Source organism: Ovis canadensis, chromosome 2 (assembly GCF_042477335.2).
Source record: "Ovis canadensis isolate MfBH-ARS-UI-01 breed Bighorn chromosome 2, ARS-UI_OviCan_v2, whole genome shotgun sequence".
NCBI classification, from domain to species: Eukaryota; Metazoa; Chordata; class Mammalia; order Artiodactyla; family Bovidae; genus Ovis; species Ovis canadensis.
Window position 1 is genome coordinate 133,175,362 of NC_091246.1, and position 144,179 is coordinate 133,319,540.

Sequence of the window (144,179 nt, forward strand, 5' to 3'; positions counted from 1 at the left end):
TGGACTGCAACACTCCAGGCCTCCCTGTCCATCACCAACTCCCGGAGTTTACTCGAACTCATGTCCATTGAATCGGTGATGCCATCCAACCATCTCATCCTCTGTTGTCCCCTTCTCCTGCCTTCAATCTCTCCCAGCATCGGGGTCTTTTAAAATGAGTCAGTGCTTTGTATCAGGTGGCCAAAGTATTGGTTTCAGCTTCAGCATCAGTCCTTCCAATGAATATTCAAAACTGATTTCATTTAGGATGGACTGGTTGGATCTCCTTGCAGACCAAGGGACTCTCAAGAGTCTTCTCCAACACCACAGCTCAAAAGCATCAATTCTTCTGTGCTCAGCTGTCCTTATAGTCCAACTCTCACATCAATACATGACTACTGGAAAACCATAGCTCTGACTCGATGGACTTTTGTTGGCAAAGTAATGTCTCTGCTTTAAAAAAATATGCTGTCTATGGGTTTGTCATATATAGCTTTTATTATGTTGAGATATGCTCCATCTATTCCTGCTTTCTGGAGGGTTTTATCATAAATGGATGTTGAATTGTTTCAAAGGCTTTATGTGCATCCATTGAGATAATCATATGGTTTTTATCATTCAATTTGTTAATGTGGTGTATTACATTGATTGATTTGTGGATACTGAAGAATCCTTGCATCCCTGGGATAAAGCCCACTTGGTCATTATCCTCAATGGTGAAAAATTGAATGCATTTCCCCTAAAGTCAGGAAAAAGACAAGGGTGCCCACTCTCACCACTACTATTCAACATAGTTTGGGAAGTTTTGGCCACAGCAATCAGAGCAGAAAAAGAAATAAAAGGAATCCAGATTGGGAAATAAGTAGTAAAACTCTCACTTTTTTGCAGATGACATGATCCTCTACATAAAAAGCCCTAAAGATGCCACCAGAAAATTACTAGAGCTAATCAATGAATATAGTAAAGTTGCAGGATATAAAATTAACACACAGAAATCCCTTGCATTCCTATGCACTAACCATGAGAAAACAGAAAGAGAAATTAAGGAAACAATTCCATTCACCATTGCAACAAAAAGAATAAAATACTTAGGAATATAACTACCTAAAGAAACTAAAGACCTATATATAGAAAACTATAAAACACTGATGAAAGAAATCAAAGAGGACACAAATACATGGAGAAATATACCATGTTCATGGATTGGAAGAGTCAATATAGTGAAAATGAGTATACTACCCAAAGCAATCTATAGATTCAATGCAATCCCTATCAAGCTACCAATGGTATTTTTCACAGAGCTAGAACAAAGAATTTCACGATTTGTATGAAAATACAAAAAACCCTGAATAGCCAAAGTAATCTTGAGAAAGAGGAATGGAACTGGAGGAATCAACCTGCCTGACTCCAGGCTAAACTATAAAGCTACAGTCATCAAGACAGTATGGTACTGGCACAAAGACAGAAATATAGATCAATGGAACAAAATAGAAAGCCCAGAGATAAATCTGTGCACCTATGGACACCTTGTCTTTGACAAAGGAGGCAAGAATATACAATGGAGAAAAGACAATCTCTTTAATAAGTGTTGCTGGGAAAACTGGTCAACCACTTGTAAAAGAATGAAACTAGAACAGTTTCTAACACCATACAGAAAAATAAACTCAAAATGGATTAAAGATCTAAATGGAAGATCAGAAACTATAAGACTCCTAGAGGAAAACGTAGGCAAAACACTCTCCAAAATAAATCACAGCAAGATCCTCTATGACCCACCTCCCAGAGTAATGGAAATAAAAGCAAAAATAAACAAATGGGACCTAATTAAATTTAAAAGCTTTTGCATAATAAAGGAAACTATAAACAAGGTAAATAGACAACCTTGAGAATGGGAGAAAATAATAGCAAACAAAGCAACTGACAATTAATCTGAAAAATATACAAGCAACTCCTGCAGCTCAATTCCAGAAAAATAAATGACCCAATCAAAAAATGGGCCAAAGAACTAAACAGACATTTGTCCAAAGAAGACGTATAAATGGCTAACAAACACATGAAAAGATGCTCAACATCACTCGTTAGTAGAGAAATGCAAATCAAAACCACAATGAGGTACCATCTCATGCAGTCAGAATGGCTGCTGTCCAAAAGTCTAGAAACAATAAATGCTCAAGAGAGTGTGGAGAAAAGGGAACCCTTTTAGACTGTTGGTAGGAATGCAAACTAGTACAGCCACTATGAAGAACAGTGTGGAGATTTCTTAAAAAACTGGAAATAGAACTGCCATATGACCCAGCAATCCCAAAGCTGGGCATACACACCAAGGAAACCAGAACTGAAAGAGACATGTGTACCCCAATGTTCATCGCAGCACTGTTTATAATAACCTGGACATGGAAGCAACCTAGATGTCCATCAGCAGATGAATGGATAAGAAAACTGTGGTACATATACACAATGGAGTATTACTCAGCCATTAAAAAGAACACATTTGAATCAGTTCTAATGAGGTGGATGAAACTGGAGCCTATTATACAGAGTGAATTAAGCCAGAAAGAAAAACACTAATACAGTATACTAACTCATATATATGGAATTTAGAAAGATAGTAACAATAACCCTATATATGAGATAGCAAAAGAGACATAGATGTATAGAACAGTCTTTTGGACTCTGTGGGAGAAGGCAAGGGTGGGATGATTTGAGAGAATAGCATTGAAACATATATATTATCATAGGTGAAACAGATCGCCAGTCCAGGTTTGATGCCTGAGACAGGGTGCTCAGGGATGGTGCACTGGGATGACCCAGAGGGATGGGATGAAGAGGGAGGTGGGGGGGGGGGGGGTCAGGATGGGGAACATGTGTACACCCATGGCTGATTCATGTCAATGTATGGCAAAGACATACATTATTGTAAATTAATTAGCCTCCAATTAAAATAAATAAATTAAAACATGTATATGCTATCTAGGTTGGTCATAACTTTTCTTGCGAGTAGTAAGCATCTTTAATTTCATGGCTGCAGTCACCATTTGCACTGATTTTGGAGACCAACAAAATAAATTCTGACACTGTTTCCACTATTTCCCCATCTATTTGCCATAAAGTGATGGGACCAGATACCATGATCTTGTTTTCTGAATGTTGAGTTTTAAGCCAACTTTTTCACTCTCCTCTTTCATTTTCATCCTGGGGTTCTTTAGTTCTTCTTCTCTTTCTGCCATAAGGGAAGTGTCATCTGCATATCTGAGGTTATTGATATTTCTCCCAGCAATCTTGATTCCAGCTTGTGCTTCATCCAGTCCAGTGCTTCTCATGATGTACTCTGCATGTAAGTGAAATAAGCAGGGTGACAATATACAGCCTGATGTACTCCTTTCCCAATTTGGAACCGGTCTGTTGTTCCATGTCCAGTTCTAACTGTTGCCTCCTGACCTGCATACAGATTTCTCAAAAGGCAGGTCAGGTGGTCTGGTATTCCCATGTCTTGAAGAATTTTCCAGTTTGTTGTGATCCACACAGTCAAAAGCTTTGGCATAGTCAATAAAGCAGAAATAGATGTTTTTCCGCTACTCTCTTGCTTTTTTGCTGATTCAATGGATGTTGGCAACTTGATCTCTGATTCCTCTGCCTTTTCTAAATCCAGCTTGAACATCTGGAAGTTCATGGTTCACATACTGTTGGAGCCTGGCTTGGAGAATTTTGAGCATTATTTTACTAGCATGTGAGATGAGTGCAATTGTGCGGTAGTTTGAACATTCACTCTTTGGCATTGCCTTTCTTTGGGATTAGAATGAAAACTGACATTTTCCAGTCCTGTGGCCACTGATGAGTCTTACAAACTTGCTGGCATATTGAGTGCAGCACTTCCACAGCATCATCTTTCAGGATTTGAAATAGCTCAACTGGAATTCCATCACCTCAACTAGCTTTGTTTGTCATGCTGCTTCCTAAGACCCACTTGACCTCACATTCCAGGATGTCTGGCTCTAGGTGAATGATCATACCATCACGGTCACCTGGGTTATTAAGATCTTTTTTTGATAGTTCTACTGTGCATTCTTGCCACCTCTTCTTAATATCTTCTGCTTCTGTTAGGTCCATACCATTTCTGTCCTTTATTGTGCCCCTCTTTGCAAGAAATGTTCCCTTGGTATCTCTAATTTTCTTGAAGAGATGTCTAGTCTTTCCCATTCTACTATTTTCCTCTATTTCTTTGCATTGATCACTGAGGAAGGCTTTCTTATCTCTCCTTGCTATTCTTTGGTAGTCTGCATTCAGATCAGTATATCTTTCCTTTTCTCCTTTGCTTTTCGCTTCTCTTCATTTCACATCTATTTATAAGGCCTCCTCGTACAGCTGTTTTGCTTTTTTGTATTTGTTTTTCTTGGGGATGGTCTTGGTGTACTTGATGCAGAGTACATCATAAGAAATGCAGGCTTGGATGTAGCACAAGCTGGAAACAAGACTGCTGGGAGAAATATCAATAATCTCACATATGAAGATGACACCACCCTTATGGCAGAAAGTGAAGAAGAACTAAAGAGCCTTTTGATGAAAGTGAAAGAAGAGAGTGAAAAAGCTGGCTTAAAACTCAACACTCAGAAAAGTAAGATCATGGTGTTTGGTCCCATCACTTCATGGCAAATAGATGGGGAAACAGTGACAGACTTTATTTTCTTGGGCTGCAAAATCAATGCAGATGGTGAATGCAGCCATGAAAGTAAGACACTTCCTCCTTGGAAGAAAAGCTATGACCAACCTAGACAACATATTAAAAAGCAGAGACATTACTTTGCTGACAAGTGTCACCATAGTCAAAGCTATGGTTTTTCCAGTGGTCATGTATGGATGTGAAAGTTCGACCATACAAAAAGCTCAGTGCTGAAGAATTTATTCTTTTGAACTGTGGTTTTGGAAGAGTCCCTTAGACTGCCAGGAGATCAAACCAGTCAATTGTAAAGGAAATCAGTCCAGAATATTCATTGGAAGAACTGACAATGAAGCTGAAGCTGCAATACTTTGGCCACCTGATGTGAAGAACTGACTCACTGGAAAAGACCGTGATGCTGGGAAAGGTTGAAGGCAGAAGGGGACAGAAGAGGATGAGATGGTTGGATGGCATCATCGACTCAATGGACATGAGTTTGAGTAGGCTCCAGGATTTGATGATGACAGGGAAGCCTGGGGTGCTGTAGTCCATGGGATCTCAAAGAGTAAGACATGACTTAGTGACTGAACTGAACTGTCCAACTTCCCAACCCTCCCTTGCTGAAAAGCCTCTTTTTCCCATTGTATATTCTTGCTTCCTTTGTCAAAGGTTAATTGACCATAAGTGTGTAAGTTTATTTCTGGGCTCTATTCTGTTCCATTGATCCATATGTGTGTTTTTGTGCCAGTATCACAATGTTTTGATTACTGTAGCTTTGTAGGATTGTCTGGAGTATGTGACCTACTTTGTTCTTTTTCCTCAGGATTGCTTTGGCAATTCTCGGTCTTTTAATGTGTTCCATATTAAATTTAGGATTATTATAGTTCTGTGAAAAGTGTCATGGATAATTTGATAGGGATCGTATTAAACATGTAGATCATTTTTGTGTATTAAAGGCATTTTAACAACATTAATTCTTCCAACCCAAGAGCTTGGAATTCTTTCCATTTCTTTGAATCATCTGCAGTTTCTTTAATTAAGGTTTTATAGTTATTTCTAGCATTGTCTTTCACCTCTTTGGTCAGGTTTATTCCTAAGCTGGTTTTTTTTTTTTTTTAATGTGATTTCAAAAGGAGTTATTTTATTATATCTTTTTGATATTTCATTGTTAGTATAAAGAAATGCAACAGATTTCTGTATGTTAATGTTGTATCCTGTGCTACTGTGATTAATCTGTTTATCCATTCTAGTACTTTGTGTGTAGAGTCTTTAGGTTTTCTACATAAAATATAATATCTTCTGCATATTGTTGTTTAGTTGCTCAGTCGAATCTTTTTGTGATCCCATGAACTGCTGCACACCAGGCCTCCCTGACCTTCAGTATCTCCCGGAGTTTGCTCAGACTCATGTCTATTGAGTCAGTGATGCCATCCAACCATCTCATCTTCTGTCTCTCCCTTCTTCTCCTGCTTTCTTTCATTCTCAGCATCGGGGTCTTTTCCAGTGAGTCAGCTCTTTGCATCAGATGGCCACAGTATTGGAGTTTCAGCTTCAGCATGTCCTTCCAATGTATATTCAGGGTTGATTTCCTTTAGGATTGACTGGTTTGATCTCCTTGCTGTCCATGGGATTCTTAAGAGTCTTCTCCAACACCACAGTTTGAAAGCATCAGTTTTTTTGGTGTTCAGCCTTCTTTATGGTCCAATTCTCCCATCTGTACCTGACTACTGGAAAAACCATGGCTCTGTCTGCTTATAATGAGTTTCATCTCTTCCCTTCCAATTTGGATACTTTGTCTTTTTCTTGCTTGATTACTGTGGAACTTCCAATACTGTTGAATAGCGGTGGTGAGACTGGGGCATCTTTGCCTTGTTCCAGATTTTAGCAGGAAGACTATAAGCTTTTCACACCACTAAGTATCGTATCTTCCCTGGTGGCTCAGACAGTAAAGCGTCTGTCTACAATGTGAGAAACCTGGTTTCAATCCCTGGGTTGGGAAGATTCCCTGGAGAAGGAAATGGCAACCCACTCCAGTACTCTTGCCTTGAAAATCCCATGGACGGAGGAGCTTGGTGCAGGCTACTATCCACGGGGTCGCAAAGAGTCAGGCACAACTGAGCAATTTCACTTTCACTTTCAAGTATTGTTATCAGCTGAGAGTTTGTCATAAGTAGCTTCCATTCTGTTGAGCTATGTTCCCTCTGTATGCACTTTGGTCAGAGCTTTTTTTTTTTTTTATCATGAACAGTGTTGATATTTATCCAATGCTTTTTCTGTATTTATTGGGATGATTATGTGGGTTTTGTCTTTTCTTTTGTTGATATGGTGTATCATATTCGTTTGTGTATTTTAAACCATCCTGGAATGAATTTAGTCTGGTCATGGTCTTTGATGTGTTGTTGGATTTGGTTTGCTAATTTTCTTGAGAATTTTTGTATCTATATTCATCAAAGATACGGGCTGTAATTTTCTTTAGTATCCTTGTTTTGATATACATTTGTTTCTAGTTACTACCTTTGGGCTATAATGAAAAGTTCCCTGAAGATGGCCTCTAAGCTGATATATCTTTGGATATAAAAATTCCTTTTCCTGCTTACCAATTTTCTCCAAAGTAACTAGCAGGTAAAAGACTTACTAATATAAATCCTTGCTACTAAAAGTACAGTTAATGGATTCAAAGCATTGGTTTCACCTGAGTGCTTCTAGAAATGCAGGAATGTGGAGCCAAGAAAGTAGGAGCTGGACCTATGCAATCAGAATCTTCATTTCCACAAAATCTCAGGTAATTTGATTTCCATGCATGGAGAAATAGAAAAGCATTACTCTAAGTGGTATTTGATGAGAACTTTTTTTGTTGTTCCAGAAGGAAAAAAATTCTTTTGTTGAAAATTGAAATTCAGTAATGACCACCTTCCATTTAAAAAAGGTGAAAGATATAATCAACTGAATGCAGAGTTTTAAAGAATAGCAAGGAGAGATAAGAAAGCCTTCTTAAATGAACAGTGCAAATAGAGAAAATAGAATGGGAAAGACCAGAGATCTCTTCAAGAAAATTGGAGATACCAGGGGAACATTTTATGCAAGGATGGGCATGATAAAGGACAGAAGTCATTACCATGACTTAACAGAAGCAGAAGAGATTAAGAAGAGGTGGCAACAGTACACAGAAGTATACAAAAATGGTCTTAATGACCCAGATAACAATGAGGTGCAGTCAGTCACCTAGAGCTAGACATCTTAGTCTTCAAAGTCAAATGGGCCTTTGGAAACTCTACTATGAACAAAGCCAGTGGAGGTGATGGAATTCCACCTGAGCTATTTCAAATCCTAAAAGATGATGCTCTTAAAGTGCTGCACTCATTATGCCAGCAAATTTGGAAAATTCAACAGTGGCCAGAGAACTTGGAAATGTCTGTTTTCATTTCAGTCTCCAAGAAAGGCAATGCCAAAGGCTATTCAAATTACCTTATGACTCCGCTTATTTCACATGCCATTAGTAGAAATGTTATGCTCAAAATCCTTCAAGCTAGGCTTGAACAGTACATGAACCAAGAACTTTCAGATGTATAAGTTGGGTTTAGAAAAAGGCAAAGGAACCAGAGATCAAATTGCCAACATTCACTGGATCATAGAAAAAGGAAGGGAATTCCAGAAAAACATCTACTTCTGCTTCATTGACTATGCTAAAGGCTTTGACTGTGTGGATCACAACAAAGTGTGTTAAATTCTTAGAGATGGGAACACCAGACCACCTTACCTGTCTCCTAAGAAACCTGTATGCAGGTCAAGAAGCAACAGTTAGAAACAGGCATGTAACAATGCACTGGTTCAAAATTGGAAGAGGAGTATGTCAAGGCTGTATAGTGTCACTCTGATTGTTTAACTTGTATGCAGAGTATATTATGCAAAATGCTTGGCTAGATGAATCATAAGCTGGAATCAAGATTGGCAGGAGAAATATAACAGCCTTAGATACGCCGATGACACCACTCTAATGGCAGAAAGTGAAGAGGAACTAAAGAGCCTCTTGATGAGGATCAAAGAGGAGAGTGAAAAAGCTGGTTTAAAACTTAACATTCAGAAAACTAAGATCATGGCATCTTGTCCCATCACTTTACCGCAAATAGAAGGGGAAAAGTAGAAGCAGTGACAGATTTTGTTTCCTTGGGGTCCAAAGTCACTGTGAACAGTGACTGCAGCCACGAAATTAGATGTTTGCTCCTTGGTAGGAAAGCTATAACAAACCTAGACAGCATATTAAAAAGCAGAGACATCACTTTGGCAACAAAGGTTGAGAGTCAGAGTTATGGATTTTCCAGTAGTCCTATACAGATGTGAGAGTTGAACCATAAGGAACACTGAGTGCCAAAAAATTGATGCTTTTGAATTCTGGGACCCTTGAAGAGTCCCTTGGAAAGCAAGATCAAACCAGTCAATCCTAAAAGAAATCAATGCTGAACATTTCATTGCAAGGACTGATGCTGAAGCTGAAGCTCCAATACTTTGGCTACCTCATGGGAAGAGCTGACTCATTAGAAAAGACCCTGATCTGGGAAAGACTGAAGGCAGGAGGAGAAGGGGACAGCAGAGGAAGAGATGGTTAGGATAGCATCACCAACTCAATAGACATGAATTTGAGCAAACTCTGGGAGATAGTGAAGGACAGGTGAGCCTGGCCTGTTGCAGTCCATAAGGTCACAGTCAGACATGACTAAGCAGCTGAACAACAAGAACTAAAATATTCTTAATTACTTAAACTCCATCCTTTCCATTTCCCATTAAGTCTTTACTGAAACTAAGTCTTTTTGGTAAAGACTTACATCTCCAACCATCCCAGGCTCCGTCCTGCAACTTCTTTTTATGATTTTCATATTTTTCATTTGGTACTTCTAAACTTACCCATTCAGGAAAAAAAGGTGCTCTGTTCCTCCATTTAGACCCCCTCTCATTCATTTCAGCAGCTAGCATGGTGGCTTGAATACAGTAGCTTTCAAATGTCTGAGTACACAAAGCTTTAAAATGGGAGTAAACATGAAACTCTGACAGTACTTAAGTTCATTTTATTTTACGTGCAAACTTTGTAAGGGATTTGCCCATTGAATCAAGCTATTTAATACTGATTATCAAATTCTGGGTTCTTATATAGTCAGAAAAGAACTGTAAGTGGCTACAAAGCTGATTAGTTAAAAATCATTGACATCTGTATTAATATTAATATCAGTATATCAGTGTTTGGTTTATATGTATCATTACTATTATTAGAATCAGGTAGTCAAATTGCTGAATTTGTCTGAGAATTTGACTGAATTTGGCCAGAGAATAAAGTAATATTTTAATGTCTGTTCTTTGTAGCTTAACAGTACAGTTTAAAGAGAACTTTTGACTCAGATGGTAATAATTAAGACTACAGAACTAGATGAGACCAAGAGGCATCAGTGCGCATTCTTTCTCCATGGTGGTCTAGTCTTAACCACATTTTTGAAAGCATCGTAGACGCCTTTTCAGGAAAAGAGAATTTTAGCCTAATAGATTATATGCTCTAATTCTTTTGGATCCTGTTACTTATCAAATCTAATCCAAATTCTTCATGTTGTGGTTCAAGAAAATAAATCACTAAAAACATGTTAGGCAAAATAAATACTTTATTAATTTTTTTTTTAGAAATCAGCCTTTGTGTGATGTGATAATTCAAACATTTAAAAAACCTTTTAGATATTCTTTCGAAGTATATTGTTAACCTCTCAACCACTTTTGATTAAAATTTCACACAAAGAAATATAACAGGAGTTGAAAATTATAAATGCTAAAGAATAATTCTAATAACATCTGGTTGTTACTTTACACATTTATTTAACATATACAAAACCAAATAGGAAACTACCTTCCTTCCCCCACCCCACTCCCCCCATAAAACAAGCAGTTCTCACTGGTTAAGAATGAATTAAAATTTGTTTATGAGAAAACAACAATCTAAATTACTTCCATTATGAAAAAACAAAACCAGCTTATTCATTTCTATCCATTCAAGTCACAGGCCCCATTATTTTGGCAATACTCTACTATTTAGTCTAAAAGAAGAAACATGTCCTTATAATAAAGAAGTCTGGACAATGCAAAAAGTACATAGTGTTTAATATAAGACATGTTTCCAAAAACAAACAAACAAACAAAAATCCCCAAACTACATAAGCTACAATAAAATTACAATTGTCTTGGGTAAAATAATGCTTACAGTGTAAGAACATTAAGTAGTTTTAGGTAACATAAATTCTATCCTACTGCTATTAGTAACCTCCTCAAGAATTAAAAGCAGTTTTTACAACAGGATAATTTTTCTTCTTGGAAGTGACACTAATTAACAGCAGTGGAGGGAGTATCATTGGTTGTTTCAAGCTCTCAAAAAATGAATCAGTTATTGCACAGTAAATACCTCATAGAGGTCAGTGTTTTAAGAAGCTAGTCTGAAGATATATGTTATTTATAAGTTGGTTAAGTTTGGAAGTTTTCAAGTTTTAAAATTAATTCTACCTAGGCAATCAACTGGAAAATACTGACATACAAATAAATATTAGGCTTTTCAAATGACTACGGTTTTGATAGTTTAGAAAAGAAATAAAGTCAGCAAAGTGCCTATGTTTCTATGTTTTTTGAAAAGATATGCACAGAAGAAATAAACATTGTATACAGTAGCCCAGCTCAGCAGCAAGTATCTTCTGAAGCACAAATGACATCCCCACCAGTGTATATCCTTGATAACTCCAGTATCACGCAGCTAATAGGACCCATGCAAACCTTAAAAAAAGAAAGAAAAGTAAAAATTAAGCATTTTTCAATTACTACTGAAAAGTCTTTAAAAGGAAGGATGAGAATAAAGATCCTCCATTATCTATTATGACATGATTAGATATAAGACCTAATGTACTATGTACAATGAGACCTATGGGATATGTTTCTTTAAAAAACAAAGGACACTAAAAATTTATGATTAAGTCTTAAAATCTTGGACACAACTGAAGCAACTTGGTATGCACGCATGCTTGAAATCTTGATCCATTTGAAGTAATATTATAATCAGGGCAGTGCTATCAAAATTCAGGTTTGAAGGTCCCAATTTCCCCAATTCCAGAATTTATTTACTATAATGAAATTTCAATAAAATGATAAAATATCAATATCACTTAGAGGTTTGAGATTATGAGATTTGACTCACTTACACTTCAAATGAGGTTATAAAAGGTTTTCACAGTGTAAAATAACATATTACATACTTCCTAAAAATAAAAATTTAGCTAGGGGAACAGACCTATATACTAAGAAAAAGCATTAAAAACTAAGTACTAAGTTGCTGCTGCTAAGTCACTTCAGTCATGTCCGACTCTGTGCGACCCCAGGGACTGCAGCTCACCAGGCTCCTCCATCCATGGGATTTTCCAGGCAAGAGTACTGGAGTGGGGTGCCATTGCCTTCTCCAAAGTACTAAGTTACATTTAGCTAAACAAAGAAATTCAGAAAAATTTACCTATAAATTCCATTAGTGACTATCTTGCTTAGAATTGGATGCTTTACTTGAAGATACTGCTGCCAGAAGTCCACTTACAATTTCCCGTCTGATTTCCCCAACAATAGACTCTTTAATCTAGAATGGAAAAAGAAGAAAATGAGAACTTAACAGTATCACTATAATCCATTTTATTCTGTTATCAGAAAAAACAAGTAAATAACATTTAATTTCTACAGTCAGCTAAACTTCAGAGAAAACTAAATCTTCGTGTAAATCCTTCATGAAATACAAAGAGAGATCAGGGAATCATATCCATCTATCCTCAAACTCAGATCATGTTCTGATCATGTTGTCTGCTGCTGCTGCTAAGTCGCTTCAGTCGTGTCCGACTCTGTGCGACCTCACAGACGGCAGCCCATGAGGCTCCCCTGTCCCTGGGATTCTCCAGGCAAGAACACTGAAGTGGGTTGCCATTTCCTTCTCCAATGCATGAAAGTGAAAGGTGAAAGTGAAGTCGCTCAGTCGTGTCCGATTCTTAGCGACCCCATGGACTGCGGCCCACCAGGCTCTTCCATCCATGGGATTTTCCAGGCAAGAGTGCTGGAGTGGGGTGCCATTGCCTTCTCCGGAGATCTTGTCTAATTAACTCCATTACAAAATAACACAATTCTCAAGTTGAGAGCATTAACATATGTTAAAACTTCATAGAAAATTTACCCTATGACACAAAATAACCTGAAAGAACTGACTAAATATTATGTTCACTTTTATGTTTTTTTCTTTAATTAATGTCTATCTACCTAATGGCAGAAAGCAAAGAGGCACTAAAGAGTCACTTGATAAAAGTGAAAGAGAAGAGTGAAAAAGCTGGCTTAAAACTCAACATTCAAAAAACTAAGATCATGGCATCTGGTCCCATCACTTCAAGGCAAATAGATGGGGAAACATTGGAAATAGTGACAGACTTTATTTTCTTGGGCTCCAAAATCACTGTAGATGGTAAATGTAGCCATGAAATTAAAAGATGCTTGCTCCTTGGAAGAAAAGCTATAACAAACTTAAGACAGCATATTAAAAAGCAGAGACATCACTGCCAACAAAGGTCCATGTCAAAACTATGGTTTTTCCAATAATCATGTGGATGTGAGAGTTGGACCATAAAGGAGGCTGAGCATGGAAGAATTGATGCTTTTGAACTGTGGTGTTGGAGAAGACTCTTGGGAGTCCCGTGGACAGAAGGAGATCAAACAGGTCAATCCTAAAGGAAATCAACCCTAAATATTCGTTGGAAGGACTGATGCTGAAGCTGAAGCTCCAATACTTTGGCCACCTGATGGGAAGAAGTGACTCATTGGAAAAGCCCCTGATGCTGGGAAAGACTGAGGTAGGAGGAGAAGGGGACGACAGAGGATGAGATGGTTGGATGGCATCACTGACTCAATGGACATGAGTTTGAGCAAGCTCCAGGAGATGGTGAAGGACAGGGAAGCCTGGCTTGCTGCAGCCCATGTGGTAGGAAAGAGTCAGACATGACTGAGTGACTAAACACCACCACCAAAACAACCATAAACTCTAAATAAGTCAGTATTTAGTTGTATGGTACATTTGTCACCTGACTGAAAATTTTGCTTTGGATAAGGATTTACATGTCATTTTATTGTTGGAAAATGCAAACAGATCTAGAGGCAATGACAATTCCCTCAAGATTTTCTTCTCCAGGTGTCCAAACACTACACATGCACACCTGCATCTTTTTCTCTCTGATTTGTGACCCCATGGAGTGCAGCCCACACATCTCCTCTGTCTATGGGATTTTCCAGGCAAGAAAACTTGGGTGGGTTGCCATTTCCTCCTCCAAGGGATCCTCCGGACCCAGGGATCAAACCCACAGCTCCTGCATGTCCTGCACTGGTCACGGATTCTCTACCACTGAGCCACCTGGGAAGCCCAGTGCATCACCCCTGAGTAGCCCTTTCTGAAGGCTTTACATGTGTGTTTCCTCAAATAAACTGATAATGCCTTCCTGAATCAGCACTCAAGACACACTCAACCAGCTTTTAAAAATTCTACATTTCCAGTTTCCTGCCAGCCTGATCTCCTTCCTAAAATGTTCCTAAGTACATCTTGAACACATCTCAATGAAGTCTTTCCAAAAATGGCTCTGTAATAATGTCATGCAATCTATACATTATATATATATATTTATACATAAATATTCAGAGAAACAAATGCTCCTTAACTACCAGCTATCTGTACTGAAACATATTTAAATAAATAAAATCTTCTCATTTTACCTTCTACCAATGTCTCTAAACTTTAAACATCAAAGGTCTGTTAAGTTCACAGTCCTTCAGATTTGTCTTTTAAACAAATACATATTGGATACAAATGATACCAGAATTTCTCTGCCACAGCATACAAGCAGAAATGCAGCGTGTTAAATTAGATCCTCTGTAAATCCATATTTACAAAAGACAATGAGTTAGCAGAGTCTTTCAGTCCTGCTGTCCAACGCACATCTCATCACACTTCACTCAAAAATTTTTTTTCATTCTTCATCATTCAAAAACAAACTAGCCCAAAAGTATTATCTATAAACCAAAAAAGTATACCAATATTTGGGGGGTGGGGATGGGTACAGACATCAGTGCAGTAAAACATAAAAAGTCTCTACCAAGGATGTTATTATCTAGGTGGACCCAGAACAAACATTTCATAAAATATTAAAAAGGAAAAAATGTTAACTCATTAATGATGTAAGAACAGAATAAAAAATGAGAGACTAGTATGGGATAAGAGAGGAAAAAGTTATCAGAGAACAGAAGATTTTAACACAGTGAGATGAGAAAGTAAGGCCAACTGCAGACAACAGTGAGGATGAGAGCAGTAGCAAGAGCACCGTAAGAGAGCGAGCAGCAGGGAGCCCAGCTGATAAGACAGTTCCCACTAGTGAGAGAGCAGACGGGAATCAGAACGGGAAGGGAGCGCTCAAACAGAAGCTCATCAGTGTGTGCTGGCACACAGTAAGCGCTCAATGAATGTCTGAATAAGTGCCATCAACGAGAGAATGAAAGAGTATCACACACAAAAAAGAACAAAGTGAAAAACAAAGCACTACACATAAGCACTGGAAAATGACAAAATGCCTTTGATAATTTATTGAAGTAATAAATGTATGAACAAATAAATTAGTTCCAAAGTCTCCCACGTTACAGAGGTGGGGAAGGATAAGCAGTGAGAAAATCAGTGGAATGGAAGGTGAAGTCCATTTTATAACTTCCAAAAAGTAATATCCACTGAAGACAGACTACTTGAGATCAAGGAAGGAATGCACACTGGCATATTAACAAGATGACAGCAAGCCTAAAGTGTGGGACAACACATCCATTTATTAGCCTCTACTGAGTGCCTCCTGTGCGGCAGCCATTATTACAGAGATCACTAATAGCACTGTAGTAAGAACACAGGCAAGCTGTGTATTTACCAAAATACATATAAAAGTGTGCCAGATGAAATACACTTACTCAGAGGCATGGACCAAGCCTAGGAACTTCAGTGAACAAAGAAGAAAACTCTACACAGAGCAATCTATCTTTATACTCTGACATTTAATTCTGTTCAATTTGCTTCTGTGGACACATGCTCATTTATTCTATTAAGTAATCTTTTTTACTTACTTTTTCTTTTGGTGTTCTCTTTCAAAAGAATTCTACTGTATCAGTAGTATAAGTAATGAAAGCATTCTTTTAAAAAACTTCACATACAGTGAAATAATGGAAACAAAGGCCTGACGGACATAGTTGTTTTCACGCATCCATGAGAACAATAAGAAAACTTCCCTGAAAGTGTTTGCCAAACATGCTTAATCCTCACCGGCAAAACTGTTCAACCCAAGCTTAAATCTTCCCTGCCTGAATAATGGCTTTGTTTATGGGGTTAGAGACCCAGAATTTGCTGGGAAGACAATTCTGTTTTTCTTGGTAGCTGATACAATAAGTGTTTAAAAGAACTGGAATTCAGTACTATTATATTTAAGGAAAATGATTACCCATTTTAAATGAGCAGAATCAAGACTAATCTGAATTTTAAATATTTTGCAAAGTTTAACAGAACACCATTGTAACTGAGCTAAAATGATAATAAACCAAATGATTTTTTAAATTATAGATGACATTAGACTAATTTATCCATTAACATATGCTTTTAAAGTGCTTCAAAAGAGTGTTTTGTTTTTTTTTTTTAAGGACATCAATGTTCCTCTTATGCCCTGTTTCATCTACTATACAATTTGCTTGGTAAGCTTTTTTGGAGACAGTTAAAAGGGTCAGTGTTAAGCTAAAGTTCCTCCAAACTATGTCGAATTCTGAATCAGGAAGTTTCTAATTAACAGTAACAAATTCTGAAAAATTCTTCAAACATTTGTCTCACATGTCAGTCCTTCAAATTATAAAATCTCCCATATTTAATAGGGAGGTTCTTATAAATGATTAAGTAATTCTCTAGCACCACCACACTATGATGGGAACAACCAAGTTTTCTGTATATGCTAAGTTCTACCAGCCCCAAAAAATCAACGTTTTAGGGATGCTGTGAAAGTGAAAGTGAAAGTCGCTCAGTCTTGTCTGCCTCTTTGTGACCCCACAGACTATCCATGGAATTCTCCAGGCCAGAATATTGGAGTGGGTAGCCATTCCCTTCTCCAGCAGATCTTCGTGACCCAGGAATCAAACCAGGGTCTCCTGCATTGCAGGTGGATTCTTTATCAACTGAGCTATGAGGAAATCACTTACAGCACATATCAGGCTCCATTAACAACATTAAAAATGAGGACTCAAGTGTACATTAAGAGCGTATTTATGCCAAATGACTATATAAAGTTCAGTTTCCAAGGAAATTTTTCAAACCAGAGCAAGCTAAGGGAACAAAAATACAACATTTTGTGTCAAGGGAGATGCTGCTGCTGCTAAGTCACCTCAGTCGTGTCCAACTCTGTGCGACCCCATAGATGGCAGCCCACCAGGCTCCCCCGTCCCTGGGATTCTCCAGGCAAGAACACGGGAGTGGGCTGCCATTTCCTTCTCCAATGCATGAAAGTGAAAAGTGAAAGTGAAGTCGCTCAGTCCTGTCCGACCCTCAGCGACCCCATGGACTGCAGCCTTCCAGGCTCCTCCGTCCATGGGATTTTCCAGGCAAGAGTACTGGACTGGGGTGCCAGATGGGGAGTACCTTAAAACTGATTTCCTCAGTTAACAAATACGTTGTGGAGAAAAATAATTACTTCAGTTCAGTTCAGTCACTCAGTCGTGTCCGACTCTTTGAGACCCCATGAATCGCAGCATGCCAGGCCTCCCTGTCCATCACCAACTCCTGGAGTTCACTCAAACTCACGTCCATCGAGTCAGTGACGCCATCCAGCCATCTCATCCTCTGTCGTCCCCTTCTCCTCCTGCCCCCAATCCCTCCCAGCATCAAAGTCTTTTCCAATGAGTCAACTCTTCGCATGAGGTGGCCAAAGTACTGGAGTTTCTACTCAAAAATTGACCTTTGACGTGAAACACCATCAGTCACACCTAACTAACTGAGCGAGGTGGCTGTATAGAGACTGCTAAATATTAGCCAGACACAACCAACCTACAAAATAATTACATTAATAGGACAAATAAATTTATAGAATTAAGATCTTTTAAATTTCAAGTTGGTAATTCATGTCATGAAAATAAATTACGTACATGCAGTGTCTTCTGCTATTGACAGAATGCTTGTTTTGTAAGTGTTAATTTGTCTGAATGTCAGCTGAACCTAGGAACAGAGTACCCAACATGTACAAACATTAAACAGCTACTAGATTTCTTAGTTCACTGTGTTATGAAGCACACCTATCTGCACCTGGCATTAAAATTTCTGTTGGACTTCATTATCTCCCCCCTCTACCACTTCACAGTAACTCACAAGTAACTTATTTTGCAGCCCTTCCAAAATCCAATTCCAGAAGCAAATCTCAGGTCTTTCTCAAGGCAGCGTCACACTATTGAAGCATTTATTTCTTAACAAAACAGTGTTACTGTTTTTATTAGGTTTTCACCTTTTCAAAAATATATCACTGACAAAAGTTTTTAATGTTATGCTTCTAATACTACTTTCCCCATGAGCTCTGTAGTTTTTACTGCACAAATATGCATAGCATGATTTTTGGGAATGCCTATATTAATGACATAAAAAGGAAAACTGACTGTATTTTCAAGGGACTTCTCAAGCTGCTGTCATGCAGCTGTAAATGATGGCACCTCATACATGAACTAGTCTCCGGACCCAGAGAAGCAATGGCTCATTTGAAAAAACATTTTGGTATGTTGCCACCATTCTTAAAAAACAAACAAACAAACTTAATTTTGTACTGGGTACAGCCCATTAGCAATGTTGTGATAATTTCAGAGGAAGAGTGAAGGGACTCAGCCATATATATACATGTATCACTTTCCCCCAAACTCCCTTCCCATCCAGGCTGCCACATAACATTGAGCAGAGTTCCATGTGCTAGAAAGTTACCATTTTAAATATAGCACTGTGTCCATGCCCATCCCAAACTTCCTAACTATCCCCCTCTCCCCTCCCCCTGCCAACCATAAATTCAGTTCTCTAAGTCTACAAGTCTCTTTCTGTTTGTAAGTAAGTTCAATTGTATCATTTCTTTACAGATTCCACATACAAGGGATGTTATCCTATATTTCTCCTTCCCTGTTATTCACTCAGTATGACAATCTTTAGGTCCATGCATGTTGCTGCAAATTGCTGCCACCATTCTTGACCTATAACCACTAAAAATTTGTTCAATGTTACTCACAAATAAACTCTAAAAGTGTGTTACATTCACATTGCTGAATTTATTGGAAGTACAAGATTAAAAAGGAGGAGCCACTGACTCTTACCTCTCTGGTTCGTTTTGGTATTTTCCATGTCTAAATCCTTCCTTCTCAATACATTATACTAAATGCTTTTCTGTATGATTCTTCAACTGTTCCTTGGGTTAGTTCTATTTACTTTCCTACTAGACTTTAGGCTTAAGGATTTCATGGTCTTACATCCATTTTTATTTTCTCCTTTACAGAGCAGGTACTCATTAAGACACTTGTAAACCATTTTTTAAAAACACAGTAGGCTATTCTTTTTACTAATGGAAAGAATGAATGATCCTTTTTAACATGGATTTTAGTATCCCAGTTGGAAAGAACTATGAATAATTGCAGTTCTTCCTCAGAATTACTCTTAAGACAGGGACAGAATGAAAAAATAAATTCAACATGTGTAATTTTTATCTTACGCACTCTACTGAACTTTGCATCCAAAGACACAATGTGATTTGAAAAAAGGAAAAAAAAAGTCATTCATAAATAATGTATCTATAGCAGTCTCCTTTTTTAAATGATATCCATACTGTTCCTTACTATGTGATCCTGGTACCAAAAGCAACTATTTTACTAATTTCTCAAATATTTTGCCTTTGATGACTAGTCTTCCTAAGTTGCTGCAGTCCTTTCGGTAACCTAGAACTATTGCTAAATGTTTCAGGTCTGCATACTGCTAATCACACAGGGTAAACTTTAATCCTATATTTCTATCTTTGAATGACTTACTTAATTTCTATAGGTCTCTACTCACTAAACCAAATAGATTAAATGCTTCATACTTCTTAAAATCTCAACTGACATTATAAAATGGCAGATTTTAATCTTGGAAGAGATCTAAACTATAATCCTTAATTTTACAAAGGTGGAAACAGAGATCTAAAGTCCTCGTCACATGTTCACCTATTTTGAAACCTACACATACCTTCTTCTCCAGAGTGAATATAGAGAGTCGCAATTATTTCACAAGGGAGTATGAAATTTGCAGAAACAGCATCACAAACATAATAGACATGAGCTGGATCAATGGGAAAATTACTGAATACAGTCAATCAGAGGAGTGTCTTATAAATAATTAATGTTAAAACCTATTCAAAATAAATTAATTAAGCATAGATTTTACTCACCTCCCTTATGACTTGCTGTAACTCATCTTGCTCCACATTTTTATGCACTTCCTCAGCAGCTGGCAATAATGAGACTTTTCCATGTTCTTCCTCCACTTCAGACTTAGGTCCTACAGCTTCTGAGGTTTCTTCAGTTGCTCCAGCTTCCTCAGAACCTTCCACATCTGGAGGTGTCTGCACAGATCCTGTTCTAGAAGGAGCAGTTGGTGTTAGGGCCACTGATGCTCGGAATAATTTCTTGCTTGGTACCAGATGGGTTTTGGGTTTGCCCACTGAGTCAATAGGAGGTACTCCAGTTCTTCTACTGGCATGAGAGGGACCAGAACATACAGAAGATGACTCTGATGTTGCTTGGGAAAAAACAGATTCTGAGCTTTCTCCAGGAGGAATTTCAAATCCCATTTCTCCATGGCCCAGGCCCAATTCAGACTTTAGGTATGACTGTTCCCGCATCAGTTCAGTGACCTAGAGATCAGAAAAACTGTAATTCTTCTCTCTTTAAATTAAGATTGGCAGTTAAAAGAAGATTAATATCCTCGATGCTGCCCCAAATCATTTAACTTGTAGAGACATGATTCAAATGCACTCATTTAGTTACTAACCAATTTCATTTGCAAAAACAGCAAGAAAAATTCAAATTCACAGTGAGATCAAGCCATAAAATGTTTAACTAGGCTATAGCTGGATGAAATTTTACTTGGTTCCACATGGGTGTCCAAATTACTTACAAAGAAAAGTAACCAGTAAAAAAAACTCACAATGCCCTCAAATGAACTAATTCATTTAAAATACAATAAAAATCAATCTTTGTTCAAAATGTAGTCATCTTAAAGATCCAATTACTTAAAGAACCTGGAATCAGACTGTGAAAGCACATCTCCTGAAATATAAATTACTTTTTATGATGCATTATTTCCTTTAGGCCATGAAGATAAATCATTATTGCAATTAACTGGCTTTCTAGTGGCCAAAGATGGCAACAGACTTCAAGAAATGCCAGACTCACTTCTAATCAAATTAACTAACTTACCAAATTGTGTATTTAAATTTTTTTTATCTACATTAGGAAAACTGTGTGTATCATTCCCTTCCCCAGTGATTTAAAAGGAAAGAGGCTTACTGGTTCCATTACATTCAATGGAGAAGGGCATGACAAGTTATCAGCGCTTCTACTACTGCCACACATTCCCTGAAAAAGCAAAACAATATATATATATGTGTGTGTGTGTCTGTGTGTAGTTTTTTCAAATTGCAAGTACTTTATAATAAAATGAGCTAATTATTGCTCTAAAGCAGTCCTTTATGTCACAAAAGTCAGCCTCATCTGTCACAGGATCCTATAAAATGTGTTACTGTGACTGAAAGTTGCATAGAAGATGTTCTGATTCTCTGATCTCACCGATGCACATTTCTCAGATCAAAACTGTCGATGAGATATTCATTGACAAGATATGCTTAGTCTGTGCTATACACACATATATATATATACCCACACACACACACACATTCTTTTTCTACTTGCTATGTGTGCATATATACACGTGTGTTCACGCAATTGTTTTTAACAAAATCAGTTATGTTCAATTAACAAAGAGAAGAATTCACTGTTTCAACACTTCAATATATTCTACAACTGAAAGATTTTGGCAAAAATAAGAATACAATTGTTGAAGTTCAAATTGCATGAAAAGGAACATTAGGAGTAAGAATAGTGGTACAAAATAAAGACAGAGAGTGTTTGTCTCTATTCTCGTTTGTATACGTGTTTTTCTGCTTTCACAAAGATCTTACTTGATTTCTTAAAAAACATACAGAATGGAAAAGAATCCAAAATAAAGGAAAAATGTAAAGGGAACAGTTTTTTTTTTTTCCGAAGGCAAGAAAGGAGGGAAAAAAGGTTGCATGAAATATATATATGTGTGTTCTTCAGTTATACACAATGAGTAACATCTAAATTAGTCATATGCTAACCTACTATCATTTTTCCCTTAAAATTCTTAAATTTTTGCATTGCTCTTTATTCTCTATTATTAAATTACAATTTTTCAATGTATTTATATATATATAAATAGGTTAAATATTTAAGACGTTAACCACAACTTACACATTTCACTGATTTGTGGGAAAGGCTTATTAAACACTGCATGTCTCTAATGCTATTAAAATACATTGTTTTTAAATTAAGGCATTTGTCCTAAATTGTGTGGAATGCTATTAACAAGTTCTGAGTGAAAAAGCTAACAACCCGAGGTAGCATACCATGAGTGCCGAGGGGCGGAAGGGTGAAGGCGCGTGCACAGGGCGGAGCTGCTCCTCCAGCCCCAGTAGGCGCTCCTCCAGCTGCAGCTCCAGGTCCTGCAGTTCCATTCGGACTGAATTTCTCAAACTCTGCAGCTGATCAACTTCATATCTATTAGGAGGCACAGAGTTTGAAAAAAGCAGTTTGGAAACTCAGTATCACAACTCCCACAAGCTTTCAGAAGTTACTGAAACTCCAAGTTCTACAGATTAGCACAACAGCGTCTGCAATGAGTATAACCATTATAACTGCTTTTTCTTCCTCTAGCTTCCATCACAAATATTCCAGACAATAAGAAACAGATTCCAATCACTGTCTTCCTCAGTTCAATGAAGGCAGAGTTTACTTAGCAAAACACTGTGCCCAATTTTATTTATACTGGTTCACAGACTAGATAAAGGGTACACAGCAGTGAAAATAAAATTCAGCTTCCCCCAAAAAAAGTTAACAATGCTTTTTAGAATGAAAAATATTTTAAGTCAACATTAAGACATATGAACTTTTTACCTTTCCTCCTCAGTCATATGATGATAAACCATGGTTTGCTGACGCAGCATTGCCAATTCTAAATCCATCATTTGCGTTCTAAACAAATTCAGACTCCGTCTCATTACTTGGAGCTCCTGAAAAGTATTCTAAAATGCAATATAACAGCATTAACTTCTAAATCACACAAATTATTCTGTAACACAGAGATTTAAGTAACAACTTACTTCATAAAGAGGTAGAACAGATGATTTCTGAGTACTATACGGAGCAGCAGCAAGATCAGGTCCTCTCATCATAGGGTACTTCAAAAGAGTGAAAGTCTGATTAGAAAGCAATGTTAAAGTGACTACTTCCACATCATCTAGGCAGAATTTGGGGAGTACATATGTTTCTCTTTGGGGCATAAAACAAAACCTAAAATCACTTTATGTTATAAGCTGAAATCAGATAGATCAGTCACCAGTACCACCTACTATTCCTATCTGTTTTAGTTATAAGTCAGTGTATTTGGAACAAGAAAGAGGCAAAGGAATACATATAGTTTAAATCTATTAATATGTCTTACAGGACCTCCTTCTTGCCTTGAGAAAGTAGAAAAATAAAAACAAAACTCAGAAATATAGACGCAATAGCAAATGTCATTCTGAGATCACAGAAACTACTGACTTGGCTGAAGAAAGCAGCAAGCAATCACCATACTCGCTCAGATATCTGAGTATCTACTATGCATCACAAGGAAAGATAACAGGAAGACAGAAGGCATTCCCAGCCTTCAAGCATTCTCACAGTGGAAGAAGCAAGGAGAAAACAGAAGTAGAAATATATACATAACATTGGCTGGGGTTGGTGTGGGGACTGCTATGATGAAAACAATCAAAAGTCCAGATTAGGTTAAGTGTTCTCAACAGTGGCCACACTTGAGCTGTAACAGTACACAGGGCTTGGTCAGGTGAAGAACGGCAAGGGCAGGTCATCCCAGGTTAAAAAAAAAAATGCAGCATGTGTTTAAAAAAAAAAAAAGACAGACAGCTAGGGACACACACCTAGGTCGGAGCCTGCACGCGTACATGGAGCATGCTCACAGGGAATGGGCCTGGAGACACAGGCAGAGGCCAGGTGATACACAGCACCTGTCTCCCGAGGTGGGGTGGAGTGAGGACGGGGACATCAGCTGAGTTACTGGTGAACACTGAACAGAAAACCACATCAAGAGCAGAACAAGCTGGTTGGGACAGGTGGAACATGAAGGTGTAGGTAGACAGGACCCCGGGAATCCCCAGCTTCCCGTAACTGCAGCTGAAAGGTTAATTTCTCATTTGTAGACAGAACTACATTTTGTAAGGAGGAAAGAGAGACACCCACTTTCTGGTTAGACTGAAAATCATTAGTAGAAGACAATCATCATGAGGATAAAATCTCTACTTAAAAGTGTGTTTTACTACGTAACTTGAAAGGTTTCCAACTTTCATTTTTACTGTCAAAGGGGCTTCCTGTCTACTACATCATCATGAAAAGGAACGGATCATATTCACTCTAGGCTTCTCGACTCTTAGCTGAACACCCCGTTCATTACGTTGCACTATCATTTTCTTCGTTTCAACTGCCTCATCTAAGTAGCTTAGAAAGAGATTTAGAAAGGGAGTGTGAAAGGCAAACCAAGAGACAATTCTTTCTCAAAACTTATTGTGGAAATTATTCCCATCCCACTAACAAATCTGAGAGCAGTAACTTTAAAAGTGACATGACACACAGACTAGATTCACACGTTTACCTGATTTTTTTCTCTTCTTTTAACCCAGTGGAAGCAGACTAATTCTGTACCAGGAGACCAGCATCAGGAGTCAGCAGATGAAGGAAAAGCTTAGTCAGAGAGCAACGGGTGGAACCAGGAGAATACACGGCCACACAGAAGCCAAGGGAGGAAAACTTAGAAAGAAGTGGTGAACACTGTCAGATGGAAGAGAAAAGGACAGAGAGTGCTTGAGAAGTTTTCTTTTTTAATGACAAAGACAGCTTGACTAAGACAGAGACAATGGAGGAGAGGCTAAAGAAAGGAGGACACCTAGAAAACAAAATCTCCTCTCTAGAAGGGAGGGAGATTGTGAACAGAGACATTCACCTTGTTCAGAATTAGTTACAGCTTCTCCCTTGAGCTAGGAAGGAAGAGGCTGGGGCGGGGGGGTGGGCAGGTACAGATAAATATAGGGATGTAGGAAAATGAGGCTGAGGCGGTTACGTCTGATGGCTCCTAGCTTTTCAGTGAATTAAGAGGTACTCAGACCAATAAAAGAAAACAAGAGTAAGAAAGATACACTTGGTTTCATACCTGTGAAAGATTCTGCAGTGAATTTCTAATATCATGCAACACTCTTCGCAACTGCATCTCAATTGCAGAAGGGGGGTTCATAGAGCACGCTCGGTAAGGGGAGGCACCGTGTCTGTGTGAGTAAGGACATCCGAGAGCGGACGGGAAGGCACTGCAGGCGGCGCCTGCTATGCTGGGAACGCTATGAGTGCTCAGAGTCCTCATGTGTTCACACAGGGGCCTCTCCTGCCACTCGGAGTGGAGAGAGTGAAGGGAGCAGGCGGACTGAGCAGACAGCGCACAGGCCGGGATCCTCCACTGATGGCACTCCTCCAGCCGGGTCACTTCGCTCGGGGCGGCAGCGTCCTTCTTCCCAGACGTCGGAGAGATGAAAATAGTGGATTTGACCGAAGACTGACCATCGTGCTCTATCACTTCTTTTTCTAGTCTCTGTTCCTCCTCCTGTGTATACTTGTAGGTGAAGGATGGTGGGCTGCATCTGGTCTCTTTTCCAGGGGACAACCGGACATTGACAGATGACACAACCCTTACGGGGCTCAGCAAGGTGGTTGGTAAAGACTGAGACCTCCTTAGAGGATAGCCAGCTTTTGCAAACAGGTACCTCTGTTTCAACAGATCTTTTGACTTTATCAGACTACGCCCCACTCTTTGATTAGACAGACTACAAACCTTCATTTGCGCTCTTTGTAAAGCTGTATTAACTCTGTCCACAGAAGAGGGAGACCCCGTTGTATTTTCAGCCCCTTTCTCACTGCATTTAGCTTCAATAGAAGCCAATGATTTAAGAATATGGTGGGTGGTATACTGGACAAATTCACATTCACTGCTTTTATCCACATCACTTTCAGCACTTGCTTCCCTTAGTAATTCCACCGGCTGTGCTGGAGACACATCCTCTTTCCTTCCAGTAATTTCAGTAACGTGATCCCCTGCACTCCAGGTGGACTGCTGATGTCCTATGTTCTCAACAGTCTGGCGCTGGAGGGAATCCTGGCCATCTGACCTTTTCTCAGCAACTGCTGCTGCCTTTTCTCTTTCCATCTGAGGGCACGTAAGAGACTCCTCCTCTGATTCATTAAAGTAAGGCTGGTCTTGTGCTGTTGGTGTGACAAGGTCCTCACCAAAAGATGTGACTGTTGTCTCACTGTCGCAGCTATCTGCACTACTCCCCATGGCCTGCAAGGACTCATGAACCTGTGAAAGGAAAACAGGAAGAGTGAAAGGAAAACAGGAAGAAGGACCACGAACTCAAATGAGTTAATTTTAATTACATTGATAAGCGTTAACAAAACACCAAACTGCTATGAGGCTTCTACACTTTCGGGCCTCCCACCTTGGTTTTGGCACTGGTGCTGCTCGAAACTGCTCTCAGTGTCCTTGATCAACAACTCTGCTTTCTTACAAAAAATATTCCAGATCTTCACTATTTTCCTTAAATACCCCCTTTCAACACCCATCTATCTCCTTTCCTTCTTGGAAGAGAAAATGGCAACCCACTCCAGTAATCTTGCCTGAAAAATTCCATGGACAGAGGAACCTAGCAGACTACATTCCACGAGGTTGCAAAGAGTCGGGCATGACTGGGCAACTAAGCATTCCATTCCTTTCAACATATGACACTGACTCAGAGAAAATGGACAAAAATATCTTAACTTCTTCCTCAATACCTACAAACTTCCCTGTACCTTACCCCATCATTCCCTCCTCTCCATTCTGAAAGAAAACTGTGTCTCTTTTCAAAGCTAATCCCTCTAATCTGTACTTCTGACCACCTCCTCTCAAAAGTTAGGGTATTTCTCCTGGTTGATCCCAGACTTTCCTGCATCAAGCTCTCTTTCTCTTAGCCAAACAACTTTCCTAAACCACTACTGTATAAAAAAGACAAAAAGACCTATAACCCTTAGCTATCATCCTTATTTGAAAAAAGAACATAATTCGTATCTTCTCTGTCACAGATTTACTCTCCAATCACGCTTCTCATTCAGTGCATCAGAACTACTCACTCAAGTACTCAATTTCAGAATTAAACAAATTTTCATCTTTTCACTCCAATGGCTACAGCTCTCCTTTTAACAGTTTCTCCTCCATCTCTCAGTTTTTATGGCTGCTGGGTTACTCTGAGTCTCCTTAGAAACTTCTCCTCAGTGTCTACTCCTTAAATGCTGTTTCTAAGGTACTTTTTTAGGTTCTTTTTTTCTCTTATTCCAGTTTTCTTTAAAATTTCCTTACAGATGTTTTAAACACTTTTCATGTACATTACGTACTGCACACATAAACTATAAGCTCCTTGAGGAGAGTTTAAGACATGCCTGATTTCTGGATTATCTAACACACTATAGCATAAAAGTCAAGTAATATTGAACAAGCTATGGACCCACAGTTTTAGTTAGTTATTAATTAATTATTATAAAATACTGAAATACAGGCACAGATTGTAAAGAATCTGCCTGCAATTCTGAAGACCTGGGTTCGAGCCCTGGGTAGGGAAGATGCCCTGGAAAAGGGAATGGCTACCCACTTCAGTAATCCTGACTGGAAGATTCCATGGACAGAGGAGCCTGGCAAATCCACTGGGTGGCAAAGAGTTGGACAAGACTGAGCGACTAACATTTTCGTTTTCTTTCATTGAAATACAATGATGGTAGAAAATTTTTAAAAAAACACAAAATAGGTTAAGGATTAAAATACTATGTTTACTGGTGGTCCAAAAATGAAGAAGCTTTTTGTTGTTGTTGTTTTTAAATATTCAGTCAGAGAAAGATGAAGAATTAGTGTAACTTAAAATTTATAGACAAATGCTCAGATAATAAGACTAAAATTCTAGGATGCAGATGTTATCATTTGAAAAATAAAGATTGCACAGATTGTCTTAAATATATAGACAGTGAAAAATCACCTAAATATAAAGAAGTTAATCGTAACGCCTACTACGATAGGAAATATTACCTGAAGATGATTAAGCGAGAGGCAATCTGTCGAATCTTCAGCAAAACCACTGCTATCAGAGTGCTGACTTGCAGTACGTAATAGTTGATCTACCAAAAAAGAAATGCAGTTATACAAAACTGCTATACAGGGCTTCAGTGAGCACCTTTATTACCTGATTTCCAAAAGATACACGGTGCGCAACAGTGACTCTCTCTTAGAAAAGTATGCATTACTTATGCCGAATTGTGGCTTCAGAGCACAGGAAGTGACCTGAATTCAAATAAAACTGAATCACATCAGAAATTCTCAGTGTTTAGCTCCAAATTAAGCTCTAATTTTAATGTATTTTGGTCTTATCCTTGGAGAACAACCTGCTGAAACGAAAAATGGCTCTAATAAAAATTGAAGTCCCAAATAAACCATTTCCATTATGTAAAATATGTAAAGACACTTAGGCGAAATCAGAAGTTTAAATGCAGTGTATAAAAACAGCTATGGGCCTCCCTGGGGCTCAGTGGTAAAGAATCCACCTGCCCATGCAGGAGACAGTGTGAGCGCTGGTCCACAAAGGCCCCACACGCCACGGAGCAGCTCGGCCCAGCTGCCACAGCTACTGAGGCTGTGACCTAGAGCCCATGTGCCACAACCACTGAAGCCTGCATGTCTACAGCCTGTGCTCCGCAACGAGAGAGGCCACTGTGGTGAGAAGCAAAGCCCACGCACTGTAGCTTTCAAGCAGCCCCTGCTCGCCACACCTAGAGACAGCCTGTGTGTGGCCACGAAGACCCAGCATGACCAAAAATAAACAATTAAATTCTATGTACTTAAAAAACACCTATTACCTTCCCAATAAGAAAATAAAAATACAATTAAGGCCAACAAACTAATAATTTATATACAAGGAAACTTAAATGTCTCTGATGTTTCAAATGATGCAAACATTTGTAAGTTATGAAACAATTATTTCTTAGCTGAATGAAAATCACATAGGTTCAACTAGAAGGTAATATTGCTAATTTTTATCATTCCTGGTTAGTATAACCTAAAAAAAATTTTTAAGTAACTAAAAAAACCATGATCACATGCCCAGTCACACTGTGAGCACCACAGTGGGGGAGACTTTACAGCTGTTACATTTACTGAGGATGACATTTCATGACACAGTCAAGTTCTGCAGAAGCAACAGGCTAAATAAACTGTGTTTACCAAGTCGACATTCACTTAAGATTAGAATGATAGAAAATATTCCACAATATGTTTGAATAAAATCCGAAATTAATTATTGGTTGCCTGACTTTGAAAAATATTCTAATTACCTTAGGTTCAACCTGGAGCAACATGAAATGGAATAATATTTTTCCCATTATAAATGTAAAATAACTCTGTAATGTTTTGAAGTCAACACAACTGCATAATATAAGGAACTGATCCATATCTTGATAAGTTTAGGTAAATTGTAATAACTATGAAACTGAATTAGAGTAAGCTGTTACCACAGGTACTAATCACGCAGTATATTATCTGAGAAAATGATTAACATGCCACAGGAGTCATCACCATAACTATATGTTTGCCCATCTTTTTAAAAAGAAGAACTAGACTGTCAATGTTCCGAAAACAGGAACCTTATTTACTCCTCTTTGTATCCCCAGTAACTAGATCAAGCCAACAATAAAAATGTATTTGCTGAATTAATCAATCTCCATAAAGCAACAACAGACTTAAACAGTTGCTTAGAGGATTTAGAAGTGGAACTGCCCAATCTGCCTGGGCAAAGGGCAGTTGCCAAAGAGCCCAGGAAGCCCTGACCAGCTTCCCTCCAGTCCTCTCCCCCGAGGTCTGTCTTGGCCACCGTGAAGCTCGGCCCTCGCCAAGCGCACTCCTCCGCAGTCAGCCCAGTCTGGATTCACACACACAGCAGGTCAAGTGTAGACTGCCCAGGCTTCAGAGCAGACGTCAGGCAGCGGAAAGAACACGGAGACCGGGGACAAGTTCTGGCTTTATCGCCATAAGCAGTAACTTCTCTCCACAGAAAATGAGATAACAGTTCTCCTACCTTACAGTGTTACTTCATAAACTAAGTAGAATGTAGGTGAAACCGTTTTTGTAAACTATAAATCACAACTGAGATTCTTTAGTCAGACATTTCCGTTTCACAAAAAACATAGTTTACCAAAGAAAAAGGCAGAATTAAAAAGAAACAGACTTTTGTCCTAACTGAAGAGGTTAAGACATTATTTCTTATTAAAAACTAGGAAGTTAAAGCAAACGTTAAAGTGAGAACAAAACAAAAGGTGTAAATTCTATTTATCCAGTATCACAGAGAAACAGGACACCTGTATACTCTGCTAGGCCAAAGAAAATATTGAACATCTTTGGCAATAAGGAACCTGCTGGGCTGTCCTTAACATACCTACTGAACGTTAACTTGTGACATGAGTTGTGTCACTAAACCTCTATTCTAAATCCCGGGACTGGATCTGAGATTTAGATTACTGCAGCTTCAAAAATTCTATTACCAAAGTGGGAAGTATCTTCACATGCGCTGTGTGCATTTTTACTAACCTTGTGAGATGAATATATTACCAGTGATTCAAACTCTGCCACTAGGATTAACATACTTGCATATCACATCAAACTTTGGAAGGCTACTTTCAAAAAAATGACTAGAACACTATTGTTCTTTCTCCCTCTTTCATGCATATACACAAAACTATTTTACTGTTAATTTACAAAGATGTGATTCAAAAAAATGTTACCATTTTTAGTTATGCCACCAGAAATAAGAGCTCCTACAGAAGACAAGAGGAAGAAACTCAGATGTGAATACAAACCACATTCCATCTTTCCCGCTACAGGAAGCTTACTCCTCAAAGATCTTAGGTAATTATACTGTTTTTATCCCCCTTTTGACACAGGGCAAGCTGCTTTATCCAATGCATCCCTTTACCTATCTAAAGCAAAAGATTCCTGGATGGCTATGAACTCTGCCTTACAGCTCAGGAATACATATATTTATGGACTCACAAAGGGAAAAAAATTAAGCAGTAAAGTTCATTTCGTGTCTGACTAGAACTGTGGCAACCTAGGGAGAGTGGGGATCTTGTTTGTCAGTACTGTACTGCAATAAAAAAAGAAAATTTATATGCAGATTGTTTCATATGGAGTCACTCCAGAGATCAGAGGAGAATATGTAATTTCCTATTCTAGGAACATACATATGAATCTTTGCTTTAAAAAAAACACACAAGAAAACAGGGTGGTTCAGCATGTGTGAAGTTTTAAAAATAAATACTCCTACCTTCAGTGGTCATTTAACTTCTCTTCTCCTTTCCTTTCTCCCTAAATCTCCAAAGGTTTACAGCTTTAAAGATGATCAGACATGTTTTTCTTGTTGCAAGTTAAAAGTGAAAGAAATTGATTCAAAGGGTCTTTGGTCAATAATTAATAACTCAAGAGAAGAACAGTACCTACAGCAACTCACCTTTGATCTAGTTTGAATTTAACTAGCTTTAACTATCGCTGAGAAACTGGTGTTTTCTGCCAGAGGCACATTCATGTATTATACCTAGGAGCTAGATTTAAGTAATGAAAAACCCAGAGGTGGCTAATACAAGTCTATATCTCAAACATAAGCATGTAAAAAGTAGGCCTGACTTTGTTGCTCTATCACTTCCCATCTAGTCCTTGTGTAGAACTAAAACATTATTTAGAATACACATAATTGTGCAAGGAGGTCATTATAAGATAAGTGAATTAAAATTACTTTATGAGCACGGAAGTCTTCAGGAAGATACCAAAGATTCTACAATCAAACCACAATGAAGCATGCACACCTATGTTCTTAATTTTCTTTTTATTTTTATAAGCACTGCAAACACTGATTGACAAAAAAATACCTTTTCCACATCACCCGAAGACATTGCAGTAATGTGCTTAGATACCAGTGAGTATGGGTTTACTTACCTCTTTTTGACTTGTTAAGACCTAGCTGGTAAGTGGTTGGAACATGAGGAGCTTCCCCCTCTGTACTTTGGACCTATAGAAGAGTTTTAGGTAGTTAAAACTTGAAGAATCTGTGGCAAAGAAGACTACTTCTTAATAATCATTTACTAACAACCAATCTAACTAAGAAGGTACCAATGCTTTATATATTTAAAAAGTGCAATCTATCTCAAAACTGTTATAATGTCCCACACCTCAATTTTGTGATCTATTTTTCAGTTAACAACAGGACTTTAAGTTTATAGCTAACAAAGAAAACTAACTACATGTGTAAAGTATAATACTTCATTAAAAATAAGTTGCTATTAAATGAAAGACAGAGCCATAAGAAAAAGTTCTTCTCTAAATGTTAAACTTAGAATTGTAAAGTCAGTCCCAGAGAAACACTAATACACTCACTCAGCACACTGGCACACACTTAAGGCAATTACAAGTCTTGCATCTTGAAAAACAGCACATCATGCTCCCACTGCAAAATCTTACAAAAGTCCACACATTTTCAGGTTTCACATAACCACTGATGTGTAAGACGGCTTTGTCTTGACATAAATGTTCTTTTAAGACACAACTTGGAAGTTGTACGCGGACAAGCAGGTTTCATTACAGGATTAAAATGTGAAAGATCTTAGCCATAAATTCTCCATGAAAATTACGTTCAAAAAGATACCAAACCCACAGAAGCTGTCCTTTTATGCTGTCTTTTTGTTTTCCTACCTGAACAACTACGTAATTTAGGAACTGCCTGATTCTTCACTTATCATACCCACTCCTCCAATATTCTATCTATCCTAACAACTTAACTCTATCCTAAAATTAAATACTTGTGGGAGTATAATGCTAATGCCCAACAGTTTACTCTGTAATGATTTGTACTTAAAATACTAAATAACATCCTAGTAAAGTGGGAAAACTCACCAAACATTTGGGCTTTTGGCCTTGAACAAACTGGAAAGTAAGCAGCAAACAAGTTTTAGACAGACCCCGTTTTTGAGCTCTGAATCCCATTCCAGAGTAAGAAATCTTCCATAGGAATGAGAGTGGAAAAGCCAACATGAAAAACTTAAAAGGTTAAAGATCTTATTATCCAGTTTTAAAACTGCTCTGATTTGTGCTTTGTTCTTAGCAGTAGCAGCAGCTACATAGTTGAACATGAATCCATGTTTATCTATCTTCTGAAAACTGAAGGCATACTGGTCATTTAAAACCATCACCTATAAATTATATATAAATTAGTTTCTACTATTCTTTGTTATTACCAAAAAATTATATTCTTCAAAGCAGCAGACATAAGTTCAACAGGAAAACCATTGTTTTGTGTGCAAAGAAACAAAATTCATTTTCTTTTTATAGTCAACAGAAGGTCTATTATTAGCCTCTATTCAGGCCTAGCCTACTTCAAAGAGTTTTCGTAAACCAAATATCAAACAGACTGAAAAAGTGTAACAGAAATCCAAATGTCTCGTTAATTTTATTCTAAGAATCTCAGCTTAGGCGAAAGATTATGATCTCTCGTTTTTAAATGCAGAATTATCACATATTCTATTCTTCGTGTGTGTGCTCAGTAGTGTTCAACTCTTTGCAACCACATGGACTGTAGCCCTCCAGGCTCCTCTGTCCATGAAATTTCCCAGGCAAGAATACTAGAGTGGGTAGCCATTTCCTTCTCCAGGAGGTCTTTCCAACATCAAACCAGTGTCTCTTGCACTGCAAGCAGATTCTTTACCACTATACCATGGGAATTCCCTATTCTTTAGATTTATAAAATTAGTCACAAGATAACATGACTTTAATGTATATGTATCCTCAGTGAACTATCCTTCAAGATGCTACTCCAAAAAAAAAAATATCTCCCTCTCTCCCTCCACTACAAATTCCATAATTCCATAACTAACAAAGAAAAAAAGAACAGGGCCCTTAAAAATGAGCTGACAGTATCATATTTTACTAATAAAGCCACTAAACTTAGGATCCTTCCTCCCACTTACGCAAAATCATCAATCACTTGGAAGACAGAAAAAGACTTGCTAGCAATAATGGTTGAATTTCATAGCTTATTATGCTTCATTATTAGTTACAGTTGTGCAGAGGGAAGCATTCAAATTCAACATGGGGTGCCCCACAGAAAATTATAACCCAAACACAAACCTTGAGATTTATTTGGCAAGATTTTTCCTATTCCATGGTTTTAAATCCTCAGTGAAATTCTGGTCATTTGCTACAAGTTGATCTTTTATCAACTATAGCTAAATATTGATAACTGAATTGAGCGATGGATAATGGGTATTCCCTCTACTATTTGATCTCTGGGTAAGTTTGAAGCTTCTCATAAAAAAAAAAAAACAAACCACTAAACCAAAATGATAAAATCACTAGGTCTCAGTGTCTTGGGATTTAAAGCTGTAGGAAAACAGCTTTAGAATAATCCACACATTTGAGTTACTACATTTTAAAAATGTTTTAATCAAACAAAGATTTCTTTTTGTATCAATGTCCTGCTACCATGCAGATACCTAGTTTGGTTTTTCAAAGCTTGTCACATTTATCTTGACTGAAACACATCTTCTTAGGCACAGTACTGTTGTGCTCTGTTTTATACAGCAGCAACACATAGAATGTTCTAACTCAAAGAACCCTTCCTCTAAGATTTAAAAAAACTTATACAGTAAAAAGGTCTTCCCAGGTGGCGCTAATGGTAGAGAATCCGCCTGCCAGTGCAGGAGATATAAGGGACATGGGTTCAATCCCTAGGTCAGGAAGATCCCCTGGAGGAGGGCACAACAACCCACTCCAGTATTCTTGCCAGGAGAATCCCATGGAGAGAGAAGCCTGGCGGACTACAGTCCATGGGGTTACACAGAGTTGGACATTACAGTGTCTTAGCATGCAAAAAAACAAAAACCAACTTAGTACAGTAAAAAAACAAAATTGAAGCTTCAAAAATTACAATCCTAATTTTTAATGATACCTCAAAAAATTCAAAGGAAAGCGTTATTTTCCCAAAGAAGTGGCATGAAGCTGCACATTGCATGACTTGAGTGCTTGCCAGTGTCTGACCCTATTAACCAGTCGGACTGTACAAATTGTATAGCATAATGAAAAGGAGTAGTTTGTACAAAGACCCAAATTCAAGTCTTATTCTGAAAGACCAATGGAACAACTTAACTGTCAGGTATTTGACTGGTTTGGGATTACTTTAACTCAGGCCAGTAAATGTAATAATAAGAATCCTGAAATTTAATGGCTAAAAATAAGTAATGAAGTACATAAGTTAAATCAGTAATCAGTGTGAAGATAGGATTAGAAACATTTACTAAAGCGTCAGTAGGTTAAAAAACTGCATACGCAGCCAATAGTATCTTCATTTAAATATAAACTTATTTATAAAGAGACACAAGGCAACTTATTTACAGAAATACGTAGATAAAAGCTCTCTTTCCTTTAACGTTCAAAGTATAAGAAATTTTTCCTTTACACCTAAAAGATGAACAATTGCTTATAGAGTAAAATCATTCTGGTTTAACTGTGAATCATTCATACTACTAATCTGTGGCTCTAGACAGTTACCATGATGTATCTATTCAAAATAAATTATTTTAAGAACATAAGAATAATCCAAGCAAGTCATTAAGAATTAGAAAACTCAAGAGTAGGTCTTCAAAACTTTCAGATACACTGAAACTAGCCTGCAAGATAGTTTTTATAAGGCAAATTGATTTTTAATTGAAAATAGTGTCTGGCCGCTTTTTTTTTTTTTCTTAAGAGATAGTCATTTTCACTCTCCAAGGCCTGGCTCAGTCTTGTCATCGGTTTAACTCCTTTTACATTTAAATAGTTCTTCTCTCTGTTCCTGGTGACTGTTAGATCTTACCTTCTGCCTCAGGGGGACCAGGCAGCTTCATACACAGAGCCACGTCTGCAGTTTTTTCTCCTACCTAGTTACCTAGAGCAGTTGGCATTCAAGTAACCTGAAAACTGGCTTACTGGGAGACAGTGTGTGTGCTCTAGCTTATATTTATTCGCTGTTTTTACAAAAGGAAGAAAGTTCCCAAAGGAATCAAGCCTCAAGGGAAAAGAGTGCAAAAGAAAAAGTAACAACCTACTTTGAATGGGATCTAAAAGTTTGCTTTAATAAGATTGTTCTCTTCATTTGTCGGTATGATTCAACAAGCTTGGGAGAAAAGGAAATTAAAGAAACACACTATTTCCTTTCTTTATCCATTGTTCTACAAGCTTTCTTTAAAGTTCCCAAAGGGATTAAAAACACAATTCTAAGAGGTTTTTATCCATATTTGAAATATATCTGAAGAATAAGGATTATCCTTAAAATTCCCTGCATTTATAACATAGCTATGATTGACTATGTATTATTTTTTGAAAACAGAAATCTTCAGTTATTCTTAAACCATCCGTGCCTGTAATCTTGGACTTCAAAAAAAATACACTTCCATGTGAAGTTACTTTCTTCAGTAACTGCTCTTGCCAGCAGAGGGAGCAAAAAAAAAAAAAAAAAAAAAAAACCCTGCCCATAAAAAAACAATCTAGTTTTAATGTTCACTTGCCACCAAAGTACATCTATCTGGCACTTAATAAACATTGTAAAGAACTTTTGTGTATGGTATCAGTAGCAAAACTCTGGCTTAGAACTCAAGAATTCTAGAAATTAAAAAGCAACATGGAAGAGTGTTTTTTCATCTGAGTCACTCAATCAGGTCTACAAGTAACCAGCAAGTATTTGCACTCTATTCGACTGTCATAGAAGAAGGGCCCTAAAGGAAGGCAAGAAGTTACACTTTACGAATGCTAGGACAAGTTTAGACCAAAACAAAGACAAAAGAGTAACTGAACAATAAAACAGAACAAAAAGGTTCTATTAAATTGTCATCTTCTGTTCTTTCTAGTCCCATACCCAGCTGCCAAGTCGCTTCCATCGTGTCCGACTCTGTGTGACCCCATAGACGGCAGCCCACTAGGCTCCTCTGTCCCTGGGATTCTCCAGGCAAGAATACTGGGGTGGGTTGCCATTTCCTTCTCCAATGCATTAAAGTGAAAAGTGAAGTGAAGTCGCTCAGTCATGCCCAACTCTTCACGACCCCATGGACTACAGCCTACCAGGCTCCTCCATCCATGGGATTTTCCAGGCAAGAGTACTGGAGTGGGGTGCCATTGCCTTCTCCGAGACCTAGCCTCAAAATCTTCACACTTAACCTTTCCACTGAGATAACATTAAGAAAAGCTTGCCCAAAGGCACACAGCAATTCAGTGGCCCAAACAGAACTCAAACCCATCTGACTTCCAAGCCTGTTATCTCTAACTATTATGCAATATTGATCTGAGTTTGAATACACTCTCTCAGGGCATTCTCACAGCATCCAGCTGTTAAAACTGAGAAAGAAAAACAATGGAGACAGAAGACCTAGAGGAGCCATTATACTGACACCACACAGTCCAGTGACATCTCGGTTTGTGAAACAAAAAACCTGAGAAGTTAAAATCAAGATGATTTTTTTCTAGCATACATCCATTCACCGCCTTTCATCTTAAAAACATTTGGGGGCACTGTTTTCCCTAACTCACTGTTTGAAACAGTCCTCAGTAATTTTCCACCTACCTCTTCCATTTCAAAGGAGTCCTTCTGCTGTGCCATTATGTTTCTTATGGATGGGATCATCAGTGGTGCACATGGCTCTTTTTCAGGTGTGGACAAAGGGACATTCTTCAGCTCCCCGCCATTTTCCAGCTCACTATGACTGGACATGTTGAAATCACTACCTAAATCAGATTCTAGAATACCAGATTCCTCATCCAGTTTATTCTCATGACTTTGAGTTTCTTTACTTTGTCCACTTTCAGCTGCATGGTTAAAATTACTATTTGCTTCATCAGAAAGTCCATCAATGTCAGAATTCTCCATAAAAGCTGCTGAACCACCTGATACCTCTTCTTTAACTGTAGCCAACATAGAAGACGACTCTTTCTTCTTCACAATTTTTTGAGACTTCTGATCATTTTTATTGCCACTTTCTTCCATCACTGAAATGTTTACGATCTTTCCTTTGTCAACGGCCAGGGAAGGAGTACTACCTTCTCCTTTCTCTGTTTTTTCAACACATAAGTTTAGTTTAGATAGTGTTTTCATTAAGCGATTTGCAGTGTTACTTCGGGTTAAAGGTGGAGGCGAGTCTGTTTCCTTGTTAGAGGTCACTGAGGACATACTTCCAATTCTCTGCAGGGGAGTCCCAGAGACTTGGGAATATAAAGAAGAAAATGCGTTGGCCACAGTAGTAAGCACTTCAATTTGACGAAAACGGCCTACAAAAGTAAAAAAAAAATATATATATATATATATATATACACACACACTATACACATATTATTAACTAAACCATTATTATGGTTCAGAATTTCAATAATTGAACTACTTAGATCACAAAGATTATGAAACTAGATTTTTTTCTTTACCTAACACTTAAAACCTCTATATTTACTATGGAGAGGGAGAAAGATTTTTTACTCTTAAGTACTAGAATTTACGTTTTAAAAATCCCTTCTTTCTGAAGGACAAAGCATAATGACCACACAGAATAAAATAGACAGAACTGCTACTGATCTATAGCTGGGACTCTCTTTTGAGGTGTCGAACTCTTCCAAATGTTAAGTATATATAAGTATATATTTTATACCTAATGGGAGGGGGCTTAGATTTACAGATCTCTTAAAACTAATCCAAGGACCACGTAGGTTCCCACTGTTGGGGATTTCTGATCAACAGAAAAAAAAAAAAAAAAAGAAAGCAGATTTACTGTGAAAAATCATCAAATCAGCCATACCTTTATAGATTTATAGGAAAAGCATCTGAAAGTGACTGACCTCAACTAATAGTAAAAGGCCTCTCTTTTATTTATTTCCTTTTGGAACAGAAGCAATCTGGAGATATGTATAAGGTTCCACAGATAAGTTACATTCTCCAATGTAACACTTAAGTGGAGAATGGGGTGGGGGGATAGGTAAATTAACTTCTATAAATAGAATAATAAAAATTTAGAATAAGCAAACAGCTATTGTATTAACCTCAATAATTAAATTTCCACAGTTATTCTTAGAAATTAGTAAGGCTTTAAAAACAAGACCACCTTGCTGTGTAGATGCCATAATTTCAAAAATAATATGCTAACATTTAAAAACCTTACTTGTTAAAGCATAATTTGGATTTTCTACTTCCATCCGTTGCATTTGTGCACTCAGAAATACTTTAATATCTATTCCTCTGGCAAATGATGATGAATTAAAAAATCTGGAAGGAATTTTGGAAGCAATATCTGGTTCATCTCGTCCAAATCCAAGATTATAAAGAATTTCTTCAGGGTCTTCCTCATAAAGTTCCAACAATTCTGAAACACTAAAAAAGAAAAAAAGAAATATCAAGATGTAAAGTAAGGTTATAGTTCACATCATATTATAAATGAATTCACATCCCTACTTTCCTGTGAAAAGATCCTCTACCCCTTCTACTCTTTAAACCATTATTTATTTCAGTATCTTTATACATTATGCACCAAATGCGATTAATAACCCTTAAAAGGAGTCTGTTCTTTCAAGCTGTTAGTTTTGAGAAAAAGAGCTAAGCCCTAAGAACACCCTCAATAAAGAAACTGTCTGATTCCTCACCTTATTTTTTTTGTCATTTTAAGAGATGTCCAGTAAATCAGCTAAACAATTAGAGGAGAGATGAGGGAGAATAAAGAGTAAACAGATTAAAGAAAAAATGAAAGTGGAAAATGGACTAGGAAGTTGGTACAACTTTGGTACCAAGGGACAACCCTGCAGAACTTGACTTTTTCTGCTATCTTTCGCTGTCCTGGAAGAAGCAATACAGGTAACAACTGATCTCAGAAAGGTGAGGGAGGAGCTTACTTTCAACTTTTTTCTAACCACTTGTACCCAGGAAGCAGGAGGAGTAAAGTAAGGAGAATTTGGATTTCACAGGGATCAATTCCTGCTCTAATTCTATTGGGAACTGAACATTCTGTAACCCTTCTCTCTCATGCCAGTGATAATCCAAGCTGAGACTCACCGAAGAAACGAGGAATGTTAGAGACAGAATGTGAGCAGAAGGAAATTTCAATTTGTTTCAGAGAAAATGTTCAAATTTCAAAACAATAATCTGGACAATAAGCTGGTTGCTTATGCATACGTATTTATTTTTATATTTTAAAGATCTTTGGTTTTATATGAAGATAAATCTATGTTCCAATATCAAGTTTTAAATTAGAAAGATTTATTCTGATATTTATATCAGAGTAACTCAAGACTCTAGCAGAATGGAAAATTTTCAAAGTAGAAATTATTCCACTATGGAGTTCCTCTCTCACAGGGCTCAAAATATTCATTATGGATTCCAGCAACATTATTTACATATTTGTTAACTTTTATTTAACTAAAAAAAAAAGATACTTCTGTCACTTATGTTGATCTATGAAACACTCTGGATTCCTTTTGACTTCATACTGTCAAGCCAAATCCAAGGCTGAAAAAGTGATCAGATTAGGTCATCTACAACACAATGTAATTGCAGTATAAGCTCAGAAGTACCTTGAGACTGTCCCACTACTTTTCCCAGAGCCAGTGGAATTCATACTCCTCCCTTTCTGATGAAACTGCAGTCTTCTCTCTTTGGCCAAAATATTACTGCTAAAAACAAAAGTAGATTATATAAATTTTACCTCCACATATATTCCTAATGTTTAGAAAGGAAAAAAAAACCAAACAGCTACATACCAATTATCAATTTGAGCATCAATTTCATGAAGGTGGTTCGCTAAAGGTAAAAAGAATAAGTGGAAAGCACAACTGTTAGCAAGACAATAACTACTGTGATACAATCATTTAAAAAGCAAATTGGCCAGATTATTACTGCTAAATGTCTAATATACCAAACTCTTGTCCTGGCACATTAAATCTGTGTCATTAAAGATAATATACAGATAGGTAAGAAAAGAATCAGTGGCTTGTGGAGGGTGTTTTTGGTTTTGTTTGTCAGCAACATAAAACTACTTCCACTGAATGTTTAAGATTAAAAGACATATAAATAACCAATTAAATGTAATAGTTTGAAATAAGTAGTAAGAAGGTATGTGGTATGTGTGATTCTAATTACTAAATTTTAAAACTGTTAATAAAGAATACCTAAGAACATGAGTTAGCATTATTTAAGTGTTCAATAACAATATCTATTTCTAACATGGCTTTTTTAAGGCTAATAATTCACTCCAGTTACAGCCAATTTTTCTTGCATCTACTTTGAAAATTTCTACTCATTTCAACATATGTTTTCCTATAAAAGTTGCCTTTCAAGTTTATCCTAGACTTACAAGTTCTAAACAAATAAATGCTATTAATGTTTAAGTCTAGAGTAAGTTAAATTTACTGTATTTAAATTTTATGGACAAATATAAAGAATGAAATTATTACAAGTGTATCTATTTTCAGCACATCAGACTTTTTCCTTTTTTCATTTCTGACCTGCAGAGCCATGGCAATTTCTTTTCCAACAGAAACGTGTCTAACACATAGCATTCAATAAATATTTACTGAATGAATGACAATAATCTTGAAGCAATTTTCAGTAGAACAGCATAATAGCTCCACTTTTCTCTGAGACATCCTTTTTGGGTCTGGCTTCCAATAAAATCAGTCAATATGGATGAATAGGCAGAGCACAGAGTTTTAGGGTAGTGAAAAACACATTATACGATATCATAATTATGGATAAATGTCATTACAATTTTGTCTAAACCTATAGAATGTACAAGACCAAGAGTGAACCCTAGTGTAAGCTATGGATTTGGGGTAATTATGATGCCTTATTCTAGGTTCATCAACTGTAACAAATGTGCTAGTCTGGGGGGAGGGGGCAGGGATGTTGACAACAGGGAAGCTATGCATATATAGGGCAGAAAGCATACGGGAAACCTCTGTACCTTCCCCTCAATTTTTCTGTGAAAAGAACTGTTAAAAAAAAATTGAAGTCTTAAAAAAAATTCCATATTGTGAAGCTACTAAGATAGTTATTGAAAGTGCTATTTACAATAACATTGGAAATGAATTTTAATACTGATTGGGGAGCAGTAGGTTTAAGCTTTATAGTTTATTTTATAGAGTTTATTCCTGGAAAAGATATTAACAGAAATATAAAAACTAACATATTCACATATTCTACAGAGTTTTCAGTGTTAGATGGCTCTTAATAAGTAATCTATCACACAGATTGACTTCAAACAGCAAAAGATCAAGAATATTAAATTCAGTGGGTAAATTCACTATACATCAACTTATAATTCAAAAAGATTTAATAAAATCCTTAATTCTTTTTTTATAAAAAGCACTCATTAATAACCCAGCTATATAGTAACCAATAATTTCAAAATACCAATAAAACAATAAAAAAAATTCTTAACTTTACATTGTGAAAGCTTTATTATGAATCTGCAGGAAAAGATAATCTGTGAAAATTTAAACATAGCACAATACACTTTTAAAATCCTAATGCAGCTTTGAACCGACATCAGTACAATGATTTCTAGTTAACTTCTAGTAACTCTAATTTGTCTTTTCCTTTAATCTTCTAAAAATCTGGAAAAAGAGGAAGCGAGGAAAGACAGGAGGCACTTGAATGCAAAAAAAAAGACAAGCTGCAGCTGTATACCTCACACTAAAATAAGTTTCACTGCAATTTTCTCACATATAAATATTTAAGCTTCCTTTTGTGGGACAACTCTTCCCTCAGTTGTATCACCATTATTTGCCCCAAACAGTTCCTTTAGAGCATTAAAGTCCAATGAAAACCTTTGAGTATTTCACAATGGTTTTCCAGAGCCATTTCTACAGGTCACCAAAAGGCTCTCACTAGATTAACACATAAAAGTTTCCGTAAAATGTATCTGAGCCACTTTCAAGAACTTTTAATTCTGAGGGTCATAAACCTGAAAACATGTCACTTTCTCTTTCTTTTTTATTTAAAACTATATGAAAATACAGTTCTTCCAAACATACCTTCAGCTCCCAATGACAAATCATCTTCAAAACTTCCCCCATTTCTCACAAGCACACCTGAAAGAAATATCAGAAGATTCATCCCAGTATTCTGTCCTTCCTGACCCCCACATAAAATCAGTTTTAATTTAAACAAACTGACCAAGCAAAATATAAGACAGAGTAAAGCATTTCAGACATGAATGTCCTCATAAGTTACTCTCCTTATAATTGCAGGAAGAAGACACATGTTTCACTGTGAAAGAAACCAGGTAAAATTGCTAGAAGCTAGAATCTACTGGCTATTTTATACTTAATAAGCCTTTAAGATGTTGAATTAGATAATGTATCTTACCCAACAGTTCACTGAAAACCAGACTCCGATACAGTCATTTCTTTTACCCCCTTATATTAAGTTGGGAGCTCAAGCTAGATTTTCCTGATACTGTAAATAGGTTTTATATACCTTGCCACTACCTGCACATTCTTATTGTACTTTGAACTTTGGAATTCCACCTTGCACAGGTGGTAAAATTTCAGGTGTGGCAATTTCAGTTCATGTAAGCAAAGAAATGCTACACTAAAGCTGACCTAATTCACTCAATATATATTTTCCCTATGTTTACATATCACATTTCTATATTTAATTAGTCTTTATAATATCTAACTGAACAATAAAAATAACGAGTTTCACATTGTGCAAAGGCTTAGTAATTTGTTTAAACTCACCACAGTTTTTATGGTTCATGACAAGGTTTCTCCCTTTTGGCTTTTATCTTAGAACTGCATATTTTATACACATGAACATCACTTTTATAATTTATATACACACACACACATTCACTTTCACTCCCAGGACAATAAAGTAGGACCCTTATAAAGAACAGATTTAGAAAGGTAACTTTCTCTTACCCTTGAGAGTACTACTGCTTTGTTCATCCAGTGAGGCTCCCAATGGGGTACTGAAATCACATAAACATATCAGCCTTAGTCTTGAAAGGCTGTCTGGAGAGCTGCCACTGCACTGCCCGACACTTTAAAGGGTTATAGCTAAGCAAGCTTCAAATCACAGTTTAACATTTCTCCCAAACACACAGGGAATGCAAGTGGATTACATAAGTAATATGCTACCAAGCAAATACCTATCATCAAGTCAGCTCACCAGGAATGATTTAATCACATGTCTGATGTGCCAGCAATTAAGAGCAAGAATGGCAATTACAAATGATATGAATTGGCATTTTCTTTACAAAAACAGAAAAAAGAGAATGACAGCAGGCACTTAGAAAATGTCTGCTCCTCTCAATCCCTTCTCTAGAAATAGGAAACAGAATTAAAAGAAAACAAATCTTTATCTCAATAAAATTAAAAAGTCAGAGTCTAGTTAGAAATAAGGCTCAAGAGTTTTCTTAAATCTCATCTAGCATTTTAGAGCGCCACTCAGTGCCTCCCTTAGCCCAACTATTATCTTTTCTGATACAGTAGAGAAGTTTGGAATTCATTTTGTGCTTTTAAACTGAAAAAATACATATATTCTTCATTTAACTCTGAAAAGATTACTAAAAAGTTGGCTTGAGAATCTGTCTTAAGAATTAGCCATTACTAAAATTCTTTCACATTCTTATTGTTCAAACAAGTCTTTTAAATGCAAAATATCTCCTTCTCAAAACTAAGCTAAAGAAACAGATTATTTTATTATAAAAGTTCTACTTTGTGTCATAAGTCTTTCGTCAGTAACAATTTATACCTGTTATAGATTCACACTGGACATGGAGTCTATCATAAAAATATCAGTTTCAAGAAAATATTACTGAAATGCCAATGTTAAAAGTTTCTAAAAACAAATATACAAGCAATGGCAATTCTTTAAAAATTAGTTTTTGAAATCTAAAAGGATAAGCAGTGACCATAAAAGCTCTAAATTTTTGCACATATTTTAAAAAGCTAAACTTTATGCCTTCAAAAAAAGTCATTCCTCTTCCATGATGGCTTCTTGGGTAGGACAAAACATTGCATTACTCCTGCAGATATCTCTACTGGCCTGGGCACCAACACAAGATGGCAAATGAGCAGACTATAACTGGCATTGTGCTTCAGAAACAAGTCTCTCACTCTCATAATTGCTCTTACAAATCTTATCAAAAACTCTATCTCTTCTTAGATGCTACTTTATTCAAGCAATGTGTTTCCACTTAGCTGGTGGTGGGGGGGGGGGGGTGGATTTTTAAAATAAAGACTCCCTTTAGGGAAAAACAAGAAGGTATCTTTATTCAGGATACAGAAAGCAATAACAAACAAAGACTACTTGAGACCCTATCATGGGGGAATATGCTGTCTTTAAATCACCTGTACCTAATATACAAAGTAGACTAATTCTAGGAAGGATCCTAAATTGTTATAGAAAAAAAAAATGCAGTCACATATACCCTACAGTCAAATCTGTGATGATTAAAACTCACAGTAAAAGACTGTTTGTTCTAGCTTTTCAGAGTACAAATGAATGTCCCTTTTGTACAGAATAGGTGCAACAGTAGGGAACAAGAAAGAAATTGATGAAAGAAATCCATGAGGGAAGAGGCAAGAGAATTTAGAATCTGCCTACATAAATCAAGATTAGCAACAAAACTTCAGGAATTTTCAGAGATCACATGTCCTGGTGAATGTTAACATCTGCCCATTACATTTATCTGTAAAGATACACTTATTTACTGTCTGCTTGATGTGATCTCTTATACAATCTTAATTCCTATACGTCATAAAAAACATGATTCTTCTCTTGCTCTTAAACATTTTTTTGTGTATTTTTACAAAGAGGATCCATATATCTCATATTTCAGAAGGGTCTGTGATATCCAGAATAAAAGGAGTCCAATAATGGAGTGTTCAGCAAGGCTCCAAGCAATTCACCAAAACAGGATACCAACAGAGCAGTGGCCAGTATTTTGTCTCTTTAGGGAAGAAAAACAAACTGGCATATATAAGAATCATTTCTTTCTCCTCTCCCAAAAAAGACTTCCCAAACTCTGGTACTTGGACAAAAAGGTGAAGAAAAGCCCCAACTGAGATGGCAAAAAATATATACAGAAGAAAATACCTTAACAAAAGTTAAAAAACCTACATTCTTCACAGCAGATTTTGTAAGTAGCAAATAAGTTGGAAAAAATAATTAAAATAAGAAACAGGCACATTTTACTGTAGTAAGATATGACCAATCTCCTCTGTACTTTCAAACATTTCTGTACCAGCTATCAAACCATGTAATTAAACTGATTTATGTAGCCTGACTGTCTTCAAAGCTCTATTTCCCTTCTGTGAATTCCAGGGCCATCTGACAAATCCACGTCCAAGGTGTAAACTAGAACAAAATTAGCTAGTTTTAATAGCTCTCCAAACAGAATTAAGGCACCAGCATAAAGTTAAAGCCCAGTTAATGTAGTTAAGTAAATTAAACTCATTTAAAACACATTTGAAAGGGAAATGACTCTATGCCAGATGTACAGATGTCAAAACAAATGCAAAATAAAATACTGTGTGAAATGTGACAAGCCTTTCAAATAAAAACGGGCCAGCATAATAATATGACATGACTATCTGTTTTAGGTTTCTGATCTCTGATGCTAACATCACGCTCCGGAACTGAAGTCCTAACAACTGTAAAGTCAACATGGTCACCAAATAATCGGCGCTCACAGCACTTCCATTTCTAATCGTTTAAAGGAGGAAGCTATCCGCCGGCTTACTTTCCGGTTCAGAGCTTATGAGGTTCACGGGACCCACAGGGACGGCGGCCCGAGTCACTCCGCCCGGGCGTCCCAGCTGAGCGGATCTCCCCCCGGACGCGAGCGAGGACTCACCGGCAGTCCTTGAGCCATATCGCGATCTTCTCGTTGGGCACGTTTCCTGCAGGACAGAGCGGACAGCTCGTTACCGACCCCCGGGGAACTCTGACCACGGGGTCACCCTGGATACCCCCAGGGAGAGTCTTACTGGGGACAAAATGCAGCCTAAGCCACACGTCGCAGTGACCACCTGAAGGGAAATGATGGCACCGGGGTGTCTGTGTTGACGCTGGAGACGCCTTGCCAAGCGCGCGCGTTTAAAGGTCGAAAGTGTCCCCTCTGCCCCTGCCTGGAGCCCAGGAGGTCTCCCAGAACTCAGAGCAGTCGCCCAAGGCGCACGAGACTTTCCTCCGCCAGCCCGCACTGCCCCGAGCTCCCCGCCCGCCGCTGCCCGGCCGGGCGCACGGACCTCTCCCCGCGGCCGCCGGCAGCTTCGTTCCGGGGAGGTCGTCCTCGTCCTCGTCCTCGTCCTGCGTCGTCGCCTCTGTGGACAGGTCCTCTGTCTCCGACGCCTGCCAGGAGCCGCGGCACTTGGCCCAGGCCTTCCTCCTGCGACTCGCCACTTGCCACTCGAGTTCCTCCTCCGCCTCCGCCGACGCCGCCAGGGGCCGGTCCATGGCCACACTGGGGGCTCCGCAGCCCCAGCCGGAGCCTGTGAAAGACGCGGCGGCGGCAGGGACCCCCGCCCCTAGCTGTCAGCGCCCCGCCGGGCTGGGGGCCCCGGGGAGCCGGAGCCGGCGCGGGAGGAGGAGGAGGAGGAGGAGGAGGGGACGGGAGGGAGGGAGGGAAGGAAGGGGAGGGAGGGGGCGGAGGGCCAGCGCTTCACATGAAGCCGGCCGGGCGCGGCGCGGGAGCGCGAGTGGCCCGAGCGAGCGCGGCTGGGAGCCGAGCGCCTGCCAGCCCCCTTCCCGGCTCCCCCGCCCCCGCCTCCGCCTGACGCCCAGGGGCCTGGCCGGCAGCCGCGCGTCAGCGCGCCCCTCCCTCGGCGGCATTCCACGCCCCCTTCCGGCCGGAGGCGCGCGGGGCGGGCGCGGGGAGCCCGGAGCGGGCAGACCCGCCCCCGAACCCCCGAACCCCGCCCCCCGAACCCCCGCCCCCGAACCCCCGCCCCCCGCCCGCCGCCCCCCGCCCCCCGCCGCGGCTTTTTCGCCTGTTTGTAGGTTAATAATCTTTGCTTTCTCTCAAGTTCTCCTCGCAGCCTAAAAGAGAAGGAATGTGGAAAGGCCAAGTTTCCTTGAACGCCCTTCTTCACCTCAAAACAAGTGTCTGCTTGGGCTCCCTGAAAGTTACTCTTCGAGGAGTCCAAAGAATTGTGTACAAGGAATTGTGGAGAAAGCTAGGGAAAAGAGGCGCATGATTGGTATTTGTCAAAATGTCTAAACAGGAAAAGACTAGACTTCGTGGAGTGCTACCTTATGCCTAAGAATGTTATTTAACGTGGCTGTTATGTATGAAATTGAATTAAGAATGATTTAAGCAGGAAGTTCCACGTTGAAATTGGACATAAAGAGGTGAAGGAAAATAGAGTGAGAGACGTCTGAGCAAAGTAGAAATATTTGCATTTGGGTGCTACTAGATACAAATGATGTCAAGGTTTGGAATTACTTTAAAAACGAGTTTGAGCGTTTCCTTTTGTTGTTTTTAAACTCTTACTAGCAGAAAGACTATAAAATACTAATCAGCAGCATATCCAAGATCCAAAATAGCTGTCCAGAGTCATCACGGTATCATTCTGGGCCTTCTGTTGTAAAGTTATGGGGGAACTAGAACAGGGGTACTGGTATGTCACTGCCTTGAAATTTCATTATTAATCTTTTCTTTAAGTCTCAAAAGCTTTCGTTTTCAAGAGCCCTATAACATACTACAGCTAACAGTTGAATTGCCCTGAAAAATAGGCCAGAGTCTAGCTGCCTGTAGGAAAGGTAAGCAGGAGAGCCAGTGTGGATGGTACCTGGAGAGAAGGCATTGAAAGGGCTGGTTCAGAAGTCCCAGAGAACCAACCTTGCTGCGTTCAGTTTCATTTGGGGCCCAGAGGGACCCCAACTTACTTAGCTCTGTCATTGCCACATGCTGTTGTTGACTCTATCCTAGCCTCTCAGTTCATTCCTTTTCTTTCTGTCCAATACCTCCATGATCTTCAAGATCCAGCCAAGTCAGAAATTTTCCTGGACTGCATCTTTCCACCAGCTCTGGTCACATCTTTTCCACAGTTCCCTGGTATGTAACTGAATGTCTGTCTCATTTATTTTGGGACTGAACTTGTGCAGTAAATAATATGACTGGCTTCTAAGGGTGTGTCTGGCTTCCTAGGCAGCCTGTAAAGGGAGACACCGAAGAACACTATTCTGTATTCTTCTTGCATCCTTTACACTTTTAGCACAGTGCCTATCCCATGAGGAATACTGAGTTCTCAAGGTAAATTTTCTATGCTTCACATTCCTCAGAATGGACAGTCAAATGGATAAAATACTTGACTCTATGTTGTATCTCTTTGGCCTATTATCTTTAGTTTTGTTGTTTAAATACTTTTAAACAACGAAGAATTTTTGAGGATAATGAACCACATTTTATATTTAAAAACCCAGCCACCAGGACCTCCCCTGGCGGTCCAATGATTAAGACTCTGCGCTTCCGAAGCAGGGGGCACTAGTTCCACCTCTGATTGAGGAGCTAAGATCCAACATGATGCATGGCATGGCCAAAAAGAAAAAAAAAAAAAAAAAAAACACCACCAACCAAGTCAAATAATAAAGGGGGGGAAATGCCAGCGGATAGGCTTAGAATAACATTAGATAATAGCTTTAGTGCAACAAGTCTTGAATTTCTAATCCCACAATCATGTTTTATTCTACATGATGATTTTTAACCTAAAACACAGGGTATAGAAGTAATAGAGAAGGAAATCCTTGTCACAGCTATTTTGAAAAGTAATGACTTTTAATTGTATTCTCAACTTTGAGATTTTACAAAATTTCCCGTGTTTCATTTATTCAAAAATGAATAGCACACTACACATGAGGAGAGTCTGTCTGTTTGCTTGCTGCTTCAAGGATTTTTTTTTTTTTCCAAACAGCTACTATATTGTAAGACCAACTGCCACTACACTTTGCAGAAGTTCTACATAAAGAATAATGTTTGAATTACTAATCCCCATGGGCTTCCCAAGTGGTGGTAGTGATAAGTCCATTCAATTATTCAGGCGACCTCATGGACTACATGGACTTCATGGAGTGCAGCACTCCTGGCCTCCCTGTCCATCACCAACTCCCAGAGTTTACTCAAACTCATATCCATTGAGTTAGTGATGCTGTCCAACCGTCTCATCCTCTGTCATCCCCTTCTCCTCCCACTCTCAGTCAGGGTCTTTTCAAATGAGTCAGTTCTTCGCATCAGGTGGCCAAAGTATTGGAGTTTCAGCTTCAACATCAGTCCTTCCGATGGATATTCAGAACTGATTTCCCTTAGGATTGACTGGTTGGATCTTCTTGCAGTCCAAGGGACTCTCAAGAGTCTTCTCCAACACCACAGTTCAAAAGCATCAGTTTTTTGGTGCTTAGCTTTCTTTATAGTCCAACTCTCACATCCATACATGACTACTGGAAAAACCATAGCTTTGACTAGATGGAGCTTTGTTGGCAAAGTAATGTCTCTGCTTTTTAATATGCTGTCTATGTTGGTCATAACTTTTCTTCCAAGGAGCAAGCGTCTTTTAACTTCATGGCTGCAGTCACCATCTGCAGTGATTTTGGAGCCCCCCAAAATAAAATCTGTCAGTGTTTCCACTGTTTCCCCATCTATTTGCCCTGAAGTAATAGGACCAGATGCCATGATCTTAGTTTTCTGAATGTTGAGTCTTAAGCCAACTGTTTCACTCTCGTCTTTCACTTCCATCAAGAGGCTCTTTAGTTCTTTTTCACTTTCTGCCATAAGGGTGCTGTCATCTGCATATCTGAGGTTATTGATATTTCTCCTGGCAGTCTTGATTCCAGCTATGCTTCATTCGGCCCAGCGTTTCTCATGATATACTCTGCATCTAAGTTAAATAAGCAGGGTGACAATATACAGCCTTGACGTACTCCTTTCCCTATTTGGTGGTAAAGAAACTGCCTGCCAATATGGGAGACTTAAGAGACAGCAGGTTCAATCCCTAGATCAGGAAGATACCCTGGAGGAGGAAGTAGTAACCCACTCCAATATTCTTGCCTGGAAAATCCCATGGACAGAGGAGACTGACAGGCTACAGTCCATAGGGTCACACAGAGTCAGACACGACTGAAGTGAATACTAATGCCTACAAGGCGGAGGAAGAAAAATATTTATACTAGATGCAGATAATTCCAAACAGCATGCTATAGTGGAAACAGTAGAGTCTTTGGTGTCAGACTGAAGTTTGAAATCTGTTCCTATCTCCTTCTGTCTCTTGTATGGCCCGGGGGTAAAGCAGCTGATATCTCTAGCTATCACATTCCTCATCTTTGAAATAGTGGTCATGGTAACTGCCTGCCCAAAGGTGAAGTGAGGATTACATGAAACAAAGTAGATGTTCAGTGAAAGTAAAAGAAAGTGAAGTCCCTTAGTCCTGCCCGACTCTTTGCGACCCCATGGATTGTAGCCCACCAGGCTCCTCCATCCATGGGATTCTCCAGGCAAGAATACTGGAGTGGGTTGCCATTTCCTTCTCCAGGGAATCTTCCTGACCCAGGGATCAAACCCAGGTGTCCCGCATTGCAGGCAGACGCTTTAACCTCTGAGCCACCAGGGAAGCCTACAGATGTTCAGTTATCACTACTGAAATTGGCATATTGCACAAGACAAAAATCAGTCTCATGTGGGGATTTATTCTTATAGTAAATGACATCTACGTGCTTTTGCAGCTGAAATTTTTAAACATTATAAAGTCAGGCTAGGACAGAAAACCAACTCCAGTTAATTTAGCCAATTTTAAATAGAAAAGCATATATCAAAAGTGAAACATTATGCTCAGTATAATTCATTACTGATAAAGAAGGCTGAGTGCGAAAGAATTGATGCTTTTGAATTGTGGTGCTGCAGAAGACTCTTGAGAGTCCCTTGGACTGCAAGGAGATCAAACCAGTGAATCCCAAAGGAAATCAACCCTGAATATTCACTGAAAGAACTGATGCTGAAGCTGAAGCTCCAATATTTTGGCCACCTGATGGAAAGAGCTGACTCACTGGAAAAGACCCTAATGCTGGGAAAGATTAAGGGCAGAAGGAGAAGGGGACGACAGAGGATGAGATGGTTGGATGGCATCATCAACTCAATGAACATGAGTCTGAGTAAACTCTTGGAGACAGTGAAGGACAGGGAATCCTGGTGTGCTGTAGTTCATGGGGTTACATACAGTCAGATATGACTTAGTGACTGAACAACAACAAGGCCTTAACATATTCCTCCAAATTACAAAACAAGATTTACTAGTAGGAAAACTGGCTCGTAGCTCAGTTGGTAAAGAATCTGCCTGCAATGCAGGAGACCTGGGTTCAATCCCTGGGTCGGGAAGATCCCCTGGAGAAGGAAATGGCCACCCACTCCAGTATTCTTGCCTGGAGAATCCCATGGACAGAGGATCCTGGCAGGCCACTGTCCATGAGGTCACAAGACTCAGACACGACTTAGCGACTAAGCCACCAGCCACCATACTAAAGCAGTTTGGTTCTAGTTAAGGTATTGTTTCTTTAGTATTTACATAATTAAAAATTTTATTTTGTGCATCAAAATCTTAATAATTCAGAATCTGATCAGAAAGTGGTATAGTGTTGCAGTTTACCAAATTGAAATATAAAATACTGCACTTTTTATTTAATCTGCCATTCTATTTACTTAATACCTTCCAGATCCCTTTGTCATAATAATAGAATTATCTGGAGGAAAGAATTCTGTATAAAGTAAGTTTGGTGAACTCTGCTTATTCTCGTCTCCCCCAATCCCAAACCAGTCACAATGAATATTAAAGTCTTCAAGTTTTGTTTCTTTTTTAAAAACTGTTTAAAACTGTTTAACTTTGCCTAACCCAGCATTTCTAAAGTTCATTTCAACATGTAATCTTTTGGACCCCCTGAAGGAGAAGGCAATGGCACCCCACTTCAGTACTCTTGCCTAGAGAATCCCATGGATGGAGGAGCCTGGTAGGCTGTGGTCCATGGGGTCGCGCGGAGTCGGACACAGCTAAGCGACTTCACTCACTTTTCACTTTCATGCATTGGAGAAGGAAATGTCAACCCACTCCAGTGTTCTTGCCTGGAGAATCCCAGGGATGGGGGTAACCTTGTGGGCTGTCTATGGGGTTACACAGAGTTGGACACGACTGAAGCGACTTAGCAGCAGCAGCAGCAGCAATATAACTGTTAACATTTCCAGGGATACTAGTTTAATGATTTATAGTAGGATAAAGAGGATGAAAGGAAAATGTTTCTAAACCAGTAACTTCTTCAAAAACTTTCAAAGATTTGTTTACAAATTATATAATTAAACTATGCAGAAAGGTGGTTAGTTTGCCTTAGATTGTTTTTTATATATATATTTTAGAGTCATTATTAGCCATTAAAGTATTTCTGGTTATTATATATATTTAAAGTAATAAAATTGAGTATTTAAGGTCTATAATCTAAACCTATTACCTACTGTCTGGTTTTTTCCACATTAGCAAAAACTCTTACTACACTAGTTCGCTGTCCTCATAAATACGTATTAACATAGCAAAATAATCTATTTTGATTTGCCTCATTTTCCTGAGTATACATCAGAAGATACAGGTGTTAATATCACTGGAACTTTGCCTTACAAATTATTTATATAATCTGAGTAAATTTATATACTTTCTAATTTTGTACAAATTAAAGACTTGTCATTTAGCGCTCATTTCACCATTCCTAGGTTACAAGGTCTTCAGTTTGCCACACAGTGCTAAATTTACCCTCTCCATGGTAAAACCTTTTAGTCTTCTTGTTTTCTTTTCAGTGGCTCAATTTTCTGGTGTTTCTGAGCAACAGGTAATAGATGGCTCATCTATTCTTCATCAACAATGACATGAAGCAAGATTATATAACAGAATAAGCTTTATTTGTTAAATTCATGAAGGAACTCAAAGAAGGTTTTGAAAATTCTCATAACTGGACATAGTAACACATGGGAAAGCCAATATGTATTTAATTCATTTGTGAAGCTTTAAGATCAGTCCTTTTCTTCATTTCCTTTTCAGTCCTGCCTTAAAATATTGCTTTTAAAGGACTCTGATGTTTTGAATCATGAAAGCTTTGGAAAAGGTATATTTATTGATATCAAATGCTCAGTCTTTGCCACTTGAATTAAACATTTTTCTATGGTACACAACAAAACAGGAGGACGTCATTATTGCATTTTGCCGTTTTCACAGTTCTTTTATGTGATCAATTTACTGATATGCATTTTCTTCCTAATTTAAGATTAATTACTAGCTCTTATGTTACCTATATGATTCTTCCTATTTAAAGGCATTTAAAACTTTTAAAAAATTATTTCACTATGCATATATTTGGAATTATATGTTTAGTATAATTGTAACCTCTCCTTCCACCACATTTTATGAGGATCAAAAAAACAGGTTGGTAACTAGATGAGCCATGTGTCTATATAATACTGATAATCTATAAAAGCTTTAAATGGTACAGACCTCACAAATGGTTCTTTAAAATATACAGCCCCCCCGCCCCCCCCCCCACACACACACAGTCCTTTTAAGAAGTAATTCTGATGTGTTCCTGAACCTGAATAAACTATAAACTGCGCTGACCTCTCCTACCACATTTCCCCTCTCTAATCTCCCTTTTGCAGCCCCTTCATGCCCATCTCAGAACAATCTGCATTCAGAACAGGACCGTTTACAAGTTGAATGGAGTTATTTTGGGTGAGTCATTGAAAACACAGTACAAAACCTTTCCTCACTCACCAGAAATGCATTTTCAAAATAAAGCCAAAGAGAACAAGGCTTGGCAAGTTTAAGGACAAAATGGGGAGAGAGCAGGGTTTCTGCCAGACTCAGCCAGGATTTTGCTCAACCATTTTTGGCTATTCTTTACATTCAGCTCCACCAACTTTCCTTACCATCACTAACCAAAACGTGCAAGATTGAGCAGGTAAGCCATCAAAACTAGGACATTCAGTTTCAACCAGCTCTGCACTGGTAGATAGGGTCAGTAGATCCCTGAGAATTTAGTGACAGTTTAAAATTCCCCCTTTTGTCCCCCTGAATTCAGAGGTTACATACTTACTTAATAACTTCTTTTCTCTGATTAAATCATTTTGGCAAATAATGATTATAGGCAATTTTTAGAAAGTTATGTATACATTCAGTATGCAATCTTTTAAAGTAAGAGAAGTTTTATGAAAGTTAATCGAAGAATAAGATATTAAAGGAAATAGAGCTACAGAGACAGAAAATAATAAGCTAGTTCCTAAGAACTTTTAAAATTGAATTAATATAAGTCTATACAATGACTTGATAAATTTGGGGGCTTTAATATGCAGGTATTCAAGATTCATGCAACAATGTAAGGTCTTATTTATTTATCTATCTATAAAACATGTCACTCACCTTTTATCCTGCAGAGTGCTTTCTAGCTGAAATACAAGTGATTACTCTTCTACAACCTATTACAAATCAGCTGAAGCTTACATCTCATAAATGAAGAAAAACCTAGAATCTGCAAGGAGACATCCTTAACATAAAACGGTAATTTAGAACTCTTTCACTGTAAAATTTGATAGTCCCTGAAAATCATGTTTGACAAAGGTTGACCCAGTACATTACTGTGTGCTAATTAATACATCCTGTAGAGGATCCTACTCTTAAAAGGGGTCCCTGTTCACAAAGAGTCTATCCCCAAGTGGTGGGGACAAGCCAGGCTTTAGTTGATATAATTATGCAATATTCTTGAACTCCCTGCAGATTATCAGTTTCCACAGTCAAGGTGACAATTATTGGTTAGGCAGAGTGAAAACTCCGTGTTTGCAAGTTAATCTGGCTATGGAAGTATGAGGGTCATAATAAACAAACACAAATTTCCTGCTGTAGTTAAAATACAGTAAAGAACTCTGGTTTCCCACATTTTTTCCTTTTGTGATTAAACAATTGCTTTAAAGTTATAAAATAAGTACTTACATGACCTTCAAAGCTTATCTCTCCTATCTAAGAATGAGTTCATTGTATTTAATTGTATTGAAATATGATCTACATATGATCAAAGGTTAAAGGACCAAATATCTATTGGTGGGAATCTCAAACTAAGAACTTCTTCACAATCTTATTTCAAAACAGAAAAATAAACCAAACCTCCACTAAAATTTCTCTGAGGCAAGAAAGTTCATTACTGTTGTTTCAGTGGCATATTTGGCCTGGATTCCATTAGTATTAATCAAACAGCTTAAAGTTGTGTTTGTTAATAGACTGTTATTAAATGAAAGAACTACAGGGTAAAGGGCAACACACAGGTTGTTTTGCTTAATTTTTAAAAATTCCCCTGAGCCTATGTCTTTCCAATCTTTTTAAAAACAACTCAGTCCAAGTTGGCACCTTAAACCTTTAAACACTGTAACTACACTAGTGGATATTCAACTTGAAGAAATGCTGTTAGAGACCATTTATTTCAGTGGACCCAAGGAAATAACAGTGCTAAAAATGGGTACTTTTGATTGAGCACTTGCTTTGTTTCAGAGACTGTATTTATACCTGGATTTACAGTGTCTGGTTTAATACAACTCTATTAGAGTTGTCCTTGGAGAAGGAAATGGCAACCCACTCCAGTATTCTGGCCTGGAGAATTCCTTGCACAGAGGAGCCTGGCAGGCTACAGTCCATGGGGTCACAAAGAGCTGGACACGACTAAGCGACTAACGCGCACATACGAGTTTGTAATACTTTGACTTTACAGATAGGGAAACTGAGCTTCAGAGAGGTTAGTGCTTGCCTCAGGCCACATACTAGTAAGGGGCAGAGTGGAACCAGGACTTTCCCCCTGCAGAGCCAGTGCTCCTACACAAGATGCGTGGATGTCTTAGATTCTCCAAGTCTAGTCAGAGAAACCTTGGCAACCATTTATTCTCGGCAAACCAAAGGGCCTCTGCACTTACAGTTGATGGGCAAAGGAAATCAGTAACCTGCTGCTGCTGCTGCTGCTAAGTCGCTTCAGTCGTGTCCGACTCTATACGACCCCATAGACGGCAGCTCACCAGGCTCCCCCATCCCTGGGATTCTCCAGGCAAGAACACTAGAGTGGGTTGCCATTGCCTTCTCCAATGCATGAAAGAAAAAGTGAAAGGGAAGTTGCTCAGTCCTGTCCAACTCTTCACAACTCCATGGACTGCAGCCTACCAGGCTCCTCTGTCCTGCTACCACTCCTTAATTTTACAAAGGAGGAAACTGAGCTGAGAAATTTGCCTGCCTAAGGTCAGCCATCTTAGTTAGTGACAGAATTAGTTATGGATAAAAATCCGTATCTTAGCAGTCCTATAAACATAAAGGCAGAGGTTTTTTTTTTTTTTTTTTTTTAAAATTGTTTTTATCTCACTGATCTTCTGAAAAACTCAGAGAATGTAAAAACAAAGATTTGAGTATCCAGGCTTCTTAGCAGCATGTTACATGACAGAAGCAAAGTTAATACTTCAGGCCCTGAATCTGTAGCTCCACCTAGCCACATTTCTGGAGAGGACTTCAGGTTGGAGACAGTAAGAGTCTCTGCAAACAAGTATGTTCTTCAGCTTATGTTTGAGTCATTTCTTCTAGGATAACATCCTGTTCTCTATTAGATGCAAGACTAACCCAAGACTAGCCCAAGACTGTAATACCCTTGGCCCAGCCGCTTTCTTGCTCTCAGAGGACTTTCTCGAAGGGAACAATGTTCATGATCAAAACAAGGGAGCTTTTTCTTCTCAACCTAAAATCTGGTCTTCCAAGCAAGCTTTGACTGCCCAGCATAGGACATGACATTTTAAGGCTTCGCCTAGTGACAGTCGCTCAGTCGTGTCTGACTCTTTGCAACCCCATAAACTATACAGTCCATGGAATTCTCCAGGTCAAAATATTGGAGTGGGTAGCCATTCCCTTCTCCAGGGGATCTTCCCAACCGAGGGATTGAACTCAGGTCTCCTGCATTGCAGGCAGATTCTTTACCAGCTGAGCCATAAGGGAACTCTTCACCTGAGAACTATTTTAAACTCTTTTATGAAGAGAAACAATTTTCAGAAAGATTTTGTAAAGAAACTTCAGTCACTACTGTGACTATCTAACATGATATGTGGGCATTTTAATGTATTTACTCATGATTTAAATACATGCGTGCGTGCTAAGTCACTTCAGCTGTGTCTGATTCTTTGTGATCCTACGAACCGTACCCGCCAGGTTCCTCTGTCCATGGGATTTTCCAGGAAAGAAGTGGAGTGGGTTGCCATGCCCTCCTCCAGGGAATCTTCCCAACCCAGGGATCGAACTCGCTCCTCTTGAATTGGAAGGCAGGTTCTTGACCACTAGTGCCGCTTAAGCAGACCAGCAAAGAGCTGGGTGGCTTGTTAGTATCAAATTATTTTCAAGAAAATGGTTTTTACAAAATCACTCTATGATTTGTGCAATGGCATCTGCCTATATTGATTCTCAGTTTGAACAGTGACATGGAATGAAATGTGCCATCTCTAATAAGAATCTTATTAAGTATATCACCCTGTATTCTTTATAGGAGAACCTCAGGAGAAATATCCTTTTACAATATTTGTTCCAAGAAGAGTTAAAATTACCAGGGCATTTTTATTTAATCCCACAGGCACTGGGAGCTGGATAACTGACAAAGTGTCTGTTTTCACATTGGCAGCTAGAAAATTGAGAGCCAAATGTGTGGCTCACTCATGGTAGATGAGTAGGTCATCATGGTAATCATCTTAAACCTTATTCATGGCTCTGTTCTGTCCCCACCCCTTTCTTTTCTCTTTTGTCTATTTCTTTTCCTTATAATAAATTGTATAATTTTTGTTATTTCTTTTCTGCAACATGACAAGGACTAGCTAAGTAAAATATGTGAGAATATTATGCAAAATTGTTTGTTTCCTACACAAATATTTACATTCTTACAGGGACATTAGGAGGGATGTAAACAAAGATAATCTGTTAAATGATAATATTATGGCTAATATTTGTCCAGCCTTTTAGAAATTGTATTTACAATTTAAGGATAAAAACTTATTTGAACTTTAAAAGCTCTAAGTATTCCAGAGATACAAATGTGGGAAGTATGTGCCTGACCCCATGCAGTGTACTTGTGTTTGATTATGTTAAGGCAAGTGGGGAACTGTCATCAACTAAGGTTGAAATGGTAGATGAGAGCCAAATTTTAAGGGCCCTGATGTGCTATTCCAAGGGAGTGTGTAAATGCCAGTGTGAAGTTGGAAGCAGCTTTCAGTTTTTAACTGAAGGGTTTTACTGAAAGCTATATAACTATATAGTTGGAAGAATAGGGCATGAGAAACCTCAGGCAAGAGAACCAGTTGGGAGGCTAATTAGTGGCAGGGGTTGGAGGATGGAGGTTTATAAAGACTAGAGTTAGACAGTGGAGATGGGGCTGCAATCAGATTTGACATATTAAAATCAGAAGGAAAGTTATGACCAACCTAGATAGCATATTAAAAAGCAGAGACATTACTTTGCCAACAAAGGTCTGACTAGTCAAGGCTATGGCTTTTTCAGAGGTCATGTATGGATGTGAGAGTTGGACTGTGAAGAAAGCTGAGAGCCAAAGAATTTATGCTTTTGCACTGTGGTGTTGGAGAAGACTCTTGAGAGTCCCTTGGACTACAAGGAAATCCAACCAGTCCATTCTAAAGAAGATCAGGCCTGGGTGTTCATTGGAAGGACTGATGCTGAAGCTGAAACTCCAATACTTTGGTTACCTCATGCGAAGCATTGACTCATTGGAAAAGACCCTGATGCTGGGAGAGATTGGGGGCAGGAGGAGAAGGGGACGGCAGAGGATGAGATGGCTGGATGGCATCACCGACTTGATAGACATGAGTTTGAGTAAACTCCGGGAGTTGGTGATGGACAAGGGACCCTGGCGTGCTGCGATTCATGAGGTCACAAAAAGTTGGACATGACTGAGCGACTGAACTGAAGTGATGGGTAGGGAGGAAGAAATAGAATGACCTCCAAGTTTGCTTTCTACTTTAGGTAAATGGATAAGTATTGGTGTCATTTAACATGACAGAGAATTTAGAATGATTAGTCCTGTGGAATTAATTTGTTTGAAAATAAAAGAGAATAGAGAAGAAAGGAAATGAGTTCATTATTGGACATATTGGATGCAAGGTTAGAAACATAGTACAAAGTTGGAACTATGGATGAAAAGTTTGGCTTAAATATTGGAAAGGTGTATATGTGTGTCTACGTATACATGTATCTCTGTGTTTGGAATCATTATATCAGACAGCCTTTTTTTTTTTTCCATATCATTCTGATCAGCCTTCTTCCTATTTCATGGGTAAGCAACTCCAAGCCTACTGAGGCAGTAGTCATCAATGAGTTCTGAAATATCAAATCTAGTGGATGCTTTCAGCCCTCATTTTCTAGATTTCTTAGCTTTTGTCAGGATTGACTATTCCTCACATTTCTTTCCTGATCTTACATTTGCATATTTTATTACTTCCCAGTCTCCTTTACTAACTTTCATCCTTTTACTAATATAAACTATTAAGTTCTTATACTCTCTCTGACTAAAATGAAGAAGACTAAAGATGGAGTAGTTCTGGGAGAAATAAAAGTTTGTTCAGTGTGTTAAGTTTGAAAACCCATTAGACATCCAAGTGGATATATTGAGTAGCTATTTGGGTATTATGAGGGTTTACCTGGTGGCTCAGATGGTAGAGAATCCACCTGCAGTTCAGGAAACTCGGGTTCAATCCTTGGGTCAGGAAGATCCCCTGGAGAAGGGAATGGCAACCCACTCCAGTATTCTTGGGCTTCCCTGGTGGCTCAGATGGTAAAGACCCCGCATGCAATGCAGGAGACCTGGGTTCAGTCCCTGGGTTGGGAAGATCCCCTGGAGGAGGGCATGGCAACCCACTCCAGTATTCTTACCTGGAGAATTCCATGGACAGAGGAGCCTGGCTGGCTACAGTCCGTGGGGTCACAGAGTTTGGACATGACCGAGCAACTAACTCTAACACTTGGGTAAATGAGTATAGAGTTCAATGGGAAAATCTGGACTCGAACCTTGGTTTTGCAGTCATCAGCATATAAATGGTATCTGAAGCTATAAATTTAGTTGAGGCCACCAGAGGGGAATTGGTAGAGAATGTTAAGATGAGGTATTTAAGGATACTGTCTTGTGGTGCTTCACATTTTCAAGGCAGATAAATGAGAAGCATCCATCAAAGGAGGCTGAGAAAGATCAACTAGCAAGGTAGGAAGAGAACTGAAAGTGGTATTCAGAAGGCTGCTGCTGCTGCTAAGTCACTTCAGTCGTGTCTGACTCTGTGTGACCCCATAGACAGCAGCCCATCAGGCTCCCCCGTCCCTGGGATTCTCCAGGCAAGAACACTGGAGTGGGTTGCCATTTCCTTCTCCAATGTATGAAAGTAAAAAGTGAAAGTGAAGTCGCTCAGTCGTGTCCGACTCTTCGCGACCCTATGGACTGCAGTCCACAGGCTCCTCCATCCATGGGATTTTCCAGGCAGAAGTACTGGAGTGGGATGCCGTTGCCTTCTCCAGCTGGGAGAAAAAAGGTTTTAAAGAAGAGGAAATAGTAAACTCTACCAACTTCCTGAGAAGTTGATTAAGATGAAAACTGAGAATTGACCTCTGGATTTGGAAATTGAGATGTTATTGCCGACCTTGACAAATAATTGTGGTGGGATGGTGAAGAATGAAGTCTTGATTGTAGTGGGAGTCTCTAGGGCTAATTCCTTTTAAAAGAGGGAAACAGGAAATAGCAGGGGTATTCAAATGATAACAATTAATTGGTTATGCCAGAACAAAAGAGCAGGAAAGCCATTACATATAAATATACAAGCATTCAAAATCATGAATATCTATGTCTGCTAAGGTTGGGGAAAAGCCAACTCTAAAGTTTTGATCCCTTGGAGTTTATTCCCACCTGATTTTAATATTAGACCTTCTTGTAATTATTGTACTATTATTTCTCAGTAGCACAGTCATGAGAAAAATAAAGGTAGGAACAGGAAATGTAGACGTCTGATGAAGAGAAGGATGAAGATAGGAAAATAGCTAAAAGGAAATGTTGAAGGATTTTGGTTTTTGTTTTTTTTTTAATAGAACTGCATGGGAATTAAAACATGTTTACTGGTTAGAAACAGGAACAAGTAGACAGAAAGGTTAACTATACACAGAAAAAGTTAGGTATTTGAAGGGATAAGATCTTGAGAAGAGGAATAAAATTAATTTTAGAAGGTGATTTCTTTCTTTAGATGGGAAGGAGATATAAATGCACCAGTGTAGTTAAATTTCCAGAGTAAGATAATTTAGAGGAATTCACACCGATTGTTCTATGTGTACTCTGAGAATATGGCCAGATCATCTGCTGAAGTGATGGAGTGTGAGCCATAAGAAAGTAAAGGTTTGGAATAGTTGCTATTAACAATGTAATAAAACTACAAGAGAAGCAGAAACTTCTACAAGCACCTTATAAATATCTCATTTATTTATCATAGTATCTCTATGAGATGTGTTCAGTTATTATTTCCTTCTTACAGATGAAAAAAAGGAGTCACACAGAGATTGTGCTATTTTGCTATGGGTATCCAGCTGGTATGTGGAGGAGCCAAGATCTGAGCTTTGGTGGTCAGGCTCCAGAGTCCATGCTTTTAACCACTTTACAATGCTGATGACAGTGATGTAACTTCCTTTAGCAGGCTTAGGTACATTGGAGTGGAATTTCAAGAGACAAAATTTTGGATTCCTCCAGGAGAGGATTTCAGCGCTTAAGTGTGATGACAATAGAGAGATTAGTTGATGAGATAAACCACAGAAAGAGGGTTGGATAGAAGAGGTAGGGCAGGGGATGAAGAAGCAGGGTCATAGAGGGACTTAAAGATGTGAATCTTTGCTATTTTCTTAAGGTTTTGGATTATTTATGAAGCCTAACTGTTAGTTTGCTAGAAGTAAAGAAGAGGGATAGTTGAAAGGAGCAGGAACTCAGATTAAGGTAGTATGATTGTGGAATGTAATTAAGAGAGGTGAGGCGTTTCCGGGAAAGACAGGGTAGCAGTGGCGGTAGATCACTGAAGTCCAAAGGAGTTAAAGGCCTGGGCAGTAGAGGCGGTCAAGAAATGATGAGTCCAGGGTGTTGGGTGGGGCATTCTATAAATACTGAAGTCACATATGAATCACTCCAGATGAGACAGGAAACAAGTGGAGAAAATGGCTGCCGAAACCAGCAGATGACAATGTGAGTTTGATGAGAGAATGAGAAATGGCCTAAGATGAGAGAGCAGGCTGACAACATGAACAAACTCCAGACAGGGGAGTCATACAGGCCAACCAAACTTTCTTGTAGCCACCTGCCTCTGTGAGTATGACAGGGAAGCCAAAATGGCCATTACCCCAAGATGTGTAAACTGGCAGCGTTCCTGAAGAGCTTTTTAAAGGAGTTGAACTTTTGAAATGATTAAAGCCTTAAATTACCTCAGAGGCTCAACACATTAGCAAAGTAAATATTAGCACAGTTAATCTAGCCCATATAAAACCATTATCATGTAAGTACAAATAGGGCCCTAAGGATATGGATATGTTTTAAAAGGTGGGAGAGTGGAAGGAGGAAGAGAACACAGGAAATTGAGGTTTTGGCCATGGGTGATGTGAGCTAATATAAAGGAAGAAGAAAGAGCCAGCAACCATGTACATGGAAAACCTCTAACATGTGCCCTAGGAATGATGTAGAAAAGGGGAAGTATGCAAATGAGCCATTTCCTTCTCTTACTTCAGAATACTCATTAAAACTTTTTTGCTCATTTTATATACAGTGATACGGGCTTTCCCTATTCTAATGAAGTAAAAAGCCTCAGAAAACAAAAAAATAAATTTTTATAGAATAAGGTCCCACCCCTGAATCAGAAGGCAGGCTAAGTTACATAGTTATAGAACTGACTACCTAATATAGGAAATTGTGTTTCAGTCAACAAAAATTCAGATTTGCCTTGGTGACCTGACAAACCATCACTGTTCCACTTTCTTCCTTACCAACAGAATCCTTTCTATTCCTGGATGTTGGCATCTACATATGATACTACATTGTATATTAGCCATCTTATACCATGAGTAGAGAGCCTGCAAAGAAAAACCAAGTTTCCTAGATTTAGGAAATAATAATGCAAGGTCTCCATTAAATTTGAAATTTCAGTTAGCAATATCTCATGGGCCATACATTATTTAACTAAAATTCAGATTGAACTAAGTAGGCATGTAATCTGACAACTTGTTGACTCTCAGGATGAAAACATGGAAAGTTGGATAGATCCTAAGTCACAGATGAAGTAATTGAGTGCCTGAATAGCCAACTCTGTATGCATGCTAAGCCGCTTCAGTTGTGTCCAACTCTTTGTGACCCTATGGACTATAGTCCACCAAGTTCCTCCTCTTGTCCATGGGATTCTCCAGGTGAGAATATTGGAATGGGTTGCCACGTTCTCCTCCAGGGGATTTTCCCGAACAGGGATCGAACCCGTGTCTCCTGCATTGGCAGGTGAGTTCATTACCACTAGCACCACCTGGGAAGAATATTTTCATATTGGGCATATCTTCCTTACTGGTAAGCCAATTCTTGTTGCATTTTCTGTTACAGCCCAAAGCATCCTAACTAATGCAGTTTTATCAGCCCTCTCATTTAGCAAGTCAGTAATACATATCATTCATCCTTACATATCAACTTACAAATTCTAATTAGTAGTGTCAAAAGGGTTCTTTGTGAAAGTTCTTCATTATGAAGCCCAGGTATATTTTCTGAATGTATAGTTTTACATCTGTGTAGTTCTCCATAAAAATTATTTTTGTGTAATGCATAACATGTAATGTTTCCCTCTGCACAGTTAGCTGGATTGGATCTTCTCTAAGATCTATTCTAGTTCAGAAAATGTTAATTATTATGGGACAAATGAAAGTGTGATATAAACATGGGCAGATATTTTCTTACTTGGTAAAGCACCTATCAATAAAGTCATACAACAGAAATTATTCAGTGTTAAAAGGAATTACATAAAAAAGTGCTTCTTTTGACAGTAGTCACTTATTTTAAGAGTTAAAAGGGCTATATTTGTAATATTTGATGAAAAGCAGTAATTCAACAACTCTGACATGGAGTTTCTTGAGTTATGAAAAGAGATTAGAATGAAGTCCTTTATGTAATTACATAGTTTTGATTCTTAATATCTCAGAGTACAATATAACTTGTGGCAAAATAAAACAAATAAAGATTTCTAAATTATTATAATCACAGGCTAGGTGGCCCTGAAAGCACCCAAAATTCTGAATTTTCTATCCATTTCCAAAGCTTTACCAAAGGGCCAAATCAGTTTGTAAATGCTCTTAAAGTTCTATTTTCTACCATGAGTACAACCACAGTGTTTTATAAACAGTAAAAGTTTTGCTTTAACTGACCTCCTTCAGTCAGTGTGGAGATGGCTTAAGCAGACAGGTGTTTTTTATGTGGCGATATATATGTGTGCGTATGCACAGGGCTGTGTGTGTGTGTCTGTGAATGTATATGTGCACTTATGCTTGTGAGCCATCCAGAGGTTATTACATCAAGAAACCTCTGCTCTAACCCCCATGTTCATCCTCAAGGCAGATCCAGCTGCACAATACCAGAGCAGGTAAAGTCGGTTTTCCTAAGATCTACAGGCCTGGGTAATGGAGGGGGGCTGCCAAGGAGATTATAATCAACACTTTATCTGGCACATCAGTACTCTTCAGAATTATGCTCTTATCTGAAACTAGTCATCTCATCTCTCTCCCCTCCCTTTCTTTACACAGTTCTATTCAAATGTAATTCTGCTCTCTTTCCAAGCTTGCCTTCTAAACAAACTGAAACGATGCAGTTATAGACACCATTTATTTTAGAAAACTGTCCAATTACCACTGCTGTCACTCATACACACATTCTGATGGACTTCCCATGCACACCCCTCAACAAGTATATCAAAGTATCCAGCAAAACCGAGTAATTCCTAAGAAGGAAATTATTTTTCTCCTTACAAAAATAATTTTATTTATCCATGTTGGATTTTAGAAAGAAGAACCATGGTACATGCATGCATAGCCACACACCTCCACAATGGACTTGAGGGGAAAAAAAGAAAGAAAGAATAGAACATTTAGCATTCAGTGGGGTGGTCCAAAAACACTGGAGATTGAAGAAATATATTTAGAAGTTAAAAGTATTTTCATAAAATAATTTTCATTTAAGATTGATTTTAACCTATATAACAAGATATGTTGCTTCACTGCTTCCCCCTAAAAATTAATAATCATACAATATAGGGACCATTCATTGAATCGACCTTGGAAGGATATTTCTAGCTTACTGTTTCCTTCTTTGTATTATTTATTTATACTAGGTAAAATTTTGTCTCCATGTCTCACATAAAGAAGAAACAGAAATATAAACTATCAATGGAAAAGAACACTTCTCCAGGGTCATTTGAAGAATTTTTAAAGGGAATTTCCTTCCTCAATTTTAATTATCTAGTAATAGCCTTTAGTTTTCTACTGTATCCACATAGTATTGCTACTCTCAGAGGTACAAGTTGAATTCAAATATCATTTCTCAAATAAATAGTGCTAACCACTAAATAGAACTTCTTAATTTATTTTCCAAGTTACTTTTAAAAGATGATAAAAATTTAAAACTATTGCATAAATATGACATTAAAGATATGGATGAGGTCATGGTGTAGACTTCCTAAACAGCCATATAGAGTATTCATTTGGGTCTACTATTGCATATGTGATTTTATTAAAATTTTTTTTTAATTGGAGGATAATTGCTTTACAAACGTGTTGATTTCTGCTGTACAACAATATGAATAAGATAAAACTATATATATATATACACACACACATAATTACATATATATATATCCCCTCTCTCATGAGTCTCCTTACCCCATCCCATCCCACCCCTCCAGGTCATCACAGAGCGCCAGGCTGGGCTCTCTGTGTTATATAGCAGCTGCTCACCAGCTATCTGTTTTACACATGATAGTGTATATATGTCAGTGCTATTTTCTCAGGTCGTCCTCATGCATCAGTACAGTTCAGTTCAGTCACTCAGTTGTGTCCAACTCTTTGCGACCCATGGAATGCAGCATGCCAGGCCTCCCAGTCCATCACCAGTTCCTGCAGCTTGCTCAAACTCATGTCCATCGAGTCAGTGATCCCATCCAACCATCTCATCCTCTGTTATCCCCTTGTCCTCCTGCCCTCAACCTTTCCCAGCATCAGAGTCTTTTCAAATGAGTCAGCTCTTCACATCAGGTGGCCAAAGTATTGAAGTTTCAGCTTCAGCATCAGTCCTTCTAATGAATATTCAGAACTGATTTATTTTAGGATGGACTGGTTGGATCTCCTTGCAGTCCAAGGGACTCTCAAGAGTCTTCTCCAACACCACAGTTCAAAGGCATCAATTGTTCGGTGCTCAGCTTTCTGTATGGTCCAACTCTCACATCCATATATGACCACTGGAAAAACCATATTTTTGACTATATGGACCTTTGTCGGCAAGTAATGTCTCTGCTTTTGAATATGCTATCTAGGTTGGTCATAGCGTTTCTTCCAAGGAGCAAGCATCTTTTAATTTCATGGCTGCAGTCACCATCTGCAGTGATTTTGGAGCCCAAGAAAATAAAGTGTGTCACTATTTCCATTGTTCCCCCATCTATTTGTCATGAAGTGATGGGACTGGATGCCATGATCTTCGTTTTTTGAATGTTGAGCTTTAAGCCAGCTTTTTCACTCTCCTCTTTCACTTTCATCAAGAAGCTTTTTAGTTCCTCTTCACTTTATGCCATAAGGGTGGTGTCATCTGTGTATCTGAGGTAATTGATATTTTTCCCAGCAATCTTGATTCCAGTTTGTGCTTCATCCAGTCTGGCATTTTGTATATTGTACTCTGCATCTAAGTTAACTAAGCAAGATGACAATATACAGCCTTGATGTATTCCTTTCCTGATTTGGAACCAGTCTGTTGTTCCATGTCCAGTTCTAGCTATTGCTTCTTGACCTGCATACAGGTTTCTCAGGAGGCAGGAAAGGTGGTCTTTAAGAATTTTCCACAGTTTATTGTGATCCACAGTCAAAGGCTTTAGGGTAGTCAATGAAGCAGAAATAGATGTTTTTTATGGAATTCTCTTGCTTTTTCTATGATCCAGTGGATATTGGCAATTTTATGTCTGGCTCCTCTACCTTTTCTAAACCCAGTGTGAACGTCTGGAAGTTCTTGGTTCACATAGTGTTGAAGCCTGGCTTGGAGAATTTTGAGCATTACTTTGGTAGCGTCTGAAATGTGTACAATTGTGCAATAGTTTGAACATTCTTTGGCATTGCCTTTCTTTGGGACTAGAATGAAAACTGACCTTTTTCGACTAGAATGAAAACTGACTTTTTCCAGTCCTGTGGCCACTGCTGAGTTTTCCAAATTTGCCGGCATATTGAGTGCAACACTTTCACAGCTGTATCATCTTTGAGGATTTGAAATAGCTCAGCTGGAATTCCATCACCTCCACTAGGTTTGTTCATAGTGATGCTTCATAAGACCCGTTTGACTTCGGTCTCCAGAATGTCTGGCTCTAGGGGAGTGATCACACCATTTTGGTTATCTGGCTCATGAAGATCTTTTTTGTATAGTGCTTCTGTGTATTCTTGCCACCTATTTTTAGTATCTTCTGCTTCTGTTAGGTCCATACCATTTCTTTCCTTTATTGTGCCCATCTTTGCATGAAGTATTCCGTTGGGGTCTCTAATTTTCTTTAAGAGATCTCTAGTCTTTCCCATTCTGTTGTTTCCCTCTATTTCTTTGCACTGATCACTTAGGAAGGCTCTCTCACCTCTCCTTGCTATTCTTGGAACTCTGCCTTCAGATGGATATATCTTTCCTTTTCTCCTTTGCCTTTAGCTTCTCTTCTTTACTGCATATGTGATTTGAAATCTCTAAAAACAATCTAGCATCTTTGAAAGAACCATGTACATATTTTTTACCACCAGTAATTTAACACAATAATGTCCTTGAATATTCAGAACACACTGCCTGCAAGCCTCTAGTACTTCTTTTGTTGAGTACCAAAGGTATATCATTTTATTATCCTTATGCCTACTTTAAATGCTCCTCAATTGCCTTCAGCATGCTTCTTCAATACAATCCTGTTTTACCAATTCAAGCTCATATCCCACTGACACAACCTTCTCCATTTGGTTTATCTTCTTCCTCTTCAGTAAATGTGCTCCCCCACTTCCCCCCCAACCCCCGCCACCCCCCCCCCCACTTCATCTCCTTGTTCTTGCCACCAGGAATGCATTCTCCTTTACCTTCTACTATTACTTGAGTGCATCTTTTCCAAAAAACTCTTCCTTAGTGTTTTAGTCCATATGGTGCTCTTGTTGTCATTTAATATTCAATTGTTCTAATTCCTGTTAACTAGTTTATTCTTAAGCTTTTCTGTAAGCTCCACCCCTTCTTGCATTCTGAAATACATTGGAAGTTTCTCTATCAAACTTTGTTTATTCATTGTTCGTTTTTGTACAATTCAAATTTCTAGAAACGCTGTCAACAAGTACAAGGAAAAAAAAAAAGAGGGTGTTTAGTTGTATGAAAAACTACATTCAGGATCCCTTTCCCTTATTTTGGAATGTAGTTTCTAAATCTTTCTCATGCTGGCTACTAACAGGAATATCATTTCAAGTTTGGATCTGCTATTCCCCCTCTTCCTTATGGTGCACAAGGTAATACAGTGGTTTTCAAATTTGTCTTTTAGGAAGAGTTCTTTGTCACACTCATTCTTACTCAGAATTTCAAATATGTGAAAGGGTTTCAGCAGAGTAACTTTTATTAAAGAATGTACTGTGTGAGGGGTAAAGTGAAGTCCTGCCTACTTGACCCTTCCACAGCCCCCACAGTGGCTCCTGTGGCTCCCTGGAATTCTGGAGGCACCATATAGAAACAGCAGAAACCTTTGTCTTGGCTCTGCTCTCTTTTCTTTGTTCAGGCTTGAGCAAGTCTCCGCAACCTTAGAAGCAATGAACTTGATCTTCAGAGACCACTGCTATGAACTGCAAAGTCTCACAATGCAAGCAGTACTCAAAACAAATGAAAGATTCAAGCCTAGTCTATTGTATTCTATTATTGTTTTCAATCAACATTTTTAGATACTTTATTATAAAAAAATTGGTTGATATTTGATAAAAATTAGTATCAAGGATTGATTAAAGATTTGAACAATTCAGGGGGTATTTAGATTCTGGTTTGTACGTACCTTTCATTATCAGTAAATTTCAGTTTTGAAAATTCTACTTTGAGGTAGCATTTCAAAAAAGAAACCAAAGTGTGTGTTCAACATTCACAACGTCTAATCGTCTGTATTCCTTCAAGGAAGCAAGCAGTGTAACACAGTGTTCCTACATAGAAACAATCTGGTATAAATATCAGTCAGATATTTGCTTTGGCGTCTGTTTTCACTTAACAGAATGTGTGAAGAAATACACAAACCTAGTGTCAGGCAAATGCCATTGAAGAGTACTATCATTCCAGTTAATAAAATATATTGGTGAAATTAGGCCATTTCATTTTGGCTATATTTAAAAAACTATTTCTACAGGGCACTGATTCATTTGTAAATGGAAAAAAAGTCAGGCAAAATACCAAAACAGTAAGTTCCATTTGATTCCGAGCAACCTGTTAAATAAACCATCTCTACTTTCAACTGCAGAGTACTTAAATGTGCCTGCCAATGTCTGTAATATTTTTTTTTTTAGAATTCCTGGTTTCCCCATCAGATAAACTTGATTCAACTATCAATATAAAAGTCCTTTAGCTGTCAGTTTGGCTTGATCAAAACAACTTTTGAGACTACTAAATCTTATTACTAAAACTTTTCATTTTACAAAATAGATTTATAATGTGAAAATCTAAATGAAAAACCCAACTCATCCAAGCATGTATATATATGAATATATATATAATTTTAGAACTATTGCTAAATATAGTTATTTCTAATGAGTTAAACTTTGCAAATAAAAGTAATACAATTATAAAACTTACTGAAAATTTAATTTTTTACCATATGACCCTTATTACTAGGTAAGTAAAAGTTTAAAAACACTTAATCAGTCTATGTACATTTTTGTTCATTCAGTAAATAGTCGTATCATGCTTTTTGTACAAGGAGATACAACCAGATAGGAACTGAGTACTAAGATTTTGTTTCTGGTACCCAGAAACTTGCAAACTACTGAGAGTTATAATGAGGAACTTCAGTATCAGGTAATTATCATCTTAATTGTATGCTGCTGCTGCTAAGTTGCTTCAGTTGTGTCCAACTCTGTGCGACCCCATAGACAGCAGCCCACCAGGCTCCCCTGTCCCTGGGATTCTCCAGGCAAGAATACTGGAGTGGGTTGCCATTTCCTTCTCCAACGCATGAAATTGAAAAGTGAAAGTGAAGTCGCTCAGTTGTGTCCAACTCTTTGCGACCCCATGGACTGCAGCCTACCAGGCTCCTCCACCCATGAGATTTTCCAGGCAAGAGTACTGGAGTGGGGTGCCATCACCTTCTCCGCTTAATTGTATAGGCAAATACTTTAAATTATCACTTTAAAAAAATGTTGAAAAGCAAGTAAGTTCTGAAAATGAATCAAAGGGGAACAGTTTTGCCTGGAGAAGCAGTGAGAGATTCCTGGTCATACTTTCTCTCCCTTTTCCCGTAGAACCAACATTAACCAGCTTTAAAAGCTATAGGTTATAAACAAACAAAAAAAATTTCTGGCGAGGGTGAGGAGAATGATTTTGACTTGGGAAAGCCCGATGGAGAAGGGAAGAGAAAAGATATAAGAAAGAAATGGAACTAACATACACTGAGTACTTAGCAATTGAACTTTTGTGTCTATTATGACACTCTTGTTTCTGCTTAAAGGGAACCAGTTAGAAAGCAATTGAAACTACTGAGGTATAAGTAGGAGTAGAAGATGAGCACATAGGATTTCTTATCTTGCTCTATTTGACTCTGTCCCAATTGGCCAGTCCTTGAGGGAAGAATAGAAACTAATATAAAATGTTAAATAAGATTTTCTTTCATGTATTCATGCCTTGAATTTAGTGATCATCAATGTTTTTATTTGGTTTAATTAAGCTATGAGTTATAAGGGAAGTGGGTAAATAAAGGTAATGCTCAGAAGAGATATTATGAAATGAGTTTTTGGAATAGATGCTACCCATGAATATAACTGCTACTGACAAGGCCCACAAGAAGTGTAATATAACCATGAAAAGACACTTGAAAGTAAAAAGATATTGAGTTTGGGGTCTTTAAGGGAAAGAACCCATTATTTTTCAATAGCTAAAATACATCAAAATAAAATCCCAAAGCAAAGCATTCTGACAGTTAAAATGTTGTAGTTTCATTTTTATTTAAAAGCAATCTCTAACTATACATTTGTCTTTCATTTATCTACATCAGTTCTTTCTTTTATGTTCCAAATAAATTTCCATCAAATTTCTAGCAATAGTAAATGGGAATCTGGTTCTTCCTATTTCTCCAAAGTTAAATATCTTAAGAGTAGAAAGACAAGAGGCAGGCAATAATTTGAAGTTATGTATGCCTTCCAGAGACTCTATACTTAGTTTATTTTTATATTTAACTAGTGAGAATCTATTATCATTGGTACATTTTTATATCACATATCATAGAATTAGAGTGCATCTTGTCTGAAGAGGAGGTTTCTAAGAAAAGAGCCAGATATTTGTACTCAAGTGTAAAACTCTCTGGTAAGAAATGATGACCAAAAGTAAGTCAGCCTTAGTGCATATTTTAAAAATAAGAATTATTTGATAATTGCTTCTGTTAAGAGCTAGTTACATGCCAGCTAACATAAAATATTGATAGGAAAGGACTTGCATGTCATACTAAATTACAACTGTAATAGTTCACTTTAAGAGGAAACATTTTTTGAACTTCTCTGGTTCAGGCTAGTCACAGCAATATCAGTAAATCAAAATTCCCATAGTTATTTTATTGCCAAATGCCTATCTCAGTATGCTGCTTCCTATATTATAAAGTAATAGCATTAAATGCTATGAAATTCCATATTTTACTTCTTGAGGTATGCAAATTCCTCACAGAAAATGTACATATAATGTTCAGACATTATTAATTTTGACAATAATTAAAAGTTTTAATTTGGTTATTTAAATACGGTTCTTAAGGAAAAATTGCTATAGAACAGGATCTGAAAAAAAATTTTTTTCATTGAGAGGCCAGATAGTAAGTGTTTTAGGAATTTATGAGCCTAGTGGTCTCTTGTGACTAGTCAGTCCTGCCACTGTACCACAAAAGGAGCCATACGCAGTACGTAAGTGACTGAGCAGGGGTGCCTTCCAATAAAACCGCATTTTCGAAAGCAAGTGGTGGATCAGATTTGGCCTCTGGGCCACAGTCCACTGACCACTGTTATAAGACATATAAACCTTTTATATAAGATGATCGAACCCCCTTACATTTAATATGTATTATATATTATTAAATATATTGAGATTTGTGAGGATCAAACAAACCCATGGGGAAGGACTTTAAACGCTAAAAGTATTGATCAAAGGGTACAAATGTTTAGTTTAAGATAAGTAAGTCCTGGGGACCTAATGTATAATATGCTGATTATTGTTAATAATACTGTATTATATACTTGCAAATTGCTAATTGAGTAGATTTTAAATGTACTTACCACAAAAAATGGTAATTGTGTGATTTCTAGAGGTATTAGCTAACAGCAGGGGTGGTAATCATTTTGCAGTGTACTCTAAGCACCAAATCAACACGTTGTACACCTTAAACTCACACAATGTTAAATGTCAATTGTATCTCAATAGAACTGAGACAAAGACTAGAAGCATCTCATCTATAAGTGAAAGGCACTATGATTTTGACCATGAAGTATTCAGGTATTAATATGTTAAATGAGCATTATCTGTTGTTGTTATCTAGTCATTATGTCCAACTCTTTTGCAACCCCATAGACTATAGCCCTCCAGGCTCCTCCGTCCATGGGATTTCCTGGGCAAGAATACTGGAGTGGGTAACCATTTCCTTCTCTAGGGGATCTTCCTGACCTGGGGATCTAATGAATCTCCTTCATTGGCAGTTGGATTCTTTAACCAGGAAAGAAAAGCCCATCTAGCCGTAAACATATCAGGACACCTTTTCTAATGGTAGAGTCAACGAGAATTATTTCATGTTTCTAACACTCGGGAAGATTTGGAAATATGTATTATTTATGATCTTCTATTATGGTTAATTCTATTATAAATAGGAATTATGTTTGAAACTAACTTGGCATTTTTGGACTTTGTATTTCAAATACATGGAACCAGCAATATTTCTTTTTTTCTACACCTAAAAACTAAGGTACTGATTTTTTAAATGAAATATAGTCTCATTAATATAATATAAAATCAGTATCATTGCCATATGATTATTCGGAATGAGGAAATTAGGAAAAAAAAAGAAATAAGCTAAAGAAGTGACAGTATCAGCACTGTTGCCAAGGGAAGCTGATGTCACTCTCATATGGAAAAGTAGAGAAAATATTGAATCTGAAATTCTCCATGTAAACTGGGAAATATAAATTCTGACCGACCTAGCTAGACAAAGATATCCTTTAAATTATTTTAAAGACTGTTTAGATTAAAAATTGTGATTTATCCATAATAAGTTATCCATAATAGATGAGGACAATTTATTATGGATTGAAGAGGGGTCCCCTGGTGACTCAGATGGTAGACTCTGCCTGCAATGCTAGAAGACCCAGTTCAACCCGTGGGTCAGGAAGATTCCCTAGAAAAGGAAATGGCAGCCCACTTCAGTATTCTTGCCTGGGGAATTCCATGGACAGAGGAGCCTGGTGGGCTATCGTCATAAGAGTCAGACACAATTGAGCGACTAACACTTTCACACATTCACTAGACTGAAATATTCAGATTGCAGTGACAGATGACTCACAGATTTATTACTTTAAAATGTTTCTACTTCAAAGAAAACAAAAAAATTGCTTCAGAGTTTTAGAGAAAGAAATATGTTTTGGTGTTTTCAGACTCTCAAGAGAGTCTTAATTGCATAAACTATGATACCACATTAAGTGTTCTTAGGAATAACTATCACACTTTAGAGAGTGATGACTTTAAAAATATCTTGTACTAATATTACATAATCTAAGGAAACATTTCCAGTTAAGCAGGTGCATATTACATAATTTGCATTTTTAGAGCATATAAGGGGAGACAAGGGTGTTTCAAAAGATAGGGGAACTAACAATTCCAGTAACATCATCACTCATTTGAATTAAGATCAAACACTAGACAAGTTAGTGCTAATCAGATGTTTTTCTGACCTATATAAAATGATTCAGCTCTCCCACATCTAGTTACCAGTGAAAAAAATTAATGAATTGTTTGCTCCAGGTTTGGGAATGTTCTCTCTAGATTCTCAAGCAGATATGAATTTGATGCATACTTCTACATTAGTACTTATCATATTACATCATAGATATTTTATATTTGTGCATATAGACATTCCTAGTGCTTAATACAGTGTTGGGCACTCAGTCACATTTTATTGCTTAAATTGAATTAAAGACTACACCACAGGAGTTCTGCTGTCACTGATATTAATAATATTAACAATGTGAAGATGGATGATTTCTCAATTTGCTGGCACCATGCAAATCACTTTTCTATAGACTATCCGGGGAGTCGTTAGATGGACAAAGTTGTCTTTCAGAGTAAGAAAGGTACTGTGTTAAAATTTCCTAAAGTGCCCAAGTAACTTAGATTTTAATTACTTCTTAATAAATGGTTTCAATAATAAACTTGTGCTATTAGGATTTGAGATAGTCTACTGTTAGGAGTAACGGAGAAAAAAATGGCAACTCACTCCAGGATTCTTGCCTGGGAAATCCCATGGACAGAGGAGCCTGTCCTCTGGCTAAAGTCCGTGGGGTTGTAAAAGAGTTGGACCTGACCTAGTGATTGAACAACAAAGGCTGTTAGGAGTAAAGATTAAAGAGGCCCTAAGCCAACACTCTCTGTAGCCCATCCGTAGGAACAAAGATGTTCTATAGATGATCCACTGCTGTAAGAATGGTTTAGATTGAAACACCAAAATTAGTATATTTTCTTCACACAAGAAATCAGGAAGATGTTTTTCCTTTAGAAACAAAGAAATTGTAGTGTATAATTCTAATGCAGATAAGTTTCCTCAGGGAAGAATACCTGGAAGAGGGAAGTGGCAATTTCTCTCAATCGTTCATGAGGTCATTTTCCCTGTAAAATACACACTGCCCTCCCCAGGCCTGAGGCATACATTATATTTAAAAGTATTTTGACTTATGCCTCAAAATGAATGAGTACTAAACTGTCCATCTAAGGGTACTGCATGGGGCCTGTGCATTGCATACAAGCATTTGTGCTGCCTCTTCGTGACATGTATCTTCGTGACATGTATCTTCATGACGTGTATTTTTGTGACTGGTAGAAAAGAACCACTTCAACTTCTCCTTAAAACCAGGCCCCAACCCTACCCCAGACGCCACATTCCAGATGAGCTGATCTGTTGTAAATGCTGAATGTTTTGTGTCTTCTCTCATAGCCCTGTGGTACCTTCTCGTGCTGAGCATCCTCTCCACTCCGTTGTCTACCTTTTCCTCTGCCTAGGATGTTCTCCACCCCACCAAAGCCCACAATCTAATTCCTGTCCACACTTCAAGGCCCGGTTTAGCTGTAAACTGCTGTAGATGCCATCCCCAGTCCTTCCAGATGAGTTAAGCATCCGTGCTTCTGGAGCACCTGTGCAGAACCATCCATTCACTGTGTGTTTTTCTCTCTTTTAATAGTTAACCATGATGACAATGTCTGCTCCATTAGCTTGTTTCTAGTAACACAAAAGCAAGGAGGCAGCATGGAGAAAGAGCTAAGATTTTGGAGTTTGTTTAGGCTGTGGAGCGTAGTGTTACTTTAGGCAAATTGCAATCTCTCTATGGCTTGATTTCATAATCTGTAAAACAGATATAATACTGTCTACTTTGCAGCATTCTTAATAAGCTTTCAAATACATACTTGCTGCCATTTTTTAAGCACTTTACCTGCATTATCTCATTTATTCCCCAGCACAACTCTATGAGGTAGGTAGTTTTATTATTTATCTTCTGTAGTTAACAAAACTGAAACATAGAAAAATTAAATAACTTATCCACAAATACCTGGCTAATAAAGGCATAACCAGGATTTGAACCCAGGTGGTCTGACTCCAGAGCAGTTAGAAGTTCTGTACTGAATTTCCCTTTATGTTAAAACTCTAGAGTGTGGTTCAATTAACTGGTTTGAGTTGCCAGTTCTACTGGATATCATACAGCTATTGTATTTGAGGATCTTCATCTTCATGTATTTTCAGCTTTTAAGAAGTCTCACATGTCCCATAGAGCATCCCCGGTGGCTCAGCAATAAAGAATCCTGCAATGCAGGAACCACAGGTTCGATCCCTGGGTCAGGAAGATCCCGTGCAGAAGGGCACAGTAACTCACTCCAGTATTCTTGCCTGAAGGATCTCATGGACAAAGGATCCTGGCAGGCAAGGCTCTACAGGGTTGCAAAGAGTTGGATACTACTGAAGCAACCTAGCATGCACACATCTCGCAAGGCTTTCTATTTAAAGTATACTTAAAGTAAATTGTATAGATTGAAAAAAGAGTGTAATAAGGGCAAGTCCTTCTTAAAACATGTTTTTAAGGTATGTTATTCCAATTTAAGGAGCAGTATCAAATATTGAATATTTACAGTTTCTTGCGTTAACTCTAAGTCTTTTCTAATAGGCTTTAATCAAATTCTTGCTTCATTTCTATCTGACCTTGATATTAAATGCTCTCATGTGAGATATTACCTCCTTAGGCTTCCAGAGTATCCTAGTGTGTCTAGGAGGCCCCAGCCTCACTCAGACAGGAGGCCAAATCGCTCTGCTTTCTGCCCTGTTTATTCCCTTTGTCAGTGTATTTTTTCTAAAAATCTATTTCCACAGTTGTTTGTTCTTATTCCTGTTTGCAGAAAAAGATGATCTCCCAACAGATCTACAGATATGAGATTAAACAAACTCTGTTAAGAATCAAAACTCTCTTTACGTTAAAATTCTCAGTTCTAAACTGTCCCTCTTCTATTTCAAAACACAGCAATTTAACTTTTCTTGATGGGATCAGAGAGTTGTGATGGGTCTTGAATGTGCAGGGTTTAGACTTCATCCTGTATTCCTTGAAAAACTACTTATGATACAGAAGCATGGTATAAAATGCTTTACGGAGATTCAGCAGGCAGGTTCCAGGGGGAACTTGTTAGAGAATTGAGACTGTAAGCGAACAGATAGTTGCAATATTGCAAATGCAGGATGTTTTCACTTGGGGAGAAAAGTCAGAGGGTTACTTTTGAAAAAGAATGTAAGGCAAGAATCCACATACTGTCTGAGAGGAGAAAGGGATGCAGGAAAAGAAGGAACAGGAAGAGCAAGGGGTTTCTCTGTTGTATCAATAAAACTGGGTGACCAAACAAAGGATGCTGTAAACAGAGATGGAGAAAGCTGATTCTGGCAGCAGGTGTAGGAAGTGGTTTAGGGTGGTAGACAGGAGACAAGAAGAGGGGTGAGTAATTCAGCTACAGACTGTTTCATGTAAAGGCAGTACAAATGCATCTTATATGTTACATACAGGATTCTTTGTGCTGAAATGAATATCTTCTAAGGACCACAAAGGCTTATTCTTAAATTCTATTCCTAAGTAATTTCTAAATCATTAAAAACATGTCATTAATTTAAAAAATAGGACATTTAATTTAGTCATTTAAAAAACTGACAATGCTTTTTGAATGTCCAGCAAATATTGAGACACTTCACATAATACTTCTTTCTAGAATGACGTTTTAAAAATGATTTCTCAAATATTCCACTGACCTAAAATAGTCCTTTCATAGTATGTTCTCTGCCCAGTGAATGAATGAATTAATTAATAAGAGTATATAACCAGTGGGGAGTTATTTTTAAACTGTATGTTGTTGTTCAGTCATTAAGTCATGTCCGACTCTTTGCAATGCCATGGACTGCAGCATGCCAGGCTGCTGTATAAAGGAGATCAAAAATAAAGCTGTCAGTTTGGAGCTATCCCTAAAGCAGTGACAGTTAGTCAAGAAAACTCTAAGGGAGTGAGAGCCAGTGAGAAAAGGGCACAGGGTATGGGAATATATCTTGTATTAAAGCCAAATCTGAGATATAGAGAGAAGAGTGAGAGCCAAGCCAGAAGGTTGAGTAGGGTCACAGAAATGAGAGGGTACACGGAATAAAGGATGGACTCTGGTGATAAATACAACTGAAGATCTAGGAGGGGGAGGGCTAGAAAAAGTTGTTGTGTGTGCATTCCAGTGGAAAAGCCAGTGAGTAGGAGAGGATGGAAATTTTCCTAAAATAACAACACTGGATATCGACGTAAAGAAACTGCATTACATAGTCAGGCTTTTGGCATTTGCCCCACACCCACAATTTACAATGTTGGTTTGGTTTGCAAATGCAGTAATTACAGATCAGCGCTCACCTTCATTCTGCACCCTGATGATTACATATATATATATATATATATATATATATATATAGCTTGCTGAAATGCTCAGTGCAGCTGACCATGTATCATGGTGCCGATCACAATTCAGGATCTTTTCTTTATTTGCCAGGTATTGTTTGAGCGTGAAAAAAGAAAACCAAGTGACGCAAGTAGCTTTTCAGTGGCTGTACTATTTGCCAAAGCTGTGATTGGATAAGGTCCAGTACCTTTAGGATAGGCCCAGACATAAATTTAAAAAGCAATGTGTATTTTGAAAGAAACTTCTAGAAAAAAAATCATATGATTTCATCATTTTAGTTGACTTTATAAGTCAGAGCCCAGCCCTTCATTTACAGTGAGAAACTGAATGCCAAAGGAGGTCGAATGGCCTGTCCAAGTTCAGCAAACTGGTTATTGGCAAAGTTAGGGCCAAAGTCAAGCGTAATTCTTGTTCCCAGGGCCCTGCTCATTTTATAAGCCATGCTACCTTCATGTGAATTCACAAACTCTCTGTTGCCAACAGTTTTAGCTCTGACATAGTCTAAAAATACCTTTTTTCTGTATAAAGCAATCTAGTTACAACACAAGCAAGTACCTTTAGTGTCTGAGACTCTCTGAAATTAACATCTACTATTCCAAACTGAGTCTTGGTAGGGAAAATTTTAACCAAATATTTAATATCAGGTGCTTAAAACAAATTAGTTCAGTTGAACCACTTCCCATATTTTATCTGCCTGTTGTTAGGTTTCACAGGTTAGAAACTAGAAAACATTTTATCTTTTCCATGAGGACTTTGAAATGGCTTTAATGATTAATACAATTCATATTTAAGAATTAATATCTTTTTAATACACGTCATTTTGCAGTGAGGTAACATTAGCTCAAGTTCCTGTTAGAGAAAGCCAGTTTCCATTTTCTCTCTCTCTCACCCTCTTGATCTTTGTCCTTGACAAGGAAAACAGCTCCCTAAAGACATTAATAACGTATGATATTTTTTTAACTGTGCTCTCTAAACTGTGTGTGAAAATGAAAGTGGGGCTTCCCTGGTAGCTTAGATGGTAAAGAATCTGCCTGCAATGCAGGAGCCATAGGAGACAAAGGTTCGATCCCTGGGTTGGAAAGAACCCCACGAGAAAGGAATGGTGACCCACTCAAGTATTTTTGCCTGTATGATTCCATGGACAGAGAAGCCTGGCAGGCTATAGTCCATAGAGTCACAAAGACTCAGACACAACTGAGCAACTAACACTTTCACTTTCTAAAGTGCCTGTGGAAGGCACTATGTCATCCCATGCAAAAATGCTTATTGCCAATGGCAGGAACACTATCTGATGTGGGTTCGTTTGGTTTTCATCAGTATTTACGGTTTAATTTTATTTTTCACAAGATCCCCTCATTTCATTGAACTGTACTTTAGCAGAACAACCCAAAGTTGATCCAGTATACACACACACACTCTCTACAGTCGTTTTGCAAACGTCAGATACCTATGGTACCTGCAATGAAAGAAAACCTGATACTCATATTCTTAAAGATTCATCTCTAGAGCCTAGCTGAACAGAGGGAAGACCCACATAAGTACTATAATATGGTAACAAAAAAGACAGTCCAAAGTAAGAGCTAACTTATTTTTCCTGTTGTGTTTTAGGACTCCTAAGGTTTTCCACAGTTCACTGCTTAGGTGGTCATGAGGTTACACAGGCCAAGTGAACATGCAGAGGAGTGTAACGAGCCAGATAGGTTCTGGCAGAAACCATCCTTTGAGAGCCTTGGAAAGGCCAGGGGAGGTAGACGCAAGGCTGGGAGGGGCACGAGATTGTTATACTTTAGGCTGGCATCCAGGGAAGCCAGATGAGGTAAGGCACAGCTGACTAGAGCTGTGGTTCCAGGTAATCAAGGCCCAGAGCCCAGGAAGTCAGAGCATGTTGAAAAGAAAGGCTCTGGAGAACACGTGACACTTTGTTCTTTCTGCTGTGTGTGGCCATCACAGGTCCCTGATTATTGATCACCACCAGAAGGGGGTTAGAAGTCTGTTCAGCAATTCTGCGTCTCCCTAAAGCAAAGGAGCCAGGATTACATAGTGCATATAATTTTTCCATTTTAGATCATAGGTTACTGGCTTCCCTCTTTCAAATATACTGGTAGCCTTGAAAGGAAGTTACTGACTATGTATAACTATTACATTCTTTATATGCCAGTCATAGCTAATAAGATTTAAATCTGTGATATATATGTAAATATGAGGAAACAAAAACATCAATAAAATGACACTGTAGTTGGTAGGTGGGTCTATCATTTCATAAATTGTATTCTCTTGGGCAGGTTATATAACCATGTTGATTCTCATTCTTTTCTCTTAGAAGACTTAATTCCATATAGTATACCAAACACTAATCCAATAAAACACTCATCTCTGGGCCATAGTGAGTACTTGATTAAATTACTTCCATTAATTCACTTATTCTTTTGTTAGCCATCAAATGCTTCTAAGGACCCTACTATGGGCCACTCTGGATTCTAGATTCTGGAAAGAGGGTAGTCAGCCAGTTTAATGTCCTTGTCCTCAGACAGCGTATACACTTGCTCATTTCCTCTGTTTATTCACATAGACCAGTTAACCACTTTCTTCTTCACATAGTAACAACATATTTGAGAATATAAACCTACAGAATCATAATGATCACGATCTGGGGTGTGGATCACTTAAAATATCAGGAAAATACCTTGTCTCATTTCAAATTCTGGCAAATCAGATCATAGCAGATTAAATTCAGTAGTTCAAGTTGTCCAAGATTAAATACAATGTTAACCTGAGTGGTTCACATATGTGTATTTGCAATATCTGCTCAAACATCTGATTCATTTTACTAAGGATTACTTAACTGCATCTTATATAACTTAGTGGCGTCTCCCATTATCTAGACACAAGTCTTTGACTTATCCACTTCTGAAATAGACTCTAGCTGAAACACCATCTCTCAGAAAAATAAAAAAACACATTTACACACAAGAAAATGATCTTATTCATATGCTTCATTTTATTGATCACCTCCTTTCATGTTACCATTCCACTAAATTAAATGTAGTTAGGGCTTTTTTTCTTCAAAAGACTAAAGATTGAGCTTTTGTTCTCTCTATTGGTTAAAATATTCAGCAGCTCGTGAGATTAAAGGCTGTGAAATTTTAAGAAAATCTTCCAGAGTGCATACAAGAGAGCAAGGGCATTCAAGGTAAGAGATTGTGAAGATACTGAAACCTAGCTGAAGGGAACCTCGCTAAAGGAGGCTCCAAGCATCAGTTTCCTGCTGGACTCTGCAGAAAATAATCCTCCTCATTTTCCCTCAGGCAGAGCAATGCGTTAAGAAGTGAGGTGAAATTGATCCTTCTGGAGGTGGATGAGAGAAACGACAGCTTTCTAGGCCTTTCTAAAAGGGGCTTCAATCTCATTCTTTTATAATAGATCATTATTGGAAGTATTTCGATGTCCACAGTCAGTTAATTGTTGAGTGTACCTAATGACAAGTCTATTGTACTGCTCATCCTTTCAGATCATCCATAGGGTTATACCCTCCCTTGATACATGAGCATATTTCAAGTATTTTTTCAAATATTTATTTTCAAATATTTTTAAAAATAAAAATATTTTTTTAAATATTTTAAAAGATACATAGGCAACAAAGCTTGGCATGCGCGCACACACACATATATACACACACAGTATTGCTCTTTGATTCAGCAAGAAGGGCATCTGTTCTGGGCCTTCTACTTCAGAAAAGCTCTCTGCCCTTCCTCTGACTACCACCCTTTGCACGAGACAAAGAATCAGGAACTAAAGGGGATGGTGCCTACCCTGTAAAGACCGAACCATGTCTCTCTGCCTTCTCTACTTACTGGAATTCCAGACTTCCCCACCCAAAAGGCCCAGCCTGCTTAGTTTCTTCCCCAGTCCCCAGGCATGGGTTGTTGCATGAAACATCCCTCAGCCTGAGGGAGGCCCAAGAGGCAGCTGTCTGCAGGGGATCTGATATGCATATATGAGTAGATGTGGCCACCTGCTACTCTTGAGACTTCTCATCTTATGGGGAGGAGCTGGGGATGGGAAGAGAAGGGTGGGGGCCTTGGGCTGTAGGCTGTTAGGCAGGCTCTTCCAGGATCTCCACTCTTTAAACATGAAGCTCCAAGGTTATCAAAGAATTTTAGAAAGTTTTAAAAAATATTTATTTATTTGACTGCACCAGGTCTTAGTTACAGCATGTGGGACCTTTTTAGTTGCGTATGAGTTGTGACATGTGAGATCTACTTCCTTGACCAGGGTTTGAACCGGGCCCCCTGCATTGGGAGTATGGAGTCTTAGCCACTGGACCACCAGCGAAGTCCCTTCAAAGAATTTTAAAGTTTAACTTGAGGCTTCCTTGGTGTTCAGCAATAAAGAATCTACCTTCAGTGCAGGAGATGGAGGAGACTTGGGTTCAAAGCCTGGGTGGGGAAGATCCCTTGGAGAAGGAAATGGCAACCCACTCCAGTATTCTTGCCAGGAGAATCCTATGGACAGAGGAGTCTGGCAGGCTACAGTCCATGCAAACATGGCACAGCAAAGATTTATTTTTAAGGTAGGAGGAAAGCATACTTTATTTGAAGATACTAACCATGTTTTATATTAATGTTTTTATATGTGGCCTTTATATGTACTGTTTTTCAAGTCCCACAAATGTTTCAAGTTCCACACAAAGGGACTGTATGTGTGTGTGTGTGTGTGTGTGTGTGTGTGTGTATGAGTTAATTTTCCTTAACATTTCTGGAATGTGAATTTCCAAGAGGATGACAAAAAAATCTCCAAGTTTTATAAGGTATGCTTCAGACTGATTTCATAGTGAGTCCACATTACTTTGGATTGCTTTTCCCAACATGTCTCAGCAAAACATTATACAGCCTGATTAAACAAAGCTTCATTCCCACACAGCTCCACCTTCCTTACTTGGCAAAGATGTAATCTGGTAACACCCTTTCAAGACTACCATTCCAGCCACATTCAAAGGAAATAACCATTAGGACTCAATACAATATTTGTTTTGTTTTTAAGGTGAATTCTGTTTCTAACCATAGGGCAGGTAAAACCGAAGGGAAAAAAAAATCCCTAAAAAATAACATGCTTTAAACTTTTCTTCCCACTCATTTTCTCCTTTTTTTTTTTTTAACCAAAGCTTTTTGAATTAAAGAAAACTAAGAAACCAAACAAAACTGAACCCCATGGGATCATTCTGATATTTATCTCCCTTTTACTTCCAGGCCATAATAATAATTCATCAGTAAATATTTACTGAGATCCCTCTAGCCCAAGGATATGCTCCTAGGTGTTGGCATTCAACAGGTGTCTAACCCAGTGTGGAAATTAAGGCAAAAGAAATGCTAGGCAAGAGGAAAGTGTTTTAATGTGAGTTTGAGGGCAGGGAGGATTATTTTAGGCAGAGGGTAGGAATGAATATGGGCTTCCCAGGTGGTTCAGATGGTAAAGAATCCACCTGCAGTGCAAATCTCCCGGGTTTGATCCTGGGAAGGGAATATCTCCTGGAGAAGGGAATGGCAACCCACTCCAGTATTTTTGCCTGGGAAATCCCATAGATAGAGGAGCCTGGTAGGCTAGTCCATGGAATCACAAAGAGTTGGACATGACTGAGTGACTAACACTGTAGAAATGAATATATTTGGTGAAAAAGCAAAAGGGCATTTCATAATTGCATTTTAATTTAGGGCATTCTGGAATATTCCAAGTTTAAATATTGAAAATATCGAAACACCTTACTTTCACATATCTAGGCCACTTAAGATTTGCCAACTGCCTAAAGTAACCCAAAACAGAAATCACAAACATGGTAAGAAGGAGTAGAGAAAGGTTGGGCCATTGATTTTCAGGGCATTATTGTCAAAAAGATGAATTTTAAAGAGAAGTATTAACAATGTCTATAACGTTATAGACATTGAAATTTTGCATTGAAATTTTCATAGCAAATATAAGTTCTCTTTGGTTATTGTTATTCAGTGGGAACATAGCATATAGGCAACAATGATTTGCTAACATTAACTCCAGTGAGTCATTAAATTAGCACAGCCCTATGTGGCATAGATGACAAACTGACCCCATGATACACACCCAGGGTGGCATAGCCAATGATGCTCAAAGTAGGCTGTTCATAAGCCACCTATTTTCCTCAACATACAGCTGCTTGGAATTCAGTCACCCTGGTGACATTCACTACATTCCGTATTGTCAGAATACAAGCGTACAAGCATAGTTATAAATTACTGAGTCCTGACTAACTATCTTTAATTACTCAAACCATTGCCAAGTCCCTGTTGAAAGTTCTGAGCCATAAATATGATCCATAAATTACAATTCAGGAAACATCACCAAGGCAGTTACGTCTGCTCAATTGGATTGAAGTTGCAACATTAGAAACTGGGCTTCATCGGATATGAAATGTAATATAAGAAAAGTTTGGGAGTGTTTTGTTGTTTTTGTCTTAGTTTTAAATTTATCTAGTTTTGAAACGTCCAAACAGAATCTTCTTAGGTATGGTATAATATATAATCAATTATGGCAAAATGTTTTTAGAAAAGAAACTGTATTGAAATAGGGATGTATATAGAAATTATGCTCTTGGCATTAGAATTACAGAGGGAGGGAGGAAATTTGAACTCAGTCCCAGGCTTCTCGGCTAGTAAAGAATCCACCTGCAATGCGGGAGACCTGGGTTTGATCCCTGGGTTGGGAAGATCCCCTGGAGAAGGGAAAGGCTACCCACTCCAGTATTCTGGCCTGGAGGATTCCATGGACTGTGTAGTCCATGGGGTCACAGAGTCAAACATGACTGAGTGAATTTCACTTCACTTCACTTCAAACATATCCCACCTCAGGTCACTGCCCTTACTTCTCCTACTGCATGGAACACTCTGTCTTAACACATCTGCACTGATAGTTCCCCGGAGCCTTCCAGTTTCTGGCTAAATATTGCCTTAACAAAAGAGACTGCTCACTCTTCTGCCTCACTCTCTACTCTCTTCCTCTGGCTTTCATTTTTTTTCTTAATATGTATCAACATTAATACTTCACATATTATACTTTACTTGTGGATATTTTGTTTTTGTTTTTGCTGCTTCTCTCTAGAATATATTTTTTATTACTGTAAGCTCAGCATTATATCCATACCACATAGTAGACACTCAACAAGTTTTTCTGGAGGAAAAAAGTGGATAAATTGCTGACATATTGTAGGTCAAGATTAATTACTTGTAGCAGCTCCCACCCATAATAACCTTATATACATTAAATTATATATTTACTTTGGGAAAGAGAAATGCATCCAAACATCTGATGTACTCAACAGAACAAAAGTCATAAAATATTCAAAAGCGAGAAGAGACACAATATATACAAATCTACAGAACCAAACACTGATACCTGAAGTTTCTCAGAGTTGAATTTGCTTACTAGGTTACTCAGTAACAGATAGCTAACATGACTGCTAACTTAACAGGTTCCCAGTGTATGGTTTAAAAACATATGCAGTTTCAAAAAAGTGTGTTGGGATAACTAGATACCCGCATGAAACAGAATGAAGTTAGATACCCACCTTACACCATATATAAAACTTAATCAAAAGTTAATTTAATCTTAGACCTTAACTTAAGAGCTAAAATTATTAAACTCTTAGGGAAAAAAAATGAAAGCAAACCTTTGTGACCATAGCTTAGGCAATATTTTCTTGGATATGACTCCAAAGGAATAAGCAAGAAAAGAAAAACAGAAAAACCAGACTTTCTCAAAATTAAAAAATTTTGTACTTCAAAAAAAAAAAAAAAAGGGAAGAGACAACTCACAGAATGGGAGGCTATATTTGTAAATCATGTTTCTGAAAGCTTATATCTAGAATATATAAATAAATCTTTTCAGTAGTTAGAAAAAACAAATAACAATAAAAATGGGCAATGGATGTGAATAGACATTTTTCCAAGGAAGATATACAAATGGCCAGTAAGCACATGTAAACATGATCAACATCATTAGTTGTTAGGGAAAGGCAAGTCAAAGCCATAATGAGATGCTGCTTCACTCCCACTAGGATGGCGGTAATGAGGGTTGGCAAAGGTGTGGAGGCTCCCCTGGAGGCTCAGACGGTAAAGCGTCTGCCTGCAATGCAGGAGGCCTGGGTTCAGTCCCTGGGTTGGGAAGATCTCCTGGAGAAGGAAATGGCACCCCACTCTAGTACTCTTGCCTGGAAAATCCCATGGACAGAGGAGCTTGGTAGGCTACAGTCCATGGGGTCCCAAAGAGTCAGATACAGCTGAGCGACTTCACTTTCACTTTCAAAGGTCTGGAGAAATCAGAATACTCATACCTTGCTCATATTGATGGGAATATAAACTGGTGTAGCCACTTTGGAAACAGTTTGGCCTTTTCTCAAAAAGTTAAATGTAGAATTACCATACCAATAATTCTACAACAAGGTATACAAGCAAGAGAACTGAAAACATATGTTCGCCTCAACGTGTGTACTAATGTTCACAGCAGCAATATCCACAATAGGCAAAAAGTGGAAACAACCCAAATATCCATCAACTTGTTTATGGATAAACAATGGTGGCACATTCATGCAATGGAATATTATTTGGCAACAAAAAGGAATGAAGTACTGATATATGCTACAACATGGAGGAAGCTTGGAAACATTATGCTTAGGTGAAGGATACCACTCACAAAAGGTCACATATGGTATGATTCCATTTGTACAAAAAAGCTCAGAATAGACAAATCTATAGAGCCAGAAAATAGATGATTTGTTACTCAGTGCTGAGTTGGGGTAGAGGGAGTGGGGATGGGAAATGACTACTGATAGTTCTTTTGGGGGTTCTTTTGAGGATGATACGAAAGTTTGAAAATTAGATAGTGGTGACAGTTGTACAATTCTGAAAATATACTAAAAATCACTCAACTCTACCCTTTAAATAAGAGTGAATTTTGTAGCATGTAAATTATATCTGAATAAAGCTATTAAAAAAAGCATATGGACAGTTCAAGTATGTGGGAATCACAGCTGGATGGCAAAATACCCCTGTTGGTACACCGAGGTTGTGCGACATAGTAGAGGAATACACAGCAGCATGAAACCCTGTCCTGAGGAATGCAGATTATACAAAGGCAATAGAATTCTTCACTTCAGGGTCAGTTCTATTCACAGGCAGAGCAAGAACCTTGGGTTTAAGAGGTGTTCAAAGCCCATTAGCTTACATTTTTTCCTGAGTTTATTGCTTCAAGGTCTGAAATGCCTTTTTATAGGTCATCCTGTGGAATAAGTCATGAATAACCTTATTAAAATAGAAATGCTGTATGTGGAAATGCATAGTACATTAACTTATTAACACTAATAAGAATAAGCTTATTATGAACTTACTTAGCCATGCGTTTCAGTAAGGCCCTAAAGGAATGAAATGTTAATTAAAATTGAAAGGAAGAGAAAAAGATCTGGTACCTGGAACACTGCCCCAAGTATGAATTTAGATTCAAAATGTGGCGTGGCACTAAAGACTATTTTTTTTTATATCATAATTTGCCTACCTTGCCTTACCTTTCCTGCTATGTAAATCAACATGTAGGCTAGATTTATGCAGTTTTATTCTTTGGTTCTTTAAGCTTTATCAGGCAAGTGGGAAATCTAGGATTATAAATCATAATCCTTGGCAGTGAAAAGTTACAGAAGTGTTTTTAAGAAAGCAAGTGTCGTGATCAGCTGTTTTAGAAATACCATGCTGTCTGCAACGTGAACAGATTTGTGGAAGCAAGACTGATTGTGGGGAGATAGTATAGGGATCATCAACCCACCAAGATGGAATGTCGATTACTTCAAATTGAAAACATCTGCAGAAAGTAATCTTATCAGAACTTCCCTTATCTGACTAAAGAAGTGCCTTATGGGAGCCAGCCGCCACAAACCCAGTCTCTGGGGAAGTCTCTAGTCAGACAGGTGGCTGGCCTTGGGCACTGGGGCATTCCAGAAAATTTTATACACAAGCCTCATCAGAACCTTCCATCTTTTGAATCCCTTAACTCCCCCACCACTTTCCATTAAAACTGTATACAAACCCTTACTCCTAGATGTTTGGGGAGTCACTTCTTATGAGGTATTCTCACTTGCATATGAAAATTAACCTTTCTTCTGTCATCAATTAATTTTCAGGCCCCTAACCACTTGGACATAAGTTAGTAGAGCACGTTTTTTTCCTTCCAACAATAGGTTAGGAGGCTGTTAAACTAATACTGGTGAAAAGACAGTGATGGTTTGTATTAGGGTAACAGTAGAAGGAAGAGAGGGGTTCCCTGGTGGCTCAGATGGTAAAGAATCTACCTTTATTGCAGGAGACTCGAGTTTGATCCCTGGGTTGGTAAGACCCCTTGGGGAAGGAAATGGCAACCCACTCCAGTATTCTTGCCTGGGAAATCATATGGACAGAGGAACCTGGGGGGCTATAGTCTGAGGGGTTACAAAGAGTTGGACATGACTTAGTGACTAACACACCGAGAAGGAAGAGAGATGTTTCCAGCAGAATTAACAGGGCTTTGGTTATGGTCGGGAGGGAACAGGGAGAACATGAATAGGAATGAATCCTAGGTCTCTTCCCAGGACTCTTCAAAAACCTAGTACCCTGCTAGTATTAAGCAGGGTAAATGGCCTTGAATGGCCTTCAAGATGTGAGTATGCTAAAAAAAAAAAACCTGTCTGTGTGTGTGGGTGGGGGAGGCAGGTGGGCCGCTAAAAAGCAGATAACGAAATTTCTCATGGAAAAAAAAATGTCTTATTTAGCAAAAACATTTTAGTGAACCATCTTTGATCTGCATTTGGAGCTTGTCTAAATGAGCTGAAAAGTGGACAAAGAAGACATTGCCTGCATAATGAAGAAGAATGTTTTGCTTCAGCCAGAGGTGGATGAATCAAGTGTTCCAAGACCAGGAAAATCAGTGAAGAATAACAGGAGGTAGGGGAGATGGCCCTCCAAGACATCAAGGGCTAGATCCTGAGCACAAGTGCTGCCTGGTAGCAAGTACTGCCAATGGACTGAGATGTTTGATGTTCACTTTCATAGTATGTGCCGTGCTGTGCTGTGATACAATGCTCTTGCATCCCAAGATACACACTCAAATATTTAACCCAACTGCCTGGTGTGATTGTGTTTCAGGGAAATACATGAACACACTTATGTTTTATATTTGCATTTGTGCAGAATGGATGGTCAGGAAGCGACAGTTAGAACTGGACATGGAATAACAGACTGGTTCCAAATAGGAAAAGGAGTATGTCAAAGCTGTATATTGTCACCCTGCTTATTTAACTTATATGCAGAGTACATCATGAGAAACGCTGGGCTGGATGAAGCATAAGCTGGAATCAAGATTGCTGGGAGAAATATCAATAACCTCAGATATGAAGATGACATCACCCTTATGGCAGAAAGTGAAGAACTAAAGAGCCTCTTGATGAAAGTGAAATAGGAGAGGGAAAAGTTGGCTTAAAGCTCAACATTCAGAAAATGAAGATCATGGCATCTGGTCCCATCACTTCATGGCAAATAGATGGAGAAACAGTGGAAACAGTGTCAGACTTTATTTTTGGGGGGCTCCAAAATCACTGCAGATGGTGACTTGCAGCCATGAAATAAAAAGACACTTACTCCTTGGAAGGAAAGTTATGACCAACCTTGACAGCATATTAAAAAGCAGAGACATTACTTTGCCAACAAAGGTCCATCTAGTCAAGGCTATGGTTTTTCCAATAGTCATGTATGAATGTGAAAGTTGGACTATAAAGAAAGCTGAATGCCAAAGAATTGCTGCTTTTGAACTGTGGTGTTGGAGAAGACTCTTGAGAGTCCCTTGGACTGTAAGGAGATCCAACCAGTCCATCCTAAAGGAGATCAGTCCTGAATGTTCATTTGAAGGACTGATGTTGAAGCTGAAACTCCAATACTTTGGCCACCTGATACGAAGAGCTGACTCACTGGAAAAGACCCTGATGCTGGGAACGATTGAAGACAAGAAGAGAAGGGAATGACAGAGGATGAGATGGTTGTTTGGCATCACCAACTCAATGGACATGAGTTTGAGTAAACTCTGGGAGTTGGTGTTGGACAGGGAGGCCTGGCATGCTGCAGTCCATGGGGTTGCAAATTGTTGGACATGACTGAGCGACTGAACTCAACTGAACAGAATGGATAGAAGAGGAAGGATGTGAAAGAGATAATTCAGCAGTAGTAGGAACTGAAAGAGTAAAGTGAGGAGGATGAACCCCCTGACCTTTACCACATCTATTGGGAAGTAGGGTAGCAGGGGGTGTGGCAGCAAAAAAACCCCAAGAAAATTATGTTTCACACTATATGTGAGGCCCAGGGGCAGAAGCAGTGCCATTTCCAGTCAACTATTGTAGGCTACTCTGAGTGAAGGGGGTGACCAGGACCTCCATGCTGCTGATACATGGATAAATAGCTAAATGAGAATCTTTTAAATTATCTGTTCATAAATTTAACTTCTGAATTTTCTCATTCTTCATTTCTATGCAAAAATGTGAGTATTTCTCTATTTGTGAACGTAGGTTATGTTATCTTGGACGCACAACTAATGGTTCAGAGTCTAAAGAAGCTATTTCACGTGTGTGATGTACCAGTTAGGTGGATGAGTTGAGTGTTGGAAACACAAAAGATAATAGTGTCTGGAATAGAAAATAATATTGGACCATTTTTAATCTTATGACTCAGTGCTTCAGCAAGACACAAGTTTTTCTTAATAAGACTTCTGAACTAATGAAAATGTCTAAATTCCAGTATAAAACTAGTACTTTCCTACCTGGAATATCTATTAAGTCAGTGAAATATATTTTGAAGGAAAATACATTGAATGTCTTCTATAATGTTTTAAAGTTTATTTTCTTATTGTTTAAACTATTCTCTGCAGAGGCCTCCTTGAAACAAAGCAATTTAGAAGTTAAATTATATACCTGCAAATTACCCTCAGCAGTTATTTTTTAAAAATCATGTCCTTCATTCATGATTTTCATGGAGACATGATTATACTAGCAAATTACTGGCTGTCTCTGTTGTTACCACCAGAACTCTGATGAAAAATAATTGTTTTCTCCTCCTGTTGAGATCACTGCAATGTGTAGTACAGTACTTTTAATTTTTAAAGAGGATCTAATAGAATACACCATGAAAACAAACTGAAAAATGAAGGTTTTTTTAAAGTTGTAAGTTGCAGGTGTTTGGTCTTCTGAGTTGTATATTCTACCAATGAAAGGTATAAAACTACACCATTTTGGTTCTATGATAATAGATCAATTTAAAAACTTTTAGTAAATCAAGTTTTTTTGATTCTGTGGAAAATTTTAAATTAAATTTATTTACTTTTTCACCAGTGATAAGTACAAACATAAGCATTGTAGTTTGTCACTGTTATCTGTGTTATCTGTCCATGCAGTTATTTGCAGTGGTTAGTAATGGTCAGTGTATCACTGAGCTAGCCTAACCTTAATTAGCCTGACATACTAACCAGTGATAGTTAAAATGAAGTTATTTTTTTATCTTTGAAAGGTTTAGCTTGTCACCAAGGCTGGTTCCTAACATCATCTAATAGAAAAGATATGTTCCTAGATCTTTCACATGAAACAAGTCTACTTTGGCAGTAGACTTTCCACATACAACTTTTAAGTTCAGTCCAGTTCAGTCACTCAGTCGTGTCCGACTCTTTGCGACTCCCATGAATTGTAGCACGCCAGGCCTCCCTGTCCATCACCAAATCCCGGAGTTCACTCAGACTCATGTCCATCGAGTCGAGTCACTATCTCTAAGATTTATGGTGGCAGAAAGTTTTTGCAATAGCTCCACAAAATGGGAAGTGGACAAAATGTCTCTGTTTTTGGAAATAACAATTCAGGAAATGAAACATAACGAGTCCTTTTATTTTAGCTCCTTTCCCCAGTCTGTTAATTACATTGTCTAACCAAAATTGGATGTTTTATTATTATAATTAGACCTCCCCAGTAGTTTTCTCATAGTTTTAGTTCTCTCTGCCGTTTGAAGAAATCTCAAGAAGAGCAATAGATGGTTCACTAATAACATATTCTCCTCATCTCAGACCTTTAATGCCATAGATAGAGTTAGACTCTAAAAGAGTCAATTTGCATATATGGAATGAAATCATTAAAAATAAATTTTTAGCAATATTTTTTCCCTAGAGTATAAGTATTTTGAACTTTTTGGGAAAATTTCAGCAAAGGAAATCCCTTCTTTCTAATGAAAGAAATATTGGGCATTTGTAGGAGTAACCACATTTTTCACAAAGAAAAATGGGATGATAATGAGAAGTTTTATTTTACTAATTAGAAGATGTCAATATTAATGTTAACCATTATTTTCAATTAGCCATTATTTCCCAAGAAATTAACACCTGCTATGTTATTCTGTATTCTGAAATACAACAGGTTTCAAGTCTTGAAGTCAGTCAAAAATGAGAAGAATAAAAGATTGTAGCTTAAACTCTTTCACCCCTTCAGCTTCAAAAGATTTGTACAAACTTTACCCAGACAGTTAACATACCTAGTAAAGTTGTGAGTCACCATCATCAGCCATTTGCAGCATTTGTGGGAGTGGGAAAAATGAGAGAAAATTCCTCTCATGTTTCCCTCCCACTGTCCTTTCTTCATGATAAAGGTCACAATTTTGCTTAAAGATTGGCTTATAGACTGTTGTAGCTAAAAGAGACTCTTTCAGTCATTTAGGTTCATGTTCTTATTTTACACAGAAGAGGAAACTAAGATCCAGAGAATTTAAATGACTTGCCCAAGGTCACAAAGCTAAAAATAATGGGATAGGAGCTAGAAAATACCGACCAGGAAGAGTTTTCCCTGTAAATTATTTTTGTGTGTATGGTTGTTAGTTCAAATATGTTAGCCCTACAAAATGTTAATTCAGGTGAGCCTGTTAAAAATACTTATTGTTTCTTAATATAATAAAGATAGGGAAAAAATCCAGAGGAATGAAAAGGGAAGTGGTCCACAAAACAAGTGAGACACAGCATATGTGCTTTGATTTTAAGCCTTTGGGTCAAAATCACACTTACAATCTTGGTAACCAAAAAGAATCCTGTTCTTGGAATGCTTGTAGGGACCTGAATTACTCATAAGCCTCTTAGGAAAGAATTCATCCTTTGTTTGATATTGCAGGGATTCTTGATCAGAATCGAGAAAGGCAAGCAAGTCTTGATCAGAAAGGCAAGCAAGCCTCTTTTACTGTTATGAGTCTGCTGCTGTTAAGTCGCTTCAGTCGTGTCTGACTCTGTGCGACCCCATAGACAGCAGCTCACCAGGCTCCCCCTTCCCTGGGACTCTCCAGGTAAGAACACTGGAGTGGGTTGCCATTTCCTTCTCCAGTGCATGAAAGTGAAAAGTGAAAGCCTAGTCATTCATAGCAAATCCCTCAGAAACCTTCGATTGAAGGACCATCTATTTTGAATGATTTCAGGATGGACTAGATGCTCTACCGTTCTTTCCCTGTTGGTGCCAGCACAGCAGACCTCACATACTTGTATCAGGGAGTCAGAGAAGCCAAAAATGATAGCATTTCTAATTGTAGGCTTTTTCAACTGACGAAATAACCGTGGAACTTTTACTCTGAAGTATTGCCGAATCATTATTTTAAAAGGTTTAATTGAGGAGTACTCAAATGCCAATATTCAGAGTAAAGTAACTCCAGTGAAGTCATTGGCTTTGGACCAAATACTTGGATCATTTGATAACTTAAGTGACAAGCCTAGCTTCTGGTTTTCCTTCTACTCAATTCCTCCTCCTCCTCCTCCTCCCCCCAACAAAGTATATCTGTTACTGCCAGAGGATTAAAAATTCCTTTCTAATCTACTTTCACAGGTAGGAGACTGACCAAAAGCTCCACGGGGTCTTAATTTAAGTTTTCCATTTTGCTAAAGGATAAGAAAGAAGCATTCTACCTTTATTTCTGAAGTCTCTAGGAACAACTTTAGCCTGATATGATATTAAAATCCAACATTCAAAATAATATCTGGCATTTTCTTGACATTCCAGAGGCATACTTGAAATAAATGATGCCAAAAGGAGCTAAAAATGGTGAAGGAAATTACAGAAGCGTTTGACTATCATCCAAAAGATTCTAACAGAGGAAAATTTCCCCCCATCCCACAGTCATCTTAAGGCTTTGTACCAAAGACTGCTAAAGATTTTCACTGGTTGGCAAAATACATAGCAGGTGACAAAATATTTTTGACGTGGTAGCTAAAAAATTTTTTTTCTTTACATACTTGACCATTTTATAAACAAACATAATAATTAGGAAACAATAAAAAATCAGGAGTAGGAAACTATATTCAATATCCTATGATAAACCATAATGGAAAAGAATATGATGGAGAACATACATATACATACATGTATTCATAGGCTTTCCAGGTGGCACTAGTGGGTAAAGAACCTGCCAATGCAGGAGACACAGGTTCAATTCCTGGATCAGGAAGATCCCCTGGAGCAGGGCCTGGCAACCCAATCCAGTATCCTTGCCTGGAGAATCCCATGGACAGAGCAGCTTGTGGGGCTACGGTCCATAGGGTGACAAAGAATTGCACATGACTGAAGTGACTGAGCACCCGTGCATGCGCGCGCACACACACACACACACACACACAACACACACACATACACACACACATACACACACACACACAACTGAAATACTTTGCTGTACAGCAAAAATTAACAGAACATTGTAAATCAACTATATCACAATAAATGTTTTCAAAATTCAGGAATAATTTATGTATGATAGAGTCCTCTATTTGAAAACAGCAAGGCTCCTCAATCTTTTATAGCAAATAGAAACTCTTCAGTGCTCAAGTATTTGATTCTCTGGACTCTTCCTCTGTGTCTCCCTGCCCCCATTGAAATACTGTGAGCAACTTTTCATGCTTACGCTTATGAATCAATGTGAAATTTGACACTTTCCCTTCCTCATTTCAGATATGACTCATTACTCTTGGTGTAATCTCCAAGGACCAGAAGCTCTACTTAAAAGTGAGTAACAAAAGAAGCATCTGTAATTCAACCTGGTTTACCTAGAGAACTCTAATAGTTATTGTTCACTGCCTTCTTAAGTATGCATTATAAAGCTGAGTGCTCGAAGCTTCCGCTCTTCAGCCTTCCCTGGGGAAACACAGGCACAGAAGCTGGAGAAGTGAATGACTGCTACACCTTAGTCTTGAAGTTCATCAGCAGTTCTACGTAACCATCCATTACCTCTAGGATGCTATTGGATTTTAGCTTTGGGAGCATTTTATTTATTTTCAAGATTTTGGATCTTTCCTTCAGACCTCTCTAACTGTGCATATGGGAAGTAATAGATCTGAGCTACTTCTTAAAAACCTGTCTCATTTAAAGCTTGACCCCTTTTCTGCTATGTGATAACCATACCCCACCCCTGAGTCTCTCTCAGAAAGCGCTGCGGAGCTCAATCCACTACAGAAATCTTAAATCATCTAGAAAAGCCTGTGGTCTTTCAAACAAGAAGGAAGCATGAATACGGTACTCTGAGTAAAGTTCTGCTTACCCTTACTTGAAAATGGGGGAATGGGGAAACTGAGGCCCCTTTACTTTTCCAAATCCTAGAAACATCTAGTCCTGAGAGAAATTGTTTCTTGGTTTAGAAGCTGAGAAGAATTTAAGTTAAACAATGATCCTTTTTCCATTTCTTAAAAAAAAAAAAAAAGGCCAGCAGAGGCAAATGTTCTGTTGGACAAATTGTTTCAGCAGATGTTCATTGTCCCAGGGAGAAAACAGCCCCTACTTTGCAGCTTAGCATTTGCAAATTTAGAAACTTAAAATATTTTTAACTTGAAATGGTCCATGTGGTATGCTGCTGCTGCTATGTCACTTCAGTCCTGTCCGACTCTGTGCGACCCCATAGATGGCAGCCCACCAGGCTCCCCCATCCTTGGGATTCTCCAGGCAAGAACACTGGAGTGGATTGCCATTTCCTTCTCCAATGCATGAAAGTGAAAAGTGAAAGTGAAGTCGCTCAGTCTTGTCTGACCCTCAGTGACCCCATGGGCTGCAGCCTACCAGGCTCCTCTGTCCATGGGATTTTCCAGGCAAGAGTACTGGAGTGGGATGCCATTGCCTTCTCCCCATGTGGTATGAGTGAGATGTAAATATTAAAATCATTTCTGTGGCTACATTAGGTATATCTGATACAGTGATGCAACAATTGCCGTCTATCTGTGCTTTTCAAGTTTCTATAGATTGTTGTTTTTTTTTTCCTCAATCATTTATAGTTTTTACCTGGAAAATATTAATAATGTAATAACATTTTGAGAATACTTATGATGTACTAAGTACTAGTAATTATCCTATGATGGAAGTGCTGTAAGGATGGCTATTTTAAAATGTGGAAACCAAGGCTCACAAAGATTAAAAAACTTATCTAAATCACAGAGCCAAGGAGTGAAAATGGAATTTGAATGTAGGCAGCTGGACTCTAAGACAGGGATAATCTAACTTTTTCCTGTAAAGGGCCAGATAATAAATATTGGATGCTTTTTAAGCCATAACACCTATGTTGCAAATATTCGACTCTGTCTTTGCAGAACAATAGCAGCCTAAGACAATATGTACATGAGTGAGCATGGGTTGTTCCAAGAAAACTTTATTTATGGACCCTGAAATTTGAATTTCATTTAATTTTCATATGTCACAAAGTATTATCTTTCTTTGATTTTTTTTTCAACTGTTTAAAAATGTAAAAACAATTCTTACCGCATGGGCTGCACAAAACCACAAGACAGGCTGAATTTGGCCCATGGACTAGCCTGTCAGTTCTGGCTCAAAGTTCTTAAGGACTGAATTATTTTTTTAGTAGTATCTTTTTATAATTATTTTAAAAAGAAGTTTATAAAACTATATTGACATTCTAGCATTTTTAAGTCAGACTTTATCATAGAAAACTGTAATTTGGGAAAAAAGATTTGCTTTTTATATGTATTAGGTTGGAACAGATGAAATCTGCCAATATTGGACTGCTTGACCTATAAAAGTGACAATGTTTCAATATTAATATTTATAAATGTCTGTTGTCTCAGAAGGTAACTCTTATTTTATTAGAGTAATAAAACATAGGCTAGTGACCAGGGAAACATAAACAATTTAAGAATCAGATGTGTAACAAATTAGATGATCATTAAGTTCCCTTTACAATCTTTTCTATGAAATGAATTATGATAGTCTAGGAGTTATAAAGAAAGGGGAACATCATATTACCGCTTAATTTCTCTTTGATAAGTACTAAACTGTGATATCTCATTTAGTTTGCATAATGACGCTCTGCTGCTGCTCTGCTGCTAAGTCGCGTCAGTCACGGCCGACTCTGTGTGACCCCATAGACGGCAGCCCACCAGGCTCCCCCGTCCCTGGGATTCTTCAGGTAAGAACACTGGAGTGGGTTGCCGTTTCCTTCTCCAATGCATGAAAGTGAAGTTGCTCAGTCGTTTCCGACTCTGCGACCCCATGGACTGCAGCCCACCAGGCTCCTCCGTCCATGGGATTTTCCAGGCAAGAGTACTGGAGTGGGGTGCCATTGCCTTCTCTGAATGACACTATGAGATAAGTGTTTTTACTGAGTTTATATTGAGACAGTCTAGATTCTTGCCCAATTCAGTGCCTTAATCTATGACAAAGTTGGGTCCTGAACAAAGATGAAAAGATTCCTTCTTTTTTCGCTCATACAACAAAGGCAGTTTCACTATAATCTGTCAGTATCACTATTACTTTTAACGTAAAAATTTAAAAAATATATTCTTTTCAAATTCATTACTAGAAAACCCATTGTAAAGGCATAGTATTAGAATTGCTCTCATTTTCAGTAAACTCTAGAATACATACATAATTGTTAAACATTTTTGTAGCCACATTTATATTGTTTCTTTGGAATTTTTACACTAATAACCTCTGACTTGGATATGATCTCAATTTATTCTTAAATGGAAGAGTGGAAGAAAATGAGAATCATAGCTTTTGGTAAATAGAAACTTCATAAGCTAAATGATTACTTGAAACTGATAGGTTTAAAAAGTGAGAATTTTAGAGTATCAAATCTCTTTTTTCACTTATTAATATATTAGCAGAACTTTTAACTCCTATGTGTACTAAGAAAACAATTATGCATACACTGAGAAAAAAAGCATTTGAAAAGGAAAGAAACTACAAAGTAAAATCAAAAGAAATATCTAGATTAGATCATTAAAATTATTAATACCTTTCTTCATTTATACATCTCATTGCCTCTCTAAAGAAGAAACCAATAATTTCATCAGTGGCTACTGAGGAATACACTATGACATTGGTAAGAAATTCTGAAGAATTCCTCAGGGATAAAAATATCCTCACAAGGAAATGAATTACTCTGAGATACCATTACCCTGGAACTTTTTTCTTTTTTTCTTTTCCCTTTCTTTTATTTCCTTTTCCCATTTTTCGTGGCATAGTGAATAAAATAAATTTCAGGCACAGTTGGCTTCTTTCCACTCACAATTTTCCATCTTTACTTTTATGTCTTTTTTTTCCTAAATGCCATATTGACTTCTCTTACTAACATTATTTCAACTCATCAAACTATATTTTCCTTCATTTAAAATTCACTTCAAAAGTCAGTCTTCTCTAGGATGCACATCAAGCAAGTTGAAAATAGAGACATCTGCCAGAAAGTGAAATTCAAAAATTAGTAAAAATGTTCTTGGCAATTCCAAAGAGACAGAGGGTTTACATGAAAAAAATATATGAACAGACTTTTGCAACATGATTGAAGAAATGGAGATTTTCGATCTTCTGATTTCCACTAGAATGTAATCACAGCAAAAATATGATTTTTATCTTATTTACTACCAAATTTTCAACAAAAACTGTTTCTGGAACATGATAGGTGCTCAGTAGATATCTACAGAATGAATGAATTGAAAAGTAATTTCGGACATGAAATCAGGAGCACAACAATTAAGCAGATGATATTATATTATTGTCTTGCTTTAATGAGTCTTCTTTATTCTTTATTCCCTCATTCACAATGAGGGAAATATTCTACAAGTCACTTGGACACAGCACTATTTAGTAATATGACATGACATGAGTTTAAAGATAATGTGACCATTGTCATATTTATTTTGTAATAGTCAGACTCCAAAAAGCAGATTAGCAGATTATAAGCAGATTCCAAAAAGTTCAATTAAAAATTAGGTATGATCCTAGAGGCCAATATTATAAATAAAAGGAATGAAGGCACATGATATTTCAGATTTTAGAAAACAACTCTAACCCATAATCATACATTTAGTAAGGATAAGATTTGTTAAGTCTGAAAAGCCGTGTTTCTCAGTCTCAACATTATTGACATTTGGAATCTGATACTTCTTTGCAGTAGGGATTGTCTTGTACGTAATGAGATGTTTAGCAGCTTCCCTGATCTCTATCCACTAAATGTATGGAATACCACACTTCCTTTCTTAAACCAAAAAATATCTTCAGATATTGCCAAATTGAGAACAACTGCTCTGAAGGAAAGAAGAGAGACAATATTCTCAGGTTTTAGAAATACTTATAAGCAAACATGGAAAAAGGAATTTATAGGAGTGATTCAAAAATCACATCACTGCAGCTGAGAAATTTAAAATCCCAGTTTAAAAAACTATATTAAGAATAAAAGAAAGGAACATCTCCTGTGGCTTATCATAGCAAGATAAACTTTGGTGCTCATTGTGTATAGATAAACAATAGGACCATTAACATTATGAAAATATTTTGCATAATATTCTCCATTTAGACAAATAATCTTCTAATATTACAGACCATTTTTAGGGAAGAGAGAAAGAAAGTACTTTATTCCTTTATACATTATTGTGTTTTCTAAAATTTGGTAAATTTCATATCACAAGAGTAGGGGAAATTATCAAAGGCACAATAATGTTTTTAGAAATATTTGAAATTGTTTTAAAAGTTGTACTATAAAGTTAAAAATCCAGAGTTCTATAAAAATAATTTAAAATAGGTGGTGTTAAAAAATTGCTAAGCTACTTAGTAAGGATCCCTGAAATGATTCTAGAACAATCAAAGACATACTGAGTGCCTGTAATAGAACTGACTGTCAAAAACTTTGATTGCACTGTATATGTCAAATTACTTTCCTGCTTGACTGGGTTTCTTGAATTGTAGATCAGTGTGATACTAAAAATACAGTGAATTTTGATTTCCGCAAAGGGTTTGTGAAATATTCTTAGGCTATCTATGTTCTTGCATACAGACTTGAAAAGCATGGGCAGATTGAGAGTTCAGTTTGTTATCCCTACACCACCAGATAACTACCTATTCCCCCTACCTTCAGAAGGCTCCTTGTTATAATGCTTTTTGGGAATCTCTAGGACTCCTCAGAATGATTGTTCGAAGTCATTAGACTCAGTAATCAATAAGTGGCCTTCAAAGTCTATCATCTTATGGTATTTCAACCACTGTGATCCACAAACTGTCAGTGCCAGTCAGTCTCTTTTTAATTAAGGTTGAACAAAAATTTTATAGATTTATTCCCATCCCATCTTAGGTGGACATCATACTTTTTGTAAAATTCTTAATCCGCAAAGAAGCAAATCAGTATCAGTTAGTATTTGTTTAGTTTAAAAAATAACACTCAAATAAAAACAGGATTTATTGTTACACTATTAAGTACATTTAACAGTTTACTAATATCACAATCATTTGGTTATACTGACAGAAAAGAAATGGTGTGCTAGATGAGAAAAAAAATCTGCCTATCAAATATTGTATTAGTCTGACTTCTGCTCTACTCCACCCATTCCACATGTTCACCTGTCACCTTGCTCCAATAAATACAAAATTACTAGGCAAAAACTTTACTAGCATAGATATTTTAAGCACCATGTGCTTAGCTGCTTCAGTCATGTTCAACTCTCTGTGATCACATGTGCTGTAGACCACAAAGCTCCTCTGTCCATGGGATTTTTCAGGCAAGAATAGTGGAGTGGGTTGCCATGCCTTCCTCCAGGGGATCTTCTTGACCCAGGGATCAAATCTTGTCTCCTGCATTGCAGGCAGGTTCTTCACCACTGAGCCACTGAGGAAGTACATAGCTTAAAGTACTGTGGTACTTTAAGCACCATAGTACTAATAATATCAAAAGTACATTTTCAGGCCAAAGAGAACTTTTTAGCAAGATGAAGAAAGGAATGTAAGTTAGAATGAAAATTTTAAATTTACATCTTACCTGGGAAGAAGTGCACTGTTTCACAAATGGTAATAAGTCACACCAAGTGTACATAACTATAGCCATGTAGTTATCTAAATGGGCTGCTTAATTTTACAACTACATAAATTAAAAAATACAGCATAATGAATTTTTGATAACTGATAATACTGTGATTTATTATTTTACTTAAAAAAGTATAGAAATTCTAGAAAGGAGATTCCAATTTGACAAGTTAAAAATAAATGGATGGCTTGCATGTCATATTCAATCATCACTTCATGATAATGATTCATATTATTTCACATAATAGTTTCCTAACCAGAGTATTGGTTCACTGCTGGAAAACCCAAATCATATTATCAGGTAAAGGCATGCTGCATTGCTTTCTTTCCAGCATCAGTGACGGTCCTTATTGCACAGGTCATCTTTATACTCAGATGTCTTAAAACTCTGAACAAATGGAAACTTACTTAATGAGACAACAAACATTTGACCTGACTTGTATCCATGATGATGATCTTCCTTGAAAAAGAAATATATTCCTGGGAAATTCAGAGCCATGGAGAAGAGGAGGCAAAGAATGACTTTGAAAGAGAGAATCAATAACAGCGCTCAGCTAGGATCCTCCACAAATTTGACAAAGCTTGTTTTCAACATATAGTCCATGTAAACTATGTGATGTTGTAAGTTTAAGTTCACAGGGTTGCAGAATTCAACCTGCAGGCTTGTGAAAGTGTGAGCTCTTTAAAGAGTGAGAAGGTAATTTGGCCTAACAAACTCAATACAGAGTCCTTGTCAAGCACTTACCCCAAATTATTACCCATGGTAAGCGTTACATTGCCTGGGAGCAACTAACTTTAAATCAAGAAATGCTATTTTCCTTCCTGAGAAATAAGAGTGAATTTTTTGTTTGTATCACATTTGGTCCATGTACTCACACACAATGAGTACAAGGACCCCTATTTTGTCTTCATCTTTAAGACACAATCATAAGAAAAATAGCCAACAGAAAACAGATAAGATAGAGATTTTGTTTTAAAAGAGAGACAAGTAACCAATGTCATGTACTTGATACATAAGATCAACAAGTCTTCCTTTTGAAGTTCACAAATATAAAGTCCATGTCTCAGCTGGAAACAGTCAGACTTGAAATCTTTTCTCCAAATAGAAATAATGATATTTGCTTTCATAACAATGATTTTAGAAATTTCAACCCTAAATACACTCACTTCTCCATTTACATGTATCCACTATTTAGAAATCAATGAGAAATGAACTCTAGAGCCTGTCTCACAGACCTCCATTATTAGGACTACCTCTTTAAAAAAATCTTTTTCCTCAGAACCTTCATCTGGAAGAAAAAATCATTTTAGCATGTTTTTACTTGAAAATGATCCCAAGTAAAATCATCATTTCATATTCACTCATTCACTCATAAAAGCATATAAGTAATTTAGGAAAAGTTAAGCATGAGGGAGAGGATAGCACTTTCATATAAATCCAAATCTTACCTGGTAAATTGAAATGGAACAACACCCTGAAATCCTTCTTGACTTGCCTTCTCTCCTCAAGGGACGACTAAATCACAGCAGCCAATATTCTTAAACCCTGAAAGAAAAATCAGGAAGCTTGATCTGTGCACATAATGGCCTGCACAATGTAAGAAAGCGCCGTTTCTTGGCAACTAGGAAACAATCCTTTTCAATTAACTCAGAGCAATTGGCCCACGTTTGTTGTTAAACAGAGTAAAGAAAATGCTCTAAGAACTCAAAAGAACCTTGGTAATAGCTCACCAAGAAAGTCAGGGCAGTTTGTTCATTTTGAAAAGCATTTTTAATTAATTGACTGCCCATTCCACTCGCCTAACCCTTTCCTAAGAACTTTTATTGACCTACCTGTTTCACTTCCCTGTTGCATATTATTTACTTAAAACCTCAGTCCTGAAGAGTTGGATTCGTTGTTGCAAAAACACAGTGAAAAGGTGAAAGATAATTCTAGCAAATCAAGGGTGTGTAATGTTATCCTGCATACTATTTGCAAACTATATTTTTGCTTTCTAAAACATCAGCTGGAATGTAGCCCTGAGTGCTCGCATAATTCAAAACAGTTGTATCTTCTGTTCTTTTCATTGTTAAAGACCACCTCCAGCAGGCACTAATTTCAGGTGATATGTAGGAAGTGTAGCTGGGCTAGGTTGATTTATGTTGATTTAACTATCTGGGGGAGATATGAATCATATATGAATATGAATACATAATTATCCTTGGGGAGATTGGTTCCAGCTCCCTACCCCCCACTGAGAGTAACAAACTCCATGGATGCTTAAATACTCTATGTAAAATGGCATAGTATTTACACATAACTTGTGCACATCTTCTCCTATACTTTAAATTTACTCTAGATTACTTCTAATACTAAATACACTATAAATACTATGGAAATAGTTGCCAGGCAGGTAACAAAGTCAAGTTTGCCTTTTTGGAACTTTCTAAAATGTTTTTCTTCAAATATTTTTGATCCATGGTTGGTTACATCTATGAATGTAGAACCTACAGATATGGAGAACCAACTGTACTTGTGAGAATTTGATGAACTCTTTGGATGATCTTCTTAGAGTGCTTTGCATTCTCCCATACATATTTGAAATTTAATGTATTAATTGGGGTCCATATGTGGGACCTTTACTTAAGAATTTCTATTCCAAAAGGCAAGTGGTGAGGAAAATATGTTATATATTGATAATTTTTGTTGCTAATCAGATTTTACCATTGCAAATGGTAAAGCTTTAACTATCAAGTATGTTTGTATCTCCAAAGTGAGAAGACATTTTAAGATAGATAATCTCTATATTCAACCAATGTCAAATTGGATAAATTTTGTCTTCACACACCCCCCCTCCCATTTTGCCAATGTTGACCAAGAGTATATGTTATGGTGTTTACTGTCAACAACTCTTTTGTTTTCTTTTTTCCTTTTATCATCCAGATCTCTCTGAAATGTGTGTCATTCTTGTCATGCTATCATTAATGCACAATTCTTCTTAGGTAATATTTTTTAAAAAATATAACCTTTTGGAGAGATTGTCTTCACACAAAGCACTTTCTCTGTTGGTGGGAATTCGAGGCAGTGTTGCAAACTGTTGAAGTTCATGTATTTAGGTAGACCTTCTGGCACCTTCAAATCACATTCTCAACAGCTGTATACACTTTCCATGGATAGAACTGGCTGGGATAATTTTATAAGTGTTTCTTCAACCTTTGCACTGACTCTTGCACTTGTTTGCTCCATGACCTCAGGTAGATTTGTTAAACATTTTGTGTCTCAGTTCCCTTATCTGTCAAATGAAGTTAATAATATTTACATCATAGGGTTATTTTGAGGATTGATTAAGATTGTATATGTAAAGCTTAAAACAGGGCCTAGCAAATGGTATGTGCTTAAAGGTTAGCTATATTGTTAACATCATTGTGGTTGTTTGCATTTCTGAACTGAGTAACTTTCAAGATCCTTTTCAGATTCCAAAAATCCTATATAATCCTGAAATAAAAATCTAAAGTTATGTAAACAAAGGCTTTTGAGATATATAAAAGGACTCTTCTTCCTTTTTTTATAGATAAGTCCTCATTTATCATCTAATATGTCTAATATTTAGAGCTTTTATATGCCCTTTCACTAACAGAAGAAAATGACAATTGTTTTGAAAAGTGAAAAATGTCTTTTTCTTTCTGAAAAATGCATTCTTGTTAAACAGATTCACTTCATTTAACCAAATGCAGAGAGAAGTGGAAATTCTGCAAGAATCTTTTCTCACAAGGCATTTTTTCACATGCAATACAATTATTTGAAAAATTATTAGCTTTTCTTCTTATATTCTTAAAATGTATGGACCTTACTTCAGTTTTTGGCATCCATTTAGAAGTATTTTTAACCAGAAGCTGCAGATCCTAATATCTGAGAGGTAATGCATGCTTTTGAGTATTTGCTGAAAAAGCAGTCCAGCCAGAGTAGGCCATAAAGACTCCATCTGATCCTCTCCAGCTTAAAAGGCAGGTTTAACCCTAGGTCTTGGCTAAATGCATTGTGCAGCTTCCTCAATCAAATACAATACCATCTCTCTGCTAGGAGAAAATTCAAAATTATTTTGAGAGACCAAATAAACCAGCCTTCTTGGAAAAATTGGATTCAGCTACTCAAGTAGATATTAATTATCATATACTTGTTACATAACAGTGCCTCCCTTGTTCTTTACTTCTAGAAGCCTTATTTGCCTCAGTATCTTGAAATAATAAACTTTGGAACAGGGGATATTACCTATGAAATGTGCAAAAAAACTGGAAGGACAATATTTGTTTAAAAGTACTGAACTCTGGAGATTTTAACAGAAATACTCTGGAAAATTTCAATCAGATGTCTCTCTTCACAGAAGATTGGGTGTAATATGAAAACAGTGCTGCATAAGCTACTGGGAAATGTGAATTCCTCATTAGAAATTCTGTAATAGCCTAAGTCTCAGCGTTATTTCCCTCCTATACTCTGAGAGGAGTTCTCCCAAGTCCGAGGTCAAGGGTGGTGGACGAGAGGAGCTACCCCACAGCCGAGGAATAAGAGGAGCTACTCCACATTCAAACTCAGGAGGGATGACCTCGTCCAAGGTAAGGAGCAATGGCTGCGCTTTGCTGGAGCAGCCATAAAGATATACCCCTTGTCAAAAGTAAGCGAAACCCGAGACAGCAGGTGTTGTGAGAGGCCATCAGAGGGTAGACAGAGTGAAACCATAATCACAGAAAACTAGCCAATCTGATCACACAGACCACAGCCTTGTCTAACTCAGTGAAACTAAGCCATGCCATGTGGGACCACCCAAGACAGACGGGTCATGGTTGAGATGTATGACAGAATGTTGTCCCCGGAAGAAGGGAATGGCAAACAACTTCAGTATTCTTGCCTTGAGAACCTGATGAACAGTATGAAAAGGCAAAATGATAGGATACTGGAAGAGGAACTCCCCAGGTCGGTAAGTGCCCAGTATGCTACTGGAGATCAGTGGAGAGATAACTCCAGAAAGAATGAAGGGATGGAGCGAAAAAATAATACCCAGCTGTGGGTGTGACTGGTGATAGAAGCAAGATCCGATGCTGTGAAGAGCAATATTGCATAGAAACCTGGAATGTTAGGTCCATGAATCAAGGCAAATTGGAAGTGGTCAAACAGGAGATGGCAAGAGTGAATGTCAACATTCTAGGAATCAGATAACTAAAATGGACTAGAATGGGTGAATTTAAATCCAATGAGCATTATATCTACTACTGCGGGCAGGAATCCCTCAGAAGAAATGGAGTAGCCATGATGGTCAACAAAAGAGTCTGAAATGCAGTACTTGGATGCAATCTCAAAAACGACGGAATGATCTCTGTTCATTTCCAAGCCAAACCATTCAATACCATGGTAATCCAAGCCTATGCCCCAACCAGTAACACTGAAGAGGCTGAAGTTGAATGGTTTTATGAAGACCTACAAGACCTTTTAGAACTAACATCCAAAGAAGATGTCCTTTTCATTATAGGGGACTGGAATGCAAAAGTAGGAAGTCAAGAAACACCTGGAGTAATAGGCAAATTTGGCCTTGGAACACAGAATGAAGCAGGGCAAAGGCTAATAGAGATTTGACAAGAAAATGCACTGGTCATAGCAAGCACCCTCTTCCAACAACACAAGAAAAGACTCTACACATGGACATCACCAGATGGTCAACACCAAAATCAGATTAATTATATTCTTTGCAGTAAAAGATGGAGAAGCTCTATACAGTCAGCAAAAACAAGACCAGGAGCTGACTGTGGCTCAGATCATGAACTCCTTATTACCAAATTCAGACTTAAATTGAAGAAAGTAGGGAAAACCACTAGACCATTCAGGTATGACCTAAATCAAATCCCTATGATTATACAGTGAAAGTGAAAAATAGATTTAAGGGACTAGATCTGATAGACACAATGCCTGATGAACTATGGACGGAGGTTTGTGACACTGTACAGGAAACAGGGATCAAGACCATCCTCATGGAAAAGAAATACAAAAAAGCAAAATGGCTGTCTGGGGAGGCCTTACAAATAGCTGTGGAAAGAAGAGAAACAAAAAACAAAGGAGAAAAAGAAAGATATAAGCATCTGAAGGCAGAGTTCCAAAAATAGCAAGGAGAGATAAGAAAGCCTTCCTCAGTGATCAATGCAAAGAAATAGAGGAAAACAATAGAATGGGAAAGACTAGAGGTCTCTTCAAGAAAATTAGATATACCAAGGGAATATTTCATGCAAAGATGGGCTTGATAAAGGACAGAAATGGTATGGCCGAAAAAGAAGCAGAAGATATTAAGAAGAGGTGGCAAGAATACACAGAAGAACTGGACAAAAAAGATCTTCATGACCCAGATAATCATGATGGTGTGATCACTCACCTAAAGCTAGACATCCTGGAATGTGAAGTCAAGTGGGCCTTAGGAAGCATCACTATGAACAAAGCTAGTGGAGGTGATAGAATTCCAGCTGAGCGATTTCAAATCCTGAAAGATGATGCTGTGAAAGTGCTGCACTCAATATGCCAGCAAATTTGGAAAACTCAGCATTGGCCACAGGACTGGAAAAGGTCAGTTTTCATTCCAACTCCAAAGAAAGGCATTGCCAAAAAATGCTCAAACTACCGTACAATTGCACTTATCTCACACGCTAGTAAAGTAATGCTCAAAATTTTCCAAGCCAGGCTTCGGCAATACGTGAACTGTGAACTTCCAGATGTTCTAGCTGGTTTTAGAAAAGGCAGAGGAACCAAAGATCAAATTGCCAACATCCGCTGGATCATGGAAAAAGCAAGAGAGTTCCAGAAAAACATCTATTTCTGCTTTATTGGCTATGCCAAAGCCTTTGACTGTGTGGATCACAATAAACTGTGGAAAATTCTGAAAGAGATGGGAATCCCAGACCACCTGACCTGCCTCTTGAGAAACCTATATGCAGGTCAGGAAGCAACAGTTAGAACTGAACATGGAACAACAGACTGGTTCCAAATATCACCCTGCTTATTTAACTTGAACGTCAGGGAGTTCACAGTTCATGTATTGCTGAAGCCTGGCTTGGAGAATTTTGAGCATTACTTTACTAGCATGTGAGATGAGCACAATTGTGCGGTAGTTTGAACATTCTTTGGCCTTGCCTTTCTTTGGAATTGGAATGAAAACTGACCTTTTCCAGTCCTGTGGCCACTGCTGAGTTTTCCAAACTTGCTGTCATATTGAGTGCAACACTTTCACAGCATCATCTTTCAGGATTTGAAAGAGCTCAACTGGAATTCCATCACCTCCACTAGCTTTGTTCATAGTGATGCTTTCTAAGGCCCACTTGACTTCACATTCCAAGATATCTGGTTCTAGATTAGTGATCACATCATCATGACTACCTGGGTTGTGAAGATCTTTTTTGTACAGTTCTTCTGTGTATTCTTGCCACCTCTTAATATCTTCTGCTTCTGTTAGGTCCATACCATTTCTGTCCTTTATCGAGCCCATCTTTGCATGAAATGTTCCCTTGGTATCTCTAATTTTCTTGAAGAGATCTCTAGTCTTTCCCAATCTGTTGTTTTCCTCTATTTCTTTGCATTGATCGCTGAAGAAGGCTTTCTTATCTCTTCTTGCTATTCTCTGGAACTCTGCATTTAGATGCCTATATCTTTCCTTTTCTCCTTTGCTTTTTGCCTCTCTTCTCTTCACAGCTACTTGTAAGGCCTCCCCAGATGGCATTTTGCTTTTTCGCATTTCTTTTCCATGGGGATGGTCTTGGTCCCTGTCTCCTGCACAAAGTCACGAACTTCATTCCATAGTTCATCAGGCACTCTATCTATCAGATCTAGGCCCTGAAATCTATTTCTCACTTCCACTGTATAATAATAAGGGATTTGATTTAGGTCATACCTGAATGGTCTAGTGGTTTTCCCTACTTTCTTCAATTTAAGTCTGAATTTGGTAATAAGGAGTTCATGATCTGAGCCACAGTCAGCTCCTGGTCTTGTTTTTGTTGACTGTATAGAGCTTCTCCATCTTTGGCTGCATAGAATATAATCAACCTGATTTCGGTGTTGACCATCTGGTGATGTCCATGTGTAGAGTCTTTTCTTGTGTTGTTGGAAGAGGGTTCTTGCTATGACCAGTGCATTTTCTTGGCAAAACTCTATTAGTCTTTGCCCTGCTTCATTTCGCATTCCAAGGCCAAATTTGCCTGTTACTCCAGGTGTTTCTTGACTTCCTACTTTTGCATTCCAGTCCCCTATAATGAAAAGGACATCTTCTTTGGATGTTAGTTCTAAAAGGTCTTGTAGGTCTTCATAAAACTGTTCAACTTCAGCTTCTTCAGCATTACTGGTTGGGGCATAGACCTGGATAACTGTGATATTGAATGGTTTACCTTGGAGACGAACAGAGATCATTCTGTCATTTTTGAGATTGCATCCAAGTAGAGATCAAATTGCCAACATCCGCTGGATCATGGAAAAAGCAAGAGAGTTCCAGAAAAACATCTATTTCTGCTTTATTGACTATGCCAAAGCCTTTGACTGTGTGGATCACAATAAACTGTGGAAAATTCTGAAAGAGATGGGAATACCAGACCACCTGACCTGCCTCTTGAGAAATTGTACACAGGTCAGGAAGCAGCAGTTAGAACTGGACATGGAACAACAGACTGGTTCCAAATAGGAAAAGGAGGACGTCAAGGCTGTATATTGTCACCCTGCTTATTTAACTTCTATGCAGAATACATCATGAGAAACGCTGGACTGGAAGAAACACAAGCTGTAATCAAGATTGCTGGGAGAAATATCAATAACCTCAGATATGCAGATGACACCACCCTTATGGCAGAAAGTGAAGAGGAGCTAAAAAGCCTGTTGATGAAAGTGAAAGAGGAGAGCAAAAAAGTTGGCTTAAAGCTCAACATTCAGAAAATGAAGATCATGGCATCTGGTCCCATCACTTCATGGGAAATAGATGGGGAAAGAGTGGAAACAGTGTCAGACTTTATTTTTTGGGGCTCCAAAATCATTGCAGATGGTGAATGCAGCCATGAAATTAAAAGACGCTTACTCCTTGAAAGGAAAGTTATGACCATCCTAGATAGCATATTCAAAAGCAGAGACATTACTTTGCCAACAAAGGTCTGTCTAGTCAAGGCTATGGTTTTTCCTGTGGTCATGTATGGATGTGAGAGTTGGACTGTGAAGAAGGCTGAGTGACAAAGAATTGATGCTTTTGAACTGTGGTGTTGGAGAAGACTCTTGAGAGTCCCTTGGACTGCAAGGAGATCCAATCAGTCCATTCTGAAGGAGATCAGCCCTGGGATTTCTTTGGAAGGAGTGATGCTAACGCTGAAATTCCAGTAATTTGGCCACCTCATGCAAAGAGTTGACTCATTGGAGAAAACTCTGATCCTGGGAGGGATTGGGGGCAGGAGGAGAAGGGGACGACCGAGGATGAGATGGCTGGATGGCATCACTGACTCGATGGACATGAGTCTGAGTGAATTCTGGGAGATGGTGATGGACAGGGAAGCCTGGAGTGCTCTGATTCATGGGGTCAGAAAGAGTCGGACACGACTGAGCGACTTAACTGAACTGAACTGAACTATTTAACTTATAGGCAGAGTACATCATGAGAAACGCTGGACTGGAAGAAGCACAAGCTGTAATCAAGACTGCCAGGAAAAATATCAATAACCTCAGATATGCAGATGACACCACCATTATGGCAGAAAGTGAAGAGGAGCTAAAAAGCCTGTTGATAAAAGTGAAAGAGAAGAGCGAAAAAGTTGGCTTAAAGCTCAACATTCAGAAAACGAAGATCATGGCATCTGGTTCCATCACTTCATGGGAAATAGATGGGTAAACAGTGGAAACAGTGGCTGACTTTATTTTTTTGGGCTCCAAAATCACTGCAGATGGTGATTGCAGCCATGAAATTAAAAGACGCTTACTCCTTGAAAGGAAAGTTATGACCATCCTAGATAGCATATTCAAAAGCAGAGACATTACTTTGCCAACAAAGGTCCGTCTAGTCAAGGCTATGGTTTTTCCTGTGGTCATGTATGGATGTGAGAGTTGGACTGTAAAGAAAGCTGAGAGCTGAAGAATTTATGCTTTTGAACTGTGGTGTTGGGGAAGACTTTTGAGGGTCCCTTGGACTGCAAGGAGATTCAACCAGTCCATCATAAAGAAGATCAGGCCTGGGTGTTCATTGGAAGGACTGATTCTGAAGCTGAAATTCCAATACTTTGGCCACCTCATGCAAAGAGTTGACTCATTGGAAAAGACCCTGATGCTGGGAGGGATTGGGGGCAGGAGGAGAAGGGACGACAGCGGATAAGATGGCTGGATGGCATCTTTGACTCGATGGACATGAGTCTGTGTAAACTCCAAGAGTTGGTGATGGACAGGCAGGCCTGGCTTGCTGAGATTCATGGGGTCGCAAAGAGTCAGACACGACTGAGCGACTGAACTGAACTGAATAAGGAACTGACCTCATCTTCTGACAGGGTGGGGAGGGATTCTCGCTCCTACCCTCCCCACCGCACCCCCCATGCGCCCCCAAGAGTTACAGACTGAATGTCTTGAAGGAGGTCAGGAGATATGTATTTTAGTTCCAGCACTGGCACCAGTGAGCTTAGGGCTACTGTGAGAAATACAGGCAGTTGGGACTCTCCTTCTCTGACAGAGGGAACACTTTGATAATTGAAAGAGGAGGAAAGTAACCAAAAGGGAAAAATGATTGGTCATGAGGAAAAAGAGGAAAATACAACCCAGCTTCCCTGAGCCAGAGGGTAGGGAAGGTTGACGCATGAATCTTGCGAGGCAGAAGATGTAGACTTACCTGTAATGGCCTCCCATTTCCTACTTGTAATGACATGTAATAAAAGCCAAATGTCCTTACAATAGACTAGCGGACTGGACCTCTCTCACTTCTTATTTTTCACTGTTCTCCCCTTACTGACAACTTGGCTGCCAACTATTCTCTTTTTTTTTCAGTGTTGGTTTTTTGTTTTTTTGTTTTTTTTTTTTTTACTTTATTTTACTTTATAATACTGTATTGGTTTTGCCATATATCAACATGAATCCACCACGGGTGTACACGTGTTTCCCGTCCTGAACCCCCCTCCCACCTCCCTCCTCATACCATCACTCTGGGTCATCCCAGTGCACCAGCCCCAAGCATCCTATATCCTGCATTGAACCTAGACTGGCGATTCATTTTTTATATGATATTATACATATTTCAATGCCATTCTCCCAAATCATCCCACCCTCTCCCTCTCCCACAGCTTCCAAAAGACTGTTCTATACATCTGTGTCTCTTTTGCTGCCTTGCATACAGGGTCATTGTTACCATCTTTCTAAATTCCATATATATGTGTTAGTATACTGTATTGGTGTTTTTCTTTCTGGCTTACTTCACTCTGTATAATCGGCTCCTGTTTCATCCACCTCATTAGAACTGATTCACATGTATTCTTTTTAATGACTGAGTAATACTCCATTGTGTATATGTACCACCGCTTTCTTATCCATTCATCTGCTGATGGACATCTAGGTTGCTTCCATGTCCTGGCTATTATAAACAGTGCTGTGATGAACATTGGGGTACATGTGTCTCGACCATTAGCCAGACTCATCAAGAAACAAAGGGAGAAAAATCAAATCAATAAAATTAGAAATGAAAATGGAGAGATCACAACAGACAACACAGAAATACAAAGGATCATAAGAGACTACTATCAGCAATTATATACCAATAAAATGGACAACGTGGAAGAAATGGACAAATTCTTAGAAAAGTACAATTTTCCAAAACTGAACCAGGAAGAAATAGAAAATCTTAACAGACCCATCACAAGCACGGAAATTGAAACAGGAATCAGAAATCTTCCAGCAAACAAAAGCCCAGGTCCAGACAGCTTCACAGCTGAATTCTACCAAAAATTTCAAGAAGAGCTAACACCTATCCTCCTCAAACTCTTCCAGAAAATTGCAGAGGAAGGTAAACTTCCAAACTCATTCTGTGAGGCCACCATCACCCTAATACCAAAACCTGACAAAGATGTCACAAAAAAGAAAACTACAGGCCAATATCACTGATGAACATAGATGCAAAAGTCCTTAACAAAATTCTAGCAATCAGAATTCAACAACACATTAAAAAGATCATACACCATGACCAAGTGGGCTTTATCCCAGGGATGCAAGGATTCTTCAAAATCTGCAAATCAATCAATGTAATTCACCACATTAACAAATTGAAAAATAAAAGCCATATGATTATCTCAATAGATGTAGAGAAAGCCTCTGACAAAATTCAACATCCATTTATGATAAACACTCTCCAGAAAGCAGGAATAGAAGGAACATACCTCAACATAATAAAAGCTATATATGACAAACCCACAGCAAACATTATCCTCAATGGGGAAAAATTGAAAGCATTACTCCTAAAGTTAGGAACAAGACAAGGGTGCCCACTTTCACCACTACTATTCAACATAGTTATGGAAGTTTTGGCCACAGCAATCAGAGCAGAAAAAGAAATAAAAGGAATCCAAATTGGAAAAGAAGAAGTAAAACTCACACTGTTTGCAGATGACATGATCCTCTACATAAAAAACCCTGAAGACTCCACCAGAAAATTACTAGAGCTAATCAATGAATACAGTAAATTTGCAGGATATAAAATCAACACACAGAAATCCCTTGCATTCCTATACACTAATAATGAGAAAGTAGAAAAAGAAATTAAGGAAACCATTCCATTCACCATTGCAATGGAAAGAATAAAATACTTAGGAATATATCTTCCTAAAGAAACTAAAGACCTATATAGAGAAAACTATAAAACACTGGTGAAAGAAATCAAAGAGGATACTAATAGATGGAGAAATATACCTTGTTCATGGATCAGAAGAATCAATATAGTGAAAATTAGCATACTACCCAAAGCAATCTACAGATTAAATGCAATCCATATCAAGCTACCAGCGGTATTTTTCACAGAGCTAGAACAAATAATTTCACAATTTGTATGGAAATACAAAAAACCTCGAATAGCCAAAGCAATCTTGAGAAAGAAGAATGGAACTGGAGGAATCAACCTGCCTAACTTCAGGCTCTACTACAAAGCCAACTATTCTTTAAAACACAGCATCCTCCTCTGCTTTCTCCACGTTGTTTCTTAAATGTCACCTTCTCAAGAACCTTTCTCTCATCACTCTGTCTGAAAGCAAAACCCCCACCCGACCCCACTGACACTTCCTATTCCCTTCTGCCTTCACTGTCTCTCATTTATTACCACATTTGATACTTAGTTTATTTTCTGTCTACCTCCACTAGATCATAGACTCTGTGATAGTAGGGATTTTTATCTGTTTTGTTTACTGGTATATCCCCAGCATCTAGGCACATTATATCTACTACTACACAGGATTAAAGAAGGTCCCCATTAAAAAGTATTATGTTGTTAACATTTAGAGACAGGAATTTTAACTTAGCATGAGAAGTAGAGAAAAAATTATTTAGAAGATTCATTTTAAATTTCCCTGGGCTCTTCTAGGAAAAATAAAAGTAAGAAGGAACTGAAGCATGGGAATCTTTTCAACTGTTATAGTGCTTCAAGGCATATTTATTTTCCATTCTTTCACAAAGGAAAGCATGGGTAGTTATTGTTTAACCCTATCAAAAGCTAATAATTGTGTCATTTTAGCCTTGGGGAATAGAAAAACAGGAAGCATTTTATCAAGGTGCATAGATTCATAGGTAATATTTTAAAAGGTTATTTGAAGGGTGTTAACAGAATTGCCTTTGAACAGACCTGTATTAAGGTAAAATTAAAAGTCTATATTTTTTAAACCTAGAAATTGGCCACTGATACCCTATTATTTTTTTTTTTTAATGTAGCTAAGCTGAGGGCTTCCCTAGTCGCTTAGTGGTAAAGAATCCACCTGCCAATGCAGAAGACATGGGCTTGATCCCTGGGTTGGGAAGATCCCCTGGAGAAGGAAATGGCTTCCCACTCTGGTATTCTTGCCTGGGAAATCCTCTGGACAGAGGAGTCTGGTGGGCTGCAGTCCATGTGATCACAAAAGAGTTGGATACGACTTAGTGACTAAACAGCAACAAAGCTAAGCTGAATATTATTTTTTTCCATTATAGAAATAAGCCTTAAGCATTGTAACCTATTAAATTAATAATGGCAAGATTAATCCATCATATTGCTGAATGCATTTCTTCCAAATAGCCTAATTCTACAGATTAAAACAGGAATGGCCTCACCAATTCATCTGAAAAGCAAGGAAAGGCCTTGCCCACCTCAGAATCTTTCTTTCACTCCTTCCCCAACTCTTCTTCCTTAGGAAAATTAACTTTTATTCTCGTATCAAATTAGGCTTTCCTCCAATAATAATATGAATATATTTCTAAATTATTTGCAGTGACAGTGTAATGGCCTGGTCGCTTTTCACCTATTTTACCTAGTAGATAGCTGAGTCTTGTTCAAAGTACAACCTCTGAGCCTGGGTGCATAGCAGTGCCAGGGGAAGGGCTGGGTACAAAATTAGACTTGACATGAGAACAGAAGAGGGAGCAGGAGGTGAGAAGTGTTTTCAACTTCCTGCTTTGTCCTGTGTACAGGAAACAGGTGACTCTCTCAAAGTCACAGAAATCTCCAAACACTTCCTGACATCCCATTCCTTCTTTATTCCAATATCTTCAAAATTCAAAGTACTTTCTTAACAAGTAAATTAGCATTGACAAATAACTAACACATTCATGATTGTTGGTGTTTGCTGTTTAGTCACTAAGTCGTGTTCAACTCTTGCCTCTGCATGAACTGTATCCCACCAAACTCTTTGGTCCATGGGATTCTCCCAGCAAGAATACTGAAGTGGTTGCCATTTTCTTCTCCAGGGAATCTTCCTAATCCATTGATTGAACCTGCATATCCTACGTTGGCAGGTGGATTCTTTACCAGTGAGCCACCAGGGAAGTGCCACCACATTCATACTACATTTCTAACTGTGTTATCTATATATCCTTCCCCAAATATTCCCTGTCCCTCTCCCTCAATTTCTATCCCTCAGTCTCTCCCACCCTCTTCTCTTTTTCATACATACAGAGACACACACATACTACCTATTGAAAGTATGTATACTCCCTCTTATCTGTATACTCCCTTGTTAACTATACATGTACTTTGTGCCAAGCCCTGGTCAGTAAATTACATGTGTTATTTCATTTAATCCTTAAAACAACCTTAGAAGGCAAATACTTTTATTTCCATGTTACAAATGAGGAAAATGAGCCACAGAGAGTTTAAGTAAATTTCTTAGTCTTACTTATTAACCACAGAGGCTAAAGCCAGATCTGAATGACTCCAAAATGCTTGCTTTTAATCATCGTGCTATATGGTCTTTCCTGAATCCCCTGTTATACCCAACAAATGATTATATTTGAAAATTCCCATGACTTTTGTGTGTTAAACAAATAATAGTGTAAGTTGGAATGCTAGCAAATCTACTGCTTATGACCTTCTGAATAGATTTCTTATTTCAATTAACATTTTTTTTTTTTTGGCTTTTCATAAAACACCATGAAGTACTTTTAAGGACAAAAGGAACAAACATTTTCATGTCATCTTACGTAATGATGGGCAATTTAGACCTAATCCTTTTAGCCCAGAGATGGAAGACTGACACTCTAAACAAAGCTCATTGTGTTCTTTTGTGCTGCCATAACAAGGTATTTAAAGGATGAAATTCTGCCTGGCAGATGGACTTCTTGGCATAACTATACACGCATCACAGAAATTGTTTTGTTTCAGAGGATTCAAACAGTGTGCCTGACATTTATCAGAAGATATTTCTACTTGTAAATATGGTAACTTGTTAGGTGGGGGTATTAAGGAACAATAATGGAGGCTTTTAAGTCTCCTGTTTGTCCTATTTTTATTGTCCTGTTTATAACTTTGCATGATATGTAAAAAGTGCATGTACGGAAACTGATTCAACCTAAGCAAACACTCACACTTGAGGTCCTGAGTTGCTGTGTTAAAATTCCAACCACCCAAAGCTTGGGAGATGTGAGGAAACTAAGCAGATGTAGGGGCCACATGTGTGTGCACTGGGGGACAGGTGGGCTGAGCTCTCAGTAGACAGTGAGCATCAATAGCCAGCCAGGAGAGTGAGCCTTTTTGGACATTCAGCCCAACTGAGCATTCAGAGAACTGCAGCCCTGGCCAACACTTGACAACAACTGCATGAGAGACTCCAAGCAGGATCTACCCAGCTGAGCCCTTCCCCAGATTCCTGTCAGACAAAATCATGAGCAAAGTCAAATGAATGTTGTTTTATATAAGTAGGTTTTAGGGAGATGTGCCATGTAGCAAAAGTTAGATTTTGTTACCTGGAAGTAGGGTGCTACCAGGACCAGTGAGCACTAAAGTGGCATCTTTAAGGAGATGTGAGTGAAAGGCCTTAAGGAGAGTGAGTGAAACATTACTGGGGGCTGGAAGATAGAAGGCCTTGGATATGCAGTGGTGGGAAGCTTCTGTCACTGCAGAAGACAGAACTGCACCTAGTGAATGGATTGATCTGGATAAGGATATTTCTAGGCTAAACATTAAAAGTGACAGCTAAGGTCTTCTAGCTGCTATCATAAACATAAAGAGATATGAATTAAAATAGAAATTATTCCATTTTCAAGAAGTATGTAGAACAAATCAAAATTGTCCTTGCTTTGCTAGGCTTAAAAAGAAGACAAAAAAATAAAATAAAATAAAATAAATTCTCATCCCTAGTCTCTCCCAAAAGAAGACTCTCAAAAGTTAAAAAAAAAAAAAAAGGAGCCTCAGGGCAAAGAGCAAATTCAGGCTGCTGTCTGGAAACATGATCTTTTATGGTAAATAAGAAGTAAGATGTATAACTATAAAATCCTCTCTTCAGACATAGAAAGATTTCAGGTGATTTCTCAGAGAATCGTTCAAAAGCCTTGGATGGGTTTTTAGGATGTGCCTCACAGAACCTCTATTTCCAATTGAACAACAGCCCTTCTAAGAACCTTAAGCAGTCTCATAGGGAACCCAAAGTAGAAATCTACTCTGAGGTCAAGTTTTCAGTTCTTGTACAGGGACACACTGCTCAAGACTGAATATTTTAAGCAAAATGCAAGGTATCATACTATTTTATAAGCCAAAACCAAACCAAGTCTCAAATGAGGATTTTTTTTTTTTAGAAGTTTACCTCAGCAGACTCTAAAATATAACATTCTGTCTGGAAGGGAAAGTATGTGCATGGCCACTGTAATGTTGCCTGACCAGAGGCCCCTACCAAGCTGCATTTGTTGACAGAGTACCCCAGGGGCAGGACATCTACTGTTGAATCTGTTATCAGCAAGCTTTGGAACTACCATCAGAAGCTGCTAACCTCTTAACCATACAACTAACTTACATTGTCAGGCAGTCCAATTTTAGGGAACAGACAATGGGACTGTGAGTTTGAAAATAGCATACTGTGTTGTGGTAGTGGCAGGTATCAGAGGCAGAGATGTGAAGGAGATTAAAAGGAAATTTACAAGCTTGGCATTAGGAGGTACACATGATCTCAGTCCCGCCAGAGCTTCACCTCTGTGACGAAATACTTGACCGTGTCATTAACTGTACTTGAAATGTTGAAAGTTGCAGAGACTCGAACATCTGCTTCCCTACCATGCACCAACAAGACAGAGAAAAGTTCTCTGGAAATGTGTTAATAATAGAGTCTTTTGCAATCAGCTGTATGACAGAGTGCTATTGAACAGTTGAAAGCTCAGATTCAGTCAAAGCATGTTATTACAAGAGCAACATACAGTAAGGTGTTATTGGAGAAGCATTAGAATGGAAGATCTAAATTCTCCCTGTTAACAAAGATTTACTCTAGAAGAAAGGTGATAGATGCTGTTTTTATGCTGCTGCTGCTAAGTCACTTCAGTTGTGTCTGACTCTGTGCGACCCCGTAGACGGCAGCCCATCAGGCTCCCCCCGTCCCTGGGATTCTCCAGGCAGGAACACTGAAGTGGGTTGCCATTTCCTTTTCTAATGCATGAAAGTAAAAAGTGAAAGCGAAGTCGCTCAATAAGTGTCTGACTCTTCACGACCCCATGGACTGCAGCCTACCAGGCTCCTCCATCCGTGGGATTTTCCAGGCAAGAGTACTGGAGTGGGTTGCCATTGCCAAGCCTAGAGTTGCCAGGTGAAAGTACCTTCCTCCCTCCTTTTAAAAATTTGCTTACAGGAAAGATGGGTATTTCCAAGCAAACAACACTTGCTATAGAATACTTTCCTTAAGCCATCCAGAAACTAACAGCAGGAACCAAGGAGAAAACTAATCCCTATAAGCAAAATTGCCCAGTAGATATTCTGGCTCCTCCTTATAGGAGGCAGAAATATAAGGGCTGAAAAGAGCAGAAGCTGATGTTCCTTACTTGTATGTAGGAATCATTAACCTGAAAGTCAGCCTTGATTCTGATAGTGGAAAAGATGACAGAGAGTGCTAGTGGGAATTTTTTTTTTTTTTTCAGACCTATGTTCTCTAAAGCTGTGATCTTCAGGCGCGGAGACAACTGTATGACGCCCAGAAAGCCACATGCCACAGAAATGCCTGCTGATGCAGGAAGACTTCCTTGTTGGGCTGGGGCAGTGACAGTGTTGGCATGAGTGTCTAGCACTGTGTAAAGTGAGTGTGAGAAACCTTCCTAGTATCCAAGTGACAGGGCAGAGTCAAAAATAAATAGCTCAAGTGCCAACTCAGATCCTCAAAGGAGAAAAAAAGGAGTTATTTGGGCTCACAGAAGAGTTTGAATCTTGAGAGCCAAAAGTGAATTCAGTCCTATCTTTTCATCCATACTTCAGGATGCTGTATTTGATGCTGCTGTGCACCACCGATGTTCGCTTCTAGAACCAGCTTCTCTGTACTGATTGGGATTTTGGATGCTGATAGTTCACAGCTGCATCCTTTAAGCATTGCCCCTGGCTCTAGAAGCTGCCTCACCCACAATGCTGGCCTCTTCCTGGGCTGCAGCGCACATTCAGTGTCTGGGTCATGCAGCGTTCAAAGGCTTGTCTTGCTTACTTCATTTCAAGACATCTCTAAAGGGCCAGTCCACCTTCACAAGTGGATTTGTGGAATTCACTAAGGCTGTACGTGTAATTCACAAATCACCTTCCCTTTTCGCATGTCCTTGATTAGTGATAATCCTCATAACCAATTAAGTATTTTGCTGCTAAAACTCAGTGTCAAGACACTTTGCTACATGCTAGGAAAAGCAAAATTATGAACTGGTCTCTGACTTCAAAGATTGTAACTTACAGACATGATAAATAACTACAAAGTATCATACAACGCTGTATGGCCTAAGTGTGAAGGTGCTGAGTCATTCAGTCATCAAACTTTAAACACCTGTGGGTACTTTCTACAGCCGCATGAAGGTCATTAAGCAGTGACCCCTGCCGCTAAGGATGTCAGTGGGTTCTGGGGAAGAAAGTTTATTTATTTACTGGCTGCACTGGACCCTTATTGCTGTGTGCGGACTTTCTCTAGCTGTGGAGAGCAGGGCCCACACTCTAGTTGTGGTGTTCAGGCTTCTCGTTGCACTGGCTTCTCTGTTGCGGGGCATGAGCTTTAGGGCATGCAGGCTTCAGTAGCTGCTGCGCGTGTGCTCGGCAGTTGTGGCTCACAGGCTCCAGAGCGCAGGCGTACTTGTGGTGCACTGGCTTAGTTCTGGTGGCATGTAGGATCTTCCCCAACCAGGGATAAAATGGTGTCCCCTGCATCGCAAGCCTAATTCTTAATCACTGGACCACCAGGCTGGTGCTTCCCTCTTGCCCGCTAATGCCCTAGCCCTTTGTGAAATAATTACCTTTTCTGATCCAACTCAAGTTCTTTTTCTGCAGTGAGGATGTGCATAAACAAATCAAGACGCCATGAGGAAACTTCCCAGAGAAACTACATGAGGCTCCATTGTTGAAGGAATAGCATAATGGCAGGGAGTGGAAGGACGGTTCCTCACAATTGTTTCTAATAGGGTCTTTTAAAATTAGCAGCAAGAGAGAGTATTTAACAAGAAATCAGAGTCAAAAGTGAGAAGAAGCCTGAAGACAAAGGTAAGGAATTCTGGTTTTGTTTAGTAAGAAATATAAAGGTTGTTTCTAGTTTATCTCCTATACTTATTTTAAACTGTATTGTCTAGTTCAGTCTCTATTTCATGTCCTGCCTTGTTTGTCGACAGTATCATAATTGCATTCTAGACATCTTCATTTTATGACTCATCTTCATTCCACTTAATTTGTCTCCATCCTTGGCCATGTTTGTCATCTTGTTTTAAGAAATAATAAGCTGTTGTTGTTTTAAACTACTTGGTTTTGGGGTGGTTTGTTACACAATAGTAGACAACTGATCCATAATTTGGACTCTTGCCCAAAAGCTTCACTCAGGGTGACCTTGAAAGACAGCAGTGAGAGATAGTCTCACCATTAGCAGAGGTTTGTGTGTGTGGGTGATTATCTGTTTTGTGTCAGAAGAGAAGTAGATTGTAAGATTACTCATGGGCTCATTAGCAGTGACATGGTTTGGCTAGTTGTTCAGGGACTTGGAAGGTTAAGAGTGAGAAAAAGAGGTTTGAAGAAGAGGCATGTGAATTGACATATAAGCATAGGCATGAAGTATGAATATCTTTGTTTCACATCAAAGTATACACCAGAGGGGACTTCCATGGGATCCAGTGGCTAAGACCCCATGTTCCCAATGCAGAGGGTCCAGGTTCAATCCCTGGTCAGGGAACTAGATCCCACCTCTCACAACTAAGAATGAAACCAATTAAATATCGCACAAGCTGCAACTAAGAGAGCTGGAATAGCAAATAAATTAATTAATATTTTTAATGCCAACAGAGAGGGACACTAAATAACCATGTAGAAGAACTTAGCCAGTCTTTGTTGAAAGTTACTGCAGTGTTGCACAGAGGGTTTATACAGGAGAAGCTACAGAGACAGGCTACATTGCATGAGCAATGTACCAGCAACGCGTACCACCACTCACCAGGGCAGACCAATCATTTAACCAGCCAGCAGCAAGACTAATCCTTCCCTCTAGTATGGCCCCATGCCTTAAGTGGACCAACTAGACAAAGTTGGTTACACTGTGTCCGTGAAATTTAGAGAGGAAGAAATTTCAGTTTGAGTGATGTTCTCTATGTGATTGCCTTTCCTGCTCATTAGGCTCATTGGCTGTACCATTATCCAACAGCAAACAAAATGTTTGATCTACCAATATGTGATCCTACATAAATTTCACTGGACCAAGCAATGCACTTTAAAGCAAATGAGGTGTGACAGTAGGCACCTAACCATGAGATTCCCGGGCCTATCGCATTTTACCACTCTGATTCTGCCAGCCTGATAGAGTGATAGAATGGCTTTTTGAAGGTATACACCAAAGGTGGGAAGTTGGAAATTATACTGTGCAAGAATGTGGTATATACCTACATCCTCCAGAATAAAAAGCACACCCTATATCATCAACTGTTATGTGATACTGTGTTCCCCAAGGGAAATACATGGGTCTGGGAACTATGGGTTACAAGGAGAAGGGTCTGTGCTTATTATCACTTCCAGTGACCCATTTGGGAAAATTGTTCTTCCCATTGCCACAGTCCTGTAAGGGTTTAATGGACTTGATTCCCAGAATTCCTGGGAATTCCTCCATAGGAGTCCCATTAAACTTCACCTATGACTGTCACATGGTTACTTTTGGTTCTTTGTGCCAGTAAGCAAAAAAAGGATTGACGGTTCTGACAGGGGTAATTGACTCTGACCAAGAGTCACACACAACTGAGCACCTGAACAGCAACAATAATCAGAAGGTAGGACCGCTGTTACATATTACATAATGTTGTCGTTTGCTTACTCAGTCATGTCCAACTCTTGCAACACCATGGACTGTAGCCTGCCATGTGCCTCTGTCCATGGGATTTCCCAGGCAAGAATACTGGAGTGGGTTGCTATTTCCTTCTCCAGGGGATCTTCCCAACCCAGAGATCAAACCCATATCTCCTGCATTGCAGGCAGATTCTTTACAATCTGATCCACCAGGGAAGCCCTAAGTTACATAGTAGGATCAGGGAAAAGTGGATTTGGCACCTAAGTGATCTGCTTAGGAAAGGAGGTGAAGGGAAGTGGGCTTTTGGTATTCCTCAACCAATTTTAATGGTAAATACACTTTTACGGAAGCCATATCCTGAAAAGGACACAGCAACTATGAGTCCAGATCCCCCTCAGGAAATGGGGACTGGGTCATCCCACCAGGTAAATGCTGGAGACCAGCTGGCTACCCAGTGGCAGTCAAGCATGGGTGGATTCTAGTATATGAGGTTAAGAGATGAGGGAGACTATAAATATCAGGTATGGTCTTGAATATAGTTGTAGGGCTTAGGGTAGGGGAGGAAGGAGAAAGGGAGAAGAAGGCTCACACTGTAGCTTGTCCCACTAAACTTCTAAACGTTTTCCCTGGAAAGGAGGTGAGTTGCGTTCCTGGAGAAGTTGTTTCCTTGTTGAGGGAATATACAACATGAAGCAAGTGGAACTAAATGACATGCGAAGGATTGTAGTGGATGCATTTGGACACCTCCTAGATTCCCCTTCCTGGTTAAGGCTTCATGGTCCCCTGTGCTGTTGGCTGCTGATTACTTACAGGTGCACCAAACTCTGGAAATTGCCCTCAGCTGAAGGAAACTGCCTTGCTCAAGTCTCTGCTCCCCAGTTCCTGGGGGCAGCCATATATGATGATTGATTGTTGTGGGGGCACATTCCTTAATGTGGGACATTCTAATTCTGTTGTAGGATCATCTTCGTCTTGAGGGATCTCTGTGTCAGAGGCTGAGGCTGCTGTTTCAACCATTTCAAATCCTACCTCTGCACAATTCACTTCCCTTGCAAAGAGCACTTCTGTTTTCAAGAGCACTTCTGCTAAACCTCCTGCATGCAAATTCTGGGGGAGTTTTATCTAGGAGAGTGCTGTATATTTATAAACCTAACCTTCTAAGAAAGGCAGATCCTGATACCTCCTTTATTCTGATAACCTTCCTAAGGGGTTTTTATGTATTGAGTGCTGAGGGCAGGAGATCCTTATATTCTACACAAAATAAGAATTCAAAATTCACAGAAAGCAGTTTCATAGAGAGGGAACAAAGACCGGGTGAGAAAGTGAATGAAAGGTGAGGAGACCTGGCGAACATGGGAGGAGTAGATTTCTTGTTGAAACTGGTGAAGGGATGTTTTGTTTTGTGAAGGGAAGATTGAGTTTTGCATCCAGGTTGACAAGGAGGGGAGAGTGTAGCATCTGTGGTCCGTCCTTGGGATATCTACAGGTCTTTGAAACTGGAAGGATTCCCTGGTGGCTCAGAGGGTAAGGCATCTATGTGCAATGCAGGAGACCCAGGTTTGACCCCTGGGCCAGGAAGATCCCCTGGAGAAGGAAATGGCCACCCACTCCAGTACTCTTGCCTAGAAAATTCCATGGATGGAAGAGCCTGGTGGGCTACAGTCCATAGTGTCACCAAGAGTCAGACATGACTGAGCTACTCACTTCACTTTGAAACTGGAACTTTGAGGGGCAGAAAAATCCATGGCACTTATCAGATTATAAAATCATACACTAGGTGTATCAAGTCGTAGTCTTTAGAGTTGAATTTTTTTTCACCCTAGTATCTCTTCATAAATGTATGTAAAAAAATCATTTGGTGCTATTATTATTGTGATTTATCAGCATTGGGGTTATACTGATTTTGCTTTCTCTCACGGGGTACATCTAATATGTCTAGAAGTCTCAGTGACTCTACCTTCAAAATATATACAAAATTCAGGAAGTTCCTCAGGCAAAAAGGAATTATGAGACCAACCATAAACCTGTATCTACATCAAGAAGTGAAGAGTATGGGAAATGGACTAAGGCAAGGTAGTATAAGGTTTTTCTCATTTTAATTCCTCCAAGAGATAGCTGTCTATTTTAGCTCAACATTCAGAAAACGAAGATCATGGCATCCGGTCCCATCACTTCATGGGAAATAGATGGGGAAACAGTGGCTGACTTGATTTTTTGGGGATCCCCAAATCACTGGAGATGGTGACTGCAGCCATGAAATTAAAAGACACTTACTCATTGGAAGAAAAGTTATGACCAACCTAGATAGCATAATCAAAAGAAGAGACATTACTTTGCCAACTAAGGTCCGTCTAGTCAAGGCTGTGGTTTTTCCTGTGGTCATGTATGGATGTGAGAGTTGGACTGTGAAGAAGGCTGAGCACCGAAGAATTGATGGTTTTGAACTGTGGTGTTGGAGAAGACTCTTGAGAGTCCCTTGGACTGCAAGGAGATCCAACCAGTCCATCCTGAAGGAGATCAGCCCTGGGATTTCTTTGGAAGGAATGATGCTAAAGCTGAAACTCCAGTACTTTGGCCACCTCATGCGAAGAGTTGACTCATTGGAAAAGACTTTGATGCTGGGAGGGATTGGGGGCAGGAGGAGAAGGGGACAACAGAGGATGAGATGCTGGATGGCATCACTGACTCGATGGACGTGAGTCTGAGTGAACTCCGGGAGTTGGTGATGGACAGGGAGGCTTGGCGTGCTGTGATTCATGGGGTTGCAAAGAGTTGGACACAACTGAGCGACTGAAATGAACTGATAGTTGCTTTACAATGCTGTGTTAGTTTCTAACATGAATCAGATTTATGTATACATATATCTCCTCCTTGTTTCTTGAGTTAGGATTGTATTGCTAGAACCACTTTTGTTGCATCCCATAGGTTTGGGGTCACTGTGTTTTTGTTGTCATTTGTTTCTGTATTTTTTTTTCCTCTTTGATTTCTTCAGTGATCTCTTGATTATTTAGTAGTGTATTTTTTTATTTGTGATTTTTACAGGTTTTTTTTTTCTCTGTAATTGATTCCTAATCTCATAGTGTTGTGGCTGGAAAAGATGCTTGATTCAATGTCAAATTTCTTAAATTTGCCAAAGTTTGATTTGTGACTCAAGATGTGATCTGTTCTGGAGAATGTTCTTGTGCACTTGAAAAGTGTATTCTGCTATTTTCAGATGGAATGTCCTATGAATGTCTGTTAAGTTTATCTGGTTTGTTGTGTCATGTTAAAGCTTATGTTTCTTTATTAATTTTCTCTCTAGATGATCTGTCCATTGGTATAAGTAGGGTATCAAAGTCTCCCACTATTATTGTGTTACTGTTTATTTCTGCTTCCATGGCTATTAGCACTTGCTTAATCTATTGAGGTGCTGCTATGTTGGTTACATAAATATTCTAAATTGTTATATCTTCTTCATGGATTGCTCCCTTGATCATTATGTAGTGTCCTTCCTTGTCTCTTGTAATAGTCCTTATTTCTAAGGTCTATTTTTATCTGATATGAGTGTTGCTACTCTAGCTTTCATTTGGTTTCCATTTGCAAGGAATACCGTTTTCCATCCCCTCTCTTTCAGTCTGTGGGTGTTCCAAGGTCTGAGGTGGCTCTCTTGTAGACAGCGTATATGAGGCTCTTGTTTCTGCATGCATTCTGTGTCTTTTGGCTTCCATTACCTCTCTGACCTCATCTCTTGGTTCTAGCCCCTCACTCATTCCATTCAGCCACACAGCCTCCTTCCTTGCTTTCAGCTCATCAGACATACTCCTGCCTTGTGCCTGTCCACTGACTGACCCTCTGGCTACAACAGTCTCCTCTGAAAGTCACCTGGTTAACTCCTTCGCCTCCTTTAAAGCTTTGCTTAAATATGCTTTTCTCAATGAGGGCTATCCTGACCATCCCCTTTAAAATAACTACTTGCCCCTGTCATTCCCATACCTCCAAACTTGCAGTATTTTTTTATATAGCATTCATCACTTTCTATTAGATCATTTTTATCATCTGTGTCCTCCCACTAGAATATAAGCTCCTGGAAGACAGTGATTTTTGTTTCATCCTGGTGTTCTGTGTTTTGTTTTGTTTTTCCTGGTATACCACAAACACCCAAAACAGGACATAATGTGCCAGTCACTAAATAAGTACTCATGGTACTGAGGGGAGGAGATGAGGGGGAGGGATGAATACAGTGAGATGGGAAGAGGAGGGGAGAAGATCAAAGGGAAGAAAAATTTTTGCAGTATAATTTTGCTAACATTTAATGATAGATACTATATTTGAAAGTTTGTTGCACTGGACACCATACTTATAGAATATATGATTACTTTCAAAAATTCGGCACCCCTTTTTTCTTTTAATATTTGTTTATGTATGTGATAGAACTTTCTATTGCAATTATCATATTTCTTCCTAATTTTCTATAGTATTTCATAAATTTTCTGACCTAAGTCTAGCATTTAAATGGGGATGGGGTTGCCCCAGGTATGTCTCCATGTTCTAGAAGTTACCTGTCAATGTACACATGCATACTTAGTCTCAGGAAGGGATCTATATTCTGAAAGGGGTTTGTGTCTCAAAGTTTACAATGTTCATTAGCTGTTCATAAGAAAATTTAGAGATTAAGATGGTATGCCTTAGAATCAGACTGATTGTGACTCCTGGTTCTGCCTTTTACTAGCTGGGTAGTTTTGAGCATGTGATTTAACATTCTGAGCCATTGTTCCCTTTAGAAAATGGGTTACTAAAACTAACCTTGTTGGTTCTTTGTAAGCACAAAAGAGATGATACATGTACAAGGCATGGCAGAGTACTAAAGTGACAGTTATTACAATTACTAATATTTATAAAATCCCATTTAAAATTTATTATTTAAAACTCAAAATGGCATTTCGTTTCAAAATGTTATCCATTCAGGATGAATTAATTCCCAGACTATATTAGAAAATAGATAGAAAGTTAATATAAATTACATTCTACACCTAGATTGACTATATAAAATTGTTTTCATAAAAAATAATTGATCTCCATGAAGGTTGGGGAAGTATCTCTCTTCATTTACTTACTCATTCACTGAATTCTTCTTTCTTTAAGTTGCTCAGTCATGTCCGACTCTTTGCGACCCTGTGGACTGTAGCCTACCAGGCTCCTTGGTCCATGGGATTTTCCAGGCAAGAGTACTGAAGTGGGTTGCCATTCACTGAACTTACTCATTCACAATTTTCCATCATCTTCTTTTTGCCAGGTAGGTGTGTATAGGCAGGCAGACATAAAAGACGCAGGTTGGATTCCTGGGTAAGGAAGATCCTCTGGAGGAGGAAATGGCAACCCACTCCAGTGTTCTTGCCTGGAGAATCCCATGAACAGAGGGGCCTGGCAGGCTTCAGTCCATAGGCCACAAAGAGTCGAACATGACTAAAGCAACTTAGCATGTATGCACTATGGAATCTAGGTTCTGAAGTTCATGGTTCTTCTTAGATTTTAATTGGAGCTACACTTTGTTCTTGAAACTCCTCCAGAGTTTTCCATTTCTTAAGATTCCATTTCTTAAGGTTTCCCACAAATTGGTTTCATTATTAAACCTAGCAAAAATGATTGACTTTGAGACAAGATTAGGTTTTGATTTCCTTAAAAGGGCCAAATTGGCAGTTTTTCATTGGCTTCACTTTCCAGACAATAATAAACTAGCATACTATTTAAGTCTGCCTCAGAAATGGAATGCCATATACAAGTATGTGTTTATCAGTGTGGGAAGGGATTTTGCTTATTCTTACAGTCTCAATCCAGTTGAAACTGTATTAGAATGCTGTTGGGATGCCCATCAGCATTTCATAATCTCTCAGCCACCTCATGTTTTTCTGTCTAAAGCATAGCACTCTTTCTTCTTTCAGATTTTGAAAATTTAATTCTGAATCACTTCACTGGCTCCATGAAGAAGTTAAACAAAGCTGTATTCAGCTTTTCATTATCTTTCAATTAATTATGATCCTCCAAACACGTTAAGCGTGAGAATTTAAACTGTCAAATTTGCCTTCTGGGATGCTTTTCTTTCACAAATTAGTGTTTCTCTGAAGCATCCCATAAAAATAATGATACTGACATTCTCAACAAACAAAGCAGCTGCTGTTCTTTCAACAGTTCTCTTTGAGCTAGGAGATATAATTTTATATCCATAATTACATCACAGACTGTATTTTTAAAAATATTTAAAAACTGGCATCTGTGTCCTGCAGATGATGAAACTTAGGCTCCCTTGTTGAAGTGTATATACTTTGTCAATGATTTTTTTTTTAATTCACAGAAACTTGGTTGGCCAGATATAAATAATGCATTTTTAGGCAATTACTAATTTTTTTGTCTTTCAAAGCAGTTCTTTGGAAATGGAAGCCATACCCCTCTGCACTGCTTGTCCAGTCTCTTACTATCTGCTGCCGCAGCTGTCATTGATAACATGTGGACAGAGCTTCATCTCCATGTAACAGTTGGAAAATCAACAGATAGTATTCACGCACTAAATTTTTTTGGTCTGTGTATGCAAAGCTCTATGCTATGTATTACACAGATAGAAAATATAGACATGGCATCTATCCTCAAGGAGTTTGTAAGCAAATAAGGGAGATGAGACATTAATATAAATATCTAAGTCATTAAGGAAGAAATGTCCCCTTAAAGATCCATTTTATTTTAACGTAGAAAACAGAAGTACAGTCCAAGGTAATATTTAAGAGGCTCACAAAAGAAGAATCCTTGATCTTTTTTGCTACTATTTTATTTCATTTAGTCCTGTTCCCATTTCCTGCACTCCTCCTCCCCCCTCTCCTGCATCTCCCACGAATAAATGTAGGCACCAAGCCTCAAGATTTACTTTTCTCGTGGAATATGCTTCACATAAGTGCCTTGTCTGAGGCTCTTTCTATGCTTATCATAAAATAAATTATCCAGCTCAAATACAGAATATATGCCTTATTCCTCTCAAAGTGTCATGCGTGCTTGATCTCATTTAGTATTAACAGCAGGGCATCAGTAGAGATTGATGTATTTACTAAAAGAGACCACTGAGACACACATAGACTGTTATCTAGTATTTCACATATGCCACTACTTTGGAGGCTGACATTAGAATATGGTTTCTGGAAGCTCTGCCCAAAGGAATTCTTTATTAGGTTTTGATGTAGTTTACAACGATAATTAGCAATTTATAGTAATCCTAGGAGAGCTAACCTTATCACAGAAATGGCCCCTCTACCGTACCAGAGAGCAAAAAGTTTAGGGAAACAAGGTGTCAGGATATGGTCACTCCATGTGACCCAGTTATTCAGGGTGAGAACATAGTGGTCGGATGCCCTCAGGACCCTGTTCCCAGCCATGATCTAGGAACACAGAACTGATATTGGAGAAGCCAATGGTGTATACAATTTGGATCCTTTTATCTAGGTTCCAGTTCTTCTTTCCTTATATCTTTTTTTTTTTTTTTTTTGGTCTCATAGATTATGTGACTTTCCCCAAGTAGTTAACTGAAAAAGTACACTTTGGCTTCCAATTCTGAGCCTCACTTCCACTTCAGATCTCATCTTTCTTTTCTGTTTTCCCATGCTCAGACAGTCCATTATTCCCTCCTGATGCTTCACCACACTGTAGGCCCTTAGAAAAACAAGCTGGGTCAGTGCTGACAGAGAAAGAATATTAAATGCTACAGCACAAGCTGCTCTTTCAGACTTTGTTTACTTTTCACATCCTGTGTTCACCTCTGACTGTGAAGGGCAACCATGTCATCAACCAAAAATAATATGTCAAGCTCTAGCCATGTTCCAGGAACTGTCTAATACATCAGCTCTTTAATGTCTAGAGAAAATACCTACTGAATCATTGGGACATCTTCTCCCTTGATATGTTTCTCCAATCTGTGTAGCTTTATACTTTTCAGCAGAGAAATCTCTACTTAAGATAATAAAATGGAAAAAATAAACTTCAAACAGCCTTGCATATTCATAAAACATAAGTATTCATAAAACAGCCAAGATATTAGATGTTAATACCTTTCATGGATTCATACAATAAAATTTTCTTCAAAGCACCCTAAAGAACAATAGTGAACAAAATCCTAAATTCTCAACTAAGCATTAAATGAATACACATATTCAAAGCAAGAGTAGGTAAAAGAGTGTTTTCATAAAATTCCAAGTCCCAGTCAATTATATTAATACCAAAGCTTTCATAATAAAGGAGTTCTTATTCAATGTAAGTTTTCGTTAAAAAAAAAAAACGGATAACAAAACAAGCAATAACATCACACCTTATTTACCTCCAAAGTTATAGTTGTAGATGACTCCCTATAAGCCAGTAAGTTATTTCCAAATCAAGTTTGTTCTTGTAGATGTCACTACAGCAGATAATTCTTCATTACAGTGAATCCAGAGGTAATCCAAAATTCTACATTAAACCGCAAAACAAAAAGTCCCAGTTGAGAGGAGTGGCTTTACTTCTTAAACTTTTTCAGTTCATGCTATGAGGCTAATTTTTTTTAAAAATTAAGAGTAGATTCATCTACATGGCATTGTTGGCAGTAACTTCTCAGAGAGAGAAAAAGGTCAAAATTCCCTGAATCCTTTAGTTTTTATTCTTTTGAAATATTCCCTCTAACCAATTGAGTTAGTCCATATTGAATAATCTGGTTCTTTTGTAACATAAATGCCATTGGCATTTATCTGTGAAATGTTTCCAAGAATAGAGTTGGCCTTTCCTCCTTAAAGTAGTATCTCTTCAGGATTCCAGTAGGCCAAACTCAAGATTTCCCACATCCCTAAATGCCGCTCTGTTACCACCTCTTAGATATAGCTTGCTAAACTCTCTGCCAAGATTTGCTCAGGAAGTTTGAGAAGAGATAAAAACTTTGAGAAGGGCAAAAGACAAAGAAAAAGTCACTGAAAACATAAGTGCTTCAGCCACTCCTTTTCAGTTATAACAAATGTGCTGATGTTATTCCCATTATCAGTGTTTCCTTTGATTACAATTTAATAGTGTGATGATCCACAGGGCAAGAACAGTATTGATGGGTTTCTATTAATTCAGTCCTTAATGCTATGCTAACATTGGCACTTAATATATACTTTTAGATAATACCCACTATAATCGACTGGAGTCAAACACATTGTAAATTAAGAGAGAAATAAGCAAATTCCATTTAATTTGCTTTTCCAAATGTAGAAATTGAATGACAGAGTATGTATGAGTCATGACTACACATGGATTCCAAGTCTCCCTTCTAAGATGTCCCCAACTCAGAGCCACTTTGTGCGGAAAATATTTTTGCCTGTTTTTTTCAGAACTGCTTCTGCACAACGCCTCTATCAGTGGAATGTACTGCCAGTACTTTGCTATTTCATTCTGTGACCACTGTCTTTACTCTTCACTCTCTTTAATTCATCCTTATCATCTCTAGAGAATGCAGTTAATAATCTTAAAGTATGTAATGTGTCCCATCTTTGAGCACTAACAGTCGTGTCTATACAACATAATATAGTAACTGTACACAATGTTCTACTTCACTTGTGTGGACTTAATCTCTCCTTTAGATGAAAAGTGTTTTAAGGCAGAGTCTACATCTTATCATTTTTATTATCCCCTCAGTGCTTGTCCCAGTGATGGACACATAGGGAAACAAATCTCCCAAGTTCCCATACCCTGCAGTGCTCTGGACCTCCCTAGCAGGATGCCGTCCTGTGTGTGGATGCTCTAGACATTTCATCTCTGATATGCTCTCTCCTTGCTACATGGCAAAACACCCTGTCCTCAGAGCCCAAGTTGATACCATAATTATGAGGTTTTACCAACAGCCAACCAAAGACAAGGCCCTGCTTCTCTAAGCTGTGCTGAACAAGGATCATGGCAAATCAGTGTTCAAAAGATCTGGAGACATACAGAGGTTTTGAAATCCCTAAAATTACATAAAAGTTAACTAAAATTACATAAAGTAGGTAGCCAAATATTCCAGCTGAGCATCTGGCTAGAATTAGTCCCCACTTTAAGCATTCAGCGTGTGGTCTATACTAGTTCCTTTTGCTTCAGGGGTAGCTATTACAGTAAGTGTTGATCAGAATATAGAAGACCGTGCTGCTTTTCGGAAATATAAAGTGTTCTGTAGAAAAGAGAACAGGTGAAGTCTTATTTCTTTAAAAAAAAATGGAACTGCTGTGTTTGACTGACTTAAGGAAAAAGAACAGAACTCTGGAAATAATGTACAAGACACATGGGGGAAAAGGGGTTTTAAAGAACTCATGAATTGAGTGGATCAGAAAGAGAAGTAACTAAAAATGAATTGACAATGCTGGAGAAAACTTTGAATTTTTGGGGAAGCGTTGTAACTCAAACATTAGTAGAACTACATACTGATCTTAACCTTTTCACAACTGGAAATGATGTTCAGGTGTGTGAGTAGTGAAGCAGGGAGAGAGTGAGGGAAATCTGTAAAAGATGATTTTTTAATGTTGTATTTGATTTATAGTAAAATTATAATCTTCAAGGATCTCTGGAAGAAGACTTGTTGATTTATAAAATTGTATTTATTTTAATATTGAATGCGAGAATTGTATTTATTCAAAAAGCTTCACATTGCATCCAAGAGCATAGTTAGGACCAGGCTGTCCACGAATAGCTTTTTAAAGGAGTAGGACTGATTTGTGATTTGCAATTGTTGGTCTATCATGAACACTACTGAACAGTTTTATTGTTGGAGTAGAAAGTCTAGTTTCTTTATTTCAGTGTTTCGTCTTACCATATTCATATACTTAGTAAATCCAACTATAGATTTATGGCAGTAGAACTAGAATTCAATGAAGCAGGGTTTGCTGGTCATCAGGCTCTAGTTCACTTGAGTCTATTAGATCTTGAATCTGTTAGTTTAGTGTGTGTAAACTTGGATAACTTCTCAATGCATCATTTTCTCATCAGTAAACTGAGTTGCTAATAATTTGTAACACACAGGATTGTTGTAAAGATTAAGTAAATGAAAACACGAAAAACACTAAGTGTGAGTCAGCTAAAAAGCAGCTATTTGATTAATATTAGTTGCTTTTATTCCTGTGGTAGCACAGGTATCAAATCGTAAACTATGCTTTTAGAAAATGTCTTAGGGAAATGTTTCAAAATCTGACAATCAGCACTAGAGAACCATTGTTTCAAAGATTCTGTGATATACACATTATAGAAATTTACTTTGAGCTTTTTTAAAAAAACAGTAGTGGATTTCCAGGAATTAAAGTAGACATACTACAATGTTGATCATTATTGGGTAGTTTTCAAACTTTATAATGTTTTGCTCATAATGTATTTCTGAGCAAATTATTTTTTTCTCTGTGTTAGAGCTTGCCATGATTTAGGCCACTCTTCTAAAATAACACTTTAATGCCGTATATATGGATCTGGAAGCCACCAGCTTTATTGCCTTCTCACAATGCTTTTAATGTATTCACCAAACAAGTTGGTATAAAATTCCAGTTATTTCTCTTAGATTATATAATTTTTTAACATTATTTGTAAGTTAAATATGCAAAAAATATATATAATATTGGTAGAAAGGAGAGGTGAAAAGAACATTAGACTGAGTTTTTATAGCTCTAGATTCTAGTCCTGAGTTTGCCACTAATAAACCACATGCATTTGGGACTTCCCTGGTGGTGCACTGGTTAAGACTGCATGCTTCCAGTGCAGGAAGCATGAGTTTGATCCCTGGTTGGAAAACAGATCCTACATGCCACATGGCTTGGCTAAAAAAGAGGGGAAAAAAACCAACACATACATTTGGCAAATATATTTATAAAATAACATTAACAACTAACATTTACTCAGTTTTTAGTCTTTATGTGCCAGATACTCTATTAAGCTCTTCGCTTTATTCACTTATACAACTTCTTTACGACTTCTCACTGTTGTTAAGAAGGGTCTGAGGTTTTACCCTACTTAGAAGCTAATGAATGTGCCTGCCACAATTGCATTGTTGTTTGAGAAAGATGAGACTCCTTGGTCAGAGACCGAGGTCCTTCTTTGGAGTTCTTTGAGGGCCAGGTAATGTCAACACATGCCATAGGTTGTGTTAAAGGAGAGGAATCCTGAGATTAGGAAACCCAAATCTTTATCCTGAAGAGTAAGCATAACTCACCATTGCTCCGCAGGGAGACATTAGCTTTATTTGCTGGGCAGTGAGCAAACCTGTCCTTTGCTCTGGAGGCAGATGCTATCTGTGTTGGAAGGCTGTGATCCACATAAACAGCTTGCAAAAAGTATTCAGAACAAAAGTAGTTAGCATTTCTGCCTGAAACAACAGGCAGAAACATGAGAAACCTATGGAGAATTTACCAACACCCATGTAGTAGATACTATAATTAAGAAGCTAAGGAAACGAGAGGCTAAGTCAATTTCCCCAAGACTTGTGCAGAACTGGATTCAAACCCAGTCAATTCCCAGAGTCTTGGATCTTCACCAGTATAATCAATTGATATTCTCTTGAATGTAAACACTTATTTAAATAAATAGCAATATGCGATTGTAAGTTCTTGGTGCTCTCATCCTGCACCTCACTTTACTCATCTATAAAGTGGGCGGTGGAGAGAGGGCTTGGGTTAGAGGCTCTCTTTGAGAGACTTTTAGATTTACTATGTCATGATTCTAACGTTTCTCTCTTAAAACGAAAAGACAGCATGTGTAAGTAGATGTGATGCAGACTGGAAACACAGAGAAGAAAACAAGAGCATCTATTTCATTGTTGGTGTACCTTTATAAATCTTTATCAGGATCTTTGCATTCCTTAATTAAGTTTTATGAGATTCGTTAGAAAAATGAGTGTTCAATTACTACTTAGGGTATTTCTGGCCTTTCTAATTATAGCTTATGGCTGGAGTAAGCAGATACTTTATTTTCCAACTACCCCATAATAAAACTTCCTCTTTCTATAATATGAGTGAGAATATTATCTAAGAATAAAGTGAGGGCGGTCTTCAAGTTGCTCATGCCTGGCATGTTACCAGGGAAGCATGTCCTGGATAGTGCATTACCAAAGAAGGGAAGGAAAAGGAAAGAAACTGTAATAACATTAGTGAGATAGTCAGGCTGAGAGCACTCTTCACATCCAGAGAAGCTCAAGAGGTGTTTTTCTTGAGTTGGAATCTGGCTTGAAAACCATATTTAGATATCAACTGACACTCTAACCCAGAGCATCATATCAGACACTTTATCTTATCATCATGAGTTAGATTGTGGTCACATGCTGCCCATTTCCTGAAGTCTGTTGAAACCTCATTTTCTCGCCAGAGAAATACCTCTGGCAACCTTCACAAGATGATGTTTCTTAGGACTCTATCCTTGACCCCTATCTTCTGTCATTCTAGCAAATTTCTTAGTGTGCCTCATCCCTGGGCTTCAAGGACCACTTATATGCTAATGAACCAAATATCTCTAAATATGGTTCACTGTGCTCTCTCCTGAGCTCCTGATTTATGCAATCAACTTTTTATTTGACATCTCTACTTGAGTATATCAAGGGTATTTCAAACTCAGCTTGTCCAAGATGGAACACTGCAAATCCCCTTTTTCTACTTAAATAGTCCCCATACTACTTAAGGGCGTCATCATCCACTCAGTTTCCTAAGCCAAAAACCTAGGCATCTTTTACTTTATTCTTGATATCCAGTTAATAACCATGTCCTATTAATGCTCAGAGAAGGAAACGGCAACCCACTCCAGGTTTCCTGCCTGGGAAATCCCATCGACAGAGGAACTTGGCGGGCTACAGTCCTTGGGGCTGCAGAGTCAGACGTGACTTAGTGACCAAACAACAATTAATACTCATTCCTAAATTTCTCCATGTCCACCAACAATATCTTTGTAGACATTACTATTAATTTTAATCTTGACCATTATATCATTCCTTAACTGGTCTCCTGTAGCCAGAATTATCTCTATAAAATGCATACCAGATCATGCAAACCTTCTGCATAAAACCTCTCAATGGCTTCCTAGCTACCTACTGGAAAAAGTCTGAATTCCTAATATGATTTACAAGGCCTCCATAATATTGACTAATTATCTTTATTTAGCATTAGTAGTCTATTTTCAGACCATGACTCCACAGACTTCAGGCTCTGTCTTCCTGTCCTTCATAGATTGTTCCTCTTACCTTGGACATCATTTCCATTGCCTTTCCTGCTCACCCTGCTGCTGCTGCTGCTGCTAAGTCGCTTGAGTCGTGTCTGAGTCTGTGTGACCCCATAGACAGCAGCCCACCAGGCTCCCCCATCCCTGGGATTCTCTAGGCAAGAACACTGGAGTGGGTTGCCATTTCCTTCTCCAATGCATGAAAGTGAAAAGTGAAAGTGAAGTCGCTCAGTCATGTCCAACTCTTCGCAACCCCATGGACTGCAGCCCACCAGGCTCCTCTGTCCATGGGATTTTCCAGGCCAGAGTACGGGAGTGGGGTGCCATTGCCTTCTCCTCCTACTCACCCTACTCAGCTTAAACTGTATACTGGAAAGTCTTCTCTGACCTCTAGATCACCATAGGTTCCCATAGTGCCTTGAGTTTCCTGTATCATTATTGTGTGCTTAGTCATGTCCGACTCTTGACCCTATGGGCTGTAGCCTGCCAGGCTCCTTTGTCTGTGGGATTTTTCAGGCAAGAATACTGGAGTGAGTTGCCATTTCCTCTTCCAGGGGATCTTCCCAACCCAGGGATCGAACCCATGTCTCCTGCATTGTAGGTGGATTCTTTGCTGCTGAGCCATTTGGGGAAGCCCTCTATCATTAATACTCGTTTCAATTTATAATAATTATGTACAGCAGTGCTTCTGCCTCACTGGCTTTAAGCCTGAGCTGACAGTAACAGTGCTTGAATCCCCAACATCTGGCCTTGAACATGGCGCTTATTAAGAACATAATAAATCCTTAGGAATAAATAAACAAAGAATCTGCCCAGATGCTTCTTTTTGAGCAGGAAACTTGCCAGTTATCAGTGAAGCAGCATTCAGCCCTTTGTCATTGAAGGTCTGGGGTTAATTCCTGGATCTCTTTCCCAATATACACATGGTAGAGCCTAGACAATTTCTTGGATCAAGGTTCAAAGTGCCTGCCTTTGATTTCTTAGAAAAGTCCAGATTTAATAGCAAACATTAAGACAATTCAGAATTAGTCTTCAAAGTAAAAAAATAGGCACTGTCAAACTTTTCATGCGTATATTATATATTACATGTCTTTCACATTTGAAAATTGGAATTTTATAAAGCATTTAAATGTAACGGCGATTAAAATTGTCTCATCTTTCCTTTTTATCCTCAGTTTAAAAAGTGTCTCTCCTTAGGTGAATAGCAGGACTATTATTTGTTCCTTATCAACTAGGAATTTACAGCAGGGTGTATAACCACATTCCACAACCTCCAGGTTCAGGCAGTGTCTTGAATGCCATCAAGTGTGTATCATCAAAGCATATTTTGGATTAAAGAACAATAGAAAAAAGGATATTCTTCCAAAATCACAGCACATTTAAATTATAGAACTCCAAAACAAAACTTATGAAACGTCTCCTCCCTATTCTTAGCCCATTTACCCCAGGGACACCTCTGTGATGTGTAGGATGGATGCTATTCTTGTGGGTTCTCAGCATTGCAAGTGGGTTGCTAGGGAAAGAAAGAGTCGTCGATTTCCTTCTGCACATTGGAAAAAGTAGGTAGAACCCGGGAAGAAGAAAACTGGATCATACAGTTTCCTTTCTCTACTCTACCACTGACCACAGACTATGTTTTATGTGCTTGCTTCAGTGATAAATAACTATGAAGTGGCTGAGAACAACCTTGGTCTTTCATGCCACAATAATAAAAAATTTAAATGATTGCAAAATTGATATCAATATCAATACATAAGGAATTATGACTCCTTCCTTGAATTCCATCAACAAAGTCACATGACTATAACTCGAATGAGTATACTTTCAGATTTGCTTAGGACAGTCCTTGTTTGGCTTGCTGTCCTGGGCTAATTATTAATGACACTTTCACTCTCCAAAATGTCTTTGCAATATAAATTGTTATGTGGTTTTCCTAAAAATCATGGGCATTTAGCAAAACACCAACTTTCTAAGGTTTTTTTTTTTAATTCTTTATTTTTTTTCTTTTTGAAAGCCGACTATGTGCCAGTTGTAATAGCTCATTTTCATTTGCAACCTATTTTTCACAACAAATTTACAGATAGATAATGTTGCTCTTTTAAAAGATAGGAAATTATAGTGTAGAAATATTAAGGCATTGCTTATGGCTTCTCAGTGGCTCAGACAGTAAACAATAGCCTGCAGTGTGGGAGACCCAGGTTTGATCCCTAGGTTGGGAAGATCCCCTGGAGAAGGGAATGGAAACCCCATTCCAGTTTTCTTGTCTGGAGAATCACATGGACAGAGATGTCTGGTGGGTTATAGTCCATGGGATCGCAGAGTCACACATAAATGAGTGACTAACACTTTCACTTAACACTATGGCCACACAGCTAATACATGACAGCTACAATTGAAACTTCTCCCAGGCAATTAAAAAACCCTTCCCTTTAAATTACATTATATGCAGCTTCAGAATTGAGTCTTAAAAACATACACCCCTCCACCCACAATAAATAGATAAAACATACAGACTGAAGCAGCAAGCAATTCAGAGTGACAAGATCAAGATACAGTTTAGTTTGCTCCTGGGTGGGTGATGAAGTGTGACCAACTCAACCACAGACACTGGCCTAGATCATAAATTCTAACACAGTTCCATTGTCCAAAATATATTTTCTGACCCCTGTATATACACCTTGGAGGCACTATTGATTAAGAAAATACTACTCCAGGCAAACTTTGACTTTGGGCTTCTCACGTGGCACTGAAACAGAACGGAACTCCTCCCCTGCCTACTGCCCACTGCTACCAGTCTTTCCCACACCCTAGATAAGCAGAAAGATAATAAAGCCCTCAAATAGAAGTTTCCCGATTATGAGTCATGACTTACTCAGCCTTTGTTACAGAGAACCTGAAAGCCTCTGAAACACAGTGTTGATTTTGGCAGTCTTAACTCCCTGTGCTATTATCAAGAAATGAATTACTTGACTAATTTGCTTGAAATTACCTCTGTAATAAGCATGTTAAGAGCAGTGTATGTTAAAGAGGTTGGTGTTTAATACATGTGAATATCTACTCATTTCTTTGACCAATGTTTCACAACCAGTAGTTCCTCAGTAAAGATCTGTTATATTAAGTTTAACTAAAAATACTAATAAAAAGTAAGATCATTATAGAGTTCTTACTATGAACCAGACATTATATTCAGAACTTTATGAGGAGTATCTTTGTTTCTCTGTCTCTGTTATAGATGCAGATAGACATAGATATCTAAATATATATAAATTTATATATATTTATATGTATATATCTATATTTTTTGCATGATATGTTGTAAAAATAAATATTTAATTTATCCTTAAATTAAGTCAAACATGAAAATAACCACATACATCACCATGGCTTCCTTAACAATTAGTCATTACTTTTGATAAATATAGAGATAATTTCTGGGACAGATAAGTAGCATGTATTATACAGGAGCATGTATTATACAGATCAAACTATATTATTATACTCATTTAAGCTGGGTGAAGCAACATATGTTATTTACAGCTGCAGTATAGATGCTGTTTTTATCTGCAAAGCATAGATAATAATATTACCTAATTATTAGGGTTGCCAAATAGATAAGGCATGTGAAATCTTCTGCCATATCTCAGGCATTTTATAAATTAATTCCATCATGTTTATAATTACAATGAGAGTTTCATTTAGGAGAAAAACCTTGTCCAGTATTATGTGTTAAAGGCAGTGTTTAAAAATATGTACACTTATTTTCTTTGTGAATATTGTTAAATTGTTATTAATATGTAAGCTTAAAGTATTAGCTATAAGATTGAGTTGGGAAGGTAAAATTGTGTAGTCTACAATTTTCCAAAGATAAATTCTGAAGATGTCTCTTGAAACGTTTTTTGATGTCTGTTTTCTGGGCTTTGAACCAAACTGATAGGAAGGAAAGTAAATACAAAATCCTCTTCTTCCTCTTTTTTTGATACAAAGATTGTATATTTTATTATGTTATTCTTTTAAAGAGAACTCAATTCAAAATCAGTATAGAAAGAAAATAAATTTAAACCTTTCTTCACCTTGCTGGGAATGCAAACAAGCAAAGTAAAATTCTCTTCCTGCATCTAGAGACTACAGTTCCAGCAGTTTCAGGGTAATCCTTGATTAATCTTAGAGGTATGCTTCTTCCTTTAAAAAAAAAACAACAACTTTTTATTCTATATTGAAGTATAGCCAATTAACAATGTTCTGGTAGTTTCAGGTGAACAGTGAAAGGACTCAGCCATACATATACATGTATCCATTCTACCCCAAACTCCCCTCCCATCCAGGCTGCCTCATGTGCTATATAGTTGGCCCTTGTTGGTTATCCAATTTAAATATAGCAAGGTACACGTATCCGTCCCAAACTCCCTAACTATCCCTTCTCCCCATCCTTCCCCTGGGAACCATAAATTTATTTTTTGGAAGCTGACTTCTTGATTATGACTGGTTCAGGAGCATAAGTGTGTTAGTTGATCAGTCATGTCCAACTTTTTGCCACCTCACAGACTGTAGTTTGCCAGGCTTCTCTGTCCATAATTTTATTATAAATTCATATTTCATTAGGAGGATGAAGTGAAGTTTAGTGAAAGTCACTCAGTCATGTCCGACTCTTTGCAACCCCATGGACTATACAGTCCATGGAATTCTCTAGGCCAGAATACTGGATAGCCTTTCCCTCTCC

The 144,179-nt window shown here is 38.3% G+C and overlaps 1 protein-coding gene and 1 long non-coding RNA gene across 6 annotated transcripts; one reads left to right on the forward strand and one right to left on the reverse strand.

The window, feature by feature from the left end:
• Positions 1-10,257: 10,257 nt before the first annotated feature.
• ITPRID2 (ITPR interacting domain containing 2) lies at positions 10,258-105,201 on the reverse strand. Of its 5 annotated transcripts, XM_069577049.1 has the most exons (20): positions 105,098-105,201; positions 104,816-104,912; positions 47,487-47,729; positions 47,093-47,138; positions 44,151-44,200; positions 43,260-43,316; positions 40,986-41,025; positions 40,800-40,898; positions 39,398-39,606; positions 37,819-38,519; positions 32,172-32,244; positions 28,224-28,312; positions 25,278-26,471; positions 23,176-23,253; positions 22,970-23,097; positions 22,423-22,573; positions 21,284-21,352; positions 20,164-20,628; positions 12,153-12,269; positions 10,258-11,425 (listed from the first exon to the last, which is right to left on the reverse strand). In XM_069577049.1, exons 3-19 carry the CDS (start codon positions 47,692-47,694, stop codon positions 12,165-12,167), a joined length of 3,762 nt encoding a protein of 1,253 aa, XP_069433150.1. In that variant the 5' UTR covers positions 47,695-47,729; positions 104,816-104,912; positions 105,098-105,201; the 3' UTR covers positions 10,258-11,425; positions 12,153-12,164. The 5 variants fall into 5 exon arrangements, with proteins under 5 accessions (XP_069433150.1, XP_069433149.1, XP_069433151.1 ...); XM_069577048.1 differs by lacking the exons at positions 104,816-104,912; positions 105,098-105,201 and having other exon boundaries at positions 47,487-48,074; XM_069577050.1 differs by lacking the exons at positions 104,816-104,912; positions 105,098-105,201 and having other exon boundaries at positions 40,800-40,895; positions 47,487-48,064.
• Positions 49,136-60,386, forward strand: LOC138433811 (uncharacterized). The gene is made up of 4 exons (XR_011254471.1): positions 49,136-49,294; positions 54,911-54,983; positions 55,685-55,808; positions 59,805-60,386. It is a non-coding gene; the product is annotated as an uncharacterized lncRNA (long non-coding RNA).
• Positions 105,202-144,179: the final 38,978 nt, after the last annotated feature.

What these genes read in the sequence shown, in the direction of transcription:
- ITPRID2 (XM_069577049.1), bottom strand. Translation starts at nt 47,694, where the DNA reads ATGGACCGGCCCCTGGCGGCGTCGGCGGAGGCGGAGGAGGAACTCGAG. An exon ending in AGTAGTGGGACAGTCTCAAG is followed by an intron (nt 39,607 to 40,799) that starts GTACTTCTGAGC and finishes TTTCTTTTTTAG; the next exon opens with TGTTTCAGAATTGTTGGAAC. An exon ending in ACTCCTTTGAAATGGAAGAG is followed by an intron (nt 32,245 to 37,818) that starts GTAGGTGGAAAA and finishes ACTCTTCTATAG; the next exon opens with GTCCAAAGTACAGAGGGGGA.